At 34.9% G+C, this 111,503-nt stretch overlaps 8 protein-coding genes and 1 long non-coding RNA gene across 11 annotated transcripts; 4 read left to right on the forward strand and 5 right to left on the reverse strand.

The window, feature by feature from the left end:
• Positions 1-10,030: 10,030 nt before the first annotated feature.
• On the reverse strand, positions 10,031-15,353 carry LOC123535061 (protein unc-93 homolog A-like). Its single transcript, XM_045317591.2, has 3 exons — positions 14,111-15,353; positions 13,561-13,828; positions 10,031-11,725 (listed from the first exon to the last, which is right to left on the reverse strand). Exons 1-3 carry the CDS (start codon positions 15,056-15,058, stop codon positions 11,493-11,495), a joined length of 1,449 nt encoding a protein of 482 aa, XP_045173526.1. The 5' UTR covers positions 15,059-15,353; the 3' UTR covers positions 10,031-11,492.
• Position 15,354: 1 nt separating this feature from the next.
• On the reverse strand, positions 15,355-46,865 carry LOC123535082 (type-2 ice-structuring protein-like). The gene is made up of 5 exons (XM_053520093.1): positions 46,687-46,865; positions 22,434-22,700; positions 22,100-22,187; positions 19,586-19,713; positions 15,355-19,297 (listed from the first exon to the last, which is right to left on the reverse strand). The coding sequence occupies exons 2-5, from the start codon at positions 22,441-22,443 to the stop codon at positions 19,056-19,058; spliced, it is 468 nt and encodes a 155-aa protein (XP_053376068.1). The 5' UTR covers positions 22,444-22,700; positions 46,687-46,865; the 3' UTR covers positions 15,355-19,055.
• Positions 26,077-43,048, forward strand: LOC123533363 (hillarin-like). Its single transcript, XM_053520092.1, has 7 exons — positions 26,077-26,742; positions 36,746-37,027; positions 37,548-37,916; positions 38,196-38,327; positions 38,917-38,999; positions 39,938-40,081; positions 40,976-43,048. The coding sequence occupies exons 1-7, from the start codon at positions 26,353-26,355 to the stop codon at positions 42,330-42,332; spliced, it is 2,757 nt and encodes a 918-aa protein (XP_053376067.1). The 5' UTR covers positions 26,077-26,352; the 3' UTR covers positions 42,333-43,048.
• A 4,861-nt stretch (positions 46,866-51,726) lies between the features above and the next one.
• Positions 51,727-69,648, forward strand: LOC123535501 (hillarin-like). 3 transcript variants are annotated; one of them, XM_045318217.2, is made up of 10 exons: positions 51,727-52,009; positions 55,552-55,734; positions 57,000-57,183; positions 61,624-61,731; positions 62,326-62,573; positions 63,420-63,555; positions 64,655-64,819; positions 65,389-65,471; positions 67,166-67,309; positions 68,094-69,648. In XM_045318217.2, the coding sequence occupies exons 2-10, from the start codon at positions 55,577-55,579 to the stop codon at positions 69,451-69,453; spliced, it is 2,586 nt and encodes an 861-aa protein (XP_045174152.1). In that variant the 5' UTR covers positions 51,727-52,009; positions 55,552-55,576; the 3' UTR covers positions 69,454-69,648. The 3 variants fall into 3 exon arrangements, with proteins under 3 accessions (XP_045174152.1, XP_045174151.1, XP_045174153.1); XM_045318216.2 differs by having other exon boundaries at positions 51,727-52,004; XM_045318218.2 differs by lacking the exon at positions 51,727-52,009 and adding an exon at positions 54,074-54,558.
• LOC123535503 (uncharacterized) lies at positions 55,178-57,025 on the reverse strand. Its single transcript, XR_006683228.2, has 2 exons — positions 56,886-57,025; positions 55,178-55,426 (listed from the first exon to the last, which is right to left on the reverse strand). It is a non-coding gene; the product is annotated as an uncharacterized LOC123535503 (long non-coding RNA).
• A 1,157-nt stretch (positions 69,649-70,805) lies between the features above and the next one.
• On the reverse strand, positions 70,806-77,296 carry LOC123535502 (neutral cholesterol ester hydrolase 1-like). Its single transcript, XM_045318219.2, has 5 exons — positions 76,964-77,296; positions 74,831-74,965; positions 74,089-74,212; positions 72,897-72,960; positions 70,806-72,585 (listed from the first exon to the last, which is right to left on the reverse strand). Exons 1-5 carry the CDS (start codon positions 77,213-77,215, stop codon positions 71,799-71,801), a joined length of 1,362 nt encoding a protein of 453 aa, XP_045174154.1. The 5' UTR covers positions 77,216-77,296; the 3' UTR covers positions 70,806-71,798.
• A 1,333-nt stretch (positions 77,297-78,629) lies between these two features.
• On the reverse strand, positions 78,630-81,937 carry LOC128547575 (uncharacterized protein DDB_G0271670-like). Its single transcript, XM_053520582.1, has 2 exons — positions 81,869-81,937; positions 78,630-79,961 (listed from the first exon to the last, which is right to left on the reverse strand). The coding sequence occupies exons 1-2, from the start codon at positions 81,935-81,937 to the stop codon at positions 78,630-78,632; spliced, it is 1,401 nt and encodes a 466-aa protein (XP_053376557.1).
• Positions 81,938-82,451: 514 nt separating this feature from the next.
• On the forward strand, positions 82,452-100,900 carry LOC123534267 (uncharacterized). Its single transcript, XM_053520094.1, has 5 exons — positions 82,452-82,801; positions 91,419-91,629; positions 92,294-92,451; positions 93,872-93,925; positions 95,505-100,900. Exons 1-5 carry the CDS (start codon positions 82,741-82,743, stop codon positions 95,942-95,944), a joined length of 924 nt encoding a protein of 307 aa, XP_053376069.1. The 5' UTR covers positions 82,452-82,740; the 3' UTR covers positions 95,945-100,900.
• Positions 100,901-102,951: 2,051 nt separating this feature from the next.
• On the forward strand, positions 102,952-108,347 carry LOC123534991 (dual specificity protein kinase shkD-like). Its single transcript, XM_045317497.2, has 3 exons — positions 102,952-103,920; positions 107,555-107,634; positions 108,071-108,347. Exons 1-3 carry the CDS (start codon positions 103,053-103,055, stop codon positions 108,176-108,178), a joined length of 1,056 nt encoding a protein of 351 aa, XP_045173432.2. The 5' UTR covers positions 102,952-103,052; the 3' UTR covers positions 108,179-108,347.
• The last annotated feature ends 3,156 nt before the right edge of the window (positions 108,348-111,503 follow it).

Raw genomic sequence — 111,503 nt, forward strand, 5'->3', positions numbered from 1 at the left:
TTTTATAAATTTCAACCATTTTTAAACAAATGTGAGTTCACTCCATTTTAGATGGTACCTGTCTAAACATGTCAGCACTTGTAAATTTGAAAAATGAAAATATTTAATATAGGCTACCAAGATTCGCACAGGAATTTGTCTGCACATTCATTTTTATCCTTGAAATACAATTTTCGGTATTTCATTTTTTGCGTGCTTCCCTGGAAATTTGGAAATGATAATGATATGTTATTTTATATATACCTTATTTAACTATGGAGAAAATGTGAAAACGGGACTACTTTTAGAACAAGTGAATCTAAGTGGAATGTGATATATACAATATTGAAGTACAAGTGGGTTTTTTTCCGTAACGGAACGGAAAAATTACAGAAAATTAGTAACAGTCGCTATTAGGTTTTCTAAGAGTCCTGGTTACGACTTAAATGTAAGTTTATATTTTTATTGTGCTATTTGTAAATACTAGTAGATAATTTATTTATGTACTCTTTATATTTATTTGTGTCAACTTCCACAGTTTATCTGTGGTAAAATACGCGGACCTCTATTCGCCAGTATACCATGATTAAGTTTGTTTTGTCAAATACAATGCAAATTGAAGATATTTATACGGGTATTACCTATTCATGCAAATGTTTTGTTGTTATATAATAAATCAAAAATTAATAAAGGTATGTCTGTGAAGAATATACATGTTTTTATTCATCATCTTTACGTCTATATCCAGTAAACAATCCTACTATATATACGTTTACAGGCAGCTTATTGTTACAATTAACTTTTCCGGACAGTTAAAGTTAAACATTTCTCATAATCATAACAAACAGTGTTAGTCCCACTGCGTCTCATACACGAGTGTAGAGTGTTCTGTTCTTCGCTTTTATAATAAAAATTTTACAACAATCTGAGCGCCAGAACTGTACAAGCTTGAAATAAATATATACTGAACAAAACAGTTAATTTGTCATTTGTTATTTTGCCAATGTCTTAAATATTGCTTAAAGTACACGTTTGAAATTGAGCGTATGCTCATAGCTATATGTCATTGATAACATATCAAAAATCAACAAAATCAGACAACAACATCATGTTAATATACTCATTTTTACCACTTCAAAATTTGTTGAAAGGTGACAAAATCTAGAATTTACAAACTACTAGTAAAAACGATGCGATGAAAGAAAACGACAGCGACAACAACAACAAATATAATGCCACTGACGTGTCCTGTTTAAAAAGTGTTTAAATACTCGGGCGATATTTAACAACTCCATGACAAAACCAACATAGTGCATTTGCGACTAGCATGGATACAGAGCCTATTGTAATTAGAGAAACCGTTAGCGAACAGCATGGATCCTGACCAGACTGCGCGGATGCGCAGGCTGGTCTAGATCCATGCGGGTCGCAAATGCACAATGTTGGTTTTCTCACGGTGCGGCCCATATTATCAAACTCTACACGTCCGTACTCTTATAGATTGTGTTCACTCGTTTCTGAAAGTATCATTCATAATGTGCTGTTGACTTTTACAAATGGGGTCTGATAGTAAAATTAATAAAATCATACCTTTGCGAAATTTCATATTTTTGAAATGGTGATATTTTATAAATAAAACATCATTTTCATAATACTCTTTTTTTTCATTGCAGTTGGTTGACGTACCATCTGCCACATTAAATCAGGCAAGAAAAATGAATAACGCAATCAGCATTACTTCTGATATTCTTAAGGAGAAAAACAAAAATTCAGTTCACGGACATTTAGCATTAAAATTCTTATGCAAATTCTGTAGAGTATGGCTGAAATGTGCAGATCGGCGTTTACATTTTCCTTTTTTCGTGTACAACGTCAAATGAAAAAATCCTGTGACACCTGTCTAAAAATCAAAATGAAAAATAGCTGTATTATTTTGAAATTATAAACCTGATAAATGGGTTTTCTCAATATTTTATTACATGTGGTCACTTCTTTCTCAATGTCAGATTAACATTTTATATGTAAAGCATCTTTCACACAGGTCTGTGAAGAGAACCTACAAGAGTACTGTTTTATTTAGAACTTTACAGTCTGCTGGTTAGACTTACAAAGTCTGTTGAGATCAAATAGTCTGTAATAATATTAATTTCTTTATACTGACACTAAATTATTTTCTCAGAAAAACATTTTCTCTCTAGGCTCATCTCAACACGTTAGAGACAGAGGCAAGAGATATTGTAAATTTTTTTAGAAAGTGGTATCAGAGAGGATTGATTTTATGGCCAGGTGCTTTACATTCAATGACTCTAACGACTGATGCCAGTCTATCTGCTGGTACTTAGTTACGATAAGCTTGTGAGACACAATGGCGCCTTAGCAACAAAGATAACGGATCGATGGATAACGCATTATCTTATTGGCCAACATTATTGGTTTGATTGACGATGTCGGATCTATGCATTAACAGGCACTCTAGGCTATTCAGGTGTATGCTTAAAAACAAAATCTGATTGGTTGTACGGCCTAGGCAGAGACAGAGACGTGTATCACGACACTTGTAAACATCTGGCAGATCTGCTAAACAAATATTAATGGTAATTTATTTATTTTACTAGATGAAGTACAGATAGTGTTGGTTTTTTTAAAAAAAAATATGCGGGAAGTATATTGTAGTTTGAAGTTTTGAAGTTTTATTTCAAAAAAAACAACAACAACATTGGACCATACGGTCCATGAGACGTTTACATATAAACATATACAATGAACATGACATACTAAAATAAATACATTCATAGCATATTATAAACAAATTTTAATGGAGAATGGACATACAATTTTTAGTATTACCGTGACTAGTATAGTTGTTTCCATGAGTTTTTCTTCAGCATCGATTACATTTTAATGTAAGCTTCTAGTACAGTGTACTATAGTATTAGTCCAGACTGATCTTATAGTATTGTAGCGTTATTTGGGTATCAACTAAATAAAATTTGGAGAGTGGACGAAAAAATTCTTCCGATCATTGCAGTTAACAATATTTAGGAAGATACGTCTTTTTTCTCATTTAGGTCGACATTATAACATACATGACAATTGCCTGAGAAAAACTTTGACAGACATATTTAACTTCCTGATTCAGCAACCGCAAGATAATTAAAAAATTTGAATAAAACCTTGAAAACCTCATTCATTGAATAAATAATATTGCCGCAAGTTGCACGAATGTAAGCAACATATTATGACTGGGAAAAACGTTCAGTGAAATGTGACCTTGGTACTATCAAAGTAACATCAACATATTTACATCATGAAATTTATGAAGGTAATTGTAAAAAGTTGTTTGTGAATGAAGCGAATACTTGTAACATTACACACTTCTCAAGGGCATTTTAATATTGTCTTAAGATTATCTAAGTCAGTACTTTTATTAGGTTTTAGCTACTGCGAGTTTGTAACAACAGGTTAATTGATAGGTATAACCTAGTGAAAAATGTAGGGTATAATTTATTCTGAGAGAGAGAGAGGGAGGGAGAGAGTCTCCTTTTACAACACTGAAATTAATTTGTCGAAATAAAAATATAAGCATTATTTTGTCACGTTTTTTTTTCAAGTTATTATTTTTTGTTACACCATTTATTAAAACGAACAAGGTTTTTTTCTCCCATGTTAAAAAACTGCATTTTATGCCGAGATCTGTGCTAAATTCAAATCGTGTAGAACAACTAAACCATCGTTATTTACATACGGAAATTTTTAGTTTTTATATTTTGTAAACTTTGCAGATATATGGTTGAAATACTCCTATTTTACAAAGGGTTGATTCAATATAATTATGTCGATATATTTCTGATATTTTCGTTCACACTCGGTTTTGTTCTACAGATTATCACTAAATGACAGAAAAAAAACTTTATTTTAACGTTGCAAAAGCCACACACATGGCAAAACAAACTATATATTTGTAACAAATAACTACATGGGTGGTTTATAGCTTGTAGACAAAATCATTTATTGCAATAAGACCATCTAATCTGCCATCTTAATTTGTCAGATAGGACAAACAACTCTCAACAGATTTTACAGCTTAATCTCTTCCCCGCATCAATCTAAATGCGCCATGGGAGGTAATTCTCATTTTTTTAAACACCCAGGACGATCAACTTTCCCCTAATACATTTATCACACAGCTATACCAAGTATTTTAGACTGTTTCTTTTCATTACCATTATCTGCTGATCAGATTTATCTGTTCGTTTTTAAACATATTTTAAAAGTTTTAAATCATGCTCAATAGAAGAGTTTTTATATTGTGAAAACATATTATTTCGTCCAAACTTAATATAACCAAGTACTGTGCATACTGCTTCATTAATTTAACGGCCTGTTAGATAGTTAACATTATGATTTGGTTTTCTATGTTCAACTTCTGTTTTTTTCCGACAGGGGGAAGGTTATAGTCACCCCAGTTAAGGTCATATGGCGCCTTTTCCAGATTTTAATGGTTGAGGAACACCCCAGATGCTAACCCGAGCAGTATTTCATCACAAACGGGCAAGGAACTTCCGTAAGTCAGATGGATGGCTTCATAAAATGAAGAATTTAACATACCAAGCGGTGTTTCGAACCGACATCAGTGAGAGGCAAGTGATTCGAAGACATATCCCTTAAGAAAGAGTATATTCACATCATGTATATTATATAAGTAATATTCAACAGCTAAATTCCGTTTAAAAACATGCGTACATTAGATTTAATTTATGGATGCCATACCCAACTTTTTTCTTCTTAGGCGTCTTATCAAGCTATCCGCAGCGGGGTGCGAGAACAGCCGCCGCAGAGACTTTCTGATATCAGACAGACCTCTGATTTACATTGAAATATAGAAGGATTAAATTTTGTTTTGACCATTCTTATTTCCTGCTTTGATATTTAAATTTATCACTGTTCCTACCATAAAATTCATTTTCTTATCTTTCCACTGGTGTATTTTTTATTAATGTAACACTGTTTCTTCTTGCTTCCAATTTCATTTGAAATCAACCATAGTATTTCCCTATGTAACCTATATAAAATGCAAGCAGACCACGTCTTTCGCTAACTTTAAAGGACATTTAATACTGTTTGTCCTCTGAAACAAATTTTATCACTGTTATGACGTGAAAGTATAACAAACAAAGAGAACGATGATACAAAAATATTTAAAGTAATTCAATAGCATCTTGCTTCCATTTGTATTTAAAAACGGCTAAAATTGCATATTAGCCACTCTGCCCAAAATGTCCGAGTTATGTTCTGATAAGAGTCTCTGCCTTGCTTGAAGTGTTCCGTAGTAGAGGCAAAGATGTTAGAATTATCATAGCTGGAATTCAATTGTATAGCTTAAGTTTTTTGACTGATTGTTTAAAAATAAAAGATAAAATATTGCCTTTATCACATTTTGCGTTACATATCGTTTATTTTATGTAAAAAAAAAACTAAAGTCAAATATTACTGTGTATTGCGATCAATGTCAAAGCCACGTGTCATTGTTGCGGTCAAAAATGTAAATTGTCGCAACCACGTGTCAATAAAATACTCGGGGTTTTAGATGTAACAGATTGTTACATGTAAATGTCAATAATCACAGTTTTGTTAATTTAACATCCGCGCTACACTGTGACTGACAGAATATATCGGTTGCATTTTTGTAAAAGTGAAATAAGTGAGATATTAGTGCCTGCGAAATAAAAATAGTATAACTTTTGAGATTCAGTTCAGAAAAAAAATATCAGAATTCTTATCGGCTTTTACAGAGTTTTCGCTTCCATAGTTATTCATAAGAATCAGATTAATGCATAACAGAATAAATCACAGCTATATGAACATAAGACTGTATTATTTTTATTGTTATTATATGTATTACAAGACTGCTATATGATATAATTGACTGATAGATAAATTTAGCACTACTGGAAGTATATAAAATATACTACTGACACACAGATTCGAGTACTTAATTTTATTATCATGTTTACGAAGCTTACAGTCGAACAAATAATTGTCAAAACTATTTTAAGTCTAAATGTGAACGATGGACTGATATGATATATCTTTTAACTTGATATCTTTTAATTCAAAATGGATTTTAGTATTACAGTAATATTGCTTTTAAAATAAAATAGCATATAGCAGGTTGACTTTTTGCTTAGTATTTACATATATAAGCGTGTAATGTGTTTCTGATTAATAGCAAAGTGTTAAGTATAGTAGCTGTCAGCATGATCATACCATAAAACCTCTGTAAACACAGCAGGTATCCGCGCCTGTTTAAGGGTCAGTTATAAAAAGAAAAGCTTTATGATGAAAAGAAATGAAAGAAAATTAACTAGATTCTTTAATAAATCATCATATTTCTATACTAAAAATCTATCCTATAACGTTATTTTTTTTGGAAATTTTTATGAATACTTTTGATCACAGAAATGCGAATTTACATAACTGCATGCAGTGTGCGCTATCTGTACTAATATACAACCAGATGTTCTGTTGCGCAACATATTATACTTAATTAACTAAGCAAATGCAAATGAGATAGCGGTCAGATAAACCTAAAAATAGAACTTAATTATTTGACTGGTGTCTTAAATTGTCATTTCTTTCTGTACTGTTACATATTGTAAATACATGTGTTTTTAATTGCTGCAAGTAAAAGTTTCCACAATATGTCAGACTGCCTTAGTCCATTTCATAGCTTGTACTCAAATATAAACTTTCATTTAATAACCAGGCATCTCCGCATCGAAAAAAAGCCTAGAAGCAAAATGTTATTGTAACACTAAATGTTACAAATCGAGTTTTAAAAGCTGTTGATGAATAAAAATTATCTTATCTGTATATTTTTAATTCACAATCTGAATGTTTTCAATTAAAATTTCATTCACATATCACTGCTGAAAATGATTTTATGATTTTAATTTATATGACTATATTTACATCATAGCTATGTTTTAATGAGGTTGGTTATTTATTCTGTTCATATTTGAGGTGATCATGAAAATATTTTATCCAATAAAATTCTTGCATTAAATATACGGACTCCCATTCCGTCCTTCGTATTCTTTTATGGATGATAATGACAACACTGTTTATTGTTGAGCATTCTCGCATACCAGAGCTCTACCATGGTTCTCCGGTTCGTCTCGGGTACCATGTCGAACATCTGATGAATGAGAATGATTGGTGATAAGATACGTTATGTTACCTTACGGGTAGATAAGGGGAGAAACTCGCATATCTAATTTGTCTTATCAACGGTAAATACAGGGTATTGTCCCTTGATGAAAGAAGACTTTAGTTTGACATGATGTTTTTAAACGGAATTTAGCTGTTGAATATCATTGATATAATATGCATGATGTGAGTAACATAGGAATACCAGATGGCAAGACAACTGTGATACAACCAAATAAGTTTTTCTAATGTGGAGGATAAGACAATACCCATTATTGACCAGAAAATGTTGTGTATTCCATCCTCAGCCAAACTGGCCTACCAAAATTAACAACAAACATAAGGTCCATTCCCAAAGCATAAAAACTAACCCAGACCGACCAAAACATGGAAAACGCAACACTACCCGGTCAAACAAATAGAATATGAGTAATTCACAGGCTAACAGGAACTTTTTTTTTTTACAAAGTATTGATAATCTTTACAATTGCTGTTCATTAATAATGAAAGTTGCAAGATCAGTTGGTGGTAGAACTTTAAAATATTTTACAAACACAAAGTCCCCTTTAATACAATGTCAAACATATTTTACCTTCTTTAGAGTTTAAACTTTTACTCCAAAAACTAAGAATTCTGTTTTTGATTTGTAGTGAGAGTGGTAAAACACCTAACTCAACACATAATTCGGCGTGGGCTGTTTCATATTCAAAATAAGTTTTAAATATTTCAATTAAAACTTACTGTAACAACGTAAATTTTCAATTCCCCACACTTCTGATCCATACATTATATATATATTCTTTATTAAAGTCTCATTCTTGCATACATTATACAATCATAAAAAAAAACATAGTTTATACACTTTAAAAAATTTGCAAGACCATTCTTCAGCAGAATTATAAGAGACTATCAATATTCACATAATTAGTAAAACTATGATATACAATTGCTCCAGTAATTAAGTTTAAAAACTTGAGCTGATGGTGCTAATCCTGACTTAACTATCTAACCCGAGCAAGCCTAAAAACTGCCATAAGAAATTTACATAAAAAGTGATTAGCAAAATTGGCACAAAAATGCACAGCTTAAAGAATGGATGTAAAATATCAATTATTACCCCTGATCAGATCTGGCATAAACTGATTAGCACCATCCTCTCAAACTATATACACTTAAATTACCAAATATGACTACATTATCTGCAATACTGTAGATATATTACAGAGTGAGGTTACCAATCAAAAGAAAAAAGGAGAATCTGTAGAACAGAATGCTCAACTTTCGTTAGTATAAATTATGACTGAGGCAAGGGAAGTAACTTTCATAATTCAAATGAAGAAGTTACAGGTGATTTACTTCCCCTGATAACAACAAAAAAATGATAAAGTTAACTTTTCAGTAAAAGATAACCACACTGCAGCTCCATGAATATCTAAAATAAAACCTTTAAAGCCCCTGTAATTGAGGCAAGTACAATAGCTCTACTTTCTTGAACAGTCAATCTTAATATATCACCGGCTGTCCAGAGACATCACAACTTGAATATTTGAAACACTTGAATTAAATAATACCAAAATGTTTCATACATTCAAGCTTGAAGAGAGAGAGAAAGGAGGAACAGTCTCTATATACACAATTAGCTTTGAAACAATAATGTTTCATATCAAGTAGAAGCTAATATAGTCTATAATTGTGTACTTACAATAAACAGAAAACGCCCCATAAAAACATAAAAAAAAACCTTTAAAAGAAGAGACAACCCCGGCTAACTTTTGCTCATTCGTTATTTTTAAGGTAGCGATTATACTGTATATACATATTCAGCACGTTTTTTTAAGAATAAGAAAGCAGGATTTTGCTGTCAATTTTATCATATCTGGGCTAGACAGAATGAAACTCAACTTATTATCATCTGATAGGTTCTGAAACTGACCATTAATAGATACTGCTTTTTCAAATAAATCTTTTCTTATAGATTCATAATGATTGCAAATTAACAAGACATGCTTTTCATCTTCCACTCCTAACCTACACACTGGACATATTCTCTGGTTAACTTCAAGCCTTTCATATCTGCCAGTTTCAAGCCTGATCGGGGCAACCCCACACCTAAATTTTGATAATGCAGACCTATGTTTGTGTGGTATATTTAATTTAACATACAACTCTGTTTCAAAACTGATTTTAAAAGTACGATATGTTCTTAATTTGTAACATCCACTGTTAATATTATATCTTTTACTATGACGTTCACCGTTCAAAAAATCTACACAGTTATACCGAATAAACAGTTCTTTTACTCTGTGATGCCAATTTTTACAGCAACCTCCTGCATGTCGTAAACCATAATTAAAAACAATTTTATTCAAACGAGACGTATGCATCTCTGAAAATCTACACCATGTAATAGCAATACATCTTAGTTGTCTTATAAAAGCTGGTGTCCAACCCATGTCACCTGCTACTGCCTTATTAGGAGTATACCTTCCAGTCCCTATGAAAAAACGCATAGCACGGTTCTGAATAGCTTCAATGCAAGAAACAATTCTTGTTCCCCAAATAGCTGCCCCATAAGCAATAACTGGCCACACAAGGCTGTCATACAATTTAGTAAAAACTTCAAAAGGCATTCCACCTAAAGCTTTAAATTTTGCTATCAACAACCCTAAAGCTCTGCCCGCTGCCTGTGACACAAATTTAGCTGTAACATTATAATCTAAGTGTTCTTCTAACACTAGACCTAGATAAACATATTTATCTGTTACATCAATACATTCTTGACCACATTTAAAAACAAACTGAGACCTAGGGACTGAATTACGTCTAAAGTGTATAATATTACTTTTCTTTGCATTAATTTTCATATTATTAATAATACACCATTCACTCAAGGTATTAAGCATTGTTTGAAGATCTTTTTCATTATTAGCAAGAAGCACAATGTCATCTGCATACAATAAAATTGAAAGCATTTCACCATTGTCAAGTTCTAAACCAAGGCCTAATGCCTTGATTTTAATTCCTAGTTCATTAATAAAACAATTAAACAGAGCAGGTGATAAAATACAGCCTTGTCTTAAACCTATATATATTTACGTCAAACCAGTCTGATGAAAATCCGTTTAACCTGATACAAGAGCTAACATTGTCGTAAAGTGACTTTACTGCTTGTAACATTTTACAATTAATACCCAACTTAACTAATTTATCCCAGAGAATTGACCGATCTATGCAGTCGTACGCTTTTTTAAAATCAATAAATGCTGCGAAGGTCTGTTTTTTCTTCTTTAACCCATTAAATGGGGTCGAAAACAAAAAATGCTTATCTATAGGTAAACACAGTTTCCTTCATTTTGTTATAACAGCAAACATTGCTGATTTAGTTCGACCGAATTACCATTAAAGGGAAATTGCACACCAAGATAAGAAAAATGATCTGCAACTTCCTAAAACATTACATGTATGTTCAAAGTGAAAACCCGGAACATTTCTAAGCGCTCTCTTAGACTAGTTCTTCCAAAAGATTACAATTTTCGTCTTACTGGCATTTACACTTAAACTCCATAAAGTACAATACACAGACATTGCATTCAAAGCTGACTGAAGCTGCTCAGCTGATCTGGCTAAAATAACTGTGTCATCAGCATAAAGTAGCAAATATAGTTTGAACTAAACCTCTACATATTTATTTCTTAGCATTTGCTCAACGTTATTAGTCATAGTCAGATGCTGTAAACTATTGTATGTGTCAAACTTTTGGTACTATTTTATAAGAGTTGTCGTTCCTTACAATCTGTTTCTGTAGGAATAATGTCATTATTTCGGTTAAAAGTGTTCCTTGAAAGTAGTTCCCAGTAAACAGATATTCAGTTCTTGCGCATTTTCGTGAAGCACGGGTTTTCACTGGTAAAATGCAGTATGCAGACAGTTTTAGTGTTTATATTTCAACGACGGTAAAATGTATTCGTCGGAATCGAAAGTAAGTTTTTCATGTACGAAAAAATGCCAGTATGTGTCTATTGTAAAGTGTCAGATTACCAGAAAGGAAGTGTATAGTGCCTTGTTTTCTTTCTTATTTTCGTCTATCTGGGATAGAATTATCATGGAAAGCGTTTGTAGAAAATGAGATGTTCTCTAAAGATGAGTAAAAGTGCTCTAAAATGGTCATTCCTTACATGAAACAAAGGATGATTTTATTTAGTAAATGTTTAACTGAATCAAAAGCCGAAGAACGGCGACTTTGCAAAGATTTATCAATAAGAGTGTATCACCATGCGCTATTTGTTTTCTCAATAAAAAATAATCTAATACGGAACGTTTGTTTCTATCATTTTACTGTCACTCCTTCGCACGATAATTTCGACCACCGTCTGTAAGAGCGTTGCAAATACGACAAATGCGCCGGCTATATAAAGTTTGATGTATTCGCAGAATGAGTTGCTGTAGAGGTATGCCATCGTAAAACCGGAAGCTTGGAATAAACGGAGATTGGCGTAGGCTGGTTCCTGGTTTGTTGAGAATATGGCACCAACCATGGCTGAAATTTATTGAAAAGGATATTGAAGTTCTTCAGGTGGCAACAATGTGATAAAGAATATGAGTATCAGAGTATGAAAATCATAACTGAATAGTCCAAGCGGACATATGGCATGTACGTATAATAAATCAATGATAATGCGATCATTGTTCGATACATAAACCAGTTTTTAACTTTCGAATTACGTCAGTCCAGTTTTTGTCACTTTATCTGCCTCTAATACTTTAATATATATCAGCATCTTCAATATTTATCATTTCAGACTCTACAATCAAATATATAACTGACCATACGTATACAAAACTGGAATCACATCTTTTGTCGCCATACAACATACTTTAAAAAGGATATATGTTGCTAAGAAAAGACCCTTTAAGTTAATAGAATAACGACGTCTTGGTAATTTCCAAGCATTTAAGAATTATGTATTCATCTCAGTGAAAATATATCAAAATCTTCATTAACGTTTTTGTAAAAATTTATACTTGTATAGGGCCTACAATGTGAGTTTTGATTTAAAACTATAAAAATCACAATTCGGTTCGACTGCTTCCTTTAATCATGGCGGTTCACAACTTTTCTAACTCCACACTTGTTTTGTTTTTATTTCTTCCAAATTTTAACAGTTTTTAATGAAATCTGGACACACTGTTTAATGATTATTTTATTGAAATAAAACACACAGAAGTAAACTCGTTTAGCCGTAATGGTTACAATAATAATTAACCTTTAAACCAAAAGTCACATGATTAGCCTAGTAAATCCCAAATGACAGCAGTACACTTTGAACATATCGGCTTGATGAAATTCAAATTAATATATACTGATTTTTCACTCCGTTTAGTTGAAATGGAACATCAGGTCAATCCTTTAAATATCAACATGCAAATTCAGATGGCGACGTCACTAACGACACCAGATGGTGACGTCACTAACGACACCACATTAATGGATAACGTGGCGTCAAAAAGTACATTACGTCGATAACTTTCAAATTAGACAGACCAGTCAAACAAGCAAAAGTTTAGTATTCTATCAATAAAAATCAACATGATAAACTTTCAACTCGTGGATTAATACTGCACCGCCATGTCGCTGCATAGTTCAGGATGGCCAACCCACGTGACGGAGAAAACGTCTCGATTCAGGTACAATTCTGCCTATATTTTCCTTATTACTTGACGGATTTAAATACAATAAAGTGCATTGAAGACAGCAAACTAGTTGCTTTCCTTCGCACAAACCACCTGCCACCAGTTCTTAGTACTTTTTCGAACACTTCGCCCAACTGCTTTTCGTGGACTAACTGTGTAGATAACGTACACACTTTCTTCTTCGACGCTCTTTACATTATGAAAATCCGTCAAGTAATAAGGAAAATATAGGCAAAGTGCTACCTGATACGGGACATTATCTCCGCGTGTACGATATCCAAACGCCACATGAGTTGGGCCACCCTAAAAATTTGAGCATATTTAATCTACTGATGCTTACATGCTGAATAATATCCGACGTAAGGATAAGAGTATATTCTATCCCCTTAAGAGTGTAATGTTGACCTCAAAGTTGTTTAATCCCACTGATGGCACTATTTGCCGTACAGCTGCACTCATTTTGAGATATTTTGGGTTACCTTTTTGCAGCTGTTATGACTCAGTGAATTTACGTAGAACTGTTATCGTTGTTATGATTTACTTAACTTAACTGAACTAATTATTAAACAATGTGTCAAATGTTCATTTAAATATGTCAAAATTAGCAAAGATGAAGACAAAAAGAAGATACCTTGCAATATATCAAGATTTTCAGAAAACCGTACAAATACTAAAGCCTACCTCCACTTTGTGTCTGCCAGATCGCATCAGCAAGGCCCCAAAGCCCAGGTATTATGAAAAATACGTAAATTTCGTTTCTAGATGGGGTCCAGAATTTCATAAGAGCTAACACCCCTAAATTAACGAGTGTAGCTATCCAGCACAAAGGTATCCGCCCGAGATACTTTCCAAGGAGCCCGGATAGAGGGGAACTAAGTGTGTTCACGACTCCAAAACAGATCATTGTCCAGCCGACATAGCTGATACCGAGCTCACAGGCAACGTATGACTGCAAATAGAATCACATTGTACAGATAAGATTTGATCATATTTTAAACTAGAAGCTATGAACATTGATAAAACAAATATAGCTTTTGTTTTGATATAAAGAAAGTTATACACAGTCGTAACAAGAAACATTCAAATTGTGTTAGATATTGATCATTTTTTAAAGAATCAACATGATTTCCCAGGGAACTGTGGTAACCGCTTTTGGTGAATTAATAGCACCCGCTGAATTACTGGTTACAGGTATTTTGTTCTGTTTTTGTAATAAAAAATCCAGACTTACCCTCGTGAACTCTGCGAACAAGACAGCTTGTTCCATCCCTGTCCATATACTCATTGGAACCAGCAGTAACATTTTGATGTCTGTCACAAGCAGACGTAAGGTTGCCAAAAGTTGTTTACCTACATTTACTTCATTTGGACCTTCTGATTTTAACGGTTTCATCAAGAAAACTGTTATTATAAGTCCTATGATGGTAAATCCTAAATATATACTGATCAGTGTATAGACTCGCCATTGTGGAATACTGTCGACTGGTCGAGTGCCATTCCCGCCAAGTTTGTCCCAAGGGCAGTCGTCTGCTCCACAAAATGAGGGTGGCGGAGGCAGACTGTTGTTGGCGGAGGAATTTTTAGTAGGAAATTCTTCTTTTAGAACAGCCGACGATATTACGTTACCCCATACCTGAGTACTTTGAAAGGCCATACAAAAGATTCCGAAAAACCTACTTAGAACAGCTTCTAATGGTTCATGTATAAGATTACTATACTCTACGGCAATCGTTGTGAGAAACGCTCCCTGCGCGGTCCACATTAGTCCCGTTGAAAGCCCTTCTATTGCCGCACCTGGCAGCAAAACATAGATTTTGGGGTAATAATTTGATGCGACAAATATTGCGAGACATATCCAAGAAGCAATTAATGCCCCTTTTGCACCAATTTTCCCAATGATGGCAGGCGCAAAAATACAAGAAATTAGTCCACCTCCGGTAATGGCGGCGAGAGAATAAACTCCAATACCCGGTACCAAACTCGCTTCTAGATTTTGCAGTCCGGAGTAGGCCGTAAACGTAAATATCCATATGAGGCACAACCAAATCAGGTTCAGCCGTAGTCGTTTCTTTCTGCTAACAGCATCTTTATAATCTGCGTCGTTCAAAACACTGTTAGGATCTGCTATGTGATCCAGATTAATGCCGGAATTCGTCCCTTTCTCGTCAAAAAGATCCATGTTTGGAACTTAACGGCTTTCTGTTATTATAACTTCAGGCAGTTTCAGATTTTAACATTAATCAAACGAATAATGTTCACTAACTATCAAGCGTTTTCGCTCAAAAGACTGAAGGGACAATAAAGTTCACCTTTTTCTGTAGACAATTCCTTTAATCAAACGAATCCAGAATATCAGTTATCAAAATATGCAATATAACAGTTGTTTTCTATTATAAAGGTTATTTTAATATATTTCATTGCATGTACTTCTATTGTTTAGATCACACAATAATAGCTAAGTATGGTGAACTATATTTGCCATAATTTTATATTAGTTTATTTCAGGCTGAAAATCGCTGAGACATTGAGAGTATAACAGTAAAGATTATACATGTACCAAAGGCTGACATTCGTGATTTATTTGGGAAATAGGTTTAAGTTTTCCGTGCTTTGTTGGCAAATAAAGCACGGTTTTGAGTTCAGATGCGTAGCAATCTAATCACGAAGGTCTGAGTGATTAATTACGACGCAACTGAACGAAAAAAAATATGTTTTATATTTGCCAACAAAGCACGCAAAACTAAATTCTTTTTATATTCTAACATGTTCGAATAACACCAGGAGGGGATACTAATCTGGAATCCTTTTTAGGCGTGAATTGTGAAAGTAAACTGGAATAGCCAAAATTAGGTCATTTTGCGAAACGTGTTTTAATCGACAAGACAATACAGGGTAAAAGCCTTCTTTGTTTACATAAAAAGAAAATCTTAGAAGTGTTAAAATTTAATTTTAAGAACAGTCTAAGCGGTATGCATTATTTTCCTGTTTTCCTGGGCCTTATCAGTTCAGATAAATAAGCATTTGATTTAATTGTACATATATGCAAATGTAGTCATTCTAATAAATAAAAGTTTGAAACTTTACATGAAAATAGCTTTATTTTTTCTGTAAGCCCAATATGATAGCATACATGGTGAATAAAGACTTCGTTTCAGTCAGTTTTACAATTAGCTAGACAACTTCGCTGTATATGAACAAAATATTAATATTGTGCCGTTTGGTACACCATAAATGTCCAGTCTGTCCCGATGACCCTAGCATATCTACCCATAATCAGAATGTTATCACTCACACATAAATGTCCCGAATAAAACAATGTGTCGAATTATTGTCCAGCCCAAGATAACAGTTATCAAAACGAAAGTCATGTGCAATGGCAGGTGCATTCCGGTGGTAGGAGAACAAATGCGGCAAAACTGAAAAACAGAATCTTAAAAATCCACAAATTCTAGTATATGGAAATTAAAGTCTACTAATTGCATACGGGATTACAAATAGTGTTTATCCGAAAAAGAGAGTATATTATGGTACAGCATTAAAGGAGGATGAAATTTTACAAACTGGGCATCAATTCGAGTGCTCTGGTGAATTTCATCTCCATAATATTATAAACAATATCTCAACAAAATCACACATGTAACAAAGTCATACAGGCAAACTGCCATACAGGTAACAAAATCATAGAGGTGACGAGATCATACAGGTAACAGAATCACACATGCAAAAAACTCATACAGGCAACAAAATCATACAGGCAAAAATCAAGATCATACAGGTAACAAATCACGCATGCAACAAAGCGTACAGGCAACAAAATCATACAGGCAGCAAAGTCATACAAGTAACAAAATTACTCACGTATCAAAATCGCACATGTAACAAAACCATACATGCAACAAAACCATACAGATTACAAACTCATAGAGGCAACAAGTTCATACAATTAACAAAACCATACATGCAACAAAGCGTACAGGCAACAAAATCATAGAGGTATCAAAATCACCTACGCAATAAAATTTCAACAAAATCATACATGCAAGAAAATCATACAGACGAAAACGTCATACAGGCAACAAGATCATACAGGTAACAGAATCATACACAGGCAACAAAATTATACAGGCAACAAAGTCATACATGTAAGAAAACCATACAGGCAACAAAACCATACAGATAACAAACTCATAGAGGCAACAACTTCATACAAGTAACAAAACCATACATGCAACAAAGCGTACAGGCAACAAAATCATAGAGGTATCAAAATCACCTACGCAACAAAATTTCAACAAAATCATACATGCAAGAAAACCATACAGACGAAAACATCATACAGGCAACAAGATCATACAGGTAACAGAATCATACACAGGCAACAAAATCATACAGGCAACACAATCACAAATGTAACAAAATGGCACATGCAACAAAACCATACAGGCAAAAAGATCATACAAAGAACACAATCATTCAGGCAACAAAATGATACAGACATCAAATTGATACAGATAACAAAACCACACAGGTAACAAATCCACACAGGTAACAAATCAACACAGGTTACAAACCTACACAGGTAACAAAATCATACAAGTTTACATAGTAGATTTTCAAACAACCATATTTAGAATAGACCATTGTAAGTTTTAATAAACATTTTTGCAATCTTTTGTTTGTAAAAAATAAATATATTTGTAAATGTGTGCAGAAAACCCACACAAACTTTGGTTGAGGACACCCCTTTTTTCCACGGCAACACTTGGTACTTATAAAACATGATAAAACCTGTGCTCATGTTAAAAGTCTTTGACTGATAGTTGACAGGGGTAGGATGGTTCGTGTGCCTGACTTAAGTTCGCTGCAGCTGATAAAGTATACATTTCAGAAAAAAATCAGAATTTAACCCTTACCCTGCTGAATTTCTAAAATGGACTGGTCCATCGTTCAATATGGGCAATACCATTTATTTATTGAAGGGGTGTTTGCTGAAAAATTAGGTACTGAATAGCGAACAGTGCAGACCATGATCAGCCTGCACGGATGTGCAGGCTGATCTTGGTCTGCACTGGTCGCAAAGGCAGAAATATTTGCCGCCAGCAGGCAAAAGGTTAATATAATCATTCTAAGGGAGACAACCCAATTAAAACTCGGACAACAATGGTCATTGGTGACCTCTCCTGCATACCTGATGACGGATTCAATGACATTTTTCTTTAGAACTTTATCATTTTAACATGTTTTATATACATTTTATGTTAATAACTATTTTGAATAGAAAAACGTGTTAGCATGTAGGAAGTATTTTTGTTTTACAAAAATGTAACTTACAGATTTATACAAATAAGCACAATGCAAAACATACAATATCAGACCCGATTTTAAGAACGCTGGAATTACCGGTCTGTAATGTTTTGCGATACCTAGCATCACAGTTTACATTTCAGATTGCAACACTGTTTTGTGTTCATGAGCTTTGGAAATAATGGCACTAAAGACAAATGCCACCAGTTATTTTTATCGTAAATATCGTAACAATGATGATATGATCAAACTATGTGAACAGTTATTTATATTTAACAAATTCCATGTAGAAAAAATAGTTATAGAAGTATGAGTTGGTGGGGTACGGTAGATTAGACTCTAGAAGCCTGTTTCATGCGGCTACTCAGGTCATGATTCGACTGTAGGTAAAAGACGTTTTATGAAAATCTTTTAAGTCAATTCATTTTATAACATGTTTTGCAAAAAGCTGTACTTTGGAGAGAACTTACCTTGGAATGAAACCTATAACTTTTATGAAACAGACCTCTGGATACTAAAATAATTCATCTATTGTGTGCAAAGCACACAACAGATAAAGAAGAAGGAATGTCTTTGAAAACCGTTACAATAACACGATCCGTACTCCTTGTTTAACTATAATCATTGTATCAATGATTGCTGCTTTGGATGATGGAACGTTTACATTTGAATATATCCAGGGATGAGAGTGATAGAGGTCTAATTGAGTATGAATAAAGAAGAAGATAAAGTTCTTTCGCTCTCCCAACAACACCGTTATACAAAGTGACACACTTTATGTTTGACGGATGTTATGGATGTTATACTGATGAAAACGTCTGTGAAACATTTTTTCTTGGTCTGGAATATATATCTCTGACAGTCTTTTTTTTTCATTTTTCGCAAATATAGTAATTAGTGTATGTACAAGGAAGGTTAGCCCATTGGTAGTCGTCAGCCGCCCAAAGGGCAACACAGTGGTGTATATCTGGATCCAACGGACGTTCCGGAGCCCAGAACTGATCAGTTGTCGGTAAAGGTTCACTGTCAGATGTCGACCACTCAGCGATGTCGAAGAAGTCAGCCGCATTTATGTTGCTTCCGTCTATCCAATAGTCGCCTGCATACACGTAACCTAAAAAAAAGAAATACACAAATATAGATTCAGGGGAGATAAAACAAAACAATTATTAATAATAGAGTTACGGCACTTCCTCTCATTGACATCAGTTACTAAGTATTAATGAAAATCAAAGGGGTGATGGATTACTATGGAGTAGGGAGTTTGCCTATTAAGCAATGGCCTTGATCTTAATCCAACACGGCCAGAATGCGGAATCTTAGCATTGTCTCAATGGGATGGACATTTGTGCTTAAGGTATCATATCAACGCCGTGCAAGAATGATCAGTTTTTATTCTCACCTGGACATGTAGTAAACAGATTAACTAGTGTTTGCATTTTTGTCAATGACAGGACTTTAACCAGTCCAGCACCGTCAGTCACACAGGCCGTCTCCGCTGTGACCTTATCCGCAAGAGTCCATACTATTCTGAAAAAGAAATTTATGTCTAATGAAGAAAACTAAAAAGATCCCTCAAGACCCGTAACTCCGGCTTCAGCGGCACTATAGTTGGAACAATTAAAAAAGGAACACTGATTGGATTCCATGAAGGACCTGAGAAACAACCAGACAGTGTCCCTTTTACTACAGGGCACTTAAGGACTGAATCTATTCGGAGATCCTTTGTTGGCAAGCAAGATAACGGTTATATATAGCAATAAAAGAAATTTCCCAGATAAAATTCAATCACTTTAGATTTCTTTGGGTCTACTTTTTAAATATTCATTCAGTCACAGACCTATTTTCCACAAGACATCCAAAAGAAGGAACGAAAAGATAAAAATGGTGCGACTATCTTGTTATGAAAGTCAAGTCAACTATGTCAAGCACCCTCATATTGCCCCTTTCAGAAACCGGTCCACAGTATAAACACCCTACTTTCGTTTTCATGTAACAAAATCTTGAAAACATGCGAGTACAAGCGTGGAGTGTCTTATTTTTTTAAAAAACATTCCATGAGTGAAATATTGTGTCCTCTTGGCGCCCGGTTTACTCGCACATGGGCTAAGAAAGGAAAAATAGGGTCTTTTTATGAGAAGTTTGCATATTTTTGCCCGAATTTCTATAATTAACCTTTTAAGGTAATTCTGCACGTTTGACAAACCGGAGTAATGATGTAACGTCATTTATCAGAATAACACAGAATCAAGCTTGAAAGGCAATCCGTGGGAAAATTTATTAAGATGGATATGTTACTATATATCTTTCTAAAGATATAATATGATACTAATCAATTTGACACGTTAAATAATTCTAAATAAAGTCTTAAAATCAGTATTTCACCATATCATAAAATGTATGTTTGAGAAGTCCCATTTATATGTACATGGTAGACACTTTTTTTGCGAAAATGTCAACAAAATTGTGATTATTATGAAAACTTTTGTGAGTTCCAAATTTTTCAGATCAGTCTAGCAAAAATCAAGAATCATATCTTTTTTATTTGCCGAACTATCTAAATATACTTTAAAGTTTTGAAAAGCCTGGGTTAAACTAAATTCTACATTTTAGAAAAAAAAATATCAGAACGTTCGTTCAGAATTACTGTAAAGGAATTGATGAACAAATTAGTAACACGGTCTGTTCTCCGCCGTTTTAAGTACAAATATCTTCCTTAATTCAGTTAAAAGTGTTACAAATTTGGCCCAGCTTCTGTAAAACAGAATCATCAAAATAATCTTTGAATCAAGCTCAATATATCTCTGTACAACTGTACTAGAGTATATTCATAAATACGGTCTAACAGATAAACTAGTCCACCAATCTAAAATGATTCTTAAATCAATAGTAAAGAGGAAAAAATAAAAATAAAAACGAAAATAATAATAATTGTTTAAACTAAAGAACCCGCAGTGTCTAAATTGAAATTTTAGTGACATAATAAAGAGCTTTGAATGAAGAAAGAACCATGTGCTTGTGAAGGAAATAAACATTCTCACAGTGACAGTTTTAGAAAGTGTTTTACTTCTTGATAAAAATTCTTAACGAATATAGATTTTTATCTTGTACAAAATCGATTTTGCAGAAGGAAAATCATTCGCAAGTAGGCATTAGCACTTAACTCCAAACTTTCATACACAGTGTTACTCTCCCTCTGTGTGTGTGTGTTTATGTTTGTGTGTGTGTGTGCTGGGAGTGTGTGTGTGTGTGTGGGGGGGGGGGGGGTTTAGGTCGCACCGACACAATTATTGGTCCTATTGTGTTACTCTCCCTTGTGTGTGTGTGTGTGTGTGTGTGTGTGTGCGTGTGCGTGCGCGTGCGCGTGTGCGTGTGCGTGTGTGCGTGTGCGTGCGCGCGTGTGTGCTTGTTGGGGGCGGGAAGTTAAGGTCGCACCGACATAATTATTGGTCCTATTGTGACTTTCCAGCTTTGATGGTAGAGGAAGGACCCATGTGCCCCTCTGTGCATTATTTCATCACGGGCGGGCACCTGGGTAGAACCACCGACCTTCCGTAAGCAAGGTGGATGACTTCCTCACATGAAGAATTCAACGTCTACAGTGAGGCTATAACCCACATCGGTGTGGTCTTATCGGTACAGTAGAGAATGGTTGTTTGACAATATTCCTATCCGGAGGTTGTTAAATTTCAGCTGCATTGTATGAGTTTGTGGAGACCAGTCCAAAAGCTCTATAGCATCTGACTGTTTTTTTCTGGGGACATTTTAAAAGCTGACTAATGGCAAGTTCAGATTCTAAGACTGGTCTCCAAACTTAGTTTAATATCATTGGGTCCCAAGTTTGCTAACATTGTAAAAGAAAAAAGAAGAGGGACAAAGAAGAAAGAGGAGGAAAAAAGAATTGTAATTAGAATACCTGTATGTAAAGACGGAGTTATCTGACAACACTGCTGTGTTATAACCAGCATCTGGCGGGGCTAATGGACATGTGAAATTTGGCACCACTGAAATCATATAGTTTTTTTTACATAGACTTAAATCAAACTTGCTTTGTACTTATTCTGTGTCGTTTAGACTATTTTGAGTGAAGTCTTACTTAATTAAAGAACTCCATGGCTTCAAATGTATCTAACTTATGAATCCTGCAGATACAGAAGAAATGATAAATTTTATAGATATATGCCTATCTAAATCTGGGAATCAGTATTCCCAGCCTAAATCGACAGACAGTTATTTTTTGTCAGTCTTACCTCTATTCATTTTGTAATGGTGCGTCTTATAGACATATGTTAGACTTGGTCCGTGGTCTACAAACACAATATCATGAAGTTGACACAGTCTTGTTTGTTTGTTGTAGAAGAAAGAAATGCATTCAGCAATCTGTCTGCACTCCCTTGCGCATTCAGTCACACCCCGTGCAAAAAGCTCGCCCAGAGCACCGGAAGTGCTTCTGTAGTCGTCAATTTCTGTCACCCTCGTCGCAAAATCTGAGTAAACTTGTGCAGTCGAGATATTGTCTGTAGTCGAAAGAGAATTCTGAATGAGTCTTAAATCTAAGTAATTAATCTAACTCTAACTAAGAACCATGTATGCCCGTATTCTTATCGTTTCTTTCTATTGTATAAGATATAAACTACTTGTACAGCAAAAAAAAAAAAAAAAAAAAAAAAAAAAAGAGAGAGAGAAAAATGGCGTCCATTGGAAGAAAATATGACAAAAAATTTGGAATTTATATAATCATTTGCATCAATAGTGTAATATTCTATTTATTGAAGTGAAAATTTAATTTGTAGACTTTTTTACTTGAGTTCTCGGTTCTCATATTTAAATAGCAATTCCAAAGTGGTCATTCACTTGTCCTGTTCATATATTAAAAATGGGCATGGTAACATATATCTCCTACACTAATATTGCAATCTGAATGAGAAATGCATGATCAGTGCCACGCCTATACTGATGCACATATTTAACATTTTGTACGATAGGATGTCGTTTTACCGAATTATTCCCCTTTGATTAAAATTGAATGAAACGGGCGACATCCCATCCCTTTCCCAGTAATTAAAAACCCTTCCACTTTGAACGCTTTTATTAAGGATATAACTTTAATATGATAACTTATCTTCAGTATGTATTTAGTCTATCAAATCTTTAATATTTCTCATTTTAAATTAGTATAAATAGAGGATATTTGTTTGTTTTGAGTGAATATGGAATATATCTCTAACACTGAGAAGTGAGAAATAGAGTGAAAATGTGAAAATGTGAAAATTTTCTCACTTCGAGGTGAGATATATTCCATACTCACGAAAAACAAACAAATTTTCTTTTTATTTTATGCTTAATAACGTTGAGAAATGCATTTTGCAACTGTTTTAATCACAGCGCGGGAAACAGACGCGCGTAAACAGACATGACGTCAGACGTGCTGTGACGTTATAAAGACGCATGCAACATAAAGTTCCATTTTGTTTTATATTTTGCTGCATATTGGTATGAAATTCTCTTTAAGTAAAATAATTTGAATCGAGAAATATACTATAAAGAACAAAAAGCGACTATAATTTTCATCCTGTTTTAAGCAAATAATTTAAAATTCATACACAATGTATGAGGGGGCGGAGCTCATATCTCTCACAGTGTGGAAATATAGATTTCATATTTTCACAGTGTGAGCGATGAGATATGAAAATATTTAACTGATAGAATACAGTATTACATTAGTTAGCATAAAATAAAGTATTTGTATTGCCTCAATAAAGTCAAGTATAATAGAATACTACAGCATTATTAATTTCTAAAGTACTTGCTTATCATTCTAAAAGTAAAATTAATTCATAGAAATAATGCTTACCTTTCATTAAAGTCATCAGTACGCAAAAAGCAATACATGCTGTCAGTAAAAACTTCGTCATGGTTATGTTTGTGCCAAGATAGTGTGTGCAAGACGTTTGTCAGTCGGATTCGGTCATAAAATCATACATGTAATGGTTTTTTTTTAAGAACCAACACAATTGATTATTTGTTTTTAATATATCTACATGCTTCTTTTTCTTTTTTGTGCGTCTTAATGGAATTCATAAAGAAGTTTGCGTGTACCAAAAGAACAAAAATATGGTTGTAATTACCTCGTGAGAAATAAAACATATGTATTATATCAAGTACTTCTCAGGGTGATTTGGCAGTCTCTTTGCGGACAATGTAACCGTATCTATTTTTAGATTACGCTGTTTGCTTATAGAAAATGTCAAAGCATTTCTGAAACAGGCCGTTGTTAAAAACTATGGCTCAATATAAGAACGCTTTGTTTTAGAGTAACAACATCTAGGTGACATATCGAACAAACACTCATACCGAGATATTATTCTTCGAAATTATGAAACGAAATACCGCATTCTACGCATTGAAACTCGGTGAAAGTGAATTTAAGAGTTTTAAAAGACGAATATCAAATGAATAGATTATTGGCTGATCCCGCTTTCACTTTTTCGCATAGCCTATAACCATGCAGCAAGGTCTAATACGTATCAGTTGTTCCGGCTATAACGTAGCTTGTCACGACATCATCTTATCGATGTCTGGTCAGAGACCACCAATTTCAAAAAAGTACACGGAACTTCTTGGGAATAAGGTAATGTTTGTCCGATATGGTTGGTCAGTCATGTAAACAAACCCAAGAAGTGATTTAACTTTTACTGCATTTACAGTATCTTATTATACAATTTGACACAATTTGCTTCATTTTATGTGTAATGAAATGAAGTTTTATCAAACGTATTTCTCCCGCTATGCCGGCGATGTAAACAGGGGGTCATCTCATTCACATGAAAACTACTTAAATAAAGTATTACTTCCGTCCGATATTATGGTGTAACTAAGATAGCTCTTGAAAAAAAATGTGATTACATATACTTGGGTCGATTTATGGAAGGCCTTACACGCCATAATGTTATATATGAAGTCTATGGGAAAACAATTGATGGTCTCGAACCATCAGTTTTTAGTCGGACTAATATTTCGTCGGCTCAGTATATCGGTCCTATATCATACAGTTATCGCCAATCCATCATTGATCCGACATATTTTCATACATTTCAGTATATGATATTAGTGAAAACTTTTGTCTTAGGTTCATGTTTTAAGACTGATACATTTTCTTCAAGATTTATATAAACAGTAGAACCTCAATTAATTTCATTGCAAGTTTTTTTTTCAAATCTTAGCGGTGATATTATTTTTCTATTACATGCCTCTCTATGTCAAGTCAACTAAATGTTTAAAGACTACAATTGAAATAAGAGATTTTATTCTCTGTGTGTGTACTCTTTACTGTGATATGTGCTTGACATTGGTTCAACTTTTAAGATTCAGTATTCCTTAAAATTTGTTGAGTAATGTTTCTATCAGTTTCACGACTGAACACCAGATGCAATATTTTCACGAGAGAAAGTGTAAGTTATGGTGTTAATGAGTGAAAGATATTTTGATTTTTACATGTAAAACAATCAAAGTTTCCTTTTATTTCATAGTTTGACTAAATTTACTCATTTTACACTTTCTTACCAGTGAAAAATATATTTGATATTTTTCGCTGTGAAAATACTAAATATACTACACTCTCAAATATCATTCGATAATTTCCTGAAGAATATGCGATAATTTCGATCAAACAAAAATCCTCTGTATTCAGTTGCCTAGATTAAAAATAAATTTACTGTAAGTTTAACTCTTTCGCCTGCTGTTTCCATCTGATTCCTGATTTGTCGGCAATACTAAAAGCTTAAATCATTTGAATAAAGCAGATTTACGATTTAAAGGGAATTAACTCCTACGACCTTATACGACTAATACAGGTGTGGTGACAGGTAAATTAAGCGCATTCCGGGGCCTTAATGACGCGACAGGTAATATAGGTCACATGAAAATACCGTATCGTGTTTATTTCATGTTTATACAATATGATTCAGGATTATTTACACAAATATATGCAATTTATTACCTAATCAAAGGGAATAAGGATGTGTAATGTGAAATCTTTCTTATGTTGACACAGAATTTTAGTGATTTTCAGTGTCTCATGTTTATTAGTGTTTTATATCGTAAAAATATTGATCAGTTGATTAGCTACATTACGTGAACTCGACCACAAAACAAGATAAACACCACAAAATGGAAGACCCTGAATTGGATATACAAGTTCAAGAAATTCGCGGAGATGACGGTTCATATAAATATTCATTTTCTTACGAACGGGCGACTTTGTACGAGTTCAAATATGAGCGTAAGCCCCATCCGGACCCCGTGGATCCTTGCTACCGGTGCTACCGAAGGATCTGGGACAAAGAACAAATGATAAATGTAGGGGTTCTGTATCATAAAGCGTGTTTTAGATGTAGGATCTGCGGGCTACCCCTGACAATGCAGACATTTTACAGAAATGATGCGAATGGGTCGCAGGATCGGGAGGTGTACTGTAAGACTCATGTGGGCAAGCAACTGAACCAGATACAACAAGAGCGAGCTGTGATTGCGGGTATAGAAGACGCGTACAGGGAAACGGTATGTACAGTAATTTGGCACTAACTAAATGAAAGTAATCGCTGTCAATAAAAAGCATATACTCATCAGGCTGGTAACATTGCCCGATCGGGCTTTGAAGCCCAATCAAACTTTGATTGCCCAGTCGGGCTTAAAATTATGAAAAGAAATTATTTTATTTGTTAATAACTTGAAATCAGTATTATTGATTACTTCTTTAGTCATGCAACATTACATTATGTTAGAAGCAAACATCAGCAAACTAAAATGAGCCAATGTTTGCACAGGAATTCTGGGATTTTTACTTTCACTTCACATACTTATATCACGTGAATGAAATAAAGCCTCTTGAGCAAAAATATGTGTATTTTGATAAATAGTACATGTTTCTAACATGCAAACAACAGCTGAAGAAATTTAGGACTTCTAAAGAAATTAAATGAATATTTTTTAAGATATTCGTAAAATTCTTAATTCATAATTTTAAGCCTGACCGGGCAATAAAAGCTTAACTGGGCTTCTAAGCCCGATCAGACAATGTTACCAGCCTACCAGCCTGCTCATATATGCCCGGTCTTGTATCCGAACCAAAGGGACGGGAGCTCTCACTAAGTTTACAAATGCAAATGCTGTACTATATTTTAGAAATAACTGAATAGTAATGGACAAAACTCAGCCTTTCTATTATCCGAATCATGTAACAAGAAAGGTTGTGTTAGGAGAAGTATGTTGTGGCTAAAATATACGCCGGTTCTGCTAGATCTGGGTCTAAACATACTTTAGTCTAAGGATTTGGGTTTTTTTCTCTGTTAGATCTAAATCAAATGCAAGTTGCAAAGTCTGATGTTAACAGCCAAAACTTTCTCACTAGAGGTGCCAAAACTTCCTCACTAGAGGTGTTCTAAACCAAAGGAAGCATATTTTAAGGCCTGATGTGTAACAACCCATACTGTTCTAAATCACCAAATTTGTTCTTCATGATTTTCTGTTACTTTTTAAATTCCTATTACCCATGAATAATTGTACAGTTTCGCTTCTTCCTGGTCAGCCTGAACTTTTTTAGGTTTTGCAGGTTAAAAACACATTCACACATTTAATTGTAACTTCCTATATCGCACACAACATGCATACGCCAGACAAAATCAAAACGTTTCGCCCCAACGAAGCGTACAGTTGAGTTAACATATTTAAATAGATATCTCGATATAGATTTTGTTTACGTCAACCCTATAAACGAAATATTACTTTCCCACGAGAACTAAAAGTACGAAATTAATATGGTCATATTTTATTCATTAACGGCAAATATGACTCGAAGTTTTTAATGTGCCATATGCACGGGATCACGAGCTTTGCAAACATCAGTTTTGGTTAGTCAGACGTAATAATATATGGGTTTAGCAACAATAAGACAAAATGCTTCTGGCAAAAACTAAGAACAATTTAAACACATTAAGTTGCAGTTGGAGGGAAACAATGTTACAAAGGCACACTCACTGATTTGGGGTTGTAACGGTGCCTCACGGCTAGCAGATGTTTATTGATCAAGTTAATAAAATCTGTAGAAAGATCCTTTGGAAGCATAGAAAACAAAATTTAAAATCACACAATGACATCAATAAGCCAGGAACCGAATTTTATTTTGAAATTTTACGGAGGCGAATACCATTTAAATAAAAAAAAGAAAACAATTCAAACGTGAATAAAATTTCATTAAGCTTGATACGCCACCTTCACAAAACAAAGATAATTATGTGACACATATCTTGTACATCTACCATAAACAACAATAAAACACATGCCCAAATGACATTATTTCGTAGTGAATAATTAGTGCGTTAGTACAATTTAAATGGAGTAGGGTTTGTTTGTATTTGAGCTTATGCATAATGGCCACCGGTATGGGCGTCTCCTCCAGAAGACCGTTAGTATTATAATGTTAGTGGGAGGATAGTGCAAGATACAGAAGACGCTCCGATTCCAGAAACATCCCTGGTTTTTAAGCGTGCCATGTGTAAAGCACCCATACACGGGACTCTTATTCCAATGTTAGTAAGTTTTAGTTGGAAGGGCGGAGGATCGAACTCACGACCCCTAACTTCGTAGTCAGACAGTGTTACCACTGGACCACTGCGCCCGCTCTCAATAATAGAAATGGGTGTTCGGGAAAGGGTCACATGAATGCGCTATTTTGTTTATGTCGTTTGATCTATAAAAATATTGCACTACAATAGTTTCGTACTTGTATTATAACGATAGTATATCTGGGTACATTTGTTCGAAATTTTATTTTGATTTCACTGTAAAGACTTTTTTCTCGTCTGATTTTTGAGAGAAAAAAAATATCTACGAAGAATTGTCGTCACTTGATCGTCGATTGGTTAAACTTTTTGTTTAAGTCCACTTTGTCTCAAAAACTATAAAAGCTACACCTTTAAAACTTTGCACTCTTGTTTACCATCATAAGGTAACTATGTAGGCAAAGAACCAAAAACTCCGATATGCATTTTATCAGAGTTATAGCCCTTTTTTTACTTAGAAAATTTGATTTTCTATGTCAGAATTTTTGTTTAGGTCCGCTTTTTCCCAAAAACTATAAGAGCTACAGCTTTGAAACTTTGCACACTTGTTTATCATCATTGGATAAGTAAGTAGACCAAGAACAATAACTCTAACATGCATTTTGTCAGAATTATGGCCCTTTTTGTATTTTCAGTATTTCTTGGGGTTTTTTTGTTGTTGTTTGTTTTGTTTTGTTTAAGTTTTTTTCTTGAATACTTAGTATAGCTTTGAGTGGTTAGGCTAAGATCTATATAGCTCTTTTCTTACATATTGTCTAGCACTTGCAGACGAGCGATGGCACCCACAGGCGGTGCTCTTGTTAGTATTTATAATCATGATTTCATACATATGTTTTATTAAGTCTTCTAAAATGTCAAAATAAAACTCAAAATAGTTGATCGGCTGTTAGCTTAATCAACTGTTGAAATTTCTAAATGTAAGCACATAATCATGATACATTTGTTCAATATTTGAAATCCGATGCAGCTCTACATACGTACATGTACAGCGTTTGTCTCTCAGATTTATAGGCGAAGAACAAAAAAAAAACACGAAAAATGTAGCAAACTATCCTGTTTTTACCAGTGGCCTTACAACTGTCAATATGTAAATAAGACACTTTGATACAGAAAATTACTACATTCTATATCTACAAACCACAAATTATTTATATGACACAATTGCGGTATATTATAGGGTGGGCGGTCAATGACTGTATTTTAGGGTCATTCAATAGTTTAATTTCGGACAAATGAAAACTAATGAATAAGCAAAGAAGATCGCCTTTGAGGGAAATGACCAGTCAATCACCACTTTATAAAAATCACCCTGTGAAATCAAACTTAATTTTGGTCTCTGTCGCACTTATCATTAGATGATTTAGTCTAAAATTTTGAAATATGCAAATATATCCAAGTATATTCTTCCACTAGGATTTCATGTCAGGCAATAAATAAATCCAGTTTTTCTGAATTCCGTACTGGTACGGACCTGTTCGCTGCAGAAATGACAAATTTCCTGATGAAAGAACATTCACCTTCCCCGGGGATCGAACGCGCGGCCTCCTTTGCACTGCAGTTATATGGGAATTAGACAAAAAAACAACGAATTATTTACTATGTGATATCCAATTCATTTCTAGCGTAACAAAATATAAAATAATAACAATAAACCGAATGTGGTAATAATTTGCAATCCATCGCTGACATGTTTATTTTACTGCATGCACGTGATAAGACGGCTAATTGCTTAAACATGCGCCTTGCGGCGGTTAGGACGAAAGATCCTTTATCAAAGCAGTTATTCAAATATTCGAATTAAGACTTTAATTGACTATGATGATATGTTAGTCTCTCAGTATCTCAGTTCTGCGATGGAATGGATGTTCTTTAATGTACTTAACACATCTTAGTATTTGGCAAATTGACCGCAGTGAGATATCTGCAGGATGTCTTTGAATATAGAGCCAAAAGAAACAAATATATATCAAATATAACATCATGAGAAAACCGTACTAAGATATCTAAAATTGTTATTTGTCAGGAAAGGAGTTCAGACAAGAAATGACAAGAAAAGTATAATATATCATTGAAGAAACTTAAAAACCTTTCTGTTCGTAACTCTTTTCAAGGACAAAAGCTTTTCAAATTGGATCTTAACATGTCTGAAATGTTAATAGTATTACCAATAGAATGTACAGTCAAAGCATGTTTTTATCTCTTTGTTTTTTGTACATTCTTGTGAAATAAAATACGTTTAAAATGTTACTTGAAGTGACTAAACTACCAAACATACCATTACGGTTTGTTGACGTGGAATTGCATAAACTGACACGAATATTTTCATTGTTAGGGTCATTTGTATACGTAAATAAGATACATTCATTGACTGACAGATAGTAAAGATGTTAGAATATCATTTAAATTTTAAATACGACTAAAAGTTGTTATGATATAAAATGCCGTTTGTAAAGACAAAGCACGCCGATTCATCCTATATTTACGAGCATAAAATGTCAAGGTCAAAATGCCTACGCGACATGTAGAGTCAGACAACTTGTTGTTTTCATTCTAGGACATTTTATAAAATGTAAACAACTTTTTAAGATATTGCCATCTTATACTAACTTGTTAACACGCTCAGGGAAGTAGGCCCTAATGATGACTTGTAGAACAAAAGTAATATATAGAAATGGTTATGATATTTTAAATGTTATGCTGCTACTGTGTGACTCACGCAGAAGTTTTTTTTACATGCGAGTGGCCTTTATCAATAATTACTACACGGACCTCAACGAATCACATTTATTCACAGTTAAAGTTGCTAATAAATAGAAATGACATAAATTTATTATACAATTATTATAAAACTGTGCAAATACAGTAATAAATAAAATGTGCATATCATATGAAACATATTGAGCCAAAACCAAACTCATCTGAGCCTATATAAGAAAGTCTGAGCCAGAATGAAAAATCAGGGGTAGGGGAGGGGTTGGTTGGGGTGCAATACGGAGCTGAAGAATACGAGCATTAATTGTTCTCTGGCAGTCGTAATGGCTCTTGACCTTTGATCTTGGAACAATATGACCACTATCGTACAAATAAAAATACCAATATCAAATCGTTATAGAAAATATTGTCTAAAACCTAGAGGCGTAACCTTAAATCCTGTTGCGTAATATACACACATACCATTAACAAAAAACATTTAAGAAAATATAGTTATTCTTGTTAAAATAAAACAACAAAGTGTGTGAGTTTGGTTGGTAATTTTGCACATTTGAAACTTCGAGGTTTTCCATCTGTAAAAGCATTCGTTGAGAAACAAGTTCTTTTTTTATGAAATCTCATGTTCAGATACACTGGACATATTTATTCGAAGGCACAATTTTTCATCTCGTACATATGAAAAATGTTGGCTTCAACTCAAATGCCAGGTTTTTCTCTTTACTACACATTTATGATATACGATATATACGCGGCCATTTTATAGTAAACTTCACAAAAAATAAAGTATAATGTTGCATCATTGGTCTGGTGGACCGTTTTTAGCTCATCTGATTTTTTGAAAAAAAATGATGAGTTATTGTCATCACTTGAGCGGTTGTCGGCGTCGGCGTCGGCGTCGGTGTCGGCGTCGGCGTCTGCGTCGGCGTTGCCTGGTTAAGTTTTATGTTTAGGTCAGCTTTTCTCCTAAACTATCAAAGCTATTGCTTTGAAACTTGGAATACTTGTTCACCATCATAAGCTGACCCTGTATAGCAAGAAACATAACTCCATCTTGCTTTTTGCAAGATTTATGGCCCCTTTTGGACTTAGAAAATATCAGATTTCTTGGTTAAGTTTTATGTTTAGGTCAACTTTTCTCCTAAACTATCAAAGCTTTTGCTTTGAAACTTGGAATACTTGTTCACCATCATAAGCAGACCCTGTACATCAAGAAACATAACTCCATCTTGCTTTTTGCAAGAATTATTGCCCCTTTTGGACTTAGAAAATCAGTTTTCTTGGTTAAGTTTTATGTTTAGGTCAGCTTTTATCCTAAACTATCAAAGCTATTCCTTTAAAACTTGCAACACTTGTTCACCATCATAAGCTGACCCTGTACAGCAAGAAACATAACTCCATCCTGCTTTTTGCAAGATTTATGGCCCCTTTTGGACTTAGAAAATATCAGATTTCTTGGTTAAGTTTTATGTTTAGGTCAACTTTTTCTCTTAAACTATCAAAGCTATTGCTTTAAAACTTGCAACTCTTGTTCACCATCATAAGCTGACCCTGTACAGCAAGCAACATAACTCCATCCTGCTTTTTGCAATAATTATTGCCCCTTTTGGACTTAGAAAAATGGTTGAATATTATGTTTAAGTCAACTTTTCTCATAAACTATCAAAGCTATTGCTTTAAAACTTGCAACAGTTTTTCACCATCATAAGTGGACACTGTACATCAAGAAACATAACTCTATCCTGCTTTTTGCAAGAGTGATGGCCCTTTTTAGACTTAGAAAATCATGGGTAGGACAATATTTCTATTACACAAAAAAAATCAGATGAGCGTCAGCACCCGCAAGGCGGTGCTCTTGTATATAAAGATGTATTTAACTGTAAATGTAACACATCCTTAGTCGAACACGTGTTAGTTAAAACGAAATTTCTAGCAGAGTAACAATATATGACAATTTAAATTCCTGCTCATTTTTTTTTCTTCAAAACAGATACGGGACCTACACAAATGTTAGGGTATATAAACGTGGGTGTGTACATAGTATAAACTGTGTGATTTGACATTCTAATGACCTATCTAAAGTAGTTAATTATATATGTCAAATGTTGACATTGCATGATAACATTATTGTTCATCTCGTTACCCCTGCCCCGATCGTGGGGTCAGTAAGTTACAACAGACTAATTTCAGTTTATAACCCAAAGAATAAGCTAGAGTTGTTTGACAAATTAGTCGCGCCTATTTTGAATTATTGCAGTGAAGTATTTGGCTTTTCAAAAGATCTATCCATTGAAAGAGTGCATTTACAATTTTGTAAGAAATTACTAGGAAACTACACAGAATGATTTTATATATGGTGAACTGGGCAGAATTAGTTTTAAATGTATACATTTTTATAACATTATTAAAAACTGGACAAAAATTGTGTGTACAAATGAAAATAAATATGTAACTCTTGTGTACAAAATGTTAAAAGATGACTTAGAAAATGCTCCAAATAAGGTAAATTGGTGTTCACTGCTTAAAAATTTGTTATGTTCTTTAGGTTTTTATGATGCCTGGTTACAACAAAGTGTAGGTAATACTAACCTATTCTTAAGCATGGTTAAGCAAAGAATAAATGATCAATTTATTACCTGCGGCCTGGAGGCCGCAGGTATATTGGAATGCAACAAGTAGTAAAGCACAAGGAGACTGGGCGATTTCACGTGATATTTTACAGATTTGCGATTGGCTTATCGCATTTATGGAACGCCGTTATTGCAATAAAGCTGGCACTCTGTATGATATATATAGAGAAAGTCTTGTGACCTGAATTCCTTATCTATTATTTCATATAACTTATTCAAACTTTCAGCGGTGATCAATATTGATACCTAGTTGTGCATAAGGGATTTTTAAGATTCCTCTTTGTTTATTTTCATGGATTATGGTCTTGAGTTTTTTTTCGTGTTTTTTTTGTTGTTGTTTTTTTTTGTTGTTGTGTTTTTTTGTTTTTTTTTTTTTGCTCTATATGTCAGTTAAGTCCAAGTGAAGGCATGAATCACATTTGTAATAGTTCTAGTAAAGTATTTCAATAGTCAAGGAATGTGGCCTGTTGAGCTAAAAGTTATGCCATACATGAAAGGGAAATATAGTTATTTTTGCTCAGAACAATAACTTTCAGAATTAAGAAATATATATTTCATAGGTCTACTTGTACAACATGTAGAATGGAGTTATTTTTCCTATGTAAAGCGTAATGGTATGATAAAAAAAAAAAACAAGTACGATATTCACTCATAAGTTACTTTTTAGCCTGGTATAACTTCTGGCCGCAGGAAATCTTTCGACTTGTACAAAATTGGCACGATAGATTAGAAAATTCTTCACGTGCACTCTTTTATCGAAACATAGCCTCATTTAGATTTCAACCATACTTGTAATATCTTTCTGTTAACAAATTTTGTCAGTCACTCGTTCAGTTGAGGGTTTCTTCTCATAGGCTACAGATAGAGGCAGGCCGTTGGGCTAGACCATTAAGTATTCCTGTAAATGAACGTCGATGTCATATTTGCAATGTATTAGAAGATGAATTTCATTTTGTTCTTGAATGTAGATTGTATAATGATTTGAGGAAACAATATATCCCATTAAAATTCTGTAGAAGACCAAATATGTATAAATTTATAGATTTGTTAAATAATGAAAATCAGTCAGTCGTTAAAAAATTGGGAGCATATGTATACCATGCTTTTACTTTAAGAAATGCAAATATGTATCAGTAACAATATTTCATTTTCCCGTAAAACTATTCCAGCCTAAACAAATACTATTGTAATTTAAATATGTATGTATATTTCACAGTAGTTATTTCTTGAAACGGATTTATGATTATCCAGTCTGTTGTTCCTTTTGTTTCGTTTCGTTAAGGATCAACTCAAGACCGGAATATATCTTAATTTATAAGACTGGAATATTTTTCAGTTCTTTAGTAGTAGATACTATGTATGAATATATATGTTATGCTAATCTATTATTAGTGTGTAACCTTCTCCAAATGTAAAAATGTAGACACATATACACAAATGTTTTATATATGTACATGCTGATTTCGCTGTTAATGCTAATCTATTATTAGTGTGTAACCTTCTCCAAATGTAAAAATGTAGACACATATACACAAATGTTTTATATATGTACATGCTGATTTCGCTGTTAATGCTAATCTATTATTATTGTGTAACCTTCTCCTAATGTAAAAATGTAGACACATATACACAAATGTTTTATATATGTACATGCTGATTTCGCTGTTAATGCTAATCTATTATTAGTGTGTAACCTTCTCCAAATGTAAAAATGTAGACACATATACACAAATGTTTTATATATGTACATGCTGATTTCACTGTTCGTCATATACTGTGCATGTTTATGTCCTCATGGGCTTCTAGCCTATTGGAACTGAAATAAACTTACTTACTTACTAACTTATGCAGGAACACGTCTCACACGTAACATCACTAAATCAATAATACTGTATACTATGAATAAATAAAATAATAAAATCTTCAGGATGGTCAATGAAATGAATTATTCACTTCTGTTTTAATTATACTTACTCCAGGGCCAGTGTTTTTCGTGACTATTTACAGAAATATTTACTTTACAGTTTCAAAATCACGCAAAATAAATACAAAACAGATAAGACTACGCTCATAATCAATACATATTCTTACTTAATGGCTCCTCAGGCAACAGTATTGACTATTGAAAGGCGAGCCATTCAATAATTGTTTCATTACACCACACCAGAAATAAATCTTCAAGTTCTGACTGAAGATCCACAGCTTAGTGTTGAACTATAGACTAGTCAATAGCACAAACTATGGACTGGCAGTTCATATAAGGAGTCATGTAATAATATAAGTTATTAAAGGGTGAGCGCGTCGTAGGTGTCACATTCGAACCTTCGGGAGAGTGTAATTTGCCACGGGTCGTGGAAGCTCAGGAAGAAATCTTAGAGCATAATGATAAAATACTCGCAGTTGCTGTGAAACAAATAGGTTTAAACAAAATACAGAGTGTGTCGTGTCCTGCAATAAACAAACTCCAGAGTTTGTCGTGTCCTGCAATAACCAGTGCCATTATTAAATCTAATAAGTTATAAACCGGAAGTTCCGCATAAATAAGAAGAAATTAAAGCATATATCAACATGCGATTACATATTTTTTTATCTTTTGTTGTTTAGCCCACTGGTCGCCCAAAACCTGCCCTACAAGCTGCACCAAATTTCAGTCCTAAGCCAAGTCCCCGAGGAAGTCCGCGGGGGAGTCCGGCCCAATCAGGAAGAGGTCAAAGCCCATCATATCAGAACCTTCACGATACCAGCATGGGTTCGAGTATAGTTAGCGTCACACCGAGGAGTCTCAACGGAAGTACGTGGCTTACACAGACACCAAACACCATGGAGTATACGCTGATGACAGGGGGTGCATATAGTAGACCACGCCCAGTATTAAAGACCTACGAGGTATATATCTAATTAATGCATACCCAAGAATTTTCTATAAGGTAACAGCTGCATACATTTGATATCTAAAGGACGGGAAGCGCATATCATTAACTTTATATTAGCAGACGATTGATTTAATTAGATATTCAAATTGAGCAGAGAGATAGTGATTTCTTTATCCCAACAAAAAATTGCCATTAGCATGTTTTTACTTTCGGACGTTGACCTTAATATTGCATATTTATCAGTACGAAATGGTTGACTGTTCAGCTCATCGTACTTTCCAAATCATTCAGAAGGTCCTGGACCACTGTTGAGTTTAGTTGACCGCATTTATGAAATTATTTTTACTTGAGAATGGAATCGAGCCTAACTCTTCACAGCGGCAAATGTCGCCCTCTAGATTGCATTGTTAGTGGAGACGACAAAAACTCCGTAGATAAGAATGAAAACATGTAGCAAACGAATTAGAAAAGCAGTTTTGAATATTACACTTAAGTGTTATTTAAACTATTCGCCAATTCGTATGCAACTTCAGGACTTTGAGCAGAATGGTGTGTTCGATGCACAGTGGACGCTTGAGGACCGTCATCACGAGGAAGAAGAGCGTCTGCAGCGCTTCTTGTCTGAAGAACGCGAGAAAGAAATGAAACGATTAGACAATAACATTGACACAGAAAAAGAACGAGCAGCGGCCGAACTTCTTTCAAACATAGAACAAATGGGATTACAACAAAACCCACGAAATCTCATGGCAGAACGTGAGCGAATTGAGGATCACTTCCGGCGGATGCGAGATGATCGTCTACGCGGTGTTGTTGATAAAGTTGCAGCCGAGGAAAAGGCGCGATCAGCAAGAATGCTGGATAGACAATGTCAAGAAATGTTGTTATTGATTGCTGAAAAGGTGAAGAAAAATTCTAAACACAGAATATAGATTTTCTCAAATTACTTGCGTACTGTTTTCTTCTCAGTTCTAACTGTCTTTAAAATTGATAACGTATAAGCTATCTATAGAGTTACATATGTTCCTTAATTTCTGCAATGTAAAGAGAGTGATGCTTTTATCCGTCTTTGTCTTGAAACAATGTGAATTTGAAATCCAGAATCAAAACATGACTTTATGAAGACTGTTAAGATTTCTAAGCAATGTACATTTATCATTATTTATTATTGTTTTGTTCAGGATCGTGAGCTTGACGGCAGTGCCTTGTATGATCATTCAATGAGACCAGCGGTGTTACCCCCAGAAACGAGAAAATCAAAGTTGTACAAGACCCCTGCAGTGTTTGAACAAATAGATAAACGTGCAATAGAGGTAAGTGTACATTCTGTGCAGCATATCATGTAGTCTTTATAATTAATTCTAATATTTCCTTTTGAAACGTCTGTCTGAATATTCTTTAGCTTTTATATGTTTGACATTAACTCGCTTTGCGGATAAAGGCATTGGCAATTCAGATATAGTTTCGAGCTTTTGTGTTAAATGAAATAGCTCGATAATTTCATCTAGTGTAAATTTTAGGCAGTTGATGCATAGAATCTGATTGGAGCATACAAAATAATAATAGAAACACTGAGGTGACACGTAAACAACACTGAGATGTATGTAAGCTCGAGTATAAAGAAAAAACTTATTTCTAACATTCTTATGTTCACATCCTGCAAATTCAGAACAGTCTGAAAGTTATTAACTAATTTGGAGTCTAAAAACGCAACGTTGGTCACTTTCAAGATATGCTCACAAACAACCAAGCATTATTATGACTGAGTTCTTAGACTGGCCCCAGACTTAAGTTTGATTACCTCGAGCTCTGGTGTCTGAAAAGGAAGCATAGTTGAGGCTGCAGCGGTTCTAGAACTTTATTGATTTGACTTATTGGTTTTCTCATAAATTATTTCCACAGCTTGCCAATAGAGACTACAATACCTACACAGACCTGGTCAGAGATCTGACAAGAGGATGTGCCACCGAACTGGAGAAAGTCAGGTATACTTACACAATGTGGCAAAATAATACAGCAACCACTTTAGATAAAGTTATATCATAGAGTTGTTTATTAAGACAACAGTTCAGTAGACGTTACATGAATTATTCTTATATTTCTAGTATTGAACTTTGTATGTCAGGGGAGACAACTGTCATAAGTTTTAATTCTTTATAATTTTAAAAAGTATTTACTGTGTCTTCGTGATTTCGATTTCTCTTAAAAAGACAGTCACAAAAACACCTTTTTATAGAGATCCAAATGAACTAACAGGTAGTTGGATACAATTTGATTATACTGCATTGTTAAGATATTTTGTTGTTATGTAATAGAAAGAGCATTGAAACTAGAGGGTAAACGATTTGTACGAGGGGGCGTAGCCCCCGAGTATAAATCGTTTACCCGAGAGTTTTAATGTTCTTTCTGTTTTGTATCATAGCCATCCATATATGGTAGTTTTAGGCGGTCCACACTGCCATATACAGCAGTTCAGTGAGTACTTAAAATCCTTGCTTTACAAATGTGTAAAGCCCAGGTAAAATAAACCAATGCTAGAGCAGAAAATCAATAAAATACACTTTGCTGTCTACTGTTCCAGACACTGGCATACTTGCCTATCTAACAGTGCAGTAACTAGCGTGCGGGTATTAAATACCTGCACACTTTTAGTTACCGCACCCTGTACTCAAGAGTATACGAATTACCTGCACCAAATTTGTTAAGAAAAAACACCGAGCTATGATACAATGTAATAATAGAGTGAATGTTATGACTGTAACATGCTGTAAAACGCTATACATTTACTATGGCTACATAGTAACCAGTTTTGGTATCTTTTTGTTTGACAGATTATAAGTTGAGTATTAATGCCAGTACTTACTAAATTTGTATCACTGTAATACTATATGCATTCTTTAGTAAACTGTTGAACTGTTTTCAGAGCGTTATTTCGTTGGATAATTTCAAAAGACCTGAGCAAGCACAACACAAAAGATATTGTCCGTCCAAACTCCTCATACAAACTGCTTAAAGGAGTGAAAAGTGGAAAAGAAACATATCATCAGCTCTTCAAACGTCTTTGCAGGTAAGACATACAATGTAGTTTGATTGTTTTTGTACCAAATCGTGAAAACACTATCTGTATTCATTAATTGGCATTTCGAGCCCTAACAGAGATGTTAAACGTTTTGAAGTACTTCAAAGTACAAAATAAAGTTATTGTCATAGAATTCTTATTCCTGACGGAAAACAACCTTTGCTAATCCTTTTGGCTATAAATAGAACGAGTAAGAGCGTTGGTCTACGGATCGCGGGGTCGTGAGTTAGATCCTCGTATGTTCTCCGTGACGATTTGATAAACGACATAGTGTCTAGAATCATTAGTCTTCTACCTCTGATTCATGTGGGGAAGTTGGCAGTTACTTGCGGAGAACAGGTTTGTACTGGTACAGAATCCAGGAACAGTGGTTAGGTTAACTGCTCGCCGTTACATGACTGAAAGACTGTTGAAAAACGGCGTTAAACCCAAAACAAACTAACATAAATAGAAAGAAGTGAACTTTGATTTTATTTGAAATACCCACACAACGTTAATTGTTGAGAAGTAGTTATGACGGTATGCCATGAGGTTTAAAATGCAGTCTTTTATTTGTTTTGTTTGGTAAGGGGTACACTACATGTTTGCATATTGCCGGCAATTACAGTTTTGCAAGCCTCATGGTTATGACTATTACCAATGTGCAGTGTCCTGTTTTGATAATCGCCGTGTCCTAGCAAAATGTCTACCAACACAATGCTAGTATATGCACATATGTTTCTTCAAATGGAGAAGGAACAGGTATTGCAAAGAGTGGAGAGAAAACAGTACAAGGAGGGTAAACGAAAACTATTGTGTAATAACAAAGACCTCTGAACCACTTCTTACGACGTTTTCTATTTTCACTGTTCACAAAGCTTTATGGATTTATATATTTTTCAGTTATGCCGGACTCCACTGTGAGATCATTCTAGGATTTTCTAAGGGTGCAGGATACAAACCTGGTATGAATATAACTGGAAATGCTTTCCGGAACTCATGGACAGCTGTAGCGATAGACGGAAGTTGGCGTCTGATTAATGTCACGTGGGCAGCACGTCAGGTGACCGGAACTAAAGATGAACTTCCGGAAATGTTCCACAAATACGATGAGTTTTATTTTTTAACTGATCCAGAGGACTATATTTACCAACATTATCCGGACGATGCCAGTTGGCAGTTGTTGGAAATTCCACTACCTTTCTCGGAGTTCATGAACTTGCCAGTGGTAAAGTCACCATTTTTTAACTACGGTTTAAGATTTTATTCGAACTATGGCGCAACTCTTACAACAGACACTGGTATGGTTGAAGTTAGAATTATTGCACCGAAAATTCTTGGATTTGGTTCCCTGCTTGAACCAGTGGACAAGGCGAGCAGCACGTCAAATTTAGACGGTAGAACGTTATTAAGATACGTGAAAAACGAGGCAATATTCACTGTAAATGTTCCTCGACCAGGGTTGTATTATTTTTCTATCTACACTGGTGATTACTGGCAATCAGACTGTTTGGAGAGCGCGTGCTCATTCATGGTGAACTGTACACAGAATATGGGGGTTGCAGCCCCTTCATATCCTCCAGTCCCTTTCTTTGGTCCCACACCGGTCATGGAGAAACTGGGGATTATCGCCGAGAATCAACTGGACCCATTAATTGTCTCAACCAGTGACTACCTTGATATCATATTCAAAATGGGTAAAGATGTAAAGGTTACCCATACATTTCAGTACTATGATTCCCAAGAGGGTGCTGTTAACGATATTGATAGATATGTGTTCCTAAAGTCTAGAAATGAACTTGGCGCCACTTACATGATCCGGTGCCCAAAAGAAGGGTTCTACATATTTTCGCTGTACGCAACACAAACGGAAGGTACCGAAGACCAGTCTTTAGACTGTGCCTACAGGTATCTTATAATATGCCAAGAACCAAACCCAGCAGTCATGGTATTCCCAAAGACGTATCACCGGTGGCAACGATGCACCCTCCACGAGCCAGTGTCAGGGGACCTGATGACCAACAAACGGTACACTTTCAGACTAGATATTCCCCAGGCGTCAGAAGTGTTCGTTGTCATTGGTGATATATGGCATCATCTAAAACGGAAGTTGGGTTTCACATGGGAAGGAAATATTCACACCGGAAGTGTAGCGACGGTGTTAAAGGTTTTCGCGCGTTTTGTTCACGGGAAGGAAAGTTCAATATTTGCCCATCTGTTGGACTACGAACTTGTTGAAGATGCGGAAACAGAAATTTAAAGATGATATATTACTTTGTCACGCGCAGGATTGTACCATGTCCAACCCTACTTTATTCACAAGAAATGCCTATCGGCAGTGCTCAGTAGTAAGGGTTACGGAGGTAGTACGTATAGTTTCCGGCTATCGAAATAATTCTATATGCCGATTTGATCAAAGACTGAAGTATAAAACCTTTTTTTCCATGTTTGGAAGAATATTCATATACACAAACTAAAAAGGAATGGTAAGAAATCCACGTGCGCTGTTTCAGTAACCATCACCGTCCTAAAACAACTTTTGAAAATGGCGTGATACCCAAACAGAACTGCAAAACAATAATCAAAGTTAAAGCAGGACTTAAAACTTAACACCTGTGTTCAACAGTGTTGTTTCTTACATTTACAGTTGTCTGAACTTCATATACAACAAGTGTGATTTATGTTTGAGTATAATAACACACTTGTTTGTGTTCTGTACAAACATATAAAAAGTCTGACTCACAGAAACATTGGCATATATGGTGTCTGAGTTTCTAAAGCTGAGTTTATATTTCACAGTCTCTAAGATATTTGTTAGTGTCTGCTTAGTGCTTACTGTTTTCATTTCTTTTGTGTTTTCACTGCTTCTGTACCTTTATTATTTATTTTTATTTATTAAGTGGCGCCTTGTTTCCGATGACTGTTTTTAGCTCGACTATTCGAAGAATAGGAACAGAACAGAACAGAACATATATTTTATTTATGACTTGTATGTACATACATTGTCATTAGATAAAGAAAATATAATACACATATATAGTCACGAATTTCTAATAAACAATAACGAAATTTTTGACATAGGTATCGTTCTAGATAAATCATTTTAGATAAATATGGTAACAGCTAATTCAGGGATAACTTATCACAAAAGCTCAAACCTGCATAATTTCATATCCGACTATTATGAGGATGAACTATTATACAATTTTTCTTTTCTTATTGTTAATGCTTCCTTAATATATCTGGCTATTCTAATAAGAATGGTCTTATTTTCTGATTTAAGCAATTCTATAAATTTAAACATTGACGGCCGGTTGAAGAAGTACTTTTTAATATATTGTTTTCTTATTTGTGAGTAACAAGGGCAAATCAATATGAAATGGTATTCGTCCTCGATATCACGTAAATTACAACAGTCACAGTAACGTTCATTTCTTGGTGTTCTGTTTCTACCATATCTACCTGTATGTATTTTAAGAGAATGGGCAGACAGTCTAATTCGTGATACAAAAATTCTTAAATTTTTTGGTAGTATGTCAAGGTAACTTTCATAAGAGAAATCATTTTTACATCGTGCATATAGTTCTAAAACGGTATTATTTTGTATTGAATTATGCCAGTCTTGCAAATAATTGTCAAAAACCCTCTGTTTAAATATTTTAGGAAATACATTACAGTCCACAGATTCAGGATTTGAAAAAACGTCTGCAAAACCATATATACTAAGTAACCTTTTAACATTAGCAGTCCAATTATTATAACCTTTGTTACAATCATTTAAACTTTGTTCATAAACCTTTTTCAAAATAATATTATCTGTGTACAATAATTTACACCAGTATTTTATAATCCTAACATATCTTACATTATATAAAGGATAACGCTGCAATTCACCATAAACACCTGTGCTACTGGTACTTGTTCTAACATTTAATATCCTTTTACAAAACTTCAAATGAATACGTTCAATTTCCCTTCGACTTTGAATAACCCAGACTTCGCAAGCATATCCTAGTATGGAACCAACAAAGGAATCAAATAGTTGACATTGTAGTTTTGGCTTTAAATTAAACTTTTTGCAGTTACACATTAATACATTCATTGCTTTAAGTGCTTTTCCGCTTAGGTGTTCCTGGTTCATTGCAAAATTACCAGTATAATTAAACACAGTACCTAAATAATTAAAGTTATCTACTATTTCTAATTGATTATTATCATAAGTCCACTTTTCATCAGCCATTGTTCTACCTCTTTTTCTAAAAACCATTACTTTTGTTTTTTGTGTATTTACCTCCAGACCCCAACATTTACAGTAAGTACATAATAAATTCAAACTATTTTGTAGATCTTCGATAGATTTGCCAAGAATGGCCATGTCATCAGCAAATAATAATAATATTAATACAATATCATCTATAAGCAATCCTGATTCTACATTACTTTGTAAATATATTTCTAAATCTTCAACAAACAGTGAAAAAGTATCGGCGAAATTACCTCCCCTTGTCGTAAACCAACAGCATAATTGAAAAAATCAAAAATATGTATTACAACATTTGACGCAAGATTTTACCTTTTCATACATGTCTTTTACGATTCTTAAAATTTTTCCTTGTATTCCACTTTTGTACATTTTTAGCCACAACGAATTTCTACTTATGCTGTCAAAACAAGACTTTAGGTCGATAAAAGCCACATATAGACGTCTGTTATTACTTAAATAATTCTGTATGATAGAGTGAAGAATAAAAATGGCATCTACAGTTGACCTATTTTTTCTAAATCCAAACTGAGCATCAGAAATTATATTATTTGTTTCACAAAATTCTACAATACGCTTATTTAATATTGTTGTAAATAGTTTAGAAAGACAGCTTACAAGAGTAATACCTCTGTAATTCTGAACCACCCGAGGGTCTCCCTTTTTAGCACAGGCACAATTACCCCTTCGGTCCATTTGTCTGGGAAATAACCCGAGTCTAAAATTGCATTGAATATATCACATAAATGACAACCTATAATATCAATACTTTCAGAAAAATATTCGTTCAATAAAAAATCAGATCCTGTTGCTTTACCATGTTTTAATGTTTTGGTTGCAAGTATAATCTCATCGACTGTAATAGGTACGTTTTAATTCTTCAAAAGGAGATTCACAATTATTAAAATCGTGATTATTACAGAACCTCTCTGATTCATCGTTATTACATGTAAACACATTATTGCTTAAGTCCGAGAAGTATTTATAAAAATCATCAACTGATATACTATCACTATTTTTGTTGTTCTTCTTATTATTCTTAAAATAACTCCAAAACTGTCTAGGCCCACAAAATCTTAGTTTTTCTATTTCAGACATTTTCTTTTGTAAAAACCTATGTTTCTTTTTACGCACAAGTTGCTTGTACTCTTGTTTACATGTACAAAATATCGTCTGCTGATATCATTTTTACAAATATTAAAAGCGCGTAAAGCATCCAAATATTTATTTCTAGATATTTTACATTCTAAATCAAACCAGTCTGCTTTACTAGAACCAGTACTATCTGCAAATGCAACATGTTTTTTATGTTTGAACTCTTTTGAAAACAATGGGTCAGCAACATCTCTTATTAATACTGTAAATTCATTCAATACTGTGTTCACGGCCGAGCGACTTGACTATCTATATCGTTCGTAAGCCTATTAAGGTCAGATAATTTGGCAATCAAGCCAGAACGAAAACGATGTCTGAGCTCATTTTTCCATGTAAAATTAATTTTCGTCTTTTCATTCAAAAAAGGTGTGGTATTTTTACACTTCAATGTAAAAGTAATAGACGAGTGATCACTCCACTCGTTAATAGAATTTACAGTAAATTTCTCTATACTAGAAAAATTACACTCTTCTGTTAATAGATAATCTATCACAGACGCTCCTTGCTGTGACACAAAAGTATATGATCCGGTATTAAAATCATTACTCAATCTACCGTTAACTATGCGTAGGTTAAATGATTTACAAAGGTCAATTAACCTCAGACCAAATCCATTATATGACGTATCTAGTGAGGCCCGGTCAATGGGGTTATCGGGAACATAGTCTGGATCGTCTGTGACATTATTTACGCTATCAAAATTAACAAAATCTCTCTTTTGACCGACTCTGCTATTGAAGTCCCTACCAGATATTTTGAACCTAAATTTTCAAAAAAAACTAACATCATTTTCAATACATTCAAATAAGTCAACATTAACCGTGTTATAAACAGGGGAATCCTCTCCCAGAGATAAACACCACAAACAAAGACATCTCTCTCAAATTGAAAAATGTTTTCTTCAGTTTAATCCAAATCAGCGTATCATGGCGGTTCTTAACCACCTCAATGCCATCAGAAATAGTATCTCTGTAATAAAGTGCTACACCTCCACTAGGTCGTCTTGCTCTACGGTGTTGAAATTTCCTAAAGAAATTGTGTCCTATATATCCAGCCAGTTCAATGTTACTATTTCTAGATGACCAGGTTTCATAAAGAAAAATAATGTCATGCTGTGAGAGAATGTCAACAAAATCAGAATTTTCTCTTTTGTCACTACTCAAACCATTTACGTTCCATGATAAAATACTGAGCTCACCCCCTGCGTAATCCTAGTCCTCAACTTGCTTTCCGTCAATAAACAGTTTGTCATACACTATCCACGCTTGTTTGCCGTCCCTTCTCGCCGCCTTCATTTTTGGCACCAGCTGCCTACGTTTCTCGACAATTTCCTTTGGGAACTGCTCGTATACCTGATGTCGGGTACCAGATAGCGATTTCCACTGTTTTCTAACATATTCCTTTTCCTTTTATAATGTAAACTTTGCAACTATGTTACGACAACGCAGGTCTCCACGCTTTGGACCAATTCGATGTACTCTATCAAACTGAATTTGAGTCACAAGATCTTGGGCGATTTTCATTTTTTCAACCAGAAATCCCTTCAAAACTTTTTCGCAGTCCTCCGTAGTTCCGTAGGGGCCTCAGGAATATTTGTAAATACGAGATTATTTCTCATTGACTGCGACTGCAAATATGTGACCTCATTTTGAAGATTATCTTTCTGTCTTTCAAGGGATGTTACTTTACTGTTTGTCTGGGCTAATATAAAATCGACATTTTCAGACTTTTCTTCAACTGCATTTAACCTGCCACTGTTTTTCTTGTCTATATCATGCAAGTAATTCCAGATTTTTTTCAATTCACAGTCAAATTCACCAACCTTTTTCTCTAGTTTCTCCACAGCTTCCAGCCTCTGGTCCATGTTTGAAATTCGAGCTTCAATACGCTTCAAGTAATTAATGATATCCGCATTTGTAGGATCATCATTTCTAACGTCGCCTGAAACAGGCTCTATATTACCATTATTTGACGCCATTCTGTCCGTACTGTCCGAATTATGACACTCAATAGGTTTCTTAGTTTCTACCTGGTTTGCAGTTTCATCACTAAAGACATCTGTTAAGTTCAATACTGAAATATCTGTGTCATGTAATTCATTGTCAAATAAAATAGTGTTAGTTTGACTCAAAAGCTCACTTACAACTACTGATTCTGTCGAACTTGTAAACTTTCCCGCTTTTTTAGCTTTTCCATTGTCCCCACCTTCACTGCTTTATTTCCTTTTTTCACTCCTAATTCGCTGTTTTTTCCCCATCAAAATTGAAAACACAATAACACAATAACTTCATATCCTTTTTCTATTCCTAGTATTTATTTTTATGTCAAATTATCCTATAATATCCACTAATATTGTTTTTTCTTTTTCTCGATTCAAAATAAACGTCTACCTGTAGGGGGAGCTATCCTACTCGCCCCGGCGTCGGCGTGAGCGTGAGCGTGAGCGTGAGCGTCACACAAATGTTAAAGTTTGCGTACCACCCCAAATATTTTCAAAGTCCATTGAGATATTGCTTTCATATTTTGCATACTTGTTTACCATCACGACCCCAGTCTGAAAAAAGGAGGAGGCAACTCTATCCAGCATTTTGACTGAATTATGGCCCCTTTTCGACTTAGAATAAATGTTAAAATTTGCATACCACCCCATATATTTTCAAAGTCCATTGAGATATTGCTTTCATATTTTGCATACTTGTTTACCATCATGATCCCAGTCTGTAAAAAGGAGGAGGCAACTCTGTCAAGCATTTTGACTGAATTATGGCTCCTTTTCGACTTAGAATAAATGTTAAAGTTTGCGTACCACCCCAAATATTTTCAAAGTCCATTGAGGTATTGCTTTCATATTTTGCATACTTGTTTACCATCATGACCCCAGTCTGTAAAATGGAGGAGGCAACTCTATTAAGCATTTTGACTGAATTATGACCCCTTTTCGACTTAGAATAAATGTTAAAGTTTGCGTACCACCCCAAATATTTTAAAAGTCCATTGAGGTATTGCTTTCATATTTTGCATACTTGTTTACCATCATGACCCCAGTCTGTAAAATGGAGGAGGCAACTCTATTAAGCATTTTGACTGAATTATGGCCCCTTTTCGACTTAGAATATGCTTATTGTAATGTTAAAGTTTTACTCATTGCTTATATTATACTATCAAGCACTGAGAATAGTCGAGCGCGCTGTCCACTGACAGCTCTTGTTTAAAAAAAAGGATTCAGTTGTTTTGTTTATTTTGCATTGTACAATTTGAAACATGTAAACTGTTATGATTAAACCATAGCTTCAGGCATCTGATTTGTTTCAACAACAAAGAAAAACTAAATTTAAAACCTGAAAGGTCATTCATTCAATTGTTTTATTTGCAGATAGATTCTTTTTATTACTGGCTAAAGTAATTATGCATCAATTTGGTTTGACAGCTTCATGTTCTTAAGTGTTTCTTATATTGCATGTCATATTGTACATATATTCATGTAGTTTTATTTCAGTTATTGTTGCGTGCCATGACGTAAGACATTGTTAACGCTGTTTGTAAATAGCATAGCTAATATAATAACATATTTATTCAATTGTTTCATCAGATCACACTGTATACAAGTTGAGTGTATATGCTAACTGTTGCAGTATAATTCTTACAAACGTGCTAGGTGTACAAATAAATGTTTTGTTTATGATTAAATTTGATTAATAGCTTTCAGTGTTGTGTTTGATAATCTTAATTAAAGATTAAATAAATTATATATAGAATAAGATCCTCTGGATTCACATAACGCAACCATGCACGATAATAGCATATTAGGTTTGACGGAGTCTTTTCATGAGGTAATGTAATGTGCAATTATTATTGTATCACATGTATATAGCACTCTTTTCGTGCACATGTACACGTTCAAGAGTGCTTTACAGAACACATTTACACAAACAAAACTAACTTTTCACATTAACAAAGCATTTTATTTCTTTATTTACGTGTCGTCATTGTACAACAAATATATAACATATTTATAACAATACATGCAGTAAAAATACAATGTCATTCAATTTTGAATTACAGGAGACTTATTATCAGAGTGAAGCATGAATATTATGAAAACATATAGACAAAACCAAACAGGTCGTATATATTTTAAAAGAAAAGGGATAAAATATTGTTCTAAGCTGTGGTACAAGGAAAAAAAGATATCGGTTAGTCTGCGAAATACCCCTCATGCCCCTAGCACTGACTTAAGCAGAATTCTATCGTATTAAACTGAATGGACGCCGTGATCCCAAAGACCAGAAAAAAACTGTGTCCAACTATAGGACGACTTTTACAGCCGCCACATGGTACTTCAAGACTGCTTTTGTAATAGTAAATAAAATATATAAGAATATCCTATGGAAGCAAAGAACGCACAACTGTTTGGCTATTTTTTATGCGCCCGATGTCAGTGATCCAGAAAGCATTATAGATAGTGTTTGAACAGTTTGTTTGAAGCTTGGTGGACAGTAATTTCATGCCCAGTGTATTTTTGAGTTATTCCATTTTGTTTCTTATGTTATTCCTTCAAGCATTTTAAGTGTGCATGTATCAAACAATGTGGACATCGCCAATGTTCTTACTAAGTTAAGAAGACAAAAAAAAAAAACCCGTTCATTATAGTCTGTTTTTAGCTCGCCTTGATTAATGTCACTAGAGGTATTGCGATAACCCCCGGCGTCGGCATCGCGTGTAGACACCTTGTTAATAATTCTCAGCAAGCACATATCTCAGTTATTACTCATCACAACTGAATGAAAATTAACTTATGCCTTTTTTGTACTCAACCATTCACAGTATAGTAATTTTTCAATCAAATTCTGTTTGCGAGTGTCAGCATGTTAGTATCTCAGTAACTACATATCACAACTGAACGATCTTGGTCATAGTTATAGGCCTACCAATTGAATGACGTATGTTCCATAATTCTTGCTGTCATTCTGTTGAAAGTATACCCCCTTTTGTACTGTCATATTTTTTTTTCAAAAACACTTGTTCGTGATTTCAGCGAGTAAGTATACGCACCAGTTTACCAGCGAAGAAAAATCATTACCTGTAACATGTATTGTGATACATCGTTCTAAATATAACTTGTGATAATATAAAAAGGGTTTTGACAAAAAACGTCCCTGTTTGGGGTAGTATACGCCATTTAGAGTGTCCTTATAGTGACCAATTAAATGAGGACTATTTTGGAAATGGTCAAATTTGTAAATAAATGCTGCAACTGAGACATGGATTAATCCATATGTAGGCAAAGAAACGAATAAAACAAGCTTTTATTGAATGTTGAAATACACAATTTAAAAGACATAATAAACATTAGAACAATTTTTCTTTTCCCATTAAGTTAAGAAAATTGCCCCGCGGTTCCTTCGTAGCAGAAATGCCTATAATATCGCTAATAAAATCGAACTGTGGTAGTGCGATCTAAAAGCTTTTGGTTTGGACATTAAATACGATTAATTAGTGTGTTGGCCTGGTCAAAAGAATGCTTGAGACTGAAATTTGTATATATATACCATGAAAATGTATATTGTCTCATGTGACTTAACTTCATCTGAGACGTTATACATAACGAACCCAATAGCAAACTCATTACCCACACTATATATACTACTACTACCCATTCCCTAGTAGGCCTAAAGGTTCGGAACCAACCAACTTTATAAGGGGCATCTAAATTCAACAGCCTAAAATGTTGCGTCCCTGCTGCATGGGTTCACAACCTGTTTACTAACGCGGGAGAGGAATTATGGAATGGATGAAATATGTCTCTGTTATACAAAGGAGTGAAATAACATCTGGTGAAAAAACGTATATGAAATTATGGATAATTTTAAATGCTGTCTATTTCAGACCAGCTCGCACCAAAACAAAACGTTGATAATTAATGGTATGAATCCTAGTCCGGTATGTGCGCGTAAGAGAGATAACCTAATAATAATTTCTACAATTATTTCCCTTTGACAAATTGGCCTCTTGCTAATTAGCGAACAAAGATGACAAACTAATAGCTGATTCACATTCTCTATAACTGATAGATACGTGACTCATTCTTCATACAACATTGATGCGGAAAATAATGCAAGTTCCGAGCCATTATCTGGTATTCATGACACTTTTAAAGCGGCACTTTTGATCTTCCGATCTCCGATATCGACCGAACGTATTGACCAATGAAATCGTAGTACGGAAGGTAATTATTCACGTATGAGTAATTTGATAAAATGTGCTCTATTTTTGAATTCAAATGTTGACAGTTACATTATTTGACAGATACAGAATTATTTGGATATTTGATATTATGAATAAAATTCATTATTACAATGTTGACATTAATTGAGACAACTTGTATTAATTGAAGGTGAAATTGTATGGAAGGGTTAATCACATGTATCGATTTGAACAGTGGTGACAAATCGTGGTTACAATGTACATCGCTACATGTATAATATGTTGTGCATTTTCAAATTTGTGGATTACAGGGTAAAGTATGTTACATTTTGTTTTGATAAATTAAACTAAAATAAATATTAAAATGTTATTTAGTATATCAACAAGTAAGATTAATCGATAAAGTGTATTTTCCAAAAAGTACAGGTATTTAAGTGCGGAACACACTCGTAAACTTGGTGATTAGGATCCATAGCTCCCCCGCCCAACTGCCCGCCATTATCTTAGTATTTTTGAAATGGTCTAACCACAGGTCTCGATCCTTTGTTTAATTACAATTTCAACACGCTTTTAATGCCAGTACACTACCATTGATACAGCATAAAAAGGGTGAACATGTTGAAATTGTTATGATCGAGACCTGTGCTCAGTCCCTTTTCGAAATCCTAAAAGGTACCGGTGCAGTTGGGAGGAGGGGATCTTTTGATGATTAGTCTGCTACGTATTTTTGTTTTCCACCTGTTTAATCACAATACTGTTTGTAATGGCATTAGAACTCCTACGGTGCTCTACGCAGCTGACGTGTACAAAAGCTCAATTACTGAGGTGTACAACGTATGAATAACTGACGTTTACTTAGTCTGAATGGCTGACGTCTTCAACGACCAGTGTCTTTTTAACTGATGTGTTTCTTGACGTGTATGACGGATGAATTACTGACCTGTACAACGTCTGAATTACTGACGTATATCATGGGTGAAAAACTGACGTATACAACGTCTAAATTACTGACGTGTACCATAACTGATGTTCTATGACTGATTACTAACATGTACTAGTCTGAATTACGGGGTGTGATCAATGGCGTGTATTGTAGCTTGTTTAATTTCGTATACAACGACTATATTTCTGACGTGTACAATGTCTGAATAACTGACGTCGACAACGTCTGAATTACTGACGTGTATAACGACTGAATAAATGGAATGTATGACGTCAGAGTTACTGACAATTTTAACTGCTGAATTACTGACGTATACAACGATGGAATAACCTGCATTACTGACGTGTTCTAAACATTATTACTGACGTGTACAACCACTGAATATCAGGCTTGTTTTTTAACTGAATTATTGACTTCTACTACAGCTGAATCACTTACGTCTACAACGGCGGAATTATTTATTTGTACAACGTCTGAATTATTGACCTGTTCTGTGGTTGAATTACTTACGTGTAAATTGGCTAAATTACTGATTTGGACAACGGCTGAACTGATTTTATGTCGAAAAGGCGCGATACACGAATTTTTGACGTGTACAATACCTGAACTTTAGCTTCCAAATAACTGACGTTTACGTCGACTGAATTACTGATATGTACAACGGCTGAATTACTGATATATACAACGACTGAATTACTGATATGTACAACGACTGAATTACTGATATGGACAACGGCTGAATTACTGATATGTACAACGACTGAATTACTGATATGGACAACGGCTGAATTACTGATATGGACAACGGCTGAATTACTGATATGTACAACGGCTGAATTACTGATATGGACAACGGCTGAATTACTGATATGGACAACGGCTGAATTACTGATATGTACAACGGCTGAATTACTGATATGGACAACGGCTGAATTACTGATATGGACAACGGCTGAATTACTGATATGTACAACGGCTGAATTACTGATATGGACAACGGCTGAATTACTGATGTGTCCAATGATGAATTACTGATATGTCCAATGATGAATTACTGATATGTACAACGGCTGAATTACTGATATGTACAACGGCTGAATTACGGCCTACTCTATGACTCATTTACCGACGTGTACAAAAATACGTCTGAAATACTAGACTGTAGAACGGCTGAATGATACAGTGTGCAGTGGCTTATTTACAGACTTGACAAAGTTACCTTTAATATGTCTCGCTAGATAGGCTCAACTATCATGAAATACATAAAATAAAAAGCTCGAAAATTCAACAGAGTTGTAGCTCCGGCATGTATATGTGGTAGTTTTGTAGCTAGCAGTCTAAATTTTTTGTAACTATTGTAGTTTTGTAGCTCTGGTAAGTATATGTGATAGTTTTATATCTGCTATAGTTTTGTAGCTCATGTCTACATTTGTTGTAGATCCAGTCTATATCTGTGATAGTTCTGTGGTTCCGGACTATCACTGTACATGTATATGTGCTAGTTCTATAGCTCCGTAGTTTTGTAGCTCCGGTCTATATCTTTTGTAGTTAAAACATACTTCCTCATTTTTGATAGCGTAGCACCACTTAAACGTCCTTAATATTGAATCGTTATAATCTGGTAATAACGTTAGCATATTCTGCTAATACTTTTAAAGTGTTTACAATATAAACAGGGATTTAAGGAGAGAGAGGTTCGTAAGACAACTGTGTTCGTCCCGATAAATCAATGGGAACTTCGGGAGAGTTTGCGTAATAAGACAGACATCTCTTCCAGTTAACACTATTGACAGGAAACTGTTTTTCTGCAACAGTGCCTGCAGCTTAGATTAATAATTCAAAGAAAAGTGTTTTTGGGTATAGACTACATCTGTTTGGATATTGCTTAATTTTAGATAGAATGTTGTCTCTCAGATGCCTTTAGTAAGTACTTTCTTTTAAATTTTGTTCATTTCAGGCATATCTGTCGATTTTTTGATAATCTATTGCTCAGCTGTTCTAAGTGCTGACAATACAAAGATAGTTAGAGCTTAATATACGACAATTTTCAAACGCATAATTTTATATAGTTCAAGAAAACTGAATTTACTTTACTGTGCTCTGTGGTGTTGGCGTATTACATTTAATACACATTTCTGTGTAAATGACGTCAAAGACGTACGTTATATTGTAAATGTATCTGTATTCTAGGTAGATCATGAAATAGAATAATTAAATTCACATAAGTTAGAATTAATTTCTGGACAGAGGTTTCCTATAAAAAAAGAGGTCCCGTAAATGACCTGTAACAAACTACATGGTGTAGTAATTCCTTTTTTACACAAATCAAATACTTCCGTAGTTCCTCTTCGTTCCTTAAAATATATTTCTCAATTCATCAAACGGTATTTTACCAAAAAGAACTATAACGTTGCGATGCAAGTAATAAAACAAAACGGGACTTCAAATATCCTTGACCTTGAAACGTCATGACATCTATTTGTTTACGGACGTTGATTTCGCGCACTTTGTTTAAATACTCTCCAGATAGAAAAGAGTGCTATTAAGAAAGATGCTCCTTTTATTTTACTTTAACTATATTATTTTGTTGAATATGACATGCAACAAAAACATCTATCAGTGGTTGTAGGTGCGGATGGGGATATCCGTCTCTCGCCGGGTAATGAGCGGAAACTCAGAGCCACTTCAACAGCCAACCTCGACTGCCGGATACATTTTGTAATTTCGTCTGCGCTTGTCTTGTTGAACATGTTTTATTCAAGTGTCTAGCACCTAGTTTGTATCCGTGTTCCTGTGACAAAATAAATTGAGCAGATTTAATATTCAACGATTTACGAGACTCTCGTGAGAAAAGGCAGACAACATATCTGGAAATGATACCAGTAAAACCTATTTACAACTCTTTTCCTTTCACAGAAGTAACAGGTGACCTCTGTCCAGTATGTTTAAACCGGTCAGCGAGGAGCAACTGTCCAGTGATGGGGACTCAGATATATGTGATGAGCTGGACCGTCGACCCCCGGCCCAAGACCCCTGCTACAGGTGTAAGAAAAGGGTGTATCCTGTGGAGAGGATAGATGTTGGAGTCTTATTTCATAGGTATCTGTAATCGTTTGTTCTTAATACCAGAAGTTCTTGATGTTATAATGAATTTAACGCACTTATTCACAAGATAAAGAGCTACAGGATAAATGGTAATTTTAGAAAGTCTTCTTTTAAAGAAAATTACTTTTATACTTTTACACAAACTCTGGGTTTATCAACTTATCAAGCGTTCGTTTGGTCGGCTATACTGTAACGCCGTTTTTGCAACAGTATTAGGGACCAAACGGCGCTGAGAAGCGTCCCTGCACTAACTTGTTCTCCTCAAGTAACTGTCAATTTGACCGCATGAATCTTAGGTAAAACGAAATACATGTCTGTCAAAACGCCCCGGAGAACTAAAACCGCGTCCGGATATCGAACTTGTGACTTCTCGATTCATATTACTACCATATTTGTTTCCCATTCGGCCAGCATTTACCAAAATATACTACAGTTTTACTGCTTTAATACAGATCAATATTGAATATATAACTCATCTGTTTGCTTACCGCGAGTTCAACCACCCACCTATATAAAGTGATACTAAGTTACATCTGTTAATACAAGAATGGGTTTGTCATAAATCTAATTGAAAACTGTGCACACAGTAAATGTACGAGAATTCCATTCAACAGATCGATACTTCACGCAATAAAATCAGATCTAAGGTCTCTGCGTGCACGTATATCATAAAACGCACGTCATTCGTGCATTAAGATAATGCCTTGCATGAAAACTCGGTTAAAGGTTTAGAGCATACACAATTTTGACACGTCCCCTGTGGTAGCCGCTATAATTACGTTCAGCTTCCACAAATATTTTCACTGCGGGATTTGAGGGAACGATGCTATAATTCAGGTTCGTAATTAGTTTAGAAATGCCTGCACGAGCTGGTATTTCCAATTAGAATCAGCACACATTGTGCTAGAAACTGTTTGCTAGAGGTACGTATATTCTAACTGTTGCAGTTCCAAAATAAATTATAATCCGCCATTTATCTACATTCTGTTGAGAACCCAAAACGTATCAATGAGTTGCAAAAAAAAGTTAAAAATATCAACGGAATATCTGCTTTCCGGCTAACCAGCTGAACTACAGACAACGCAAGGTATTATACAGTGCATATTCTAAAGTGCATTATCAAAATTACATTTATGTATTCTTACCTTTAATATATCCTATGTATTGCTCCTTTAGTTCACACGACTTGTCAGTGTTACAAAAACGTAATATTTTGAGGATTGTGAAATAAATCGTTTTTTAACTCTCAAATGTTTCAGGCGCTGCTTCCGCTGCCGTGTATGTGGGCTGCAGTTGAGCTTGCGAACTTTCCACTTTGACCAGGAAAATGACCCCGACGTCTACTGTAAAAATCACGTGCCAAAGTTCGTCGGGACAATAGATGGAGAAGCCCTAGGAGTCAAGACAGCACTCAATGCACCAAAAGTCACCAAAAACAATGAAGTAAGAAGCGTCTCCTGTATAGTTGTTTTCTCTTTTTTTTTTTTTTGTTTTGAGGAAAGAAAATTTGTTCTAAGTAGGAGTACAAACGTTTTGTGAGAAGAAGTGAAGAGGGGTTTTCCTAGATTAAGTATACCAAATTAAAATATCTGTCAATAAGCCAACATATAGAACAAGCATTCACAATGATGAAACGGAATCACTTTAGAATTTCACACACAATCACCCATGATATGTAGTTTTACGATCAGAATGGATGGTTTGAAGAGTGATCCCTTGAAACGGGGAGGCCCTTTTCTTGCCGTGGATCTTCGCTGAAAGTTGAATGTCTCACAGAAGTTATATTCTGTAATTCTGCGATATTTCCTACATCTATTGCTTTAATAAATAGATGTCATGTAAGTTGTTCTCAATATATTTTTAACTGAAATGTTTTACGGTCTAATCTAGATTCGTTACCATGGACGCGACTATCGTATTTCTACGGATAGTCCTAAAGCGCCCACACAGCAACCTTTCACAAATGTCAGTAAGAAAAACCACAATATACGACTATTGTCATTCAAAATAGCATCAGTATCATTTGCCTCGTATGAGACGTGACTTGTTTCTTTAAACTGAGGTTAGATATATGATTTTTTGCCATTTAGATATGGACATTACATCGATATTTAAATGCACGAATGTTGAAAATAATATTACTTCATACATCATTAGTATAACAACTTTTAAGTGCACCTCTTACTAGTTAGAAAATTTATGCCCCTACGAAAAGGGCAGATGTTTTTATTCTTACTGTTAATATAGATTTTCTGAAGCAGCAACGAGCTTTGTGAAATCAACAACACTCTATCCTCCTAAGTGTTGTTCTTCTTCAAAGATTGCAGTATATCGTCAAAAAAAGCAAACACCTAACTACACCCTTGATATATTCAAAAGTTGCCCCAACTCAAGAACGTTAATACGTAAATTTCAAGAATACTAAGATGTTTTATATTAACAATAGAATATGCTACCTTCGAACGAACTGACATTTGCTTTCAAATTTAAAGGTCCATTACTAAGGGAAAGTGAGTTGGCAATTTTTTTCATAGCCAGTGCATAGACTTCTGCAAGACACTAAATAATGAAGATTGGCTGGTCAAAATTTACAGAAGGTCTTTGGAACTCAAAGAAATGTATTATGTTGAAATTTCAATGAATCGACAGAAAGACCCCCCAGGTCTTTTTAACTTTCTTCATACTTCATAGAAAAATAATTGTACATATACTGCGATTTATTTCGAATTTCTACATACCAACTTTCATTTTCCAATAAAATGAAATAGTTTCTGTGCTTTTTAAAAGAAATTAAGATGTTCACTTTCCTTAGTATTGGACCTTTAAGTATCAAGCCTATTCAAAATGTAAAGCGGTTTTGCATGTACCCCGTTCCTTGGAAAAAAAATGTGTAGGTACTGTAATGCTTTTACTAAAAGCTGTTGTGGTCAGATTATGCCATTAATCAAGTTAAGGCAGGGAAAAACAAGTAAAAACAAAGCGGTGCACATAATAAAAACATTACCACAATAATGATGCACGTTATTTGTACGTTATTTGTGTTCTTGTTATTTTTATTTGTTGGTACTGCTGGATATAACGCCGTTTTTCAGCAATGTTTTAGTTATATAGGCCTACTGCAGTCAGTTTCGGTTACCAGTTTTCATATATTTTAAACCAGTCTTTAACTGTTCTCCACCAGTAACTTACAACTTCATCACCCACATGAATCAGAGAAGGAAGACGGATATATTGAGACAAAAATATCTTCAGTCAGTTACTAAGGAAAACATGATACGCCTCGCACGGGGATTCGAATCAAGAACCTCATTCTTTCAAGACGTGTTTCTACTTACTAAGCGAAAAGGTAGTGAAAACAAAGAGGAAAAAGCTAATTATATGAACTTAATGTTCAAGTGTTTAGTTTCATTGAAGTTTGTAAATAATACCTGGGAGAGGAAACCAGTTATTTTTTATCTTTATACAATCGTACATCTGTATTAAACATCTGAGTACCACATTAAAAAGAAAGTTTTTGGTATATACATTATACAAGATTTTTATCTATCTTGATCAAGTACTGCAGCTGCGCCAGGCTTTAAAGACAAGATATTCCTCCAGCAGAACTCTTGAGACGTAAATAAATAGCGATATAAAAACTTGGTAAAGGTCCTTAAATCTCAAATATTTACTTCCCCCGGAGAAAGTTGCAATTATAACAGAGCAGAAAAAACATTTCTATATTTTGGTTTTCTATTTGATACACGATGTGAAGTTTAATGAATATGCAAGTTTTTGTGGTATTTCGGTACACTATTGACTTTATTGGAATTTCACTAGAAGCACGTTGGAACAGTCATTCATTAAATGATTAATTAATTGACGCCAGGTACGTTTTACAATTCAGTATTTTTGCATTTCTATTGTTTATATTCTATCCTAATTTTCATAGAATTTATTTCAAATCAATTTGGAATTTTTATTTTCTAAAGGAATAAAATGGACAAATGCTGCATACGAGGATGCGAAGCCTGGAAATTTCATCGTTTTTCCCCGTTTTTTTTTGTTTATTTTGCGTGGGGGGTGGGGGGGGATAACCTTTCGTAAATCACGCAGTATGATTTCACATAATCATATTATGTTTCATCAATACCCTATTTCTGTTGCTGTTTTTGTGAGTCATTGATACACAGGTTAATCTTTAAATAAAGGCTATTTGAAGCCCATGCCAGCATTACCCGTAAAGAGTAATTCTAAAATTGCTTTATCAGAACCAAACTTTTTCATAGGTTTGGCCGATACAGGCTTGATTTGTCATACGGAAGTGTATTGATTAGTAGCATGTCTTTATAATATTGTCCCTTGACCAGAATTAATTGATAAATGGCTCAGATTGCCTGATTATTAGTTGTAGTGTGACATTGCCCCTTGTTTTCTATTTAATCTATAAATGATTTACGGAGGAATAGCGCTAGAGGGCGCCATGACACAGTGCTTCGTTATGTTCGAAGAAGAAAAATAAATGGATCTCGGAAGCGCGGAACTACCGGGATTTTCTTGGCTTTTAAGTTAATGAATAAAGTAATTGAAAGAAATATGATCAACTTGTAAAGTGCACCGTAACTCAATTAAGAATTTTATCAAAACAAAAAATGATTTTTCTTTTATCTGTTTATATTAATGGTTTAATCCATGATAGTCAATGAGCATTATAAATGAGTCAGCAAATCGAAGCGTCTCATTCGCAGAAAGTTGGATATTTACTTAAAATGAACTTATCTTAATTTTTTCAATTGTATTTGAGCCATGCCATGGGAAAACCAACATAGTGGGTGTGCGACCAGCATGGATCCAGACCAGCCTGCGCATCCGCGCAGTCTGGTCAGGATCCATGCTGTTCGCGAACAGATTCTCCAATTCCAATAGGCTTTGAAAGCGAACAGCATGGATCCTGACCAGACTGCGCGGATGCGCAGGCTGGTCTGGATCCATGCTGGTCGCAAACCCACTATGTTGGTTTTGTCATGGCGCGGCTCATATGTTTTATTGTGGCCTTTTGAATAAACTTATTGTCTTACATGCTCTCAAACTGTACCTCTTCTTTCGGAAGGAACCTTGAAATATAAATGAGAAACTTCCACAAAATCCACAAGGAAAAAACAAATACATTGCATAGCATTTATAAACTAGAGCTATCACTGCGCACGAAAAGGGAGGTCATTCTAAAATCATTCAAAAAGTGTAATACTAACTGTACTCTTCACTTCCTAGTTTTGCCATTTATCATAATTCTTTAAAGGAACTTGAAACACATTAAATATCTTTGTACTTAGTATTACTCTTTTATTCAACATACTTTTTCTTACCTCAGAGCGATAGAATGCTTTTTATAATTATGATGGTACGGATGCAAATTGTCATTGTTTCATATACATGTACTTGCCTTAAATGACCTTTCAAAATCAAACGTTTGTAATGGTTCAATGGTTGCTCTGAATTTGACAAAATATAAAATAATGCAAAAACTATCACTAAATCAGTTCTTGGAGAATTTCAGCTCTTTAACAGTAATTTGTCGACAGATTTAATAGGCTACTTTATGCTGATTAGCACACCTTAAGTTCACCATGAATAAATCATTAACCCTTACCCTGCTAAATTTCTATAATGAACTTGTCCTTCTTCCAATTTGGACATTACCATTAACTGTTAAAAGGGGTGTTTACCAAAAATAGACTGGCTGAATGGCAAACAGTGACTGCACGGATGTGCAGGCTGATCATGATCTACACTGGTCGCAAAGACAGAATCAGCCGTGTCCAGCATGGTAAGGGTTAACTTCATATTCACTTTTTTTCTCATTACACTCACCATCTTTTTAAAGATAACTTGTGTTATTTTCAGTTTCGCGGTAGCGTGTACAATCCAGCATGGCAGTTCAACTCCTCCGGTGTCCTGGATATTTCACACCATCGTGAAAAGAACTCAAGAACCTCTCTCGGAACTTATCAGGTAAGCTGGAAAGCGATGAGTAATGCTTAATTCCGACTTTTCGTGCAAATTTAAAACTGCGAATTGTTGAAGATCGAAACGTTTCTTGAAAAGCTGGTATTAAGCACTAAAATTCTGTTTTGTCCAAAACTTGATTGCGGAAAGTAACCTTGATTTCCAATAATTCAAATCTTGTCAGGTCTTAATGAAAAAATAATATAATGATTGTCTCGAATCCGTGGAGAAAAAAAATACTAACATAATTATTCTGTTTTGCCTTCAGCAAGTTTTCTGTGAAAGTTAATTACAGCGACGCTATCTCCCTATGAAAGTCTCATACCGATAACTGACTGTTCGATTATTTTACCAATTTACATAATCCGTTTAGCAAAGATAAAAAGATAATATACACGTAAGCAGAACGAGCGGCAAAGTTAATGTTTTCAGCTGTATCGCTGTTTTAGAAACTATAAGAAAAACGAAATAGGAATTTCAATACCAAATTGTCGAGAAACTCCTTTTCAGTGATTTGTTTGTCGTATATATTTGCCATGTTTATGTGTTTGATAGAACTACTCCTTAAAACAGACCCTTTTTAATTACTGCGTTTTTCAGGATTTCGAAAAATCGGGCGTTTACGCCGCACAGTCACAGCTAGAAGAACGTCAGAAACTGGAAGAAGATGAGTTGTACGCAACCTTAAAAACGGAGAAACAGAAAAAATTAGAGAGGATAGAGAAGGAACTAGAAATAGAGAAAGAAAGATCAGTGAGGGAGATGATAGATGGCTTTGAACAACTGAAGAAATACAAGGACCAAGAAACTCTAGAGTTAGAGAAAAGGAAATTAGAATCTCACTACAGGTACACCTAATGTTACAATCTTTCCGATGAAAATTGATGCAATTGTTTTTTTCGTTCGGTGTGCACAGTTGTTTCGGCTCGATTGATCAGATTGTTTAGCCTATTTTAAACTCATTAGAGTTGGTTCCATTGAAAAACTAGTGTTTAAACCGGCGGAGCTCAAACTCGAAATTTCTGGTTTGGGTTCTTCTTCACTTACTGCTCTTCTTGACTACTTGTTCGACTCGAGCTTTTGTTATAGTTTAAATGAGCCGTGCCATGGGAAAACCAACATAGTGGGTGTGCGACCAGCATGGATCCAGACCAGCCTGCGCATCCGCGCAGTCTGGTCAGGATCCATGCTGTTCGCTAACAGTTTCTCTAATTCCAATAGGCTTTAAAAGCGAACAGCATGGAGCCTGACCAGACTGCGCGGATGCGCAGGCTGGTCTGGATCCATGCTGGTCGCACACCCACTATGTTGGTTTTCCCATGGCACGGCTCAAATAAACATTGTTCAGCACTAAAAATAGGCAATACTCTACAGTGTCATACAAAAATATTTTTACAAAATTTAATAATGTCTTCAGTTCTATATGCTTTGCTTAATTAGTCAGTGATATTTATGAAAATTAGATAATTAGTGGAACTTTAAGAGTGAAAGATATTTTGATTTTGCATGTTTTCTTTATTTTTTTAATGTTTTGCGACCGTTTTAACCAAATTACTCATTTTGTTGTTCCGTAACTTCACTGAAAAAAAATCAAGTGTATTTAAACGGAAATACGCCACCATTGCATTTCAGTAGTTCACTAAGAAATATGTTACTAATAACAGTGTGTATTGACCGATTAATTCCAACTGCAGGAAAAAGAAAGAAGAGAGGATTCGAAAGTTGATGGAAAGACTGAGCGCCGATGCGAAGGAAAGCGTATCAAAAATGATAGAAAAGCACAGTCAGGAAATGTTGGTGATGATAGCCAAGCGTCTGTCTGAAGTAAATGTGAGTATCATTCAATAGACCTTCAAGCAGACTTTCAGCATTTAAATAAAATGCTTTCCGTTTCGGCAGATAGAGTACTGAAAATCAAGGGAGACAATACTTGATGCAACAGAATGTGTAGTAGTCTTTCACGGGGCCTCCCATATCACTTGTCCCTCGTCGATGTGGGTTCGAGCCTCACTCGGAGCATTGAATTCTTCGTGTGCGGAAGCCATCCAGCTGGCTTACGGAAAGTCGATGGTTCTACCCAAGCGCCCGCTCGTGATGAAATAATGTACATACAGCTACCGTCTACTGGACCAGCAGAATTAGATATGAGCCGTGCCATGAGAAAACCAACATAGTGGGTTTGCGACCAGCATGGATCCAGACCAGCCTGCGCATCCGCGCAGTCTGGTCAGGCTCCATGCTGTTCGCTTTTAAAGCCTATTGGAATTGGAGAAACTGTTAGCGAACAGCATGGATCCTGACCAGACTGCGCGGATGCGCAGGCTGGTCTGGATCTATGCTGGTCGCAAGCCCACTATATTGGTTTTCTCATGGCACGGCTCAATTATGTTTTCGAGTATGAAAGAAGCTGTGATGACGTTCTAAATGCAACAATCTGAGACTTTTTAACATAACATAAACTTGGTTAAAGATTGTTTTGTCGTTAAAAAATTGCAGGTAGAAGCACTTAGATTTGGCTCTGTCTGTACATCTGTCCGTCCGTCCGATTGTCCGTCCATCTGTTGGTGTAATTGCAAGGGAAGTAAACTAATACACATCTAAGCATGTATGTAATTGCTTGAGCTAAGAGTTGTCATTCTTTGCAAAGAAATTATTGATATAAATAAAATGTTCATAGAATTGACATTTCAGATTGGTAGAACGTAGAAATCAGCATCTAGACTTTATCTAATGTGTTTTGTTCTTTTAAATTTTATGGTTTTAACAGCACACTTCACTTTTACCATTAAATCGACATTATTAAAGTTATTTGAAAACTAGAAAAACTCCTACTGCCATCCTCGGAGACCTTCAGAAATATGTATGATCACATGGTTAATTTCTGTCAGTGTTCATTAAGAATTGTGACTAGCTTACATCTCTGTTGCAGACGATGGAAGTTGTTCACGAGTCAGAAGAGTTGTTGATCAAGGACACAGAGAGAAAGGTCGCTGAACTAACTCAACCCCCACCCATCTGTCCCCCGGAAGTTAAGAGGTCACAGATGTTCAAAAGTCCAAAGGAGTTCGAGAGAATCGATAACCATGTTTTTGATGTAAGGAGTTATTTTTAACAGATATAATCTGTTGTTCAACTGACATTTTTACTTCACTCTAGGAAAATGTATGATTTTATGCATTTAATATAATAACTTAATGTTCAAACTTTATATTCACGTATGTATGTAACTTCATCCTATTTCGGTCTGTTTTAGTCCTCTGCCACCGCCGCAAACACAATGAATACCTAAAATATTTTTATCCATTGGAGAATAAAATAGAAAAAATGGGGTTTCATTGCATTCAAGAGGTAACTGCCATATATTAACAAATTTTGAAAGGAAATTATTGGCTGATTCGAATAAGAGATGCACATGGAAAATACTATATACTGTGCAATTTTCTCAGTTCAATGCACCTCATGCAAAGTTGATATTTTTCTTTATCTGATAGATTTTTGTCCAAAAACATGGTTTCTTTTAATTGTTTCAGACAATCAGTTTACTTTCGGACAATACAAAAATTGAGTAAAAAATTGAATGAAATAAGTATAACTAAATAACGTCCTGAAAGAGTTGATCCTGTTGAAAAACAGCTTGTAAGTGTTGTTTTGTTTTGTTTTCAGATTGCCAAAATAGAATATCTGACATTTACTGACCTAGTCAAGGATCTGATAAAGGATTGTGAAACCGACTTGGAAAAAGCACGGTACGATTAGAATGCTATAATTTAGAAGGAAATCGAATAATTCTACATATAAAGTGCATGGTTTCATTGACCATTTTGAATAATATATTGCCTTTGAATTAAGCACAAACACGCATTGTACACTTTTTGTGAACTATTTTCATGGCAAAGTTGATAAAGAACAACGTTCAGTAATTGGTAAATACAAAATGTAACTGATTTTCGTATATTTCGTACAGTGTGTTTTGGACATTAGCGTTTAAACACTTGTTACGACTATGGCTTTTTATTTTAAAGAATTCCATTAGCTGTAATAAGACACTTGCATTTTTAGCTCGACTATACGAAGTATATGGAGAGCTATCCTACTCAACCCGGCGTCGGCGTCCTTCCGCGTCCCCACCTTGGTTAAAGTTTTTATTACACTTTCTCTTTTTTCTTTATCTCTGTAATTACTTGATGAATTTGTTTCAAACTTAAAATAGTTATTCTTCATCATCACCTACATCATATGGCACAAGGGTTATAACTCTCACAGCAATATTTCATGAATTATCCCCCCTTTTTACTTAGAATTTCAGGTTAAAGTTTTGATGCACTTTCACTCTATCTTAATTATTACTAAATGGATTTGATTCAAACTTAAAATAATTGTTCAACATCATCTCCCTCATCATATGAAAGAAAGTCCATAACTCTGGTACCAATATTTGATGAATTATCTCCCCTTTTTACTTAGAATTTCTGGTTAAAGTTTTGGTGCACTTTCACGCTATCTCTGTTATTACTAAATGGATTTGATTCAAACTTGTAATATTTGTTCCACCTTATCACCCACATCATATGACACAAGATGCATCACTCTTGCACCAATGTTTCATGAATTATCCCCCTTTTACTTAGAATTTAAGGTTAATTTTGATGCATTTTCACTATATCTCAGTTTATCTCAGTTACTACTGAATGGATTTGATTCAAACTTAAAAATTGTTCCACATCATATGACACAAGATGCATCAATCTTGCACCAATATTTCATGAATTATGCCCCCTTTTTGCTTAGAATTATCCTTATTTAATGTTTTACTTTATCTCTCTTATATCTCAGTTACTACTAAATGGATTTGATTCAAACTTAAAACAATTGTTCAGCATCATCACTCACATCATATGGCACAAGGTCCATAACTCTTGCCACTTTTCATGAATTATGCCCCTTTTACTTAGAATTTAAGGTTAATTTTAATGCATTTTCACTATATCTCAGTTACTACTGAATGGATTTGATTCAAACTTAAAAATTGTTCCACATCATATGACACAAGATGCATCAATCTTGCACCAATTTTTCATGAATTATGCCCCCTTTTTGCTTAGAATTATCCTTATTTAATGTTTTACTTTATCTCTCTTATCACTTAATACTTTTGACACAGATTCAAGTTGTTGTCAAATATCTTCATCCACACTGGAGTCATTAAACACTCCAGTGACAGTTCCAGCCTCCTACGATGTGCCCAGTTTCACTATCCAGCATCGAAATAGTCGAGCACGCTGTCTCCTGTGACAGCTCATGTTAATAATATGACTAGAAACATTCCTAGCTTATGAAGACATTTTTATGAAAAACACATTTTAAGAACAGTGAAAAGTATATGTACCTGCTGAAATATAAAGTCCCGATTTTATCAAAAATGTTGTGTTTTAATTTACAGAGCAATATTTCGATGGATCACGTGGACGGATTTGAACCAGCTGGACGTGGACGAGTCAGTAAACCCAGAGTCTCCTATGGGCTTGCTCAGGGGTATCAAATATGGCACCGAGAGCTACCACGATCTTTTCAAACGGCTTTGCAGGTTTAAAACTTTGCATTTTGATTTGATTTTGTACAAGTCCCAGCCAGTTCGCTTCACTCAAGCCAGCACACGCCTGTCACGTTTACAAGCGGCAAGAAAAACAAGCAAATTTCTTATGTTAGGGTTGTTCATATGAGACAGCGGCATCTTTATGTAGTGTATTTCTACCTTTACTAGTAACCATAAAAGCCCAGTTTATTCCAATTGATGTCTCGAAAATATATGGTTTTACACTTTGTCTATTTCACGGGTCCGGCGCACATCGGCGTACACAAGCCATTTCCGGGAAGCCAAACAAATAAATGGGTGGTTGCCGGCGGTGAAACGGCGTACAACGGATTGACCAAAATATTACACTGAATATAAAATGCTAAGTTGCATAGCATTGTAATTATAATTTCGCACGAGGTTCATCCGGAAAATCGTGCGTGTTAAACTTTTTGTTTGGTTTAACATCACACCGATATAATTATTTTAAAGTTATATGGCGACCTTCCAGCTTTTGATGGTGGTGCCCCTCGGACATTACTAGTATTTCATCACCGGCGGGCACCTGGGTAAAACCACCGGTCTTCCGTAAGCCAGTGAGGTTTAGTGTTTAACTGTCAATGAATTCCTTACGAGGATTTGGCTTACAAGTATCTTCTTTCAGGGGCATATAGGCATCAAGTTATTGTTATATTTGGCGTTGCTTGGGTCAATACAGTTTTCGAGGTGTCCATTTTTTGTAAGCTATTCAGTTGTAAACAGATGCATTCCAATAACACATTTTTATCTGTTTCAGTTATGCTGGTCTGTACTGTGAAGTTATTCAAGGTTATTCAAAAGGTGCTGGGTATAGACCGGGCATGCGCATTGAGGGCAACAAGTTCCGTAACTCTTGGACGGCGGTCTATATCACAGGTTCTTGGTGCTTTATAAACTGTAACTGGGGTGCAAGACATGTGAAAGGTCACCAGGTCAAAAGACAAGGTCACGGTGAAGACATGCAGAAATTCTTCTACAAGTGTGATGAGTTCTATTTCGTCACAGATCCGGAAGACCATATTTATCAACATTACCCGGATGATCCAAAATGGCAGCTGCTTGAATGTCCCATAACTCTTACAGAATTTATCACACTTCCGGTTGTGAAATCGCCATTTTTTAACTATGGCTTAAGATTTTCCGTTCATTACGACTGCATACAATATACACAAAATGGAATTGTGGTTCTGCAGTTAAAGATTCCAAATCTTCTTGGATTCGGATACACGTTTGAAGCCAAGGACAAAACAATAAGTTCTTCCAGGTTGGAAGGGCGAGTAATGCTAAGGATTGTGGGCCATAATGCAATATTTACTGTGGCGCCACCTAAGTCTGGCAGATATTTCTTTACAATTTACGCGAAGGATGATTGGAATTCAGAATCTCTGCAGAGTGCGTGTGCCTTCAGAATCAAATGTGTAGAAAATCGTGATGCAATCAAAAGCCCTTTCCCAAAAGTGCCATTTTTTGGGCCGACCCCAGCCATGAGTCAGTGTGGGGTAGTGCCCGAAACACATATCGACCCTTTAATTCATTATAGTCACGAGGATGTGTGCTGTACTTTCAAACTTCAAAATAAAGATGTAAAACTCAGCTATACTTTCAAGTACTATGGACCTTGGGATAATGAAATACCAGATTTTCAGAGATACGTATTTATAAAGCACCGCGATGACAATAGCGTGACATATCAGATACGTTGTCCGCTGCAGGGGAAATATGTGCTCTCAATTCTTGGCGAAAATAGTCCATGTGCGGAGGACGGTTCCATTTCTTATGATTGCTTATTCCGGTACCTGATAGAATGTCGGCAACCAGGCAAAGACAAGCGCCCTCTACCGAGAGCGTGCCACAGATGGCTTCACGGCACACTGTTGGAGCCAAACTGTGGAGACATTCCAGTTGACAGGCACGTGACATTCCGCGTGCGGGCACCGCTAGCCAATGACGTAGCTCTGTTAATTGGTGACGTTTGGTTTCATTTCAAAGACATTCATGATGGTATATGGGAAGGTGCAGTGACAACGGGAAAATCTCCGTGTAAAGCTAAATTGTACGCAAAACTGGACAAAGAGCGGTCCAGATTTTCACCTCTTATCGAATTTCAGGTGAGGTGAAAATATAGCAATGTTATGGACATACTTGTTAATCGTATATAATGATAACAAAAACAACGACGGTCAGAGAAAGATATCGCCAAAATCATGTTTTATCACATTTATGATTAAAAATGATGTATGTAATGGGTATTTTCTGTAATCAAAATATGTACGCTCAGTTAAATGCGTATAATAATAAAAAAAACAAGTTTATATGTTTCATTTATGGTTGTTGTAGATCTATATTTATTCCGAGTAATTTTCTCTGTTGAAAAAGGATGTTAGATTTCCCTCAAAATCTTTTAAAAAGTCAAGCTATATCATGTAATGTACAAAATGTGAATAATTTTATTGACTTTTACGTGCACGTATTTGTTTTGCAAAACTGTAACGTTTGTGTAATAGTAATACAGACGCTGCAAGTCATTGGTTACTTTTTAGTCAGTACATCAAGTTTGTACGTTTTTCTCTTAATGAATGTTAGTCCCCCACCCCACAGTAACTCTAGCTTTGATACACTGAACAAGTCGACACACAGACCTTACATATCGTAGTAGGACAGCAATGAGTATATAAAGTTCATTTATTAACTAAAAAGTAGCCATTTATTTGGAGCTTTTTATTGTTTATATTTCCTGTTACGCTCAATTATTGCGTAGTAATAAGGAACAAGCCTTTACGTTTCATCTATAATTGTTGTACCGTTTTTCTGGGTAATGTTTTATCAACGACCGTGTTTCCTGTAGACAAAGTTCAGCTAATGTTTATAATCCAAGTGCAGATAAGTTTATTACGTTTTGTTATTTTCACTGAATGTAAACAAGTTATTGTTCGTTAAAATGTCATGGTACAAGTGCATTGTGTCAGCTAAGAAGTATCATTTGTCTGACAACTTTTTTTTCATTAGTACAGTCCGGATACCTGCAAACAATGGATATTTGATCACTTGAGAATAAATTCATTCTCTGGCAGCGTTTACAGACATGTTTCATAATAGCGGTGTTTTTATGCAAAAATGATGGGCAACTCAAAAAACAACAATTAAAAACGCAACCAACATATCTAATTGCAAACGTTAACTCGAAATTGCTATTACCTTTTGAAGTTACTAGTGTAGTGTTGGCTTGTAAGCCAGATGAGGGAACTCGGTAGTGTTCGGCAATTTCCGGGCCATTTCGTATTCCCGATTTTACGTCTTCGTGAAAAAACGTAATCAAATGGAAATTACCGATTGTCATCACGTATTCACTACCTTTACAATTATAACCATCTTAACCTTATTCATCACTGCATATTACACATGTGTTAACTTTTATCAGGAGAAGAGAACGATATAAAATAGTCATTTTGCAGAAGAAACACACAACTAGTTGAAAGTTACTGTAACAGTTTTTATTCGTCAACATCAGAAAATTACACATCTATATTGCACTCATATTGCACCGACATATGGGCTCGAGAGCGATTCCACAAACCATCAAGTGTTCTACACAATCGAGCCAAAACTAATTAAGACACTAATTAACAATACATTTTGATGAGTTTACTCTTGTTACAAAATCTCAACTGTTACGATCAGAAGAAAAAAATTAAAGTTGTTAGGAAAATTCATAGCACTTTTGCATAACATAGATTCGAGTATAGGTCGGTGGTTAAAAAGAAAACTGTCGTATCTCATATAAAATAAAGGAGTTACGATAGTTTTCCGTTCAGCCCTCGATATAAGATATTAATGATTATGTATATAGTTATAAATGATAATAAATACGATGAAATATTACAATGAAAATGTGGTTAATGAGATCAAATGAACTTTGCCGTTGGGTTCGTAAAGTATAACGTCTCAATTAAAGTTAATATCCATGGTATACCATTTCCGATTTTAAGTATCTCTTCGTCAACATTCTTATAATAGCAAAGTCCAGTCTTGATATGCATCAATTCTGGTTCTTCTCTAATCGTGTTTTAAACCCAACATTGTTCTAAAGTTAATTTAGTCCGTTATGTCTTTTTAAATCACTCAAGGCAATAAAAGAATTTTCTAAATAAGCTTAAACTCGATAAAAACAGCGATTTAAATTATTTTGATGTGTATATTTTAAATGTATTACCTCTATTTTGAAAATAATCCAACTTGAATGAAAGAAAGTTTTCTGTATAATATCATAAACTCGAGAAAACTATAGTAAGACATGTTTCGCAAGGGTATTCGCTGAATTACTTATTAAATAATGTGTAAAGAACGTTATCAATACTAAAAATCAGGCATTTTCTGATATTTCAGACTTTCATATCTTTTTTTTTTCAAAAGTAGGTTGAAAATTCTGCCAGCGTAATAAATGATCGAATAATTTAAGAACTACCTAAAGCCTTTTTCTGAGAGCTTTTACCAGGTCTGATACAATATTCACAGCTACGCCAATTTTCAGCGGTCCATGTGGAAAGAACCATGCATGATGGAAACCAGTTCTGTAATGTCTGTGGATTACTTTGGTTCCCGCAGTGTTTAGTCGCTCTGCGTACATAACCCCATCGTCACGGATAAAGTCGTACCCGCACGTGACAATATAGGCTTCCGGTAGGTTTCCTAGCAACGAGTCATTGGCCATAAGCGGTGCTGCAAACGGGTCTGTTAAAACTTTTTCAATCCTGTTTGACAAAACCTCGTTTCCGAAGTCGGCATTAGTATTTAAGTTCTCTATAAGAGATTTATTTCTTACATATTCTGACTTCATCCAGATTCTTTGGTCCACCATAGCTGCAAATTGAGATCGTTTAAGGGTCAGAGATGTGTGGTTATTTTTCAAGAAGTCCTCATAGTGCACGGGAGACACTCCAAGATAGTTTGTAACGAACACCACTGATAATGGATTATTGATACTGTCATGAAAATAGTACGTGTTTTCCACGAAAGACGTTGTTTTGAAGTCTAAAAATTGTAGACATGGCACTATTAAAAACTGCATGGCTATGACTTCACGCATGTGCAGTGCTATAGATGCCGCCATGTTTCCACCGGCACTGTCACCGCCAATAGCAACGCGGAATGGATCTATTCGGAACTCTTCAGTACGATCTGTGACATATTTCACAACCTTTATGCAGTCTTCCAAAGGTGCGGGGTATGGGAATTCTGGACTTAGGCGATAACTGAAAAAAGAAGTCAAAATTTTATCACTACATGTCAAGTACACAGAGATCCGGTGGAAAATTTATTGTAAACTGTCCGCTCATGGAATTGATCCTATTTTAACCTTGATCATTTTTTCATATTGCCTTGATAAAAATCAACCTTGAAATTATTTAATACCTCAAATTTTAATGTCATGCTTAAAATTAACTTGAACCTATATAAGGTCACTCCCTAAGCGTAAATATTTTCTTGATAACAGATAATATGTTAACAACCATGCAAAAACAATGTGAAAATATTCATGAAGATAACGAAAATCTGGACTCACTTGATTGAGATAATAACAACGCCACTTTCTCGAGATATTTTCCTAATGAGAGGATCATAACTATCTGAAATAGAAAGGAAAAATAGCTTTAAAAACTACATATGACCAGTTTATACCTTCTTGCGGCTTCGTTTTTTTGCGCTAAACGCCATTTGTTTTTCAATGTTAGTTATTTTACGCAGTTTTAGTATTATTTTCCTCAAAACAGATTCATTCAAGTAGTTTGTTCTCGTGCAATCTTAAATCTTGAGTTAAATTGACATGTGACGAAACTTCGCTCTATATTCTTGCATTCCTTTAGTTTTATTAGTCATTGTTCTTCGCATCAGCGAGAAGGATGAATGCTTTCAAACATTTTGTCAGAACGTAAGAAATTAAGTTGGTTCATCTGTGCCCTCTCGGCTGGATGTCCATATCGCTGTTCCTACATGTAGAGGTTGGTTAACTGAAATCACTCTAGTCTTGGAACCAAACCTGTGTTGCTTAGCAACCCACAGCATTAGTTAGTACCCAGTCAAAGTTAGCGGCAAGTGATTTTGCCTTAGTGACCAGTGTAGACCAAGATCAGCCTGAACATCCGTGCAGTCTGATCATGGTCTGCACTGTTCGCTATTCAGATGAACACCCCTTTCAAAAATAAATAAATAAACGGATGTTTCGAACGCGCATTTTGTTAGAGTAGCGACGGTACTTTTGCACCTTTATATCAAGATATCAGATGCCGCTGCGGACAGTATTTCAGTCATCTTTGTAGAACTACCAACCTTTTCACAAACAAGTTGCTTGGCTTCCTTAAACGTAGGTTACCAAATGAACCGCTTCGGTAGCCCAGTGGTAGGGCACACTCTTGGAGTGTGGGAGGTCAAGGGTTCGCTCCCCGGCCGCATCTTACTAAAGACATGAAAAATGTTACTAGTAACTTCCTCGCTTGGCGCTCACCATAAAAAGGATAGTACCGGCCATCTCGGTGCCAGTATAATATGACTGGATTCTGTATCATATCACGTGTCTACGGCGTGATATTCCAGTGAGTCAGCGCTTTAGAGCTGGGCATTCCGCTCACTGCTACAAGCACCGTCGTTTATACGGCTGAAAAAAAATGTTGAAAAAAAAATCACTCAACCCGAACATCCAGCTAATGGGTACCGGACCGAAGTATGTTCATATAGGGAAACGAACGGCTGGAACTTACCGACTGACATTGTACTCCAGCCTCCTCCGTGCATGAAAATTAAGACAGGTCTATCATCAGATCTGTAAGTAGACACTGGCTCATAAAGAACAACACGAACACCAGCAATTCTTGTGTCGTTTATCTAAAATATAGTTAAAACAAACAAAAAGATACATCACATTACAGTTCAAACCAATAAAATCTATAAAAAGATCCTTCGGAAGCAAAGAATGCAACCAAGAATAATAATAGGAGACTCGGGTTGATTGAGCCTGTTCATGAGAGGTAATGAAATGTGCAACACCTCTCATTCCCCCCTAGCACCGGCTTAAGCGGAACTCTATTACACATATGTTGAATGGACTCCATGATCCCAAAGAACCAGAAAATATAACAACACTGAATTCAATTACGTGGAGACTTTTTAAAGCGGCCACTCGGCACTTAAAGATTGCTGTTGTGAAAGTTAGTAAAATCTGTAAAAAGATCATTCGAAAGCAAAGAATGCAACCAAGAATAATAATAGCAGACTCGGTTTGATTGAGTCTGTTCAAGTCTCAATGCTGTCAACCACTTCAGTAATATTTATGTCCGTGTAGAGTCAGCATGTACGAGGCCTTTTTTTGTCGGTACTAGGAAAAACTGTACGACACTAGGAAGAATATCTTAACATAGCGTTGTTTTTTCTCTCTCTCTCTCTCTCTCTTCATACTGACAATGAAAACTCATCACGTAGTGATCGTAGTCTTTATCTACTTACCCTTAAGGTTTGGTCAGCAGTTAGGGACAACCCCCAAGGTTGACCGGTCATCTGTGCTAGTATAAACCAGTCTGCAATCTTCCTGTCGAGAGGCGAAAAGTAGTTCGTCAGACCTAATTTCACCATGCCATCTATCTGAAGTTGAAATGGAAGAAAATATATTTAAATGGATTATTGTCGTACCACTTCCTCTTCCCCACCTCACCCCCGCCCCTATCCAAAAAAACAAAGATTTTGTTTTTTCTTTCTATATTTTCTTTAAACGTGACGACCAACATGTGTAAACAAAACACTGACATATTGCTTGTGCATTTTCATATACAAACTTGTAAATCACTTGATGATTATTTTAAGTATACTGATGTTTTTATAGTTACGTTCCAAAGACCCTTAGTTACTTTCAAAAGTAAGCATGTTCATAACGTTTTTCGGCAAAACAAGAAATATTCTCAAATTTTGAAAATATTTTAAAAGTCAATGTATGATAAAGGGACACGTCCTCAGATATTTGTTATTTTTTAACTTAAGAATGTTTGCATGAGTTAGTACTTGTAAATAAAATAAAACAAAGTAAGTGAATGAGTATAACATGCAGTTAGTGAACGCTTAGTGAATTGCCCTCTTCACTATTGACCAGAGCTACTCAGCAAGTGTTGAGTTAATTCATATCTGCTAGTTTTGTCTTTAGACCAGCAATCCTGTGTTGAACTATTAACCGGTCAATAGAAGAAACTAAGAACCGACGGTAAATATAAGGAGTCGTATACTAATATTTATTTATAAAACGATCAAATACATGTAGTGCACGTTTAATAGAAAGAAAAGTCACGCAATAGAAGTACAAAATCGGCTGTTAAATAGAAGTCATTTTGCTGACTTCTAAATTAAAGTTAATAATAATGACTTTAAATAAAATATTTTTACGATTTCTGATACTGGATGTTTGTCATTCTTAAAGGAAAGTAAGTAAATGTACTAAATTTAGCAAGCCCTTCTCATATCTGATGGCGTTCAAATAATCGAAAAGTTTTCAACAACTTACAAACATACAAACAATATTTGATACAAAAAACGAAAATAGGGTTTATAACTGAATTCCGTATTTGCACATTTCTCTGTGTAGCGCACTTTGCAAAAAATGACATTAGCCTAAAGTAGTTAAAATATCTACTAAGCTATGCGTATTCAACGAGTAACGAATTACCAGTAATTATGTCATATAGTTTTTTTACAACAATGAGCCTATCCTTTTTAAATACCCCCATACCACATTCCATTGCATTTTTTTTTTTTTAAAAAAGACAAAATATTACATACCAGTATAGAATTAACAAATGAGAGATTTATTTTTCGAAAGATTGTGAGTTTTTAACCCTATGCCATAAAAATATAAGCTTTATATTTTCTTTTCAGAGAGGCTATAATGGAAAGACATAAAGTTTATATTTCAAGTTTACAGAATAACTCTGTTAACTTAAAGCAGCTTGTTGATGATTTTAAATAGACATTATCTTTTGACTCTATCTCAACAAAGTGCAGTCCTTTATTTGTGTATAATGCATTCATATCATCTTTATATAGCTTCGTTTATCTAATCTTTAGGTTTTCTGTTTAAATAGAAAGCACACGTCAGTAAATATAGAAAATACACTTAACACCGTGTATGAAATTTGTTAAAATCATGTACAATGTATATCATTGAAATATTTTCTAAGTAAAGAATACGTTCTTATTCGAAAATTTGCACTTGTTATATGAAGAATTTACAGAGAATACCTACCCCACCTCCCCCCTCCCCCTACCCCCCAAAAATAATACATTTGACACCCAATACATTGGTACTTGTCATGAAATAATCCTAAAATGCATATACAGGCTTCACTCAGAGGTATTGTAAGAAAACATATGACTATTGAGATAAATGAAAACTAGCTCAACATAATCTCATAATTCTGGTTCTTTCGTATTTACCAGACGGATTCAAAAACGCAATGCATATGTGTTTAACATGTATGATCATTTGATTACTAAATGCTACGGCAACACGTGCTGCCACCATATAAAATGTTTATTAAAAGATAAACCAAAATGACCTTTTCAACGCGACGAATCACAAAAAGTAAAACGTCTTACCAAATGTTTGTATGTCCGCATTGATGCATCTATAATTTTCACCGTTAACTGCTCGGGGATATCCTCCGGGACTGGAGTATCCAAATAATAACTGATAAACAGCGCCACAAGAATGACTAAAACAGCCCAAAAAGCCACCCTAGCCATCTTCAGGCAGTACCTCCTGTAAGCGGAAGTCTTCATGAGAATCGAGCAGATGTTATCCGAATATAAAGACAACAATCTCCGCAGACGACCTTTCGAACGACCCATTTATTACATGCAATTTTTAATTACAACAGTTTAAAATGTGGAGATTCAAATGTAATAAATTATTTATCAGCTGTTCCCACATTACATGTAAAAGTTAATGTGTCAGTGTGTTTATTGTAAATCATCTTAAACTTTGATCCCTCTGTCGGATAATGTTCGGTACAAATACGTGTACCCTCACAAGTGCATTATCTAAACACACTCTTGAAAACGCTTTAATGTTGAAAATCATTAGCGTTTTAGTACGAATATCCTAAAGTGACACTATATATCAGTTCATTTTTATTTCGTTTTCTCGAAATCTTATTTCGTTATAATGGAATTTTACTTCGATATTCGAAATTTTAATTTGTTTTGTGTCTTATTATTGTTTCTTTAAAAGTAAAATCTCCGAAAAAAAAAAGAAATAAGATTTAACTAGGCCACGAAAAAATAAGGCGTCCAATTTATATTTTTATACAAAAAACACTGGCGCTTTCTCAAGTGACATTACCATGCAGTGTATTTTATATTTCGTTTTACCGAATCTTATTTCGCTTTTTAAATCTTTTTTCATTACATTATAATGAAATCCTACTTCGATATTTCAACTCAATTATCAATTCGTTTTAAACTTTAATTAATGATTCGTTTAAAGAATTTATATCTTTCGGATAAGATATCAATATGAACGAAACAGTATTTCAAAAGAAAAACAGAAACGAAATAAGCCGATGGTTTCGTTATTACGTATTGCTATTTCTATAAAAACAAACTTAACTATGCACTGAGTGTGTCTCTTATAGGCCTCCGTATTATAGGACTAGAAACTCGTAAGATTATTTTACGGACATTTTTTACATTTGAAATTGTGTCTCAAAACGAGTTTACGATATATGACAAGGATAATGGAAATTCCATCACATTGCAAGTTATCGTATCTACTGGTTGAAACCTTGAACACTTTTCGTGCAAATGACATAATATATTTTCTTATATCGGTATCAAACTTCAATATGCCCGGTCGACATGGGGAGTAATAAGTGCGTGTTTAGTTTTTAAATTAGTCATTTATACACTTTACTATACTGTATCATTATGACAAATATACAACTGCAACGCTGTATAACATAATGATAAAAAGTATTGACAAAAATCAAGACATTAAAATAGCCAATAGCCGTGTGGACGGGTGAAAATTGTTTATCTGTTTGTTAAAAACATTCAGCTTTTCCCTCAATATTTATTTATACAGAACCCATTTCAAGAAGAGTGTAAATGAAAAAGATGCAGTGAAAAATATGAAAAACTCCATAAAGAATAGTAAATATGAATCAACATCGGGCGGTCACTTTGTTCCCTTCCTTTCGGTGTCTGAATACTGAAGTGGTGTCAGGGCGTAGCAGTTGCAATTTTATAACAAACAGTTACACTTTCAAAGAGTAAGATAGTTTAAACATGATTTTTTTCGTGTAAGAATCAAGGCTGTACTTAAATTACTCACACTGTTGCTATTAATGTTACTACTACTACCACTACTACTACTACTACCATAACTACTACCATTACTGCTACTGCTACTGCTGCTGCTGCTACTGCTACTGCTACTGCTACTGCTACTGCTACTGCTGCTGCTGCTGCTGCTGCTGTTGCTACTGCTACTGCTGCTGCTGCTGCTGCTGCTGTTGCTACTGCTACTGCTACTGCTACTGCTACTGCTACTGCTGCTGCTGTTGCTACTGCTACTGCTACTGCTGCTGCTGCTGCTACTGCTACTGCTACTGCTACTGCTACTGCTACTGCTGTTACTACTGCTACAGCTACTGCTACTGCTACTGCTACTGCTGCTATTGCTATTGCTATTGCTACTGCGACTGCGACTGCGACTGTTATTGCTACTACTACTACTGTTACTACTACTGCTGCGACTGCTACTATTGCTACTGCTACTGCGACTGCTACTGTTACTGCTACTACTACTACTGTTACTACTGCTACTGCAACTGTTACTACTGCTACTACTACTGTTACTACTGCTACTGCTACTGTTACTACTACTACTACTACTGTTACTACTGCTACTACTACTGTTACTACTGCTACTGCTACTGTTACTACTACTGCTACTGCTACTACTACTACTGTTACTACTGCTACTACTACTGTTACTACTGCTACTGCTACTGCTACTGCTACTGCTACTACTACTGCTACTGCTACTACTACTGTTACTACTGCTACTGCTACTGCTACTACTACTACTGCTGCTACTGCTACTGCTGCTGCTGCTGCTGCTGCTGCTGCTGCTGCTGCTATTGCTACTGCTACTGCGACTGCTACTGTTACTGCTACTACTACTACTGTTACTACTGCTACTGCCACTGCTGCTGCTGCTGCTATTGCTACTGCTACTGCTGCTGTTGTTATTGCTATTGCTACTGCTACTGCTACTGCTTCTGCTGCTGCTGCTGCTGGTATTGCTACTGCTGCTGGTATTGCTATTGCTGTTGCTACTGCTGCTGCTGCTATTGCTATTGCTGCTGCTATTGCTATTGCTACTGCTACTGCTACTGCTACTGCTACTGCTACTGCTACTGCTACTGCTACTGCTACTGCTACTGCTACTGCTACTGCTACTGCTACTGCTACTGCTACTGCTTCTGCTACTGCTACTGCTACTGCTACTGCTACTACTGATAATAAGAACAATAATTATGATAAATATAGTAAGCACCAGGACTATTTCATGAAAACTTGAACCTCTGGACTGTCAAGTTAACAATGAAAATATATACAGGACACAATGCAATCCTTCTCTAATATAACACAAAGGGATGGTATTCAACATATTGTCTATTGCTAAATCAGACATATGTAATGTCAATATGTATGAAGCAGTTATATAACTTTATGTTATAATCAACCTATATATAATGCACGTGGAGTCTGATATGATAGGAAAATGTCGGTTATCACGTAGATATGAAACGGCCTTTATGCTACGCAATACGGAAATACCCGATGTTTCACGATTGAGATACGAATATGTAATCTAAATGGCTTTTGTGAATGGAGAGAGGAAAAATATTGAGTTTGAGTTAATGACTTGTAATTTTTAGCACTATAATTATATAGAAAAATGTGGGTTACTCCGCAATTAGTCGTAGTCAGGCTCTACGTAGAAAATGGTCTATTAAATCAGATTATTAATCTTGTGACATGTACTCCATAACATGGTCGTTGGTTTCTTGTACTCTTGGTTGTGATATATAAATGATATTTCTTTTTACGCAGTTTATATAAATAACTTTTGTGGTTATGGAGATTTAGTTTAGGGGTCTGTTTAGTAGTGTTTACAGCGGGTAGAGATCGAAGGCGTTTCACGCGTAACTGAAAACACAGCAACTGGCTTTCATACTGGAATGAAATAAACGTTTCATGTGTAACTGAAACAAAGCAAACTTATTTCATACTGGAATGAAATAAACATTTCATGTGTATTTGAAACACAGCAACTGTCTTTCATACTGGAATGAAATAACCGTTTCATGTGTAATTGAAACATAGCAACTGTATTTCATACTGGAATGAAATAAACGTTTCATGTGTATTTGAAACACAGCAACTGTCTTTCATACTGGAATGAAATAAACGTTTCATGTGTAATTGAAATACAGCAACTTTATTTCATACTGGAATGAAATAACCGTTTCATGTGTATTTGAAACACAGCAACTGTCTTTCATACAGGAATGAAATAAACGTTTAATGTTTAATTGAAACACAGCAAGTGTATTTCATACCGGACTGAAATCAACGTTTCACGTGTATTTGAAACGCAGCAAGAGTATTTCATACTGGAATGAAATAAACGTGTTTAATATATATTATATCGTCGACAAAACAGCAAACAAGGTACATAGTACGTCATGGTATAATCTGTAGTAAACAAAAGCAAGTTTGAAATTTGAACACTTCCGTAACTACTGCATTATCATCCAGCTAAACAGTTCTCCAGAGTAGTCGCCCATATTGGTTAAGTACAGATAAAGTTGCAACACAAAGCAGCTCCCAGTCCAGAAGCTTCCCTTGTTCATTAGCATGCCAGGTATAAAGCACCCATAAATGAGGCTCTTATCTGAATGCAAGTTGTTCCAGCTGGAGGAGCGGGGAATCAAACTCGCGATTCCTCCGGATCCATCACTCTTCAGAACTCTTTTGAAGAACAAGAGACAATGTTGGTCCTAAAATCTCTCGTCACTATCACAAACAATATTGATAGAAAGTCATCCAGGAAACACTTCCGCCAAACAACATGAAATAAGGCAAGACTTTTTGGACAAGAATATTTGCTTAAAGTTGCCACTAAAATGCATATAGAAAAGTGACCACGCCATTCAGCGGTCATGTTTTTGTTGTTGTTGTTTTTTGATAACTCAAAGCAATGGTTTAAAGTTACGTAAGAATTATTTCTATGAAGACGACTTTTGAAGATGTTTTCTATTCCAAGCTCTGTACGCCGCCTTTGAGACGAAAATAAAACTAAAGACGGTTGCTAAAACCTATGGCACACTTCGGTGTCGGCCCTGTGGTTGAGGAAGAGATTTTGTGCGGACATTTTAATTTTATTTTGAGCTTTATTGTCCATATCTGTTGACAAATCGCCTTTGTTACCTTTGTTAATACTGCTTTTTTCCCGTGAATAACCTTATATCCGATGGTCCCATAGTCAATAACATACATTTGAGCCGCACTATGAGAAAACCAACATAGTGCATTTGCGACCAGCATGGATCCAGATCATCCTGCGCATCCGCGCAGTCTGGTCAGGATCCATGCTGTTCGCTTTCAAAACCTATTGCAATTAGATGAACCGTTAGCGAACAGCATGGATCCTGACCAGACTGCGCGGATGCGCAAGATGGTCTGGATCCATGCTGGTCGCAAATGCACTATGTTGGTTTTCTCATGGTGTGGCTCATTTACTGAATGGCTTGCTGGTCAATAGTTAGAAATATTTTTTAAGGTCCATAACACTTTAGAAGTCAATTTTCATAGACATTTCTTTCAAGTTTTAACTGAAGTCCTTTTATATACGGATTTATGTAATAATATAACATTGTAATAAAGTTACATACAAGAAAACAAATATTTCATTTTGCTTGTTTTCGTCTCTACTACTGCGTAATTACGCTGTATTTAAATATATTCAGAGCACAGCGTACAATGATCTGGTTACTAAATGCCATGGTATTTAGAAATACACCATAAAATGTACAAACAAGGAACATTTTAATAACGTGCTTGCTAATATTCTCTGATTAGCTCATTTACTTACACAAAGAGGAAGTTTTATACCAGCAAGAAGTGTGTCGTGCATTAAGTTTATCCTCTTCACATATACACTTATATTAACTTGGACTTCCAGCTAGGTCAGAGACGGATATTTTGCGTATTTCATGATAAACAAACTGGACTTGTGTATTTCATAAAAAACAATGGACACATTGAAGTAAAAGTGATTACAGACAAAAAGTAATACAGTTATGAAGTGTGGATTTTATTTGTTTTTTCTGTGGTGTATGACATTTTGTCTTCAGAGGGCAGGTAAGAATATCAGGGTTTAATTTATTTGAGAGTTTAATTTGTTTTAATCATTTTGTTTTTGTTTTATAAGTATTGTTTTACAAATAGTTTAAATTTTAGCATCACTAAGAAACTGTGGCCACTAGTGTAGCTTCTTTTATTAAATATCAGGCTATGTTTTTATCATTTAGCACTACTGTATACACGAAATAGATTTTATCCGAACAGACTGCTACATTAGTGAAATATATTCTGAAAATAAGGACGACGGTAAAACAATACAAAATATAACATAAATAAATCATGTATTCATATGATATACAAGTACTCAGTTCTCAATCTTATCCCATCTTTAAAATGTCACAGAAATAGTTATTTAGAATTTCTTCAGTTCTAAAAGAGATCGAATTTTATTGAAAAGGAATTTGTTCTTCCGCCGTAGAGAAGACATTTTCTTTTTTAGCTGTGGTCAGAAATTTGATCATATTTTAGAAAAAAAAGTCGAAACCTGTTTCATTATAAATGTTAAATTATTCTCTCTAAGGTGCAGTTGTTTGTGACATCAGGGGTGGGATATTTTGTTAGACTTTTATTGTGTTATTATCAATATATTTTTCTAAAACGAAAATAGATTACTAATAATGCCATGCAAATAATCTAAAAAGATATAAAGGTATCCGATCCATAAGTAGGTAAATTTCGATGCCTGGTGACCTCATGTTTCTTTTTTTTTCAGTATTTAAAAGAGTTCTGTCTGCTGAACAAGAATTCGAGTAAATAAAATTACCATAAATAATATGCAAGAATCATTACACTCATGTTTTTTTACTATGAAATGATAAATCTTACACTGTAATAACTGGATTTCTGTTAAAGTATCATTGAAGACTATAAATAAAAAAAAATAATTCTATAACATATTTTTGTCATGTAATTCATATTTGCTTTTTCGGTAGACAATACACTTTCAAATGATACCAAAATTATATGAGCTTACCAGACATCAATATTTGATATATTTTAAAGCATTGTTATATAAAACTTGCTTATTGGATCGGATACCTTAAAACTGCGTAGTGCTGCGTTGGAATAGTTACATTTTTAATGTACATGGAGATGAATCTCGTGCAAAATGAAATTGATTTTCTGAAATCCAAATCAAATTTGGTAAAAAAAATAAAATGGTACTTCATTTTATGTGGTTTTATACAACACATTTCTTCATATTAATCTTTGATTTAGACAACTCTTTTATACAATTATTTATGAACAATATCTTTAGAAATATGGACAACGTTTGAACATATCAACTGAAATTTGAGAGAACCCTTTTGGCCAATAGTATATACACTTAATGTGACTATTGATCGACAAGCCATTCAATAACTGTTTTATAAGATGACATCAGAAATAAATTGTCATAAAGTTTTTCTTCAATTGTTTATTTTAACCCAGAAAATTCAGTGTTGAAAAAAGTCACAAAATATGGACCGCTGAATTATAATCTAATATAATATATCATCTAAAAATGTGCCCTGTTAGATAGAACATACAGCGTATATCCATGATGAACAAATTTAGCTTATTAAGAAGAATTTGGAGTGTTTACTGCAACATGCATTGCGAGCTGTGGTGGCCTAATAAGGCTGCTGTGTCGAAGGTTGGAGCCCTGTCAGAGACGGGACTTGTTACTGAAGAGAGACCGGTTGGTGAGCCGCCAGCTAGTTAAATAATGGTTACCGATTGCCTACCTGCCTGGTGCCTGGCATTAAAAAACTGGAATCGGGAAGTAATGCTGTCCAATGTATGTAGGTGTCTCATTAGCCAACTTGGCAGGCCCTTTCAGTATAGGGGTGACACTATAATAAACAAACATTTACTTTACTTGTATTTGATTATTTTTTCTTCGTATCCTTAACGACTTTAAAACGTGACTGAAATACATTAATAATAATAATTTAGTGTTCCTGACCGCTAGATCATGCAGATCTGTAATTTGGAAAATTTTCATGTCACATTGACTTTGCGCACTTATGTATGTATAATTAATTGATTGATTGATTGATTGTTTGATTGATTGATTAATTGATTAATTATACTGAATCTTGATTTATAACGACATTTAGTGAGGAAACAATTCCCATCCCCCTTCCAAATTGCTGGTAGCGCGGTTGCAGTGCGGCGTAATGCCTTTTCGCCTTGAACTTGTCAAAAATTGAAAATCTTTTCAAGAAATTAATCCTTCAAATATTCAAAGCACCTTAACACAAACCACAGCACATGAGTCATAAGCACGTGACAAATAAAAAAAACCCAGACATATGGGAAAATTAGACCCATCGATTTTTCACACGAGTGAAAATATTTTATATAGCGCAAAGGAGCCCTTTACTTTATTTAAATTCATGGAAAAAGTATTATAGGTTTTTTAGCTTTGCAAACGATGTGATAATATTCAATGCATTGTCTTTCTTATGAATATTTTATTTTAAAAATGAATTTAAAAGAAAATGGTCTTTTTTGCGTATACTTTATGTCTGTCTAACTATAATTAGAAATATAGTAAAATATGGATAATTTGCTTAAATTTCTTCTGTTTAACAAAGAATAAATAGATTCTTGTGTGTGCTTAAAGGCCTTTGCAAACGACTTAGTAATCTATATTCATTTAGCTATTGTTTCACACTAATTTCAGTTTTCTAGGTGAAGAAGAAAATGGTGTTTTTTAAGCATTTTGCAGATGAGTATAGGTTTTTTTTCCTTATCGGAAAGACTCGAACATTCTCGTATGTTTCCGTCAATTCTTACGGAATTTAAGCTCCTAAACGGTAAAGACTGATATCTTCTCACCCGCTTAACAGCATACATGTACAGATTTATGAATTAATGGACGCTCCATAATATGATCTGTTTACAGCCAATAGTCAATTTTAAACAGCTTGAGGATCGAAGTTCAAAATTTAAAAAAAGAAACGTTGAAATTTTAGGCGGCATATTTTGGGCAAGTTAGAAGAAGAAAATCAAAATTCAAATTTTGAAAGGATGATGTTGAATTTCGCTTACATTGAATTTCGCACAGACTAGGAAATCGAAATTAAAATAAAAAGAATTCGTCGAATTTCGAGGCAGAATTGAAATTAGATCCAGCGGGATGACCGAAATTCAAATATTTTGAGGGGAGCGGTCGTCCAGTGAATAATGTGTCGACCGCTCAACCCAGTGGTCGTGGGTTCGAGCATCCGTGAAAGGGGTCACGACCATGACTTCTCATATGACACCAGTACTGGGTTTTCCCGGAAGCTGGCTGTTTAAAAGATAGTTTCACATTCAATACCAGTTTTAAATTCGATTGCTTTGAAAATTCGAGCATGCTTGAAATATGTTACTGAGAATAATCTATTTAGATCTTTAACAAGGAGCTGTGTTCAATAAACGCTTGATACCCCAGGTGGCATCCTTGTCGATACAAAGCAACCTAAGTCCAAAACGAGGTCAAGTTCAAGGTCAAGGTCAAACTGAGGTCAGGTGATGTCTGAAGATGAGGAATGGTCACAGGTTACATCTGCATTAGTATCAAGTCATTCTAGTAAGGGGTATTGAAGCTAAACGAAACGGTCCCATTTGGTTAACCTCGTACGGATGGACGGACGGACGAACGAACGGACGGACAGGACAATCACTATATGCCTCCCGCATCAGTAGATGCCGGGGGCATAAAAACTTGAATTTCGATATATCCGATCTTGCACGATTTGTGAGCATATCGCAGTTTCAGTATTATACTGAAATTCAGCTTTTCAGAATTTGAAGTACGATTTTCGAGATGGCTCGACACTAATTGCTTGCTCGATATTTGACTTTTTCATTTCAATATCAATCTTGGAACAGGCTGTTCATTCAATACGAGATCGAAATCTGGCTTTTGGAATATTATAAATTTCGATCATTGAGCTGGCACGAAATTAAAAGCTATTTTGCAATTTGACGTTTTTCAATCTTCAGGTGTAGCTTAGGATCAAAATTCGATAACTTATGAAGTTGAATTTCGATCTTCGAGCTGACATAAAATTCTAAGCTAGTTGGACACCGCTCACGACATAATGATAAATATGCAGTTATTTGATTACATAAAAAAACTACTTAAAATTTTTATTTCATAATCATGAACATCAAAGAAAGTATTATAAAAGCGAGTTTCCATCTGATTGTAAGAAAGTAGAAATTACTTTTGGAAAGACATTGTTTGGTTTTATAATAATGTGTTTGTTGAAAATACCGTTATAAATGGTATTCTGATTAAACCACCAACAGCCATTTAGGTTTCTATTTTCTAATCTATCTTTGCAATCACTGTAAATTAGACTTAACAATATCCCTAAATCCATATGATCAAAAGTATTAATGTAACGGTACATTGGCGAGGAAGGGTTAGACATCGGCCTGAAATACGGAGTAGGCCGAAAACTAGCGAACAGTCTTGACAGCCGATTTACCTGGCCAAACGTATTATCGGCTTTTGTGGTGATTTTCACGATGGGTCTAATTTTCCCATATGTGAAAGGAGAGCAAGTTGCCGTTTAGTCCACGCTATTTGAGATAGCGATCTGTCTCTCTTGAACTTTTTAAGAGTAGCACATCTTCAAAAAGTGCAACCAGAATTAAGTTTATTCACTGTAGCGGTTTTCTTACTTGATGGTACTTAAGGAGGTAGGTTACCTTGTTACCAGGGTAAATTCAAATTAGTTTAACCGCAGCAAATTTTTGTATTTCGTGTAATTTAACTGCTACAATCTCAATTTCGTTTATCTCTGGTCCTTCAAATACAATTGTTATACAGGTTTGAAGAACATGACCACCTAAAAGTACTTTATATAGAAAGAAGAAGGAAAATACGTATATTTAACAGTTTTCAGTGTATTTTGGTTTCATTGTTATCCGTAGAAGTCTGCATAATTAATAATTTTACTAGTATGCACGTTAGCTTTCTAATATAAGCATAAAATATATATGTCGCGGGACTCGTGTTTCCATGGTAACACCTTTTCTCTCATTTTTAAACAACTATGTATGAAAACGGGGTTTTTCAACGGCTTCAGTGCCATTCTGTTAATGAACAATTAAGATTGAATATTTGGGTAATATTATTAGCAAAATACCAAGCACTTTACATGGTACCCTATTTTTCTTAAAGTTTAAAGTAACCATGGCAACAGAGATGTTTAAAATAGCTTATATCTTGCCTTTTATCATAATTTCTTATAAAAAAATAATTAAGATAATATTTCTTGTTTATGTAGCTTTAAAATATTTAATTCTAACGTAAGTAATATTTTCGTGTTATTTGCATTTATCTAAGCAAATTTCACAGCTTAAAATACTTACAGCAGTACCCATCGTCTGACATTTTTTATGGAAAAATCGTTCTGCATGCTGCTATTATAATTATGGATATTGTTGAAATGAAAATAAAATACCGAAGCTGTGTTCCTTAAATAGACCAGAGTCAACGCTTTTGAATTTTACATTTAGATTTATAGGTCACGGGCTTCGTTCCCATGGTAACATCAATATAATTCAAGAAAACACAATTTTCTAGTGAAATTTGAACAATTTTAGAGCTAAGTTTTAATATATAGATAACAAATTATCAACGGAAATGAAAAATAGGTATTACAAATCAAACTGCCCAATACTTATTTGAAAATGGCCGTATTAAGTAACATTTCACCCAGCTATATTCCCAATAACATTGGTTACCATCATCCATTTTCTTACATTTCGCATAACATTTCAATATAATTATATAAAAGAAGCAAAATATTGATTATTATTCAGAGCGAAAGACACATAAAAAATATTTCAGTACATAGTGGCTGTTTAAAAATAGTTTAAATAAAGAAAATGCACAGAATTACGTACTTTCAAAATAAAAGCTATTAATTTTGCGCGGTAACTGACACGTAACGTCATGACGTCAGTGAAGTCAGTTTAAAGCAACGTTTCAGAGGCAATTTATTAATTATTTCTGCATTATTAAACCATTAAGCATCAGATCGGAGACAGGTTCATGATTTTTTTTCTGAAGAATGGATATACAAACACATTTGGTTTGTCGTAAATGTTGTCGTAAATCGTCACGTTAGCTCCCAGCCATGCGCACATGCAAATATGAAGGTAACCTACCTCCTTAAGTTATATCATGTGATAATATATATCGTTGCGAATTAATGTGAAATTTACAATGGAAGTATCTATTTCGGAAAATATTTCTAAAATATTACAAAATCTGACTTTTTATGTTGAACTCTTTCACAACTCTCATAACATTTCAATTATTATTTTCATATAAAATATATATTTGGCCATTAATAAAAACAATCTACAGTTTTGTAAACATTTTCAAGCGTTTCTACTATCTGAGAGTAAGAGACCCCTGAAATTAAGGATCAGCCTATCTCAGATTCGATGTATGTTAAGCATGCTAGGTAAAGTAGTAGGTCTTTGGCTGTCTAAAAAAACCGTCTTAAATGTTGAAAATCAGACATTTATGTTAATTTATGAAGGAAAGAATTAAACGTTACGTTGTTTTGTTTAAATTTAGGTAAACCTTTCATAAGCAAATCAGAGAAAAGCCATTTTGAAAGGCTGAAAAGTTTTGATAAAAATTAAGTCATTTTACTTTGTGAATTTTTATGTGTTCTTTTGATTAATAGTTTGAATTTCATGTCGCATTGCTAAAAAATATTCTTTTTGTCAAGAAATAGGTCGTAGATACAAACACATATCTTTTTTGTCGATACTTCAAATGTTTTTTCCTGTCTGTTAGGAAGGTTTCGAGAAATATGCAAATTGCTTAACATATACTTTAGCCTAACAGTTAAAAATAGGCAATTTTTTTTTATCAAAAATCCCTAAATATCATGCTTCTATATGCGGTTGTTCGAATCAGGACTTAAACAATAAACCAATCATATTCACGTATCATTTCGTAACTTCCGTAAACATCTCAGTATTTGTATAAACATTATGTGTATTTTTTATTACCAGTGTTTTCAAGGAACTACTTTCTTGTGATGTGACTACTTATGTCGCCCCCGTTTTTTGTTTACCAAATCACAGTGATAAGTGTGTTAATGAGATGTTTCCGTTACTTTTCAAGTTAAAATAAAAATAGTACTGATTCATTCATCATTTATACATTCTCCTTCTGACTAAGATTAAAAAAACACACACTGTTAAGGCTTAAAAATAAGTTTTGGGTTACCCAACCCTACTTGACCCTAGCAGTTGTTTTCCAGTTATTAAAGTAATACAAATGTATTGCATTGTCTTTCACCTACCAGTAATATTCATTTATGTTTTCTGTCTATAAAGTAAAATCAACAGTTTTAATTATATTGCATCAACAACAATAAGAAAACAGAATATAAAATATACCTACCAACTCCACCTACAGTTCTAAGGAACTTGACAATAAACACACACTTTAAAGCTTTTTGAAATACAGATCTCTATATATTTGATATCTATTTAAATAATAAAAAGGCGCCTCCTTGGCCGAGTGGTTAAGGTCGCTGACTTCTAATCGCTCCTCACCAATTTGGGTTCGAGCCTCCCTCATGTAAGGAAGCTATCCAGGTAGCCTACGGAAGGTCGGTGATTCTAACCAGGTGCCAGCCTGTGATAAAATAATGCTCGGAGGTGCACTTAGGGGTCTTGCCCCTAATAAACAATATTAACTGTGTGTCAGTGTGACGTTAAACGCAACAAAAACAAAGAAAAAAGCAACAAAAATGAGAACAACAAATAAATACTGTCTAAAAGCTTTAGAAAGTATTTTTCATTTGAATATGAATTACATTTGATTTTGAAAAAGTGCTGTGAGTACTTTAGAGTAAATCAATGGAAACTTATCTCAGTCCAAATTTTAATTTGTCTAAAGTCGCGACCTTAAAGATAGGACAATGTCATGCAAACAAAGAAAAACAAAAAGAGGTTGCTGTCACATGATTGACACTTTAACCTATCGGCACGTTTGACAGTAAAATGCTGGTATCCCATATTACGAAGTGAAATTCTCTGCACCCGACCTCAAACATTTAGAAATGCGTTTAGACTGTACAAAAACTGTACATTTATGATTCAAGATTTAACCCCAGATGCCAAATATATGAGGAAGAAAAATATAAAAACAAAAGACAATTATGGAAATCATGAACTCTTAAAAGTGCCTGGTGATTTCCGCTCTAGCATGACCTTATAAGAACAAGGAAATAATTCGCAGTTGTCTTCTGTTTCTTTTCTTCAATTGTCTCTAAGGTTAAAGTCTAAAAATCATGAACCCAGGGTCCAAGTTTCAAAAACTGAGTATAGAGAACATGGATGCATTGATCAAGGGACTTGTTTTCAAACTCTGTTTCATAAGTTTGAAGAACCGACGCCTTAAGGAATGTTTAAAACGGTGATCATATTCCAGCATCAAGAGATTCAAATCTGTGACTTTCTACTCCGGCGCTCGCTAGTTGTTGAGCTACTACGCTTCCGGTATTATCATCATGCTAAAATCAGTATTACGGAAGCAAATCTAAGACATTCTATTCTTTTTTAGCTCCATGTGTAAGCAAGTTTATATTTCCAGATGCGGCATACGGAAAAACTGAAGTCAAAGATGGTGATGTGATAAGGCCGCGTATGAACATTTTGAAAAAGAAGTACCTGAAGAATACCGACCAAACATGGACTCTGGTAGCCAATACAGGACACTGGGCGCTCGTGTTTCACTACCTGTCGATCGAAAAGTCTTCAAATTGCCAGCATGATTACCTAGAAATTCAGGAACACGATTATAAGTAAGTTTTAGTGGCGTGCTGATTAATCACAAAGTCCACGAATCACGAATAAATGGTCAACGACGTGATCATTGTTGACAAAGACTGACGTTTCAACGATGCTCCCAAAATAAGCTAAATCTAGTAAACGACTCTGATTCCTAATGAAACAGAATAATGACATTTGATTTTTGGTCACTGTGTTAACAATTACCAAATTTATGGTCCAGTGTAACCTTTCAATCATATTTTGCCAAGAATTGATGGGTATAATTTTCGTCACAATCAATCAATATTTATGTATTTTTGTACCGATTAATCAACGAGGATTTTTTCTCAGACTTGTGAGTTCATCAAAACGACCTGCACGCATTCGGATCCTTAAATTGTGTCACTACTGGTTAAACCGTACTCAAAGTTTTTGTGAATCTTTAAGTCAGTGGCCAAATTAGGACTTGTAATGATATGTTGTACTATGCCTTTAAGTTTGTCATGATGGAAATAAGCTGCTTAGTGGTTTACATATAGCATATAAATGAGCTGATTACTCAGAACGGAGTGGTGGAAATTATATATCAAAGGGACTGTGCTACAATCATTTCAGATTGAGATATTGAGATATTTTTAACATCTTTACTATGCATGTCATGTCATTTTCCTAAACTGTACCATTGTTTCCTTGCAGTATGAGCGATACTGTTCATGCCCCAACGAGATACTGTGGCGAAATAACCCCTATGCCGTACATATCAAAAACATCCCGAATAACAGTACGTTTTATCTCGGACAACATTTGGGAACTAAAAGGTTTCAACATAACAGCCATTTACGGTGAACAAAAAGGTATGGTCAAAAACAAATATCTTGCATTATCAGAATAAACCAGTAATTTTCGCCGTTTCTAAATGCTGCAAATGAATTCGTGCAGAGAAAAAAGCACTTTACTGGTTTAAAATGTGGATGGAATTATCAGACGGTCATGAGGAACATGAGATACCGCAAAAACAAAGTAGGAGAAAGTTCCCGTTTGGGAAGTCAACCATTGGGGTTTTCACTACATCCTGAACGGGAAACTTACAGTAACTTGCTTCCCGTTCTGGAAATTAAATCACCCTTCTTTGACATGTGTTATTCAAAAGGCCCGGTGCATAAGAATATTTCTACCGTTCACTTTTTTAAATATCCTAATAAAAATTATTTTCAGCTTTGAAGTTATTTAATTTCAAAATTTCCCGAATTGGAACCTTAACTTGTCAGCCAGGAATCTCATTATATGGATTTATATTGAACTACTTGTCTTTCTTATGTTACTTATTAGTTACACAAATAATACTAATAAAACACCTTTTAACATCGCCCAGCTTGATGACTGCTAAAACAAATTAAGATTTCCAAATGCTTCAACACTATTTTTGTGACAAATAGGCAGTTTATACTCTACTCATACACATGCAGTTCTTGTTTAAAATATTAATAGTATGCATCATGAAAAGCTTCATATATGCCTGTACAAAAATCTGAAAAAAAAACAAAAAAAAAAAAAACAAAAAAAAACAAAAAAAACACAACAGGAGTTTCGGACTGAAAAAGGGGTAATAATTCTGACTAATTGCAATTCAATGTAAATATACTTAACTGTGTTTCCCTATCGGGAGGTTATGTTTCCTGTTCTCGAAACTTTGAAATAAATAAATGAATAATTTAGATAAGAGTTTTGTTAGGACATTTAAAAGAATATGAACAGTAGAATTTATTTAGATAAAGTATAACTTGGAATATTTCATTTCATGACACCATGTATACTCTTATGCACCGGGCATTTTGATGGAAACAGGTAAAAATTGATGATTTTGCTTCCCGAACGGGAAACAAGTTACTATATTTAGTAACAAGTTTCCCGTTCGGGAAGTAGGGAAAAACCATAAATTGATTTCCCGGGAAGTTTCTCCTACTGAAACAGTTACCAGTATCTGATCTCCGGATCTTCAGTCTGTAATAGATAATGCTTTATGTAGACCACACTACAAAATGATAAAAAGAAATAAACTGAATTAAATGGCTCTCTTTTAGGCATTTATTTTATAGCAGCATATGTATGTATTTGCTCTTTAATATATAAAACTGAATGTAGTTTGGTATAACGTCTTTTAAAGGTACATGATCAAGTCATATTGAACCCCGCTTTTTAAGACAATTGAGCTTTCTAATGAATTAAACCGAAAATTTGTTCTATAATTACAACTTGTATTTTTTTCTTTTTCAGAAGCTCTGGAGTCAAAGGTTCACGAGATGTTGAACAAGTATACAATCACTTTAGGTACGAGATGTAGCAAGTTTCTACCATACGCTCAGCATTTTTCTTCCATAAATGTTTTGCTTACTTGTAGATAGTTTTCGCAATAATTTTCTCCCCTGTAATATTTTTTTTAAAGAGAGAGACTTTGGTACAGTGTTGAAAATATGAAACTGCTCAAAATATTTCTAAGACAATTGTTAGAACCAGTACATGTCATCCATGATCATACCGAATGGCAATATTAAAGTGGTCATCAACAAAAAAGTCTAGTATTTTTCAAATGGAAGTGAAAATTGTTTTTAGCTTTGTGGAAGATTAACAAATTCAAAAGTTGCCCTGGTTGTTCACACTCAAGTACTGATCATGAAAGGATTGATACTAGCGTTTACGGTCAAAGATCAAAGGATGACTTCCGGTCGTTACAATGTAACATGTCATTTAGGAAGGAAATTAAGAGTTGCGGATCACAAACTTATCTTGTATAAAAGCTATTTATCATGCAAGGCCAAAATTACTTTGCTCCAGCTTATGGATGTCCCTATGAGTGTCTTTTCATATTGAATTCCTTTAATTAATTGAATAAAATAATGAAAATGCGGGGATATATCGAGCATTTTATGAATTTTATTCAACGAGTTCAATGAATTGAGGGTGAGAAGACACATAGGGAGCCTACATGTATGTAACAGATCTATTCCTACTTTCCGAATGAAGACAAAGATGTGATAAAGTAGGATTATGATAACAGTACTTTGATCTGAAATGTTGTTTTCGGCTCATGTGGTTTTTGCCAGTCCATGTTCCCCCGAGTGTTATCCAGTCTAGCAAATATATCCACTTGAGCCGAATGAATAATTGCAGGTCAAAATACTATTTTAATTACCCTTAAATTACCTATAGCTACTCCTAGAAGTACATTAGCCAAACCGAGTGAGATATAAAAGACTAAATATTGGTTTAAAACGGTGAAATTTTGACGCATTAAATATCGGGACGCCATTCTTACGTTATATCTGACGTCACATTTGACGTCACAGCTAAAGAAAGTAGTCCTCCATCATTGAATATTTTTCCGTATCCGACGAGAGTTCAATACAAGTCACTACTTACGGTCAAGAGAACACTGCAATGTACGTGGTATTGGCGCAGAAAAATCATTTTCCCGTTTACATAAAAATGAAAACAATAGGAGAAATAGAACTTTATGAAATCAATATTATACATGCAGTATATGCACTTTTATTCTAATACAACTGTACTGTGCCGTATAAGTTAGATCTTAATATGGATATACAGCAATTTTGTGAGCACATCTTGAATGTGAAGTTCAGATGACCCCTTAGTTAAAAGATGACTTCCAAAATGCGACATTTTAGTTCATACTGATTTTTTTTCAGCTCGATTGTGATGAACACATTTACTTGAATCACTGTCGGGTCCGTTAACTGGAAAAGGCAGTACGTGCGTCATATGAGACGTGGTCGTGACCGCATTGAGGTTCGAACCCACAACGTCCGGGTTGAGCGGCCGTGTCACAACCAACAGACCAACCCTCTCCTCTAAAATGCGATATTATCAAAGTCTTTTATAACTATTTCAGCACTGGAGGCAGAAGAGAAAAATGAAGACAGCAAAGACAGCAAAGGAGCAATTTTCTACGTTTTGATTGGCTCTTCCGTTGCCGCGCTTGTTTTGTTTTTTATCCTGCTTGCCTACTTTGTCATTGCAATGCGCAAACAGATTTATACGCATAAAACACGGGTACCAAAACTGTACTACATTTCCGGTGCTTCGCAGACGAATTATAGAGGGCCATCTCCTACAAGACGGGAACCATTTGTAAGGTTAAACTCCGGAACTCCTGCATTAAAAAGTCCCCAAGAATTGTGTAAAACGGGTAAAAGATATTCAAAAGAGAAGAAAGCCGCGAAGCCAGTTGCTACTGACACGACGGCAGTTAAATTTGTTGAGCCAAGTTGCAGATGTCAGCATAACAATTTATATGTTTCAAATGCCTTGGTCCATGTGTGCCGAAATTAACTAGCCACTTACTTCGATTATGTCATTAAGAGGAAGAAGGGTATATGGTGGCATCACGTTTGGAATTTCCTGTGAATTTTTAGTTTGTTTTTTTTCTCTAGAAAACATTACGTTATGATTCAACCTGAAGCCATGACATTTTATACATATGTGAATTACTTTGATGCTAGTCTGTATCACGCAAAAGACATTTGTATCATTTTGTGTACAATATGTAGTCATTGGCATAGCTTCTTTATATATGTCTGAAACTTTTAAGCAATTGCATTTAAATGCGTAGCTTTACGCGAAAATATATGAGCCGTGCCATGAGAAAATCAACATAATGGGTTTGCGACCAGCATGGATCCAGACCAGCCTGCGCATCCGCGCAGTCTGGTCAGGATCCATGCTGTTCGCTAATGGTTTCTCTAATTGCAGAAGGCTTTAAAAGCGAACAGCATGGAGCCTGACCAGACTGCGCGGATGCGCAGGCTGGTCTGGATCCATGCTGGTCGCACACCCACTATGTTGGTTTTCTCATGGCACGGCTCAATTATGTTACGGGAAGGAAGCTTATCTATATTTAGAATGCAATGCAAAGCACATATTCTGCCAAAACTCATGTCCATTTACCACCCCCACCCTTGATCACCGTGTGATAACTCGTGTCCATGTACCACCCCCACCCTTGATCACTGTACCTATACATAAGTTTTAACACGAGACAGTATACTCACATTTGTTTCAAAATTTGTATTCTAACAAGACCAGGAAATAACCTACAAACGCAAAGAAGAAAATTAGTCTACGGTTATTTAAGAAATAATAAGTTCCCAAGCGTGGTTTATCGCAAAATATTTACATTCTCCCTATTCTTTTCCATTGAAAATTATGACGTTCATTTCGTATGAACAGCAAAAGAAAAGGTGCGAAATTTACGTCATTGCTGCATAGTGATAACCGACCGCTGTTTTGACGTCCGCGTATAGTCAGGGAGAACGTTCCTTAGATGACGTCGCAGATATTCCGTGTGTTGAACAGAATGGCCGGGAAGCTGATTTTATTGTTAAATGCCACAAAATATGTGCAATTTATAATATTATATTGTTTACAAATGGAGAGGAAATATAATGTAAATATAAGAAATGAAACTATTTTTTCGGTGTTCATGCGAAATGAACGACAGAATAGGATTGGCAAAGGACTTCGGACACTTTCTAGCCTATATGAATTTGCCTACTCCAAGAGTGAAAAATAAACTACTAAGAAATAAGTATTTAATTACATATGCCATCAAAATACATATTTGAGATTATTTCTTAAAGTCAAATTTTCAATATTTGTTTCATAGAACAGTGATTTTTGTTCTAAATAGAATTACGTACCCTGTTATATAGATATAAAAAGTGTTTTGCTTTATACAACATTGTTCCCACCCGCGCATCAAAACCATATTTGGCCAGCATATGTAGATATTAATTATACACATTTTCTGTGACTATTGTGTTGATGCAATGGGTGGAACAGTACTTTTAAACAAAAAATACTTTACATTTGGGAACACCCTGTAGTTATAACCAATACTTTTTATATTCATTTTTAATAAATTGATTGTCACATATTTTTACATCTGTTTGTAACTCAAATACTATACAAATGTTTGAACGGGTACACATAGGCATGTTATACATGTAAAGTAGTGAAAGAAGCAAATACTGTGAATTCATTATTATTCGTTGGGTTAAATTTTAATTGGCTTATCCTGGTTGTTTGTTGCAGTAGATTGACAAATATGTGTTTTAACATACTTGCAACACACCAGGTAATCTTCTGCATGTCCCCCTTCCCTCCACCTCGCGACGCGCACGCCACTGAGGATGTAATTTGTTTTCCATTTTGTTTTTATTACTCTTTTGTATTTCTTATATATTTTTCATTTCTTTATTTTTTCATATTCTGTGCGTTGATATATATTTTTATTTTATCTTCCTTCTGTGAAAACTGAATTGAAGAATGTTCTTTGCGGCGGACTAGGCCTAAACACCACAAAAAAGAGGCAATATGTGCACAGCAGTTAATCTGATCCTGACTATAATCTATCCAACAGAAATACCGCTTGGCATTGATATGCCTGTGATGCATAGGTCAAGAACAGTAGTTTCATGGCAGGTCATATCAGTGACGGTTTCACATTCAGTGTGATGCCACGAAAGTGATGTGTCAAGTCGCTTTCCATGCAGATGGCATATATAAATACGGCTAGACGCGAAAATGAACTAAAAGGTCCAGCCGAGTTTCAGGTGGATTTTTTATGCAGCGACCTGGATACATTTTTATTACAAGTTTAAGCCAAATGAGCCGTGCCATGAGAAAACCAACATAGTGGCTTTGCGACCAGCATGGTTCCAGACTAGCCTGCGCATCTGCGCAGTCTGGTCAGGATCCATGCTGTTCGCTTTCAAAGCCTATCGGAATTAGACCAACCGTTAGCGAACAGCATGGATCCCGACTAGTCTTCGCAGGCTGGTTTTCTCATGGCACGGCTCATTTGGCTTAAACATGTAATAAAAATGTATCCAGGTGGGCATTTTAGTTCGTTTTCGCGTCTAGCCGTATTTATATATGCCATCTGTTGGTTTTCTCATGGCGCGGCTCAAATGTTATCTGTGCCACTGGTACTTATATATACCAAACAAGAACCAACCCTACGGCCTCGATAAGATGACTGCCTTTTCTTAGTATTAATGTTATGCAGCACACAACTATCTGCCATCACTTATAACAGAACTATACAGGCGTGTACATGTACTTAAATAACTACCTGAACCACTGTAATAAAACTGACCGGTCACTTATACATGTATACCTATTCACAAATGTAATGCTTCAATACCTTTACATTACGAACAGTGTATAGATAAATCAAGTACAGGTTGTTTGCAAAAATATCGTTGTATTTTTTATTTATTTATAGGATTTTAATCTTAAAATCTTATTTTTTCCTTAAATAAAATGATTTTGTCACTTTATTCGACTGGAATTCATATATTTAAAACTTCCGTAATGTGATGACATTATATCTTTACGGAAAATAAACATTTTATTTTTTCAAGAAAATATACCCTGGCCTAGTTAAAATTAGAAAAACATCTTGATAGGAACAGATACAAACCAGTTTCTGCTGTAATAAGTTAACTAACACATTGGTTTATCATTGACTCGAAACGATTTGGGTATTGTTTAAATACTTAATGGGAATTTTGCCTTCAAAATGTAGGCTAGAAGCATATGATAGTGTCCGAAGTCCTTAAAAATGAATCGCTAGCGCGATTCATGGATATGCCGATCCTATTCTGCCGTTCATTTCGCATGAATACTGAAAAAAAAATCATGTCATTGCTTAAATAACCGTTGATTGACTTTCTCTGTATGTGTATATAGGCCATTTGCTGATCGTGTTAGAATTTGCGATAGCCCATGCGCGTGCGTGTTTTGGCTGCTACGTATGCCGCCCCCACCCCCAGCCCCAATCCGCGTGCAGTTCTATTTATGAATGGAAGTCAAGTTACGTTTGTAAATACTAGCGTATTTTCGTGGGAAGGAATTTCAACATCAAAACCAAATGCGTAGTAGGCCTACGTCGTAAAAAGTAGAAACCATTTCAGTATATCGTGTTAGAATCGAAATAACAAATTCCCAACTGTGATTTGTCTAGAATAACCCGAGTTTTTCGTTCTTATGCGAAACAATATACCATTCAGTCCTACGGCCTTCGTGATATATTCTTACGCATAAGAACTCAAAACACTGGTTATTCTACGATAATCCACACTTGGCAATTTATTATTTCGTAAATATACCTTCGGGAGGATCTCTAGAATTGAAATAAAAGCGGGTAATAGTAAATTAAACGTGACTTCCATCCGTTCGTAACTGCCGTTCAAGCCAACACACGTATAAATATTTCCCGGCAAAAAGTAGTTATAGATCTTTATACAAAGGCTTTGAAAGAATTGTCACGAATATTTCTTTTCTAAATGTACTGATTTTTTAACAATTTCCACGTGTTCATCGTGTGTATATCGCTAAGTTACTGTCGTTTGGCAAGTTAATTCAAAAATATTTATCACAAGCAATGAATTGTCATTAAATAAGAACATTGTTTGGGAGTTCAGATCTGAAGTCTATTCAAGAGAAAATCACGAAATCAAGGATCATGGTCTAGATTCTTGACGACATCCACCAAGTAATCAACTGTTTTGTGTTGTTTTCTTTTCAACAGGACAGCTTTGACGTTTGACACTATGACGTATAGTGATTTTGTTGTATAATAACACAGCAGTGTTAGTCGTCCTTCTTTAATAGCTTGAATGTCGATCATATTCTGTCTTTCATTTTGAATGAAATTGGAAAATAAATTATTTCTTATATTTACATAATATTTCTTTTCCATTTATTAATACAGTATTTGTTTTATAAATTTTACAATTTTTTCTGTATTTAATATGATCAGTCATTTAGCTCACCAATCGGAACAGCTGTGACGTGATCTAAAGAAGAACGTTCTGCCTCAGTCAAAAACAGTGGCATTATGTTAACTTTGGGGGCCATCTTTTCGCGGTTTAAACAAAATAAACGTCATAACTTTGGATGGAATAATGAAGGCGAATGTATAATCATCATATATGTAAATTTCCTGGTGTAAGTTAAACTTAACATCTTTATCTCTTTGCACCCCTGTTTTTGCTATATTCACGAAGAACACGTGCTAGACTGCGTTTTAATTGCGCACGGTTTTTCCTAGTCAATTCGTGGAGGGTCACCCCATACCATTTTGCAAGAAAGTACACACAAGAATAAGCCTCCTGTAAGCCGGCCAGTCATTTGTTTTGTATGTTGCAGGTACACTTCGTGTTAATTATCATTTAAACATTATTTCGTGTTATTATCATATAAATGAAAGATTATGTCTAATTCTCCATTTTCATTTTTTCATCCCTTCTTCCTCTGTTTTTCCACTTCTGCAATGGTTTTACAATTTTACTGGTAACAAATGGCATTAGATGTGCTAGGTGCCCACTTCCAAATCTGAATTTGGTATCAAAGACGAATTTACGAAATGGAATACTCTAAATCAGAGCTTATTTCTTAGTTTAAACATATTTTTTAAACAAATTGACATGGTTAACAATGATACAATCAATTTGAAAAGAGATACGACCGAAAACCTAGCTTATAAATTTCTTCTTCCGACTGAAGTTAAATTACTAATACATCTGGCGGTTAAGTATATAATGTTTGAAATATGATTTTAACAACGATCAAATGAACTTTCGAAAGAAGTATGAGAGGAAAGACGAAAAGATTTGATTTGGACTAACGAATGCGGGAAGAAAACCTAATATGTTGTCTCGTGGAAAGCGTCCCTAATGAAATTTTGAACAGCGAGAAATATTTCATTGTTGGTGTTTTCACTAAGATTTGGAACACCATGCAACAACGTATGGAGCATTATTGTACATAGGTTAGAGCTTTCTTTTTGGAACAACAACGCTCTGACATTTGTATAAAGTGAACTTTCAAAAAAGAAATGATGGTTACTTTCTATACGGCCACAATGACAGAGGGGTGAGGGAGAAATAGTTTTCCTGTGTAAGAGTTGGTTTACGGAACTGCACTCGTTGCGTAAGCGAGCATGATGATTTGACATTTCCTCGCTCCTATGTAGAAATGTGTAGGTGTTTTGCGAATGTTACCACGGATTCTGTGTTTGAACGAAGATAAAGAAGTGGAATTTTGCAACTGAGGAAATAAATCATTCTAATCTCTTAAAGCAAATGGAAGAAAAGAATTGTAGTAAAGTGTCGTACGAGTACGTAATTCCTAAATGTCGTCGTTTCACAAGTTGTATGCAGCAGTTTTCACCACAGCTTGAGATATAATCAGGGGTGAGACTATGTTTCATTCTATACAAAAGAGTCAGTTTGTGATGTAAACTACGAATGTCAAGTGGTTTCCAGGGACTTCTGTATGAAGGTTATGAAATGAAACAATCTGTGTCGTTCATTATTTCTTAAATTTCTATAGTATGAAATAAGTATGAGTAGTCTTATAACGTTTCTGTATCTTACGTAGAAACGCTACGCTTGGTCTACAGTCGATATTTTCTAACCTGATACATGGAAAGAAAACTGCACTTACTTGATTTTTTTTCGGTTTTGGTTTTGGATGATGATACGATTTTACAATACTACTACGCAAACTTCTATTATACATGCACTAGGAAAGTATGAAAAAGAAACTGAGGGGAAACAAACGCTGCGTTTCTAGATGTACTGAGCATAATTATAGACAACACAAAAAAGACTTAACCTGATCTCTAGACCTAGATTCTGAAGTGGTTCTTCTGCTGGACAGCTAGCTTTGCGTTTTAGCCAGTGCTTTAGCAACTGGTATAGCCCTAAATCAACTACCAAGTTTAAACCTCGTGTCGTTTGAATTTTCCTTCTATTTCTATGTGACCGCATCACATACATATTCTGGACGTGTAAAAATAGTCCCATATTTATTTTTTTATAATCTTGGTATTGTGTGAGAGTGTGAGCAACTGAGGACTACTGTTTTAAACAACAAAAGCAAGCAAATAATTATGAACTTTATATTCACACTCAAAATATTTGGATTCACTCCGCTCTAGGGTTAGGGTTGAAATTGGCCCCAACCTGGGGCAAACTTAGTTTTACATAGAGTTGTAAAGGGAAAACTTTTAACATTCTTCTTGTCTTGAACTACAACACACAGAGCCAAGGTATGTAGCATTGCCTAGTGGACCTCTATCAACATTCTTCAAATCATGACCGGTCTATGTACAATGAAATGTTGATTCTTCACGTGTATCGCTTGAAATATCACTCAATAAGCACTTGTTATCAGTCCTTGATTTAAAATTTACAGATGTACCAGGTATCCACTGTCCCTGTTGAGTAGACCGTACGTGTAGTCTTACGATCCGATATTATTATAGCGTAATCACAATTTATGGCGCCAACTTCAACGTAACTGTAAAAAGCAAACGTTTGACGTCATTGATGTTGACGTTACGTTTTGGATAGAAAAATGGGGAAAAATGAAAGTTCTTAGTAAAATAGTATTGCTGTTTATGCTGTTTTTCGATAATTGTTTTAACATAAACAGCAGATTTGTTTATCATGATACAAACGAAGAAGAGAACAGACCAGATTTTACGAAGTTTCATAAAAGAAGTGATCCGGTCCCATTGAAAAGTACAAAACACTTCCATGTCCAAAAGTTTCAAGGAGATGAGAACGTGAGGAAAACAGAAATTAGAAACAACGAACAAAGGGAAAGTCGCTATTTTAAGCATGAGAGGCGAAATGCTAACGAAAAACATCTTTTCAAAAGGGAAGACAACGCAAGCAAAGAACAGGAAAAAGGTGAAGGAACTCTTTCAACCTCACCACCAAAAATAAAAGAAAACAATGATGTCACCACAAAAGAACCAACAGAAAGTAATCTTGTTACTACAGAAATCACACCTAAGCCTACAGACAACAACCCTGACACTACAGTAATTCCATCTAAAACAACAAAAGACATTACAGACAGTACAGTATTCCCACCCAAAACAACAAATAGTAATCCTAACAATGATGTCACTACAAAAACACTAACAGAAAGCGATCCTGGGGAGCCCGATCCTGTAACCACGGAAATCACACCAAATCCTACAGACAACAAACCTGACGCTACAGACATCTCACCTGAAACAACAAGTAGCAATGCTGCCACTACAGTAAAGCCATCAAAAGCAACGGAAAGCTATACTGACACGACAGGAAACGCTGCAGAAAACATAACATCAGAAAAATCTGACTATGAAAACGAAAACAATGACAACAATGAGAATGAGTACAATGACTCGGACAACATGGATTATCAATCAAATACTTCTTCATTGGAAAATGGAAACTTCAGTAAGTGGAATAACTTTTCTAAAATAACAGTAATCTTTTTTAACTTTTAGATAACTAGATAAAAGATACAGTAGATCTATTCATTATTTTATAGCACATTTATAATGTCGGGTGTAGTAGCGTCTTTTATTTTTAGCTCACCTGAGCAATGCTGCTCAGGTGAATTATTGTGATCGCTCGATATCCGTCGTCTGTCTGTCTGTCTGTCGTCTGTCAACATTTAGATTGTGTATGCGATAGAGGCTGTATTTTTCAACTGATCTTCATGAAAATTTGTCAGAATGATAACCTAGATAAAATCTAGCCCTAATTTGAAAATGGGTTATCTGGGATTAAAAACTAGGTCACTAGGTCAAATCAAAGAAAAACCTTGTGTATGCGATAGAGGCTGTATTTTTCAACTGATCTTCATGAAATTTTGTCAGAATGATTACCTTGATCAATTCTAAGCCGAGTTTGAAAATGGGTTATCTGGGGTCAAAAACTAGGTCACTAGATCAAATCAAAGAAAAACCTTGTATATATCACATATTGTGATAAAGGCTGTATTTTTCAACTGATCTTCTTGAAATTTTGTCAGTACGATTACCTTGATGAAATCTAGGCCAAGTTCGAAAATGGGTCATCTGGGATCAAAAACTAGGTCACTAGGTCAAATCAAAGAAAAACCTTGTGTATGCGATAGAGGCTGTATTTTTCAATGAGGTTCATGAATTTTGGTCAGAATGATTACCTTGATGAAATATATGCCAAGTTCGAAAATGGGTCATTTGGTGTCAAAAAATAGGTCACTAGGTCAAATCAAATAAAAACCTTGTGTATGCGATAGAGGCTGTATTTTTCAACTGATCTTCATGAAATTTTGTCAGAAAGGTTACCTTGACGAAATCTATGCCAAGTTCGAAAATGGGTCATCTGGGTTCAAAAATTAAATTAGGGTACTGGGTCAAATCAAAGAAAAACCTTGTGTATACGATAGAGGCTGTATTTTTCAATTGACCTTCATGCATTTTGGTCAGAATGTTTGCCTTTATGAAATCTAGTTCAGGTAGGAATATGGGTCATCTGGGGTCAAAACCTAGGTCACCAGATCAAATCAAAGAAAAACCTTGTGTATGCAATAGGGGCTGCATTTTACACCGGATCTTCATGAAATTTGATCAGAGTGTTTGTCTGGATGAAATCTAGGTCGAATTTGAATATGGGTCATCTAGGGTCAAAAACAAGGTCCCCGTTCAAATTAAAGAAAAACTTTGTGTACGCAATAGGGGCTGCATTTTACACTGGATATACATAAAGTCTAGTCAGAATGATTGCCTTGATGAAATCTAGGTCCAGTTAGAATATGGATCATCTGTGGTCAAAAACTAGGTCACTAGGTCAAATCAAAGAAAAACCTTGTGTATGCGATAGAGACTGTATTTTTCAATTGATCTTCATGAAATCGGTCAAAATGATAGCCTTGATGAAATTAAGGTCAAGTTTGAATACGAGTTATCTGGGATCAAAAACTAGGTCGCTAGGGCAAATCAAAGAAAAACGTTTCGTATGCGAAAGAGGCTGTATTTTTCAATTGAGGTTCATGAAATTTGGTCAGATTAATTGCCTTGATCAAATCTAGGTCAAGTTCGAATGTAGGTTACCTTGGCTTACAAACTAGGTCACTAGGTCAAATTGAAGAAAATACTTGTTTACACTTCAAGAGACCACATTTATGGTCCCCATCTTAACGAAAATTAGTCAGAATATTTGTTTCCATGAAATCACTAGGTCAGACATGTTTACACTGTTATGGTGTGTTTCTCTGGTGATCGAGCGACCTAGGGCCATCTTGGCCCTCTTGTTCTAGGTATCTATCTTTCAAAGTTTAAAGTTACAATCGAAAAAATGTAGATTTTATATCAACATCCACGTGATACTCGTCACAAACAATCACAACTATGTAGCTGAGGCTCATGTCATGTCACAGTTGTTGAAAAACGATAAAGAACAACTAGCAGCAGTGCTATGGTTAAAAAAAACATTAGCCAGCCGTTTAGCAAGTACATCAAGACCGCGGCTGGACTGTTCATGGTGTAGAAGGGTATTCAGCAGTCGAATTTTTCAAGGCTTGGGAAAGAAAGAAATGTGGGCTATGATTCCTGGTAGGGGTGAGGTGATGTTTGTCTAGCTACATGGACTAAGTTTTATTTGATTCTGCAAAATACACTCAAGGAAGTTTGGCGACGGCATTATTCACGGTTCTGATACTTTAGGGTGTTTTTATTTTTGAAATATGCATGTGTAGAGATAAAAAATGCACTAAAGTAAATATTTTGTTAAAAAAAAAGCGCTCACAACATTTTAGCTAAGATATTTCATCTTTAATTATCTGTCAACACAAAGTATATCTATACACAGAGATCTGCATCCAGCTACCACTACTGGGCTTCTGTCAAACGGCAACATGTCATTACATGCGATCAGCTGAGGCTATGACTATCGGCAAATTCTTAACCAATAAGACCATCTCAAAATAGATTTACTGAAGATTAATTTTAGCTGTTCAAGACGTTTTGAACTTTACCACCAGAAATAACGAAAACACCAGTATACTGATCCGGTGCGGTTTCATTTTTGTAAAAACATATCAATAAAACAAAATAATAAGATGTTTATTTGCATTTTCTACTACATTTATTTTTAAATTTCGTTTGACTTAGCAAGGTATTATTAAGGCATTAAAGCTAAACATTCAGCATTCCATTCTAATGATTACTACATGCTTTTCAAATACGCACAGACATAAACCTTCCACATTGAACCTCTGACTGGTCATCGGACTGGTTGTTTCTGTGATCAATATTGGATAGCCTATGGGAGGATTTCAATTCTTATATTCGTTTTTTTTTCTCATTGATGGTCTAAAAATAATCGTTACAAGGGCTTGTCATGCAGTTCTTCGATATTACATTGTTATGTGGTAGAGAAAACGGTTGTCTTGCTCAACCAGACATGTAAGATATTTCTCCTTTTCTAGCGTTAATATAAATGCAACATTTTCAAAGATTTTGTAAATTAAAAATAACCAGTGACCTGTGGAAACACATCTAGTTCTATCGTTAGACGAATCAAGGGAGTACCTATTTACGGCGGAATATATCAATCATCCTATATATGACAATGTTTTAAAACAGTACTCTGACGTTCCTTGCCCGCCCGTTTACCTCAGTAGGTAGAGCGTCGGTCTACGGATCGCGGGGTCGTGATTCGATCCTCGGGCGGGGCGTATGTTCTCCGTGAGTATTTAATAAACGATATTGTGTCTGAAATCATTAGTCCTCTACCTCTGATCATGTGGGGAAGTTGGCATTTACTTGCGGAGAACAGGTTTGTACTGGTACAGAATCCAGGAACACTGGTTAGGTTAACTGCCCGCCGTTACATAACTGAAATACTGTTGAAAAACGGCGTTAAACCCAAAACAAACAAACAAACTAACGTTCCTCCATTGATTTTTAACCTTTAGCCTGGCTAAAGTTTAAACTTGAACAGAGCCGACTTACCTATTAAACAGGTCGCTTGGAAAGACCGCATGTGTTTTGTTTGAGCTTTGCCCATTGGACAGATCGGATGCTTTTTTGTATAATTTCAGGACCAAACGGGTTAGAAACGGATGTAGATGATCCTAATGATATTATTCTACACTTAAGTAGCAGAAGTTCTGAAACAAATGTAAGTCGTAGACTTTAAGATATCAGTCTTGAATGCAATTTTTCTGACTTATCCCACTGAATTATTCGTAGCTTTGTTGTCATATCCTTTACCTTTGATATGTTATCATGCAGTTATATACTTCAGCATTAATGATATGTAGTCATATATTTTTCTATGATATATGCTGTCATATCCTTTAACCCTGGATATGTTATATCTCTCACACTTTGATATTTATCATCATTTACTCTTGATATGTTATCACATCCAACATCCTTTATCCTTTGTATGTTATCATATACTTTACTCTCAATAATTATGTTATCATATCTTTCATCCTAACTGTTGCATTTCAAATGTTATTATATCCTTTACCCTTAATACGTTATCATATCCTTTACCTTTGATATGTTTTTATAGGCTCTGTTTTACCTTTTTTTAAATATTTTTTTAGGATCATGATTGTGACTATCATAACCCATCTGAGGAAAAGGAAATGACGGGAAACAATAAGGACTATCCTCAACCACTGCGACGAGGGAAAGGAAATGACAGGAAATAATGACTGCTCAAGATGGACGATTGGTTGAAACAATTATGAATATTATGAGGATTCTAAATTATGTCAGTCAGTTATGTGTCGAACTGTATTTTGTATTGTATGCGCTAAGAAGTGTAATGCTAATGTGCCAGAATTAAATGAATAAATTACAAAGTATTAATTGTACTAAGTCAGTGTGTTTTTTTCTTTTAAAACGTTTTAACAAAATGTGAAAACACAATTATGTGCAAAATTGTTGCTTGATTAAATGAGAGTGTTCATCTTTGAAATAATCGACATTAAACTAATAACTAGATTGCTCCTTATCCGCACAGCGCCTAATGCTGAAGATTTCACTTAGCCATCTTGATGTTTTTCCTACTTCTTCAAGGCAGCTCTTTGTAACGACATACTTCTTGGATACTATATTCTGAACACGTACGAAAAACATGTTCCTATCATCACAGTTGTGAAGAACGGGATCTCATTTTTGCACATCACAGCCACATGTCACTTCCTCTAACGTTTTGGATCGATGCAGGACTGAGGTTTTAAAGATAATATATGCACTATCAATATGCATTTTTACCAAAAGAAAAAAACATGTATATCAAACATTTATCTTCACTACCGGGACCAAAAGCCTTGGAATAGGTGCCAAAATCTATATCAATGCATACGGATCTGGTCTTATTCCGTACTCAAGCACACCGTGTGTCTTCTCTATATATATGGACAATTATTATTATCGAGAAAACGTGCAGAGCCCGACTTCCAGGCGTTACGCGGAGACGGCTGAAGGTGAAATATCCTAGTCCAGGACACGGCTAAATTTTCGTGCCCGCTCCTAAAGACCTTGAATAATTTTGTAAAACTTGGTTCATATATTAACTTCAAGCGCCTTTCAGTTATAGTTATCGTCTAAGCTGACATTTCACGGCAGAGACTATAAGACCGAAAGAAAGTATAGGTTAATATATGGAGTACGGTGAAGCCCTCGGGCTATTATAACTTTGCCATGGTCATTATCAATCAATGGCACCGCTCTTCCATGTATTTGCCTGCTTATTACATGTTTACCTTTAATGTCGAATCTGTGCATTCTAAATTTTGTCGAAAACTACTGTGTGAGAAATTCCACCAATCTGGATGCTGTTTACAGGGAAATAGGAAGATTCCCGATGTATATTTATAGGAAACTAATAATTATAAAATACTGGCTTAAAGTTTTACAACAGAAAGATACTTCTTTATTGTTTAAAACGTATTGTATGTTAAAGACTGATGTTGATAATGGCGTTACGTATAACCAAACCAATTGGGCGCATCAAGTAAAATGTATATTAGATCAAGCAGGGTTAGCGTATCTGTGGCAAAATCAATTTACTATGTTGTTAAATTATAATATCATCAGACAAAGAATGATAGACATATATCATCAAACCTGGTATGCGGCAATTAATAATTCACCTCGTTTAGAAACATATTGTTTATTCAAACATTCATTTACTTTTGAGTCGTACTTAGACAAAATACAAGAGAAAAAATACAGAATAGCCTTAACTAAATTTCGAACTTCTTCTCATGATCTTTTTATAGAAACAGGTAGACATGTTAATGTTCCAAGAAATAATAGAATATGTGTTCAATGTAGATCAAATATGGTTGAAAATGAATTTCATCATCTTTTAATATGGACTAAATACAAAGATCTCAGACAAAAATACCTAAAGAAATACATGGTCTACGCTTCAAAAACTATCTAACCTTTTGTCAATAAAATCTAGAAATGTGTTAATAAATTTGTCCAAATTTTTATACCATGCAAGTAAAATCAGAAACTAAGTACATGTAAGATCTTCCGAAAAGCTATGTTCGTGTTGGGGTTGTCAGTTTGCTATAGACATTGTAAAATGTTTAATGAAATAAATTTATTGTTGTTGTTGTTGTTATTAATACAGACAAAAAAAGTTTTAAAGGTTTAGTGCACAATTTTTATGGACAATAGGATTTTATAAGTTTCTTCCATCCGGCTCGATGATAACTGTTTTTGGCAGTAACGAGGCTCAGCCGAGTTACCGCTTAAACAGTTACCCTCGAGCCGGATATTTCCATCTGCACCTACCACCAGTGATCGAATTTTTTTCTTGCATGCCATATTCAACAAATAATAGTAATAACAATTTCAAACAAATGATTTTCTTATAGCACTTGTTTCGTATAGTAGCGTATTAACAAGAGTGGGAATTTTACGTCCGTAAACAGGAAGTACGCAATGACGTTAGAAGGACGAAAACAACGTAATAGTTCCGGTTTTGTTTTATCATCTGCAGTGAAACATTATGTTATTTCCGTAAAATGACGTTTTTTTAATCGAAAAATATGTTTTAAGGAACAATGAGAAACTATCAAGGTTTTTGATTTTTATCCCGTTTTACGTAAAACATAATTATATTACTACACAAATCTTCTGTACAGATGTAGTTCGTTATACGTCATTTACAGCATGAGAGTCATCTTACATCCCGGGGTGTAAGATGGAGTTTTCCAGCACCGGTGAAATCACTAGAAATCCCAGTCTGGTATGCAAGAAAGGATAATAGTGTTCTGGTGATTACAGTTCCAGTTTTCATCTTACTTTTTTACATGCTGTAAACTGCATAAAAATCAAATGCATTTAGATATAATACAGTAGAACTTTGTTGATTATAGTATAGATTTATATTGAAAATAAGTTCTATTCACGAAAAATACATGACGTTACGCTTTAGATGAGAAAACCAAAACTGAACTATCCGCTGTTTTGCCTGTATGAAACGTCTTAAATCAAATGGACGAGTAATAAATAGATGGCCTAACAAAAATTGATTTCATATAAAAGCAGTTGTTGAGCCGGTCATACTGTCCGTTTTAATTTTGCGGGTGAAGTAATGAAATCAGTGTTAGAAACTAGCAGATGGTTACTTACACCCCTGGAACAACTGATTAAAGACCTTCCTGCTTAGATCTACACTTACCCAAACAATTTTTTTTTCTAATAAACACTATAAAAGCACCTTATAAACACTATCAAAACTGCTTTTTTGGTGTTTGTTAGTGCATTCCATTAGTGATCCATTGAAACAATCAAGAAATAATTCAATGGATCGCTAACCTGATAACGTGTTCCATTAAATGGACCGCCATTTTGAAGCGAGTTATTAACTTTACAAGGTTATAACACACTAAATAGTTGTTGTTCTTTATTCTATATAAAACTGATCTAATTCCAATGACCGCAGCACACATCAGGACCCATTTTAAATGTCTGTAACCTACATTTTCATGAAGAATATTGTCAGTACTA

The sequence above is a fragment of the Mercenaria mercenaria genome, chromosome 12 (assembly GCF_021730395.1).
Source record: "Mercenaria mercenaria strain notata chromosome 12, MADL_Memer_1, whole genome shotgun sequence".
Lineage (NCBI taxonomy): Eukaryota > Metazoa > Mollusca > Bivalvia > Venerida > Veneridae > Mercenaria > Mercenaria mercenaria.

Excerpts from the sequence above, each read along its gene's own strand:
- LOC123535061 (XM_045317591.2), bottom strand. The coding sequence starts at position 15,058 with ATGGATCTTTTTGACGAGAAAGGGACGAATTCCGGCATTAATCTGGAT. Across the intron at positions 13,829-14,110 it reads TGTTCGCAGAGTTCACGAGG|TCATACGTTGCCTGTGAGCT; the intron begins GTAAGTCTGGAT and ends TTCTATTTGCAG. Across the intron at positions 11,726-13,560 it reads CTGGCAGACACAAAGTGGAG|CCATGGTTGGTGCCATATTC; the intron begins GTAGGCTTTAGT and ends AATAAATTTCAG.
- LOC123535082 (XM_053520093.1), bottom strand. Across the intron at positions 19,714-22,099 it reads AACTCCGTCTTTACATACAG|AATAGTATGGACTCTTGCGG; the intron begins GTATTCTAATTA and ends TTTCTTTTTCAG. Across the intron at positions 19,298-19,585 it reads TCTGTTTACTACATGTCCAG|GTTACGTGTATGCAGGCGAC; the intron begins GTGAGAATAAAA and ends TCTTTTTTTTAG.
- LOC123533363 (XM_053520092.1), top strand. The coding sequence starts at position 26,353 with ATGGAAGACCCTGAATTGGATATACAAGTTCAAGAAATTCGCGGAGAT. Across the intron at positions 26,743-36,745 it reads AAGACGCGTACAGGGAAACG|CCCACTGGTCGCCCAAAACC; the intron begins GTATGTACAGTA and ends TTTGTTGTTTAG. Across the intron at positions 37,917-38,195 it reads TGTTATTGATTGCTGAAAAG|GATCGTGAGCTTGACGGCAG; the intron begins GTGAAGAAAAAT and ends TGTTTTGTTCAG.
- LOC123535501 (XM_045318217.2), top strand. The coding sequence starts at position 55,577 with ATGTTTAAACCGGTCAGCGAGGAGCAACTGTCCAGTGATGGGGACTCA. Across the intron at positions 65,472-67,165 it reads ACCGACTTGGAAAAAGCACG|AGCAATATTTCGATGGATCA; the intron begins GTACGATTAGAA and ends TTTAATTTACAG. Across the intron at positions 67,310-68,093 it reads CTTTTCAAACGGCTTTGCAG|TTATGCTGGTCTGTACTGTG; the intron begins GTTTAAAACTTT and ends TATCTGTTTCAG.
- LOC123535502 (XM_045318219.2), bottom strand. The coding sequence starts at position 77,215 with ATGGGTCGTTCGAAAGGTCGTCTGCGGAGATTGTTGTCTTTATATTCG. Across the intron at positions 74,966-76,963 it reads TGCGGACATACAAACATTTG|ATAGATGGCATGGTGAAATT; the intron begins GTAAGACGTTTT and ends TTTCAACTTCAG. Across the intron at positions 72,586-72,896 it reads GTTGTTATTATCTCAATCAA|TTATCGCCTAAGTCCAGAAT; the intron begins GTGAGTCCAGAT and ends TTCTTTTTTCAG.
- LOC128547575 (XM_053520582.1), bottom strand. The coding sequence starts at position 81,937 with ATGTATGTTATTGACTATGGGACCATCGGATATAAGGTTATTCACGGG. Across the intron at positions 79,962-81,868 it reads AAAAAGCAGTATTAACAAAG|TCCAGAGGTTCAAGTTTTCA; the intron begins GTAACAAAGGCG and ends TTAACTTGACAG.
- LOC123534267 (XM_053520094.1), top strand. The coding sequence starts at position 82,741 with ATGAAGTGTGGATTTTATTTGTTTTTTCTGTGGTGTATGACATTTTGT. Across the intron at positions 92,452-93,871 it reads CATTTACGGTGAACAAAAAG|AAGCTCTGGAGTCAAAGGTT; the intron begins GTATGGTCAAAA and ends TTTCTTTTTCAG. Across the intron at positions 93,926-95,504 it reads CAAGTATACAATCACTTTAG|CACTGGAGGCAGAAGAGAAA; the intron begins GTACGAGATGTA and ends TAACTATTTCAG.
- LOC123534991 (XM_045317497.2), top strand. The coding sequence starts at position 103,053 with ATGAAAGTTCTTAGTAAAATAGTATTGCTGTTTATGCTGTTTTTCGAT. Across the intron at positions 103,921-107,554 it reads ATTGGAAAATGGAAACTTCA|GACCAAACGGGTTAGAAACG; the intron begins GTAAGTGGAATA and ends GTATAATTTCAG. Across the intron at positions 107,635-108,070 it reads GCAGAAGTTCTGAAACAAAT|GATCATGATTGTGACTATCA; the intron begins GTAAGTCGTAGA and ends ATATTTTTTTAG.